At 44.0% G+C, this 125,432-nt stretch overlaps 5 protein-coding genes across 11 annotated transcripts in view; 3 read left to right on the forward strand and 2 right to left on the reverse strand.

Annotated features, from left to right (window-relative positions):
• The window catches only part of LOC121539674, a 13,281-nt gene extending 7,745 nt beyond the window's left edge, over nucleotides 1-5,536 (reverse strand). For both annotated transcript variants that reach the window (XM_041848451.2, XM_041848391.1), the window contains exons 1-2: nucleotides 5,266-5,536; nucleotides 5,067-5,167 (exon numbers count right to left, since the gene is read on the reverse strand). The gene's annotated coding sequence lies outside the window, so the exon portion shown is untranslated. The remainder of the gene's footprint in view (nucleotides 1-5,066; nucleotides 5,168-5,265) is intronic.
• An 18,965-nt stretch (nucleotides 5,537-24,501) lies between these two features.
• LOC121582096 (V-set and transmembrane domain-containing protein 4-like) lies at nucleotides 24,502-39,551 on the forward strand. The gene is made up of 9 exons (XM_041897652.2): nucleotides 24,502-24,702; nucleotides 26,996-27,400; nucleotides 35,872-35,925; nucleotides 36,095-36,202; nucleotides 36,382-36,415; nucleotides 36,563-36,684; nucleotides 37,407-37,471; nucleotides 37,732-37,847; nucleotides 38,118-39,551. The coding sequence occupies exons 1-9, from the start codon at nucleotides 24,651-24,653 to the stop codon at nucleotides 38,257-38,259; spliced, it is 1,098 nt and encodes a 365-aa protein (XP_041753586.2). The 5' UTR covers nucleotides 24,502-24,650; the 3' UTR covers nucleotides 38,260-39,551.
• A 1,461-nt stretch (nucleotides 39,552-41,012) lies between these two features.
• On the forward strand, nucleotides 41,013-45,476 carry LOC121539556 (leucine-rich repeat-containing protein 18). 2 transcript variants are annotated; one of them, XM_041848264.1, is made up of 4 exons: nucleotides 41,013-41,538; nucleotides 41,763-41,829; nucleotides 43,191-43,294; nucleotides 44,128-45,476. In XM_041848264.1, the coding sequence occupies exon 4, from the start codon at nucleotides 44,132-44,134 to the stop codon at nucleotides 44,897-44,899; it is 768 nt and encodes a 255-aa protein (XP_041704198.1). In that variant the 5' UTR covers nucleotides 41,013-41,538; nucleotides 41,763-41,829; nucleotides 43,191-43,294; nucleotides 44,128-44,131; the 3' UTR covers nucleotides 44,900-45,476. The 2 variants fall into 2 exon arrangements, with proteins under 2 accessions (XP_041704198.1, XP_041704116.1); XM_041848182.2 differs by lacking the exon at nucleotides 41,013-41,538 and having other exon boundaries at nucleotides 41,692-41,829.
• A 4,811-nt stretch (nucleotides 45,477-50,287) lies between these two features.
• Nucleotides 50,288-86,869, forward strand: LOC121539223 (rho GTPase-activating protein 22). 2 transcript variants are annotated; one of them, XM_041847599.2, is made up of 10 exons: nucleotides 50,288-50,568; nucleotides 55,084-55,283; nucleotides 56,468-56,555; nucleotides 75,652-75,783; nucleotides 80,310-80,517; nucleotides 84,043-84,175; nucleotides 84,347-84,420; nucleotides 84,537-84,658; nucleotides 84,909-85,866; nucleotides 86,152-86,869. In XM_041847599.2, the coding sequence occupies exons 1-10, from the start codon at nucleotides 50,526-50,528 to the stop codon at nucleotides 86,372-86,374; spliced, it is 2,181 nt and encodes a 726-aa protein (XP_041703533.1). In that variant the 5' UTR covers nucleotides 50,288-50,525; the 3' UTR covers nucleotides 86,375-86,869. The 2 variants fall into 2 exon arrangements, with proteins under 2 accessions (XP_041703533.1, XP_041703614.1); XM_041847680.2 differs by lacking the exons at nucleotides 50,288-50,568; nucleotides 55,084-55,283; nucleotides 56,468-56,555; nucleotides 75,652-75,783 and adding an exon at nucleotides 79,356-79,920.
• A 1,062-nt stretch (nucleotides 86,870-87,931) lies between these two features.
• Nucleotides 87,932-105,286, reverse strand: LOC121539343 (mitogen-activated protein kinase 8). Of its 4 annotated transcripts, none has more exons than XM_041847887.2 (12): nucleotides 105,047-105,286; nucleotides 101,920-102,101; nucleotides 100,881-101,010; nucleotides 100,463-100,521; nucleotides 96,322-96,460; nucleotides 95,919-96,084; nucleotides 95,290-95,361; nucleotides 93,551-93,733; nucleotides 93,001-93,125; nucleotides 92,136-92,199; nucleotides 91,481-91,558; nucleotides 87,932-91,156 (listed from the first exon to the last, which is right to left on the reverse strand). In XM_041847887.2, exons 2-12 carry the CDS (start codon nucleotides 102,039-102,041, stop codon nucleotides 91,023-91,025), a joined length of 1,272 nt encoding a protein of 423 aa, XP_041703821.1. In that variant the 5' UTR covers nucleotides 102,042-102,101; nucleotides 105,047-105,286; the 3' UTR covers nucleotides 87,932-91,022. The 4 variants fall into 4 exon arrangements, with proteins under 4 accessions (XP_041703821.1, XP_041703903.1, XP_041703735.1 ...); XM_041847969.2 differs by lacking the exon at nucleotides 95,290-95,361 and adding an exon at nucleotides 94,364-94,435 and having other exon boundaries at nucleotides 101,920-102,122; nucleotides 105,047-105,285; XM_041847801.2 differs by lacking the exon at nucleotides 95,290-95,361 and adding an exon at nucleotides 94,364-94,435 and having other exon boundaries at nucleotides 105,047-105,284.
• Between the last annotated feature and the right edge of the window lie 20,146 nt (nucleotides 105,287-125,432).

Consider the following 125,432-nt stretch of genomic DNA (forward strand, 5'->3'; position numbering starts at 1 on the left):
ATTTTAACAAATTACAAATTACATTCCTCCTAACGCTATACAAAGGGCTGTGTCCATTTTGAAAGCCAAATAAATTGTTTGGGAGACCATATACTGTATCTCACTCTGACCTTTGTGTCCATGATTTGTGTGAACTGAACTATCTCGTCGCTATGTACACCACAGACAAACACATACCATACCGCAGTCTATTTAAAGGGAAGGAGGATGCTTCTAGGCCATCTCCTAAACACCAAGTATGACCATGGATTTGAGCAGCATGACAATAAAGTACCTTTGACCTCTTGTCTCATAAATACTGATATTTTATAGGAGCTGGTGTCCTTGCTGCCCTGTACTACCCTGTATCTGTTGTACTGCCTAAAGATGTAGGATCTTAATTGCAGCCAGTTTTCTACAGCAGGAAAATAGTCCTGCAGCAACAGCAAATGTGGATTATAATTAATGGACATTTTGTAGGGGTTGATCAATTTTCCGTAAGGGATTATGTTTTTGTTAGGGCAAATCAAGTCGGACATTTCTAAATGGAAATTACAAACTTCAGAAGCCTTTTTAAACCTCAAATACACTACAAGTGTGACATTTCTTGCATTGCAAGAAAGTTATCCTGCAACAGGGGGATCAAATTAAGAGCCTACATCTGTATGACTCCGTTAGTCTATAGCCATTATTATGGGACTATATCAAGGCTCTCCAACCCTGTTCCTGGTGAACTACCGTCCTGTAGGTTTTCACTCCAAACCTAATCTAGCACACCTGATTCTAATAATTAGCTAGCTGATACGCCAAATCAGGTTAGATACAACTGGGGTTGGAGTAAAAACGTACAGGTATGTAGCTCTCCAGGAACAGGCCCTGATGTGGCTATAGACTAAGACTAATAGACTAATATAGGCATTATTATCGGAAATCACATTGTAATCACTGTTATTGTTTGCACCATTCCTATAAATCAGTATAGGTTTGCGTACAACCATGTGGATAGCATGTTAATAGCATATTGGAACATGCTACAGGTATAGGATCTTCATTTCATCACCCTGTCGTTGCAGGAAATGCAAGCCTGTAGTGTATTTGAGGTTTAAAAAGGCTTCTAAATTCTGTAATTTCCAAATTAAAACCCTACAAAAATGCCCATTATTATAATCCACACTAAAATTCACATTTCCTGTTGCTGCAGGATTATTTTCCTGCTGTGAGCAACTGGTCAAATTCAGATCCTACATCTGTACATGTGGTCACCTTCACAATGGACATACAGTACTTATTATACACTGAGTGGACAAAACATTAGCTCTTTCCATGACAGACTGACCAGGTGAATCCAGGTGAAAGCTATGATCCCTTATTGTTGTCACCTGTTCAATCCACTTCTATCAGTGTAGATGAAGGGGAGGAGACATGTTAAAGAAGGATTGTTAAGCCTTGAGATAATTGAGACATGGATTGTGTGTATGTGTGCCATTTCAGAGGGTGAATGGGCAACACAAAAGATTGATGTGCCTTTGAAAAGGGTATGGTAGTAGGTGTCAGGCGCACCGAATTGTGTCAAGATCTGCAACGCTGCTGGGTTTTCACACTCAACATGGGCCAGCATCCCTGTGGAACACTTTCGACACTTTGTAGAGTCCATGACACGAATTGAGGCTGTTCTGAGGGCAAAACGGGGTGCAATTCAATATTAGGAAGGATGTATATTTTCATAATGTGATGGATGGTCAAGCTTATACAGTTGAAGTCGGAAGTTTACATACACTTAGGTTGGAGTCATTAAAACTCGTTTTCAACCACTCCACAAATTTCTTGTTAACAAACTATAGTTTTGGCAAGTCGGTTAGGACATCTACTTTGTGCATGACACAAGTAATTTTTCCAACAATTGTTTACAGACAGATTATTTCACTTATAATTCACTGTATCACAATTCCAATGGGTCAGAAGTTTACATACACTAAGTTGACTGTGCCTTTAAACAGCTTGGAAAATTCCAGAAAATGATGTCATGGCTTTAGAAGCTTCTGATAGGCTAATTGACATAATTTGAGTGAATTGGAGGTGTACCTGTGGATGTATTTCAAGGCCTACCTTCAAACTCAGTGCCTCTTCGCTTGATATCATGGGAAAATCAAAAGAAATCAGCCCAAAAATTGTAGACCTCCACAAGTCTGGTTCATCCTTTTTCCAAACAAACAAAGCAATTTCCAAACGCCTGAAGGTACCACGTTCATCTGTACAAGCAATAGTACGCAAGTATAAACACCATGGGACCACGCAGCCGTCATACCGCTCAGGAATGAGACGCATTCTGTCTCCTTGAGATGAACGTACTTTGGTGCGAAAAGTGCAAATCCATCCCAGAACAACAGCAAATGACCTTGTGAAGATGCTGGAGGAAACAGGTACAAAAGTATCTATATCCACAGTAAAACGAGTCCTATGTCGACATAACCTGAAAGGCCGCTCAGCAAGGAAGTAGCCACTGCTCCAAAACCGCCATAAAAAAGCCAGACTACGGTTTGCAACTGCACATGGGGACAAAGATCGTACTTTTTGGAGAAATGTCCTCTGGTCTGATGAAACAAAGATAGAACTGTTTGGCCATAATGACCATCGTTATGTTTGGAGGAAAAAGGGAGTTGCTTGCAAGCTGAATAACACCATCCCAACCGTGACACACGGGGGTGGCAGCATCATGCTGTGTGGGTGCTTTGCTGCAGGATGGACTGGTGTGCTTCACAAAATAGATGGCATCCTGAGGAAAGAAAATTATGTGGATATATTGAAGCAACATCTCAAGACATCAGTCTGGAAGTTAAAGCTTGGTCGCAAATGGTCTTCGAAATGGACAATTACCCCAAGCATACTTCCAAAGTTGTGGCAAAATGGCTTAAGGACAACAAAGTCAAGGTATTTGAGTGGCCATCGCAAAGCCCTGACCTCCAATCCTATAGAACATTTGTGGGCAGAATTGAAAAAGTGTGTGTGAGCAAGGATGCCTACAAACCGGACTCAGTTACACCAGCTCTGTCAGGAGAAATGGGTCAAAATTCCCTCAACTTATTGTGGGAAGCTTGTGGAAGGCTACCCGAAACGTTTGACCTAAGTTAAACAATTTAATGGCAATGCTACCAAATACTAATTAAGTGTATGTAAACCTCTGACCCACTGGGAATGTGATGAAATAAATAAAATCTGAAATAAATCATTCTCTCTACTATTATTCTGACATTTCACATTCTTAAAATAAAGTGATGATCCTAACTGACCTAAGACAGGGAATTTTTACTAGGATTAAAGAAGAATTGTTAAAAACCTAGTTTAAATGTATTTGGCTAAGGTCTAAACTTCAACTGTATAAGCAAATCACACACCACAATGCTCTTTAAACATTTTGTGTGCAGAATAAGTTTGGGGGGGCGCTGAGAATGCATTTAAATCACGCCATCATTCACAGTGCACTTTGCAGCAGCTGCTTTGCCTAGTTTAGCTATCTGGGTGAGGGACTAGAATAGCTCATTAACCCATTTCGATATTCTGACCTGGGAGCTTAACCGTTGGCATATTCGTACATTTTATCGTTCCTACAAAACTGGAACACTCCTTAAAAGTAGCTACAGCTGATCGAGATAAATAAACACACAAACATAGTGAGAGTACTGAATGTATAGATTATGCCTTAGTTGTATTCAATATAACACTCTGAGTAAATTGGCTTTTTTTTATGTGAAATTCAGCCCCCATCTAATGTGTATTGTTTGTTACATTGAAGAGGGAAATTACAACCGTTGTGTATGATTTAGTGTATTATATTGCAAACAAACAAAAAACTAAGATAAAAACAGAAATTATTCATAGGCTTACACGTTTTAGTTACTGGGACATCAGAAATTCATATGAACATTCATATAGTTACAGTGTATTCGCAAAGTATTCAGACCCCTTCCCTTTTCCCACATTTTTTAACGTTACAGCTTATTCTAAAATTGATTAAATTAAATGTTTTCCTCATCAATCTACACATAATACCCCATAATGATTCAAAATCCCAGGAGAAGAAATATGATTCAGATTAATGTACAGGTTCAAAGGTCATGTCAAGATCAACAACATGCGTACGGTCATCATAACTTTGCCAAAGTCACACACATGCATTTTCAATCCTTTGCCCTCAATATTAAACAATATACTGTATTGTGTAACTGTAACTGAGATGAAAGAATGCATCCACTTTCCAGGAGAATTTGGCAAGCAGTAAGCTATTTTCCGGTGCTTATAATGTGATACCAGTTAGAGAGGCAGGGTGATTTCCCAGCATCTAGTTGGTTTATTAATACCAGAGGAGAAACTACAGTACAGAGGCTAGCTATCACACCTATTTACATTTACATTTTAGTCATTTAGCAGACGCTCTTATCCAGAGCGACTTACAGGAGCAATTAGGGTTAAGTGCCTTGCTCAAGGGCACATTTACGTCATTTAGCAGACGCTCTTATCCAGAGCGACTTACAAATTGGTGCATTCACCCTATAGCCAGTGGGATAGCCACTTTACAAGTGACTCCGCTGTCCTGGCGTCGTGAGGGAGCTTGTTCCACCATTGGGGTGCCAGAGCAGCGAACAGTTTTGACCTATCACACCCCACGGTAACTATTCAGTATTATACAGTAAAGGTACAGTAATATACAGTAAATGTAGTTAGTGCCAGCAACATAACAAGCACTGTCTTAAAAGTTCCACCTCATAACTTTCATAAAATGTTTGGACTTTCATAAAAGTGCACAATTTGGACAAAAGCTTCAGTTGGTATATAACATTGATATATACTGTATATATATATATATATTTGCATATGGCTATCATAAAAATAAAAAGTAAATATTGACAGTAAAGTTATGTTTGTTATGTACATGTGACATATGTTTGTTTGGGTATTAGCGTAGAAGGTCCAGATTGTGAGCCCTTCACCCCACACATAAAGAAATGATCCAGACTGTGATCCAATCATCCCCTCATATTTCCATGCTTAGGACAGTTATTACCATATATGAAGATTAAATTCTGCTTTACCTTTTGATTGTGTATTCCATGTTTGGTTGTGGTAAGGGTAAAATGAAGACGGGGGGGGGGTCATGAGAAAAAATCCTTAAATCCTGATGAATCCACGGCACCTGCAGAAAAAATTGTAAGCGTCAGTAACAAGTTTACAAGCAGGAAAAAAAGTGTATTTCGAATAAATAAATAACCAAAGATAAATTCTTGAACTTACTCAAGCCCTGAGTACCGTGCAGTAAATGCAGCAGGGCAAAGGACCCTAAAAGCTGAGCACAGAAGAGTGGCTACCGAAATAGACACTGAAGACGGTGTGGCCAAACTGAGCAGTAACACTAATTTTAGTATCTAAGAGCATGTGTCCATAGCAGCCCGCTAGCTTTACCTTTAAGCGCCTTCAAAGACTACAGTGGCTATTCACGTGAGGGGTTGAGTGGAGTAGTCTCTAGCTCCTGTTAGACTCATGGGGTGATGGGTTTTAGTCTGTGACTCACTTGTCTCTCCCATGGTCTCTCCATACAAACAAGGAATAAAAAAATAGCGCATTGCATCATCCACACATGTGTCACACTCCTTAAAGTGCAGAATGAGAGTCAAATGGCATCTGATTACCGTGACAGGCTAGAGCTGGTTTTCCCCACACCCACATCGTTCGTGCTTTGTTTACTGGGATCAGCTGTGTGGCCTGTGTGTTTGAAGCTTCTGTTGTTTCAGGGAGATTGAAGTGAGAGGCGTCTAGTGTCTAGTAACCTTTACTCAAGTGAGCCAATCATTGTTCAACCACATTGGTGGACCTTTCATAATTCCTTTGGTAAGGAAAATAAGGACTTGATTAGTACGCACATAAAGGTGTTATTGAAAAGCTCAATAGCTCTTTAGAGTTTAATCGTTCCTACATTTAATCAATTTCCCCCTTTTATTTTCAATAACACACTTTCATTCAGGGTTGAGCAGTAACTGATTGCATGTATTCAGTTCCATGTAATCTGATTACAAAAAAAAAGTAACTGTAATAAATTACGTTACCAGCAAAACGATTGTAATCAGATTCCAAATACTTTTGAAAAACTAGATTGCTTCTTGGATTACTTTTACATTTAGAAAACATGTTTGAGAGGAAAAAATTACATTATGACAACTTTCTGTTTTCTCAATGACACTCAAGTCAGCATTGAATAAAGGTGCAAGGGCTACCACACAGGGCTATCGCTGACAACCCTGAGGCTACGGCCCAGTCTGTAATTCACACGTCTCAAGCTGACTACCATGGTTCCTGTTCCCAAGAACTCTAAGGCTACCTGCCACAATGACTACTGCCCTGTAGCACGCACATCTGTAATCATGAAGTGCTTTGAAAGGCTAGTTATGGCAGACATCAACTCCATCATCCCAGACACACTAGACCCACTCCAATTTGCATCCCACCCCAACAGATCCATAGACAACGCAATCTCAATTGTACTCCACACTGCCCTACCTAGATAACAGGAATACCTACTGTATGTGAGAATGCTGTTCATTGACTACAGCTCAGCGTTCAACACCATTGTCCCCACCAAGCTCATCACCAAGCTTAGGACTCTGGGACTGAACACCTCCCTCTGCAACTGGATCCTGGACTTCCTGACGGGCCGACCCCAGGTGGTGAGGATAAGCAACATCACCTACGCCACGCTGACCCTCAACACCCACAGGGGTGTGTGCTTAGTCCCCTCCTGTACTCCCTGTTCACCCACGACTGCGTGGCCTCGAACGACTCCAACACCATCATCGAGTTTTCTGACGACAGTGGTAGGCCTGATCACCGGTGACGATGAGTCAGCCTACAGGGAGGAGGTCAGTGACCTGGCAGTATGATGCCAGGACAACAACCTCTCCCTCAACGTCAGTAAGACCAAGGAGCTGATCGTGGACTACAGGAAATGGGGGAGCGGCGAGCATGCCCCCATCCACATCGACGGAGCTGCAGTGGAGTGGGTCGAGAGTTTCAAGTTTCAAGAAGATGCGACAGCACCTCTTCCCTCTAAGGAGTTTGAAAAGGTTTGGCATGGGCCCTCAAATCCTCAAAAAGTTCTACAGCTGTACCATTGAGAGCATCTTGACTGGCTGCATCACCGCTTGGTATGGCAACAGCACCCTTCTCGATCACATGGCGCTACAGAGGGTGGTGCGGACATCCCAGTACATCACTGGGGCCGTGCTCCCTACCATCCAGGACATCTACATCAGGCGGTGTGAAAGGATGGCCCGGAAAATCGTTAAAGACTCCACCCAAGCCATAGACTGTTCTCTCTGCTTCCGCATGGCAAGCGGTACCGGTGCATTAAGTTTGACACCAACAAGCTCCTGAACAGCTTCTATCACCAAGCCATAAGACTGCTAAATAGCTAACAAAATGGCTACACGGACTATCTGAGTTGACCCTTATATTTTATTTTTATATTTGCACTGTCTCTATGCACACTCGCAGGACTCTACACACTGACACTCCAACACACACACACACTTAATTTGCTCACACACACATAACACGCTTCTGCTACTCTGTTTATCATATATCCTGATGCTTAGTTACCTTACCCCTATACATATCTACCTCTATCGATCCAGATTCCCTACCCATTGTAAATATGGTATTGGAACTGACCCTGTATATAGCTTCTTACTTTCTCGTGTTGTTCTTATTCATAATGTGTTTTTGTTCTACCTTATGTTATTTTTAGTACTACATTGATTACTGCATTGTTGGTTTTAGAGCTTGAAACTAGAAGTTTAAGGTTGTTCCAATCTCCCGAGTGGCGCAGTGGTCTAAGGCACTGCATCTCAGTGCTAGCTGGTTCGAATCCAGGCTCTGTTGTAGCCGGCCGCGACCGGGAGACCCATGGAGCGGCGCACAATTGGCCCAGGGTAGGGGAGGGAATGGCTGGCAGGGATGTAGCTCAGTTGGTAGAGCATGGCATTTGCAACGCCAGGGTTGTGGGTTCGTTTCCCACGGGGGAATCTTGTATGAAAAATAAAAAAATAATGTATGCACTCACTAACTGTAAGTCGCTCTGGATAAGAGTGTCTGCTAAATTACGTAAATGTAAAAATGTTCCACCTGAGCACAAGTCAGAAACCACTATAAAGCATCAGAGACCACTATAAAGCATCAGAGACCACTATAATGCATCAGAGACCACTATAAAGCATCAGAGACCACTATAAAGCATCAGAGACCACTATAAAGCATCAGAGACCACTATAAAGCATCAGAGACCACTATAATGCATCAGAGACCACTATAAAGCACCAGAGACCACTATAAAGCATCAGAGACCACTTTAAAGTGTTTGATGGATCATTTTTCTCTTCTTCTAATGCTTATTAAAGGGGCAGTCTGCAGTTGCTACATTAATTGTTAAACTTTTAAATAATTTTTACCCTGTTTTTCGCCCCAATGTCATGATTACGATCTTGTCTCATCGCTTCAACTCCCCAACGGGCTCAGGAGAGGCGAAGGTGAAGTCATGCATCCTCTGAAACATGACTCGCATATCCGCGCTTCTTAACACTCGCTTGCTTAACCCAGAAGCCAGCTGCACCAATGTGTTGGAGGAAACACCGTTCAACTGACAACCGAAGTCAGCCTGCAGGCGCCCGGCCTGCCACAAGGAGTCACTAGAGCGCGATGAGCCAAGTGAAGCCCCACCGGCCAAACCCTCCCCTAACTCGGCGACGCTGGGCCAATTGTGCACCGCCCTATGGGATTCCCGGTCACGGCCGGTTATGACACAGCCTGGGATCTAACCCCAGGCTGTAGTGACGCTGCAACACTGCGATGCAGTGTCTTAGACCACTGTGCCACTTGGAAGGCCAAGTTTTTTACTTTGAAATTAATTATATGTACCCATTGATTCTTGAATAATATATTTTATAAATTCCACATGAGCTTAGTTCAATTGTCATACAGTACCCAACATATCAGCTTGTTTTACGCCAATGTTTCTAAACAAAGTAAATTTAAACAAACACTATATAGCTTCAAAACATGGTTAAAATTATTATGGATGGTCAGTCCTTGCATCAGTAGCCCTGTCCATGAATTTGAGAGTGGTTACATTTCTCCAGCTCCATCCCTCAGCTTTTTACCGAAACGGGGTGGGGAAAATGATTTGTTATTGTTTCAACTGCTGATTGCTGCTTTAAGGGGAAAGTAATCCAAAAGGTACGTTACTGGACAGGTATTTAGTAACTGTAATGGATTACATTTAGAAAGTAACCTATTCAACCCTGATTTCATTGTATTTGCTCCTTGGTTTGTTTTTCCATGAACTTCTCCTGACTTACTGTACCAAGGTGCTCTTTTTAAGCAGGTCTATTTCTGTCATGTTGTATTTCATACAGTAACAACCTGCCTCTCGTTCTCTCACACCTTCCATATCTCAGCTAATCAGTCAAATGTCAAGCCAACAACACCTGTTACTGGCAGCAAGCATGGTCCAATGTGATTCCAGGGGCTGGAAACAGTGTCTGCAATGCCTTTGCTGACTTAAGAGATACAGTGTGAAGAGTTGTTGCAGAAAGTATAGAGACGGGGTTGGAAGGATTGTATCTTTGAAAAAGCAAGATTTCAAGGAAAATGTGAGAAATGTGTGACATTGCACAACTTTTATGTTTGCAAGCAAAGGTGACACAGGCTTTTATCTAAACATTACAGTAAAAAAAATACCTAGATGGTTTGTCACGAGGTCTGCTGGTCGGCTACTGCGTAGCAACCTAGTCTGCCCCAGAAGCCCTAGTCTGCCCCAGAAGCCCTAGTCTGCCCTAAAAGCCCTAGTCTGCCCCAGAAGCTCTAGTCTGCCCCAGAAGCCCTAGTCTGCCCCAGAAGCCCTAGTCTGCCCTAGAAAGCCTATTGCGATCGCCACAACGGCTAACCAATTATTGTGGGACTGCAGTTTTGGGCTGTAAAATTCGTTTATTATGATCAAGTTCGATCCCCACTGTGAATTATTTTAAAATTCTGCTACAAATTGAGAAATGTATTTAATTAGTGATCGATTCTGACTACTACGTTTGTCGTCATACAGGACCACGTGCTGACACAGACATTTTACATTTTAGTAATTTATCCAGAGCGTGATAGCATACATATTTGTTATTTATTTTAATTTTTCATACCAATCACGGGTGGCTTGCGCCTTCATGCCATAGACATTAAGGTTGACTCTCTCAGGCAGGATGAAAACGACTACATCGACCATGATCCTTAGCAATTTTTTATAGGTACCATTCAGCCCCATTGTGCAACATGGCACTCTTCAAATTAAAATACTTCCGGGTTCAGGCGCTATCGGAAGTTTTCCATAGGAATACATGGATCACATCAGCGCTATCACTATCTACTGGTTTTAATGTGTATGGAATATACTGGATACTTTATCCGTCTCGGGGGGGAAAGTCCTTTCATTGTTTTGGAGAGATTGATTGGATGATTTAAAAGTAGAGTGCAATCCGAGTGCATTTCCCTATTACTATCTGTAGCCAGCCTCTCAACCTTTCCCGGAATCAGGTCACATGGTGTCAGCAGGAGGGTCTCCCCCTAGCAACCCAGCCTCCAACCCAGATCCAAACGGGCTCTCGTGTCAGTTCCTCTTGCCGCCCTTCTCCCTGCAGCCAGCTAATGCTAAAATAGGAGATTGGAGCGGTGTGGCCGCTTTCCCCTGGAGTGTTAGGCAGGCAGGCAGGGCCCAGACCCAATCTGATGGACACCCACACATGGGTCTGTGCTGGACAGCAGTGTGGGGCTGGCTGGCTGTTTGGCTAGCTATCAGTCACAGCCACTGGGGACCATGTAGGTAAGCACATGAGTAACTGACTGGCTGTCATGGCAGCCCAGTAAAAACAGGCATTTCTGTTCGGCCGGCTGCAGTACGTGGACAATGTGCACGGCTGGTGGAATGCCCCTCATTCCTGTCCTCTGATGCTGTTAGCGCAGCTGGGATTAGCTAGCGTGATAGCCTGTCCAGCTCCTCTTGGATACGTTCAGTAGGACCATGTTTCCCTGGATCAAATAGAGAGAAAAGCAGTGTGTTACTGAATCAGCCAGACCAATGGGTCAGCTAAGGACAGCCAAGACATTATGACCCAACACCTCTGAGGTGACATCGATAGTATGACAAGTTAGGAATGAGGCCACCATTACTGTATGAAGCAAGTTAGAACTGGTCAGAGAAACACATTTATAAACACATTTATAACCTTTATAGAGAAACTTTATATCAAAATAGATTAGCGTCTGTTCGAACAGGACAAACAAAACGAACCTCTGATTTTCAAGCTTAATGTACAATCCATAGAAACCAGTGGAGGCTGCTGAGGGGAGGACGGCCCATAATAATGGCTGGAACGGTACGAATGGAATTTGATTCCATTCCACTAATTCCGCTCCAGCCATTACCACGAGCCCGTCCTCCCCAATTAAGGTGCCACCAACTACCTGTGATAGAAACCATGATACCTTGTTCATTCTTTTTGTTTCATGGATCAAGATACTAAAATGCATACTCAACTCAACCACATTCAATCCATGGTCTCAAAGTGTGTGGAGCAGTGGAGACAGGGCTTCGTGAGACAAGGCTTCAGTGTGATACTGTCTGTGGCATGTGTCTAGGTCTGGAATCACACCAGAGGCCATCATAATTCCAGGAAGCCAGAAGAAACTGGAGAGGCAACAGACTGTATTTATACTATGCCAACAACACAAGGTCACAGTCTGAGGAGGCCTCATTGACCTCCATGGTTTAGGAGGACCATGTGCCTTTGCCTATAAAGTGGAATGTAATCATGGGAGCCAGGATTCACATGGGTAGAATAACATGTAATACTGTAGGTATTCAAGTGTCCCAGTGCAGTGTCTGCCATCTCCGTTTAATTCAAGGATTTATTTGAGCAAAATAATGCCCACATTTTGTATACTGAAATGTGTGGTCTGAAAGGCTGGGAAACATGATTATAAACATTACAAAAATACTTTTTGTTTTGGCACAAATCACTGTAGGCCATAGTTTATCCAATGCATGGCACACCCCTCTGTTTGTTCATTACCTTCATCTAATCATGGCTTCCAAAATCCTCCCTTGTCCCCGCTAACAACCTGCAAAGACCCAGTTCACGCGTTAATGTTGTCTGCTCTTCTTATCTCCCACACCTCTCCAGCGTAGGGGGTTGGCAGTGGGGTGGTGGGGGGGTTGAGGATAGTGGGGTGGTCATTGCTGGCTGGCTGGCAGGGGCCGTGGGGGTGCTCTGGGCCCGTGCCAAGGTATCCTAGGCAGCTGGGCGCAGAAAGCTACCCTTGCCATTGTACATGTCTGTGCCTCTCCAACATGTACACAACAGGTCCAAAATAATCAAGAGGTACCTGGTGATACGGGCCAGACTGCTGCTATTAATGAAGCAGTAGACTGTGTCTTTACAAGGGAAAGCTGGGAGAGTTTGAACATTGCTGCCTGCTATTAAACCCAACCATGACCCGAGCACTGAGTAGAGGCAAGCTCTCCTTGGTGTGCCCTGAAGGGCCCATGTTATGAACCTGACACCCCGGGCCTCTCCAGGTCCAGACTTCTCAGTCATGGAGAAGGGAATGGGAGGGTTGAGAGGGGGTAAACTCCCCTAAAGGTCACTGTCTGGTTGATGTTGAGCAAAACACAAACAGCTCAGAAATTGTTTACTGCCAAAGAGGATTGTCTGCCGGTGGGTGACATGCTCCACAGTTGTGTTAGCCCTTGGGATTTATGTGCTGTATGTTATGGTGGAACATGTCTGTGCCCGTCTGACCCACATGCCAGGCAGAATTCTTTCCAAAATACCAAGTACTGTGTACCCAACATACCCAACATTCCCAACATCCAAGTGTCAATGACAGTTGCATGTGCTGCTGTGGAATTATAAAGCAACAGCATTCCGCTACATACAAGTTGATACATGTAGATTTCGATCCAGATAAACATTAACACATATTATTGTAGTATACACCACACCAGTATGACCCAATGTTATTTTACAATAAAATGTCATGCTGTAACTTAATGATCCATTGGGCAAAGGGAATCTACAGCCCTGCGCATTGATTGCTGAGTTACATGGCCCTGTCTAGTTCTATCTTCACACATCATAGACTATCCAAGAAATGACAAATGTGAAAGTATCAAGCATTTTCATAATCATACACAGAATTATATTTCAAAACAAACGTGACATTATCAACCTTAAGTGAAGTGAACTTATGGGTCATGCCTAATACTAACCTACTAATAACAATTCATTTAATTGTTTTCAGAAATACACTAACACGCTATTAATAGGTTAGTATCTCTCTGAAAACAGTTAATTTAATACAAGTAATGCGTTCGGCTTGACCCAGAAATTCACTTCACAGTTTAATCATGTAACTGCTTGATGTGGAAAACTAGAGGGTAAGGGGTGATTCTTAACTTGTTTGGCAAGACAATGAGAGACAGAAATAGATATCCGACATCCTAACATTCAACCACCGGCTGAACTACTTAGTCCAAGTGTTTACAATTGGGTGCATTAAGATGTGCTGAGCTGCAGGCATATTATCTAATCTCACCATCAACCACATTCTAAACTAATGCAGGAAATGTTTCTTTTTCAATGAGACAGCGCCTTCGAAGCAGCTATCAGAGCGAATGAACAAGAGAAAATGGTAGAGAAAGACTAAAGAGATGAAGATGCTTCACAGCGGTCGATGTTTGTCCGTCATAACAATTATCTTTACAATTGGTGAGTGACTACTGTATATTTAAATACTGTATGGTTGTATTTCCAATCACCGAAAAAACATTTGTTCTAAAATTGAATTCTGGTTCAATAATTGGATTTGTAGAATTGATTGATCGCAAATAACTTCATAATAAGAATGTCTTGCATATTTCATGATCAAGCATGGAGAGGGCTTTTAAAAAATGCTTTTAAACCACCTAGTTGTTGTACTCATCGATTTGTTTTAACATGTCTGTTGAGCAGAGAGCGAGTTAAGTACCACCACTCTTCTCGAACATGTTATGTCAGAAGTATTATAACATATATAGTCTCGTGTAGCTCAGTTGGTAGAGCATGGCGCTTGCAACGCCAGGGTTGTGGGTTTGTTTCCCACGGGGGGCCAGTATGAAAATGTATGCACTAACTGTAAGTCGCTCTGGATAAGAGCGTCTGCTAAATGACTAAAATGTAAAAATATATACACTACCAGTCAAAAGTTTTAGAACACCTACTCATTCAAGGGGTTTTCTTAATTTTTTACTATTTTCTACACTGTAGAATAATAGTGAAGACATTAAAACTATGAAATAACACATATGGAATCATGTAGTAACCAAAAAAGTGTTAAACAAATCAAAATATATTTTAGATTTTAATTCTTCAAATAGCCACCTTTTGCCTTGATGACAGCTTTGCACACTCTTGGCATTCTCTCAACCAGCTTCACCTGGAATGCTTTTCCAACAGTCTTGAAGGAGTTCCCACATATGCTGACCACTTGTTGGCTGCTTTTACTTCGCTCTGCGGTTTGACTCAGCCCAAACCATCTCAATTTGGTTGAGGTCGGGGGATTGTGGAGGCCAGGTGATGCAGCACTCCATCACTCTCCTCTTGGTAAAATAGCCCTTACACAGCCTGGAGGTGTGTTGGGTCATTGTCCTGTTGAAAAACAAATGATAGTCCCACTAAGCCCAAACCAGATGGGATGGCGTATCGCTGTAGAATGCTGTGGTAGCCATGCTGTTTAGGTGTGCGTTGAATTCAAAATTAATCACAGACAGTGTCACCAGCAAAGCACCCCCACACCATAACACCTCCTCCTACATGCTTTACGGTGGGAAATACACATGCGGAGATCATCCGTTCACCCACACCGCGTCTCACAAAGACACGGCGGTTGGAACCAAAAATCTCAAATTTGGCGTCCAGACCAAAGGACACATTTTCACCGGTCTAATGTCCATTGCTCGTGTTTCTTGGCCCAAGCAAGTCTCTTCTTATTATTGGTGTCCTTTAGTAGTGGTTTCTTTGCAGCAATTCGACCATGAAGGCCTGATTCACGCAGTCTCCTCTGAACAGTTGATGTTGAGATGTGTCTGTTACTTGAACTCTGTGAAGCATTTATTTGGGCTGCAATTTCTGAGGCCGGTAACTCTAATGAACTTATCCTCTGCAGCAGAGGTAACTCAGGGTTTTTAATTCCTGTGGTGGTCCTCATGAGAGCCAGTTTCATCATAGCGCTTGATGGTTTTTGTGACTGAACATTCAATGTTCTTGACATTTTCCGTACTGACTGACCTTCATGTCTTAAGGTAATGATGGACTGTCATTTCTCTTTGCTTATTTGAGCTGCTCTTGCCATAATATGGACTTGGTCTTTTACCAAATAGGGCTATCTTCTTTATACCACCCCTACCTTGTCACAACACAACTGATTGGCTAAAACGCATTAGGAAGGAAAGACATTTCACAAATTAACTTTTAATAAGGCACACCTGTCAATTGAAATGCATTCCAGGTGACTCATGAAGCTGGTTGAGAGAATTCCAAGAGTGTGCAAAGCTGTCATCAAGGCAAAGGGTGGCTATTTGAAGAATCTAAATTCTAAAATCTATTTTGATTTGTTTAACAGTTTTTTGGTCACTACATGATTCCATATGTGTTATTTCATAGTGTTGATGTCTTCACTATTATTCTACAATGTAGAAATAGTAAAAAATTAAGAAAACCCCTTGAATGAGTTGGTGTTCTAAAACTTTTGACTGGTGGTGTATATACAGTATATGCAATTTAGCAGACGATTTTATCCAAAGTGACTTGCGTGCATCCATTTTACGTATGGGTGGTCCCGGGAATCAAACCCACTACCCCGTTGTTACAAGCGCATGCTCTACCAACTCAGCTACAAAGGACCAAACCTTGGTCCCCTCATGGCTGCCAATGGAATGTGACCAGGGAGGGTCTGCTGTGTAATGTGTTGACTATCTAGTCTCCAGTGCTAGTGGTTTGATGGTGACATTGTTGGGTCTGGGGGTCTAGTGTTGGGTTGTGTGGTAGTGTCATGTGCCCCATGTAACCACATTATTGTTCAATCTATCTGGCAATCACACACTGTCAACAGATTCGGCCTCAACAAGACTGGCTCCAAAATAGACATGTGGGCTCTGTTTATGTGTGTTTGAGTAACACCTTGAAGCAGTTGATTAGATATATTCAGTTATGTTACCGGAATGTTCTTGTATGGAAAGGCTATGACCCTGAATAGCAAATGCACTGTCCATCAAAATACTTTTAATAAGAACTACTACTATTACTACTAGGCTACTACTACTAGGCTACTACTGCTAGGCTACTACTACTACTACTACTACTACTACTACTACTACTACTGCTACTACTACTACTACTACTACTACTACTACTACTACTACTACTAGGATACTACTGCTACTACTACTACTACTACTACTACTACTACTACTACTAAACTACTACTGCTACTACTACTACTACTACTAGGATACTACTGCTACTACTAGGATACTACTAGGCTACTACTAAGCTACTACTAGGCTACTACTGCTACTACTACTACTGCTGCTACTACTACTACTACTAGTACTACTATACTACTACTACTAATACTACTACTTCTACTACTACTACTACTACTACTACTACTACTACTACTACTACTACTAGGCTACTACTACTACTACTACTACTGCTATTACTACTACTACTACTACTACTACTACTACTACTACTACTACTACTACTACTACTACTACTACTACTACTACTACTACTACTACTCTACTACTACTACTACTACTACTACTACTACTACTATTACTATGGACTAAAGACATCATCAAGTTCAATCTGTGAAAGTGTTTTTCTGCTCTGTTTCATTTTGGGTTAGATATCATTGGTCTCATCTGTCTTGTCTACACGAACGTCCTGTTTCCAGCTATCAGTTTCATCCTTACAGAGAGTTGCGGACGGGTGACTGTCTGATACAGATATCAGAGAAGTGCATTAGCTTGTTCTATAACAAAGATTATCCCTGTGTTTCAGAGTCTATGTTGACAAATGTGAGAGGAAATGAACTGGAAAGCAATGATGAACCAGGTAAGAAAGAAAAACACTCATTTTCATGGAGTAGTTATCAAATAAAATGTTTCCTCAATATTCATATCTATACTATAATGAGTCCTTTTTCTGTCAGTTGAGAACATTCAATAGGCTCCCATTTAGTTAGTGACCGATGCAGCTCAAACACTGACATGTCAAACAAGCCAATCCCCTATTATAATCCAATGCCTTCCGATTCCAATTGAGAACCACTGATGCACTCAAAGCATTTCAAATCAACACAGGTCCATACAGAGACCGAGGACCTAACTGGACCTTTCTTTCATCAGACTGAAGAAAAAGTAAACACATTGCAAAAGATTGCATTCAACAGCTCTCACGTGTGAACTGGCCTCTTGAGCAATACAAGCAACTGGATGCAGCTGCTTTCACAACATGCTGTTGATGACTTGGTTTGCATATTACATTCTTAACATTGTGTGTTGATTTTTCTCAGATGCCACATATGCTTGGATTGGGGCAGGGATCGGGCTCTTCTTTGCTCTCTGTTTTATTGGCAGCAAGCTCTACATGATTAAAAAGTACATGCTTGACAATGAAGTTTCAGGTAAATGCATAGGCATTACAGTATAGTAGCATACCTACATAGCTTTACATTTCTCTACACTGAACATGATTCCCTGATATTTGTGAACTGAAAAGCATTCTTTACTTGTTTTTAGAGGATTCTGTAAAAAGAACATCTCTTCGGTAAGTGGACAGTATGCAAGTAGTCCTTGAGTGGTTTTTGTCAACAGAAAATAATATAACACGATGGTAGTATCGATATACAACAACTTTGTACTTCACTTCTCATGTGTGGTTTTATTCCTTTTGCTAATAGAACTGCTTTGGTGGACATGAAGGACTGAAGAAGAGTAACTGATACATGAAGAGAACAGAACACCATCGAATACTGAAGATAAATGGCATCTACTAATTTGTCCCAAAAAATGTAATTCACTGTTTGTTAGAGGGCATACACGATGTGAATAACAATTTAGTAATGTGTGTGTTGGAAGAGGGTCCACCCTATGTTCCCTCAGCCCTATGTTCCCTCAGCCCTATGTTCCCTCAGCGCTACGTTCCCTCAGCCCTACGTTCCCTCAGCCCTTTGTTCCCTCAGCCCTTTGTTCCCTCAGCCCTGTGTTCCCTCAGCCCTATGTTCCCTCAGCCCTACGTTCCCTCAGCCCTACGTTCCCTCAGCCCTATGTTCCCTCAGCCCTTTGTTCCCTCAGCCCTATGTTCCCTCAACCCTATGTTCCCTCAACCTTATGTTCCCTCGGCCCTGTGTTCCCTCAACCCTATGTTCCCTCAGCCCTATGTTTCCTCAGCCCTATGTTCCCTCAGCCCTATGTTCCCTCAGCCCTATGTTCCCTCAACCCTATGTTCTCTCAACCCTATGTTCCCTCAACCCTATGTTCCCTCAACCTTATGTTCCCTCAGCCCTGTGTTCCCTCAACCCTATGATCCCTCAGCCCTATGTTCCCTCAGCCCTATGTTCCCTCTTCCCTATGTTCCCTCAGCCCTGTGTTCCCTCAACCCTAAATACATTTGCATGTACAATAAACAGAATATACAGACCAAATATATAGACACATCACAATCCACATACAGTATGTACACTATGAACACTGAAGCTAAACACTACAGGCTACACTATGAACACTGAAGCTGAACACTACAGGCTATACTATGAACACTGAAGCTAAACACTACAGGCTACACTATGAACACTGAAACTAAACACTACAGGCTACACTATGAACACTGAAGCGAAACACTACAGGCTACACTATGAACACTGAAACTAAACACTACAGGCTATACTATGAACACTGAAGCTAAACACTACAGGCTACACTATGAACACTGAAGCTGAACACTACAGGCTACACTATGAACACTGAAGCTGAACACTACAGGCTACACTATGAACACTGAAGCTAAACACTACAGGCTACACTATGAACACTGAAGCTAAACACTACAGGCTACACTATGAACACTGAAGCTAAACACTACAGGCTACACTATGAACACTGAAGCTAAACACTACAGGCTACACTATGAACACTGAAGCTAAACACTACAGGCTACACTATGAACACTGAAGCTAAACACTACAGGCTACATTACAGACACTGAAACTAAACACTACAGGCTACACTATGAACACTGAAGCTAAACACTACAGGCTACACTATGAACACTGAAGCTAAACACTACAGGCTACACTATGAACACTGAAGCGAAACACTACAGGCTACACTATGAACACTGAAGCTAAACACTACAGGCTACACTATGAACACTGAAGCGAAACACTACAGGCTACACTATGAACACTGAAACTAAACACTACAGGCTACACTATGAACACTGAAGCTAAACACTACAGGCTACACTATGAACACTGAAACTAAACACTACAGGCTACACTATGAACACTGAAACTAAACACTACAGGCTACACTATGAACATTGAAGCTAAACACTACAGGCTACACTACGAACACTGTAAACTAAATTATAACTGTGCGTGTAGAGATGTATGAATGATGAGCTTACAAAACATTAAGAACACCTGCTCTCTCCATGATATGGACTGACCAGGTGAATCCAGGTGAAATCAATTTCAATCAGTGTAGATGAAGGGGAGGCGATAGGTTAAATAAAGATTTGTAAGCATTGAGGAGATTGAGACATAGATTGTGTATGTGTGCCCTTCAGAGGGTGAATGGGCAAGACAAAAGATGTACAGTTTTTTACGATTGCTTACACACTAAAATTAAACTTTTCCCACAATTAGCAAAACCTTACACTCAAGGAGCAAAACACAAGGCTAGATTTGCACAACTGTAAGCACATTGTCAGCTTCACACTATTTGCAAAACATTACCCACAGTGATTGGCAAAACACTAAACACACTTGTATTCATCAGACACAGAAGTATATCATGATGTCAATTCCTTGCAATTCCAAAGCACTGACTGTCAAATTACCACACCTATGAGCCAATCTGTTAAACACAGCCATCAGGTATACAAATACATGATTGCTAAATTGTAGACACACCAATCAGGTTTAAGCACTATAAAAATGCAGCAGGTAGGTTCACCTGCCTTCAACCAAAATGGAAGGAGTCAGAAGAAGAGTGAGGGTGAGAGGAGGAGTACACAGAGGAGGAGAAGGAGGTAGAGGAAGAGGCAGAGGCTGAGCCAGAGGTCGAGGAAGACCTGAAGCAGGAGGAGAACGTGCACAAAGAAGAAGAGGACCAAACTTATCAAATGACATTTGTGCAACACTAGTGGACCATGTTGTGAACCACGGATTGACGCTGAGGGAGGCTGGACTGAGAGTTCAGCCAAATCTTAGCAGATATACAGTGGCATCTGTCATAAGGACTTTTCGACAGGAAAACAGGTAAAATAAGATTTGTCTACAGTTACAGTAATCAGCCGCTTATTGTATGCACCATATGAGCACTTGTGATACCCCTTCCTGTGACATTGTACAGTAAGTTACATGTATTATTCTCTACATAGGATTGAGGGTCGGGAACGACAAGGAGGAAGGGGGCCCATATTCACGCAAGAACAAGAGAGAGAGATAATAAACATGGTTTTGGCCAATAATGCTATCAGGCTCAGAGAACTACAAGCCAACATTATCGGTGACCATGCCATTTTCAATAATGTCCATCAGGTCTCTCAGTCAACACTGGCACGCATCCTGAAAAGACATCAGGTTCAAATGAAACAACTTTATCGAGTGCCTTTTGAGCGGAATTCAGAGAGGGTCAAACGGCTGCGGCATGAGTATGTGGAGGTTTGTATTGTTCACTTTAGCACTGTGATGTTGCATACTGCACACATGACTTTTTTACATTGACTGTATACTAGACCTATCCTGAACTACACAATCTTGTCTTTCACTGTATTTCAGAGAGTTTTGCAGATGGATGCTGAGGAAATCCTGCATGAATTCATATATATTGATGAGGCAGGGTTCAACCTCACAAAAGCAAGAAGGAGAGGCAGAAATATCATTGGCCACAGGGCTATAATCAATGTCCCAGGGCAACGTGGGGGTAACATCACCCTTTGCGCTGCCATTTCACAGCATGGGGTTCTCCTCCGTCATGCCAAAATGGGCCCTTACAACACACCTCACATTCTCGCATTTTTGGACCGATTGCACCACATCGTCACAGCAGGTAATGAAATGCACCAGATGCAATACACTGTCATCTGGGACAATGTGTCATTCCACCGCTCTGCTTTGGTCCAGAACTGGTTTCAACACCATCCACAGTTGACATACCTTCCACCACACTCTCCGTTTCTAAACCCTATCGAAGAGTTTTTCTCTGCATGGCGGTGGAAGGTTTACGATCTCCAGCCCCAGGCTCAGGTACCCCTCATTCAGGCCATGGAGGACGCCTGTGACCAAGTCGACGCCGCAGCTGTGCAAGGATGGATTCGACATTAAAGACGGTTCTTCCCGCGTTGTCTTGCTAATGAGGATATTGCTTGTGATGTTGATGAAATTCTCTGGCCAGATCCAGCTAGGCGAAGAGATAATGTATAGGATGTTTACTGTAGTATTTTCTGTACAATATTGTCCGTTTTTTTCAGATTATCTTTTATGTTTGTTGTTGTTGTTATTTACTGTAATTGTAACCTGTACTGGATACAGTATTTTACGTTTGTCTGTTGTTTGCTGAGCTAACAGTGTTATGCACACTGTAGTAGCATGAAAACTGGGACATGTTTTGTTGTGATTCTCCATGTTGACATGTTGACTGATTTGGGTATATGGAGAGAAATTAATGATATTTTCCTCAGTCTGCAGCATTGGTCTTGTGTAGTGTTTGTATAGTTGCACTTTCTCTGTGTACTTCATTTACAGTACTCTAATCACTGAGAATTAGACTTGCTAAAAGTGTTTTAGGTTAGCAACAGCAGTGTGTAACTGGTTCAAAAAGATTGAAGTCATATGAAATGTGTGTGTTTCGTATGGTAACAAAATATTGTTTTCATGAAGTCGTGTATAGTTTTGACAAAAGTGTTCAATTTTGCAAATTATCTGAAGTGTTGTGCTACTTTGGTGTAGGGTTGTGCTAATTGTGTGTAGTGTTTTGACAAACCGGGCCCTGTTTTCAAAATTGTGCTTAAACAATTGAAAAAAACTGTAAGTGACTTTGAACAGGGTATGGTAGTAGGTGCCAGGCGCATCGGTTTGTGTCAAGAACTGCAACGCTCCTGGGTTTTTCACCCTCAACAGTTTCCAGTGTGTATCAAGAATAGTCCACCACCCAAAGGACATCCAGGCAACTTGACACAACTGTGGGAAGCATTGGAGTCAACATGGGCCAGCATCCCTGTGGAACGCTTTCGACACCTTGCAGAGTCCATGCCCCGACAATTTGAAGCTGTTCTGAGGGCAAAAGGTTGGGGCTGCAACTCAATATTTGGAAGGTGTTCCTAATGGTTGGTATACTCATTGTATGTGGGAGTCAGTCCCTGCAGGGTGTAAAGGCAGTGCAAGAGCAATATGCAATGATGATTGGCTGAGGGAACATAGGGCTGACAGAATATAGGGCTGAGGGAGCATAGGGCTGAGGGAACATAGGGTTGAGGAACAGGGGGCTGATGGAACATAGACAAGTGTCTTCACTATTTCCAGTATGTTCACTGTTACTGAACACTGTTCCTGAACACTCGATAGTATTTATGTGAGCTGGTACCTTCTCAGCCACAAATGGAACTGACCTTGTCCTGTGTGTGAAAAACAGGACCAATGAGATCATTCCTATCCAGCGTCTCTAGTGACAGGGGTCAGAGGTCAGGGGGAGTGGTTTACAGGGTGTTAGCAGGGTGGCGTGGAATCCCCAGAAGCAGGGTTTCCACTAGCTTATATAGCCACAAAGTCAGATTCCACAGTCACAAATTCCAAATTTCCTTTTTGGTCTTAATTTAAGGTTAGGGTTAGGCATAAGGTTAGCAGTGTGGTTAATGTTAGAGTTTAGGCTAGGGTTAGGCTTCAAATAAAAATGTAAGAAGATCAATTGTAGAAATGGGCAAGGTTTATGACTTTCTGTCTATAGAAACTAGTGACGACCCAGAAGCAGCTCAGGGTCAAGGGTCAATGGGGTCGTCTTCTCTTCACGTTTTGCTGCACGCAACTTCTGAATCTTCATGTTTCACACTGTCTCCCTCCACCCTGTAATTCAATATTTGCCATGTTTGGAAATATAATGGTGGAAGTTCTGAATGTCCCTCTTTTCACATTAAACATGTTTTCAGCTGCAGCCAGTTTAAATGTACTTCATTTATCTGTATGATTGATGGACGAATACATCAAACATTATTTCAGAAATATCCTGACTTCATTAAATCATACAAACTCCAAATATGCTTGCTATTTCAGCTAAACCTACTTCTGTTCATATGACACAAATAGAGACAAATAACTCGTTTCTATTAGAAACACTATCAATATACTTCCCACAAGGTGGCAGTATTACTTCCCATTGATAGCTCCATAACAAGGCAGCTTGCCGAAACTCCAACTCTACAACTCACAGGATCTTGTTAACATGCCTGTTTACTTTAATTACCCTGCAACCAGGTCAGTCTTAACTGCCTTCTGTTGAATAGACATAGACTTTGATTTAAAGGAACAGAGAGAGTGAGTGTATGTGACGGAGATTACAATGCAAACGTCAGATGCACTTATAATTATCCTCAATAGACGTGCTTTAGCAGTGAAAATACAGTAACTCCCCCATGCTCTATGTAAGTGTCTTCTCAGACGCTTGTCAAGTTTCTGGGGATGCTGCCTAGCTCAACATTTTCTATCAAACTCACAACCAAGATGATTGCATTTCCAGCCGCGGAGATGGATGAAGAAATAGCAATCCGAGCATGGATAGAATATAAGTCTCGCTAGCTCTAAGACAAATGGATGCATGAATACAGTCACGTATTATTTAAGAAGAGTGAATGTTTGAACTAAACTCTAGTGTGTCTATAAAGAGAGGAAACAGAGCTGCTCTCACAAATCCCGTACAAAGATTGTCTGTGGGCTCCAGTTACACAGACAGAGACAGCCCTGCTACATCCTCCCTCATTGTGTGTGAGTCCGATCGACTCGGCATCAAAGCTATAGCACAACACACTCCTTCCTTCCTCCTGCACAGGAAATTGCATTTCCCACTTTCTGCCAAGCAGAGGAGTGAGGTGGGTGGGGTTGTCTGCTGGGAGGGTGAGGAGGGTGGTTCTAAGCAGAAACAGAGCGAACCCTATTTCATATTACACATGAATGCAGAAAAAAAGAAAAGGGGAATCCTGAGCTGAGGCTCTTTACTTTGGGAGACATTTAACTGTTTTTTATGGAGACTGCTGGTCTGGAAAATGAAGATCTCTTCAGTGGTCATAGTTCTCCTGACCAGAGCGTTCATTGGAGGTAAGCAACTTTATTTTTCTATTTAGGTGACTGGGTTCTAATGGAAAATAGTGTTTTTAGGTCATGATATGAAATTTGGCAATACCTTGAAGAGGTAGGTATGTGGTGATGGATACAGAGAGAGAGGGAGAGAGAGAGAGAGAGAGAGAGAGAGAGAGAGAGAGAGAGAGAGAGAGAGAGAGAGAGAGAGAGAGATCCCATATCTATTGGGTGAAATACCACTGTAAGCAATCACAGCAGCAAGATTCGTGACCTGTTGCCACAAGAAAAGGGCAACCAGTGAAGAACAAACACCATTGTAAATACAACCCATATTTATGTTTATTTATTTTCCCCTTTGTATTTTTACTATTTGTACATTGTCACAACACTGTATAAAGACATAACATGACATTTAAAATGTCTATATTATTTTGGAACTTATTACTGTTCACTTTTTATTGTTTATTTCACTTTTGTTTATTATCTATTTCACTTGCTTTGGCAATGTAAACATATGTTTCCCATGCCAATAAAGCCCCTTGAATTGAATTGAGAGAAAGAGAGAGAGAGAGAGAGAGAGAATGTCATAATAAAAGGTTGGAAAAACTTTTGTTAAATGAGTGAGTGTTAGAAAAACACATTCAGTAAATAAACCATCTGCAGAGAAATTATAAGTTATAAGAAGAAGGACTGTAAACGGAGAAGTTTGTGTTTTCCCTTATTTTTGTTGAAAACAAAACATTGCAAGGTTTTTTGACCCATTTACTGTGGTTTGTGTGACTCTTTCATAAGATGCAGCTTAATAATTTAGCAAAATAAATATATCTAACAAATTATAGATTTCATCTAGAGATGAATAGTTCATTTATTAGTGGTTGGATGGCTTTGTGTGTCACAGACATATGCTTATAGCAAATGGGAAGTTATGAAATGACTTGAAAAACCAGATGTTGCTTTTGTCATTAAACAAATTAGGCCATAAAGTCTGATCCTTAATATGTCTTCCACTTAAAATGAACATATGCTTGCACTTAAGCCAAACACCACTTTCAGATGTCTCACCCACACACATTAATACAGTAGGAAAGAGATACTGTGTATCCTACTGTTGGTCAACATCAGGAAAGATGGATTATCTATGATTATCAATTAGCCCCGTTTATACCTGGTTCTAACATGCAGCCTTTGTCCTGATCTTGTCCACATTCTGATTGGGCCCACAAGTGTAGACGATTGACACATTGTGATCTGATTGTGATCAGATCTTATAAGTGTAAACAAACAAGATCAGGACAAGATTACATGTAAAAATTACCTCGACTAACCTTTACCCCCGCACATTGACTCAGTACCGGTACCCCCTGTATATAGCCTCATTATTGTTATTTTATTGTGTTACTTTTTGTATTTACATTTTTTACTTTAGTTTATTTAGTAAATATTTTCTTAACTCTATTTTCTTAAAACGGCATTGTTAGTTAAGGGCTTGTAAGTAAGCATTTCACGGTATGGTCTACACTTGTTGTATTCAGCGCATGTGACAAATAAAATTTGATTTGATTTGAATTTGGATTTGGATGAAGGACGCATGTTAACGGCAGGTATAAACAGGGCTTAGGTCAACATATCTTCTTCCAACTCCACCAAGGTCTTCATACACCAGCTTAGACTCTTAATGCCTTTTATACCCTATGTGCCGACCAGAACCAACCAGGACCATATTGGTTCAGCTCAATAGTGTAAAATGGGTATTGGTGTCATACAGTATGTAGACTGAGTGTATAAAACATTAGGAACACCTTCCTAATATTGAGTTGCACCCCCTTTTTCCCTCAAAACAGCCTCAATTCGTCGGGGCATGAACTCTACAAGGTGTCGAAAGCGTTCCACAGGGATGTTGGCCCATGTTAACTCCACAGTTGTGGTGGACCATTCTTGATACACATGGGAAACTGTTGAGCGTGAAAAACCCAGCAGCGTTGCAGTTCTTGACACACTCAAATCGGTGCGCCTGGCACCTACTACCATACCCCGTTCAAAGGCACTTCAATCTTTTGTCTTGCCCATTCACCCTCAATGGCACACATACACAATCCATGCCTCAATTGTGTCAAGGCTTAAAAATCCTTCTTTAACCTGTCTCATCCCCTTAATCTACACTGATTGAAGTGCATTTAACAAGTGACATCAATAAGGGATCATAGCTTTCACCTGGATTCACCTGGTCAGTCTATGTCATGGAAAGAGCCTAATGTTTTGTCTACTCAGTGTTTATTTACTGTACATACCCTTCGTGTACTATATCTTTCAGAAGTGTGCCAGGCCATCAACGTCACTGTCACCCCCTCCCCGTTCACGGTGGCCCAGGAGGGCGAGAACGTCACCCTGACCTGCCAGGTGTCCCAGAGACGTCGCTCCAGCAGCCTGCCTGTAGTCAAATGGACCTTCCTTCCCGAACGTTCTTCCAGCGACGAAGAGTTCCTCATCGCCAGGGTCAACATGAGAAAGGCCAGGTTCTATGGGAACTATACCAAGAGCTTCCCCTGGCCTAAACTGAAGCTGACAGTGGTCAAGCAGGGGAAGATTTTCGACCTGCTCATTATGAACATCTCAGAAGAGGACCGCGGACTCTACATATGCCGGGTGCAGGAGTTCAAGAGGCACCAGAACCGATGGAAGGCATCAACGAACTCTACGGCCGCCACCGAGCTTAGAAGTAACTATGGCTTTAAGTGTAGCACTGTCTGTGGTGCAGTAGAATACAACTGATGCAGGTGGTGGTGGTAGTAGCAGTAGCAGTAGTAGTAGTAGTAGTAGTAGTAGTAGTTGTTGTAGTATTAGTAGTAGCAGTAGTAGTAATAGTAGTAGTAGCAGTAGTAGTAGTAGTAGTAGTAGTAGTAGTAGTAGTAGTAGTACAGTGGTAACATTGGTAGTAGCAGTAGCAGTAGCAGCAGCAGCAGCAGCAGTAGCAGTAGCAGTAGCAGTAGTAGTTGTAGTAGTAGTAGTAGTACAGTGGTAATATTAGTAGTAGCAGTAGCAGTAGTAGTAGCGGTAGCTGTAGTAGTAGCAGTAGTAGTAGTAGCAGTAGTAGTAGTAGCAGTATTAGTAGTAGTAGTAGTAATAGTAGTGTTCAAGTGCTGTTTTCTATCCTACTCTGGGAAAAACAGGCAACAACATTTTCCAATGGAAAGACCTCATAATACAGTTAATCAATTACACTTATTAAAAAGCCTCATGACTGTGTGTAAAAAATGACCGTCTAAACCTCTCTGTGGAATATCTGGGCAGGATGAACCAGCTACTGAAGCTGCTACTGTGTTGCATTAGAATGTTATGGAGTGGGTGGGTGTCATTGTCCATGATCGTGTGATTCCAGGCTGCAGCCAATTGTAGCACTGGCTTTGTTAATGATTTTGTCAAGCTTGTTTAAGTCTTTCTTAGCTAAATTATTTTTCCAACACACAATGGCATAGGTCACTATACTCGCCACAACACCACTACAGAACAAACAAAGCATTTTGTTGCATACATTAAAAGATCTAAGCTTCCTTAAAAAGTACAGTCTGGATTGGGCTTTTTTGTAGACACTGTGAGAATTCTCCTTCCAGTTCAGTTTGTTGTCCACTATTACACCCAAGTACTTATAAGAGTCAACAGTACCAATCTCTTCAAAATTAATAGAAATGTGATTAAAAACATATTTATTTGTCCTAAAATCTACCACTATCTCCACTAGCTCAGCAGTAGTAGTAGTAGTAGTAGCAGCAGTAGCAGTAGTAGTAGTAGTAGCAGTAGCAGAAGCAGTAGTAGTAGTAGTAGTAGTAGTAGTAGTAGTAGTAGTAGTAGTAGTAGTAGTAGCAGTAGCAGCAGTAGCAGTAGCAGTAGTAGCACAGTGTTATTACTAGAAGTGGTAGTACCAGTAATAGTAGTAGTAGTTGTTGTAGAAGTAGTAGAAGTAGTAGTAGTAGTAGTAGCAGCAGCAGCAGTATCAGTATCAGCAGCAGCAGCAGTAGTAGAAGTAGTAGTAGTAGTAGTAGCAATAGCAGTAGTAGTAGTAGTGTAGTACAGTGGTAACATTAGAAGTAGTAGTAGTAGTAGCAGTATCAGCAGCAGTGGTAGTAGTAGTAGTAGTAGTAGTAGTAGTAGTAGTAGTAGTAGTAGTAGTAGCAGCAGCAGCAGCAGCCGTAGCAGTAGCAGTAGCAGCAGTAGTAGTAGTAGTAGTAGTAGTAGCAGTAGCAGTAGTATTAGTAGTGTAGTACAGTGGTAACATTACATTTACATTTACATTTACGTCATTTAGCAGACGCTCTTATATTTATTTATTTTTTTTGGGGGGGTAGTAGTAGTAGTGCAGTGGTAACATTATAAGTAGTAGTAGTAGTAGTAGTAGTAGCAGTAGCAGTAGTAGTAGTAGTAGTAGTAGTAGTAGTATCAGCAGCAGCAGCAGTAGTAGTAGTAGTAGTAGTAGTAGTAGTAGTAGTAGTAGTAGTATCAGCAGCAGCAGTAGTAGTAGTAGCAGTTGTAGTGTCCTACAGTGGTAACATTAGAAGTAGTAGTAGTAGGAGTAGGAGTAGCATTAGCAGTAGTAGTAGTAGTAGTAGTGGTAGTAGTAGTAGTAGTAGTAGTAGTATCAGCAGCAGTAGTAGTAGTAGTAGTAGTAGTAGTAGTAGTAGTAGTAGTAGTAGTAGTAGTAGTAGTAGTAGTAGTAGTAGTAGTAGTATCAGCAGCAGTAGTAGTAGTAGTAGTAGTAGTAGTAGTAGTAGTAGTAGTAGTAGTAGTAGTAGTAGTAGTAGTAGTAGTAGTAGTAGTAGTAGCAGTTGTAGTGTCCTACAGTGGTAACATTATAAGTAGTAGTAGTAGGAGTAGGAGTACAGTCCAATGTTAGCCAGAACCACAGCTGGCTGACCTATTTTCGGGTTCCATCGATCATGAGAAGGAGGAGATTGTGTCATGTTTAATGAAAGGTCCTGTTTTTCATTGTGGAAGGGAGTTCCATGGTTTTGAACAAGCTTGAAAAGAAGTGATACTTCATTGCGATACGTTTCATGGCAGCTAGTGGTTAGAGGGCTTTCTAATGCTGGCACGACAAGATAGAGTATATTTTATTCTCTGAAGCTAATGTCAGCCCTTCAGTTCTGCCAGTTCGATGCACAACATTCTGTGAAAGGATCTAAGCAGCATACACTGTAGCAAAGCAGATGTATTCTCCCTTTCTAAGTTATTAGACTTAACCATTTTTTTCCATGAAATCATTTGTGCCGGCTGTGACATTTGACTGTCCAGTCTGAGCCCGAGTAGACAGACTAGCGGAATATCAGAGGTAAGGGAACACTGGCACCATCACCACCAAACACATATTGACTTTGGCTACAACCAGGAGTTTCCCTCCCCTACGTATTATACACACATATCATCATGGCTAGAAGTGAGTGAACTCGATATTGAGAGAACAAGAGATGTAGAATGAGACTCCCCAACGTCAGAGCGTCTATGGTGTCCTGGGGGTTGGTTGACTAGACAACTGCATAGTAGTGCGTATGTAAGTGAGATCATTTCTATAGACTCATTTTGCATTTACATTTTGGTAATTTAGCAGATGCTCTTATCCTGAGCGACTTACAGGAGCAATTATGGTTAAGTGCCTTGCTCAAGGGCACATCGACAGATTTTTTCTCTCCACAGCTAGCTTGAAATGTCGCCAACAGTGCGATCCCAACGGTGCAATCCTTTTACGCTGCTGCTACTCTCTGTTTATTATCTATGCATAGTCACTTTAACTCTACCCACATGTACATATTACCTCAACTACCTCAACTAACCTGTGTCCCCGCACATTGTGTCTGTACCGGTACCCCCTGTATATAGCCTCCCTACTGTTATTTTATTTTACTGCTGCTCTTTAGTTATTTGTTATTTTTATTTTTTACTGATCTATTTTTTACTTAACACTTATTTTTCTTAAAACTGCATTGTTGGTTAAGGGCTTGTAAGTAAGCATTTCACTGTAAGGTCTACACCTGTTGTATCCAGCGTATGTGGCAAATCTAATTTGATTTGATTATATTTTCTATAGCTCAACTGGCTCATATTAGGGCTGGGAATTTCCTGGGACCACGATACTGATACAATATGTATCGTGATTTTCCCCATGCTCCCCATTCTGTATGTGTTGCGATTCGATACTGCAATTTTATTGCGATTTGATGTTCCAAACATATTGCTCACTATTTGTCTGCTGCAGAGAGACGAGAGAGCATGAGAAAATGTGTTTGATCAGTCATGGAAATAAATGTGCTGAAAACCTGTTGGCTCACTATTTAAAAAGAAGATGGAGAACAAGCTATACGATGAAAAATACTGGCGTTTTGGCTCAGGTACAGTTGCTTAGGGCTAGCTAACGCTACCTAGCAACAACAAAAAAATATTTTGTTGCGAGGCAGGGGGCCCTGGGTTCGAGCCGTGGTATGGTCAGTTACCCTGAGATGTACTCAGGGAGGAAGCTAATATTGCTAAGCTAGTACCACAGGAGGTTGTTTGCACCTTAATTGGGAAGGACGGCCTCGTGGTAACAGCTGGAGCGAAATCAGTGGAATGTTATCAATACATCAAACACATGGTTTCCAGGTGTTAGATGCCATTCCATTTGCTCCGTTCCGGCCATTGTTATGAGCTGTCCTCCCCTCAGCAGCCTCCACTGGTTAGTAAACTGACGACGGTTTCACGTAGGCTCAACACCTGGCCACCTGATGTGTCAACACTACAGGAATTCCTTTGGTCTTACGCCAGACATCCTACTCTTCCCGAAATCCGGCAATATGGTAGGCTATAGTATACAAACCAAAAGTTCACAGGGTTTGATGGGTTAGGGGAAACAAACTGAAAACAGTGTGAAGTAGTAGTAAACAATGCAGCCTTTTTAACACTGAGATATTTAGACATCGTGTGTGGGCTGGGAGAATAGAAAGTGTGACTTTTTTAAGAGGTACGTAGAACTGTGGTGAAACGAATGTGGTCGGCACCGTCTGCAGCATTAGGATATTCTAGGACTCTAGGGTTTAGTATGGGCAAGACTAAAAACAGAGCTCCAGGAATGAGGCCACCCTTAATGTTTCAGGGGCCTCGCATGGAGAAAGAGGGTGATGCATAGAGGGTAGAGAAAAGTGAAGAAAGAGGATGTTAAAGGGAAGGATGTTTTGAAGGTTTTTGTGATGAGGACTTTTGTCTGGATCATCACTGCATACTGGTATTCATTTCTTATTTTTTTCTTTACGTTTGATGACTGCTCTGACGTAGCCCAAAGTGACCCATTGAATTGGTCTATTGATTGCGGAAGACAGTATTTATCCCTTATTAAACAGAATGCAGATCTGTCTTAGGGACGCTATTCATTCGATCTGTGTACCATCACTGTGTGAGGATATAATGAGAGACTTCCTATCAAAAAGCAAGGGAGAGTATATATGAATGGAATCAATTGAACAGTGACAGACACTTCTTTGGCTCCATTCAGTGCTACAGATTCAGATTACTCATATTATTCCAGCATGTGCAGCTGGCCTTTTGGCTCTGTGCATATTCGTAATGTCCTATTGAAGTCATACTATATGATTCATGGCAAAGAAGAGTCTTTCTGTACCAGGATATTGTACACTTGCTCTCTGATGATCACTCTCTAAAAACAAAAACAGCTTTGTGTCACGATCGTCTGAAGGATGAGACCAACGCGCAGCGCGTGTACCGATAAACATGATGACTTTATTTAATTAAAGTGCAACACGACAAAACAATAAACCACGATCATGAAGTTCCACGGTGCACTCACCGTAACGGAAACAAAAAACCCACAAACCCCACAGGAAAACATTCAGAATAAATATGGCTCCCAATCAGAGATAACGAGCCGACAGCTGACACTCGTTACCTCCGATTGGGAGTCATAGACAAACCTAGAAATACAACCAACAGAAAGGCAAACCTAGAAATACAAAACCAAAACAAAAGACACCCTAAATGAAAATAACAACCCTGGCTCAACAATCAGAGTCCCTGGAGCCAGAGTGTTACAGTACCCCCCTAAAGGTGCGCACTCCGGGCGCACCAGCATACCGTCTGGGGAGGGTCTGGGTGGGCGTCTGTCCAGGTGGCGGCTCTGGCCCAGGTCGTGGTCCCCACCCCACCATAGTCATTACCCACTTAATATGCCTCCTACACATTACCCCCCAACTACACCCCACTGGGGTAAGGGGCGGCACCGGACTAAGGGGCAGCACCGGACTAAGGACCAGCACCGGGATAAGGGGCAGCACCGGGCTAGGGGGCAGCACCGGGCTAAGGGGCAGCACCGGGCTAAGGGCCAGCACCGGGATAAGGACCAGCACCAGGCTAAGGAACAGTACCTGACTAAGTGGCAGCACCGGACTGAGGGCAGCTCCGGACTGAATGGCGGATCCTGGCTGGCTGGCTCTGGCGGATCCTGCTGCTCGTGGCTGGCTGACGGATCTGGCTGCTCATGGCAGGCGGAAGGCTCTGGCTGATCCTGTCTGGCAGAAGGCTCTGGCTGATCCTGTCTGGCAGAAGGCTCTGGCTGATCCCGTCTGGCAGAAGGCTCTGGCTGATCCTGTCTGGCGGAAGGCTCTGGCTGATCCTGTCTGGCGGAAGGCTCCAGCGGCTCCCGGTCTGGCGGGACGGCTCTGATGGCTCATGGCAGACGGGCGGCTTTGCAGACTTTGGGCAGACCGGGCAGTTCAGGCCCCGTTGGGCAGACCGGGCAGTTCAGGCGCCGTTGGGCAGACGGGCAGTTCAGGCGCCGTTGGGCCGGACGGACAGTTCAGGCCCTGTTGGGCAGACGGCAGACTCTGGCCGTCTGAGGCGCATCGGAGGCCTGTGGCGTGGTGCCGGAACTGGAGGTACCGGGCTGAGGACACGCATCACAGGGCTAGTGGGGAGAAGCAACAGGGCATGCTTGGCCCTGGGGACGCACCGTAGGCCTGTTGCGTGGTGCCGGAACTGGAGGTACCGGGCTGAGGACACGCATCACAGAGGCTAGTGCGGGGAGAAGCAACAGGGCATGCTTGGCCCTGGGGGCGCACCGTAGGCCTGTTGCGTGGTGCCGGAACTGGAGGTACGGACTGAGGACACGCATCACAGGGCTAGTGCGGGGAGAAGCAACAGGGCATGCTGGACCCTGAGAACGCACATAAGGGCTAGTACGGAGAGCCGGAACAGGGCAGACCGGGCTGGCGAAGCGCACCGTATCCATGGTGCGGGGAGCAGGAACAGGCCGGGCTGGGCTGGCGACGCGCACCGTATCCCTGGTGCGGGTGGCCGGAACAGGCCGGGCCGGGCTGGCGAAGCGCACCGTATCCATGGTGCGGGGGCAGGAACAGGCCGGGCTGGGCTGGCGAAGCGCACCGTATCCATCGCGGTGCGGGGAGCAGGAACAGGCCGGGCTGGGCTGGCGACGCGCACCGTATCCCTGGTGCGAGTGGCCGGAACAGGCCGGGCCGGGCTGGCGTAGCGCACCGTATCCATGGTGCGGGGAGCAGGAACAGGCCGGTCCGTACCGGGAACACACACCACTGGCCTCAACCGAGGATCAGGAACGGGCCGGACCGGACTGGCAACACACGTCAGTCTTTCACGCCGTGCCACAAACACTTCCCTTCCTCTACTCGCCAATGGCTCCCGTATTCCGTTAGCCTTCTCTCCTTTTCTCCCTGTGGCAGCCTCCTGCTGCCCAGCCGCCCAAGCCATGTGCCCCCCCCCAAAAATTTCTTGGGGTTGCCTCTCGTCCTTCCGACGAAAAACCTGCTGCCGCCGATGCTCCTCTCTCGCCAGGGCCTTGATCTTTCCCCAAGGTCCCTTGCCTCCGAGCATGTCCTCCCAGGACCACGATGTGCCCACCTGGGCCATCGCCAGCCTCTCCATCTCCTTGCCCGGCGCCTCCACCCATGTCCAGTCTCTTTGCTCCTGTACACGCTGCTTGGTCTTGGTATGGTGGGTTTTTCTGTCACGATCGTCTGAAGGATGAGACCAACGCGCAGCGCGTGTACCGATAAACATGATGACTTTATTTAATTAAAGTGCAACACGACAAAACAATAAACCACGATCATGAAGTCCTCAGTGACACGACTGAAACGGAAACAAAAACCCACAATTCCCACAGGAAAACATTCAGAATAAATATGGCTCCCAATCAGAGATAACGAGCCGACAGCTGACACTCGTTACCTCCGATTGGGAGTCATAGACAAACCTAGAAATACAACCAACAGAAAGGCAAACCTAGAAATACAAAACCAAAACAAAAGACACCCTAAATGAAAATAACAACCCTGGCTCAACAATCAGAGTCCCTGGAGCCAGAGTGTTACACTTTGAAGTAGATTCGGGACTCCTCAATCAGACTTGGGAACCAAAAAAACATGATCGAGTGTAGCTTCACCTAGATAGGAACAAGCTATAGAAATTACAGTAAAGAATGTATGGCAAGAAAAGTATATACTTGGCAAACACAACTAGAGCAAATACCGAGCCAAGACTCATAGCTCGCTGTCATCTACCTCAGACTAAGGTTTCCAAATAGTTGAATGTAGGCCATAAATATGGTCGGCAGAGTCAAAGCAAGTGCTGCTGGTTTAGCATCGAGGGATATGCTCTAGAGGTAACCCCAGTTTAAGGGTCAGTGCTATCCGGGATCCTTGGGACATCCCTACCCTAAACCTGACCCTAACCGTAACCCTTACCTAACCCTAACCTTAACCCTTACCTAACCCTAACCTTAACCCTTACCTTAATTTTAAATTTCAACTTCAACGGGGTAGTCCCAAGGATCCTGGATTGGAACAGACCCAGTTTAAGCCCTTTGGACAGGCTAACGTGCAGTACACGGAGACAGGCTCCAGCCCAGTAACCCTGGAGCTCTGGCGGCTAGCTAAGCTAAGTATGGCTGCTATGGGTGAGAGAGGCTGTCGTCAGCTGCTGGCGGTTTGGGGTATTTCAGGACGGCTCGGTGGGTGTTAGCTACCACTAGCCAGTGATTCAGGAAGAGGATCCTGAGGAAAGGATAACCTCAATGCTGTCATCCTACGCCGAGCCACCTACAATTAGATATATTTCAACTGTATAATCAGGCAGAATGGTAGACACACTGATGACCATGGACTTTCCCTGGTTTCCTTTCAGTGCATGTCCTACCAGCGACCACGGCCAAGAAGAGTCTGTGGAGACTGTTTGAAGGTAAGAACGCAACTCTCTTGTTCTCTGCATTGTACTTGACTAAAATAACGCAACAACAATAAATATGTCCTAAATATTTCTGCATAAGTGACTGACAACTGAAACACGAGTCTTCAGAGTTGTACGATACTATGACTGTGACTAATCTGGTTGGTTTTGTGTGTTTCAGACGTGTACCTGTGCGCTGTGCTGATCTGCTCTGTTGGACTGTTGTGCATGTGCATGTTCACCGTGGCGGTGACCTGCCAATATGTTCAGAGGAAGAAGAAGTTAAAAGGTGAGTAACACCCTATCCCCCCTCTTTCCATTCAACACTGAAACACTAATCTGGGCCACATTAACAGATCATTTAAAGCTAATGGACTCTGAGATGTAAAGCCAAGGCACGCTTTTTGATGACATGGTACAATGTTTTTTGCCCATCCTGCACTAATGCTTTGTCTCATTGCCTCATAGACAACTACCATTTGGTCAAGAGCCTACAGAACAGGTAACCTTCATCATTCAAACTAAAGTAACTGTGACTTATACTTCATCCACTATGGTACACACAGACTCTTTTCTTCCATGACTGCGATGGATACTTACATTTCCCTGCTTTAATTCTGCTGTGAACATGCCTGTCTGCTGTCTGCAGTTCAGGGGAGATGGTGACCAGTCTAGTCAGTGTGTCTTCTGCCCTGCCCAAAAAGCAGAGGAGGTACAGGAAGAAACGGAGCAAAACGCAGTCAGAGATACCACCAGAAATACCAGTTAAAGGTAAACAGACAGACTCTCAACAACATCATACATCTGTACCACAATTTCCCCTACCCAAGCATGTATGTTTTCTTACAAGCCTATCTTCATATCCACATTTGGGTATATGGTCTGGGGGAGGGAATGTGGTTAAAGTGATCATCAGAGCATAAAGGTGTACTGAAAACGGTGTGCTTCCTGATGCTAGAGATGTGAATTATCTGAGGAACATTGCTTTACTTGCTACTACCTTTTGAGTCCATATATGGATCTACTATACTGTACGTGCTGGAATAGATCAACTGGAAAAAGAGCAAAGCAACTTTTCTTTTCAACTCTTTGTGATATCAGTGTGTTACCAGAAATAGTGCCAAGTTTATGGTCAACTAATCATGTAAGACAGCTGATTTTAAGAAAGTAACGTTTGTTCTTGATGGTGATATTTTGGTTCACCCTTGAGATTAATAGGCTGATGTTCGGCAGTTTTAAAGTGTTGCATCTGTCTCACAAGGAGTTCATGTCATGTTGTAGTAGTCTGAATGTGTCAAACGTATGTCTGTTCAACTCTGCTTTGACGTCTGCGTCCAAATCATCACTAATCAATGACAGGACGGGCATGTAAACATTGCAGACGGAGAACATTTTCGTTCTGGGTTTGGGTTTGAGGGGGAATATGTTTTTTGTTACACAGACAATGTGTTCCCTCGCTGCATACAGTAAATGATCATTGTATTCTTCCACAGCACCCATAGCAGACAAAATCCCAAAACCCAAACTTTTAAAGGTACAGCCGATGAAAGTGGTCTTGGTAAGTGTTCTGGGGTAACTCCTGATTCTTACATACAATTTGTTAGGCAACAGCTACAGTATTTCTGTAGAGGGCTGTCCAGAAATCTAGCATTTTCCTTTAAGTTGTTTTACTTTAAGTTTTACTTAGTTCGATTTTTGTGTATATGTGACTGTTATCCCGAGGTAATTATTGTCCAGTATCATATTGTAATAGACACAACATGAATAACTCGATTGACAAGTCTGCTTCTTCACACGTTTCATCTTTCTCCCCTGTAGCCGAAGATTACAGAGGAGAGCCTGACATATGCAGAGTTGGAGCTGGTCAAGCCTCTGCCGGACAACAAAGCCTCGTGCACAAGCACCGTGTACGCCCAGATCCTCTTTGAGGAGAGGCAAGTATGAGAAACACACCACTTATAGCTGTAGCTCATGTACAACATGTTCTATATATAATCAGCATTATTGTTTTATATAGTGTATTTCAATAAATTATTGGCAAGTTATTTGTATTTTTTTACAAAGCCAAAATGAGATGAGACACAAATGGGTTTTCTATACTGTGTTGAATTCTTATATTACAAATGACTTTTTACATTCTTTATTTTTTTTATATATTTTTTACATCTGCTTGATGTCTGTCATCTTCTGCTATGTTATTACAGCAGTACTGCAGCTGCGAAGGTTGACATTAAGGCAACAATTAGACGCCCACCCTCAGGCGATACATTTGTGCTATCACACAGCTCTTTCAACTGGTGCCAAAGTCAACGGGCTCTTGGTGACCCACTGTACTCAGAGCTGTGATCAGCTGTGACGGAACAGTTTAACTGGCTGCAAACAAAAGTCATTGTTTGGTTTGACTTGTAGCACCAGTGTATTCCTCTCACCTTATGATTACATAGCACATCATTAGGTGAGATTTTTGTAGTTTTGACTCCTGATAAGAACTACACCAATGACTAACTGCCGTTTCTTTATCTCTCAAGATCTGCACAACAGCGGAGATATTGTCTTCTGGTTTTTACTTTTCCGTGAATTTAAGTGTGTGTAAAAATGCTTAGTATGTTTAATGACCCCTTGGCTTTAACCATGGTAAAGTGAGCAAAACAAAAGGTAATTTTTTCTCCCCCAGTGAACTTGAAATGCCAGACATCCAGGCACCATAACCATTCCCCATCCCCCATTAGTCTCTCTCATTCATGAAGATCTATACATTGACTAATAATCCCCAGAGTGCATTGAGACGATTCCATGTAGGAAAAAAACAAGTCCTTCCCACATACATTGACCACAATGAAATCTATCTACACACATCTACACAATGACTCAAAGTAAACTTCCTGGGGTGAGAAAAATATCTTAAAACCTTTTTAAACTGTGAAAATTAGTCTCCTCCAAACCACATTTGACTTAATGGGAGGCCACTGCGTGGACCTCTAACTAGAACCATGTGTGAATGCTGAACATTGCACTTTCCTCTGCACTTTTCCTCTGCCATTCGTTTCACCCGGAGAGTGCCGTCGTCCGCACTCGTCAACATTACTCTCCTTTCTATTTGGAGCGCTTCTGTTGTTTGTTTTTGTCATTTGAAATGACATGTCGTCGTTGTCTGATGAAAACCTTGTAACTCCATTTTTGCCAATTTAAATGTTTTTACATTTATTCAATGTACTCTCAACATATCAATTCACTAGGACCAAGAAAATGTATTCAAAATAGCTTCTGAGGTTTCATAATTGTATGTTTGTTTCATTTACTGAAAAGTTTCTGTTTTGGAGATAAGAGGTTTTCATCAGACAGCGATGATATGTGTGTGTATAATGTATTATAAATGTGTTGTATAAACATAAAGCAGATGCATATGATCAGTGGTTATTAATCGCGTTTCCTTGTGCTTTCCTTCAAACCTCAACAGGATATCACTTCAGTGAAAAGTCATGTTATAAGGAAAAGGGAAATCGAACAACTAGCAGGTAAAAGAGAGATTTTGTGGTTTGACCATACCTCCATGTGTGCTTAATTGAGGAAATGGAGAGTGGGGTAAGGAGTGTCTCCTATTGTGGAGGAATAACTGTAATGAGAGAGAGAGAGAGAGAGAGAGAGAGAGAGAGAGAGAGAGAGAGAGAGAGAGAGAGAGAGAGAGAGAGAGAGAGAGAGAGAGAGAGAGAGAGAGAGAGAGAGAGAGAGAGACTAAATGAGAGGAGCAGTGTAACAGGCCCAGACAGGTTAGCAGAGGGAGCATTCGGAGTGACTTTAAATAGACCCAAAGAACAGTCTGCCTCCCTGCCCTGCACTCAGATGAAACTACAGAAGCCAGGGGGAAAAAAAGAAAAACAAAGCATATTTTTTTGTGTGTCACGGAGGTGGTCAGATCTAAAGTCTCCAGACATCACAAAGTTTCTGAATTGCAGTGTACAGTAAACATAGTGTAGCTGTTGCCTACGTATATCCTGTGTGGTAAGAGAAATAGGTACCGTGATTGTCAAAGTACCAGTCTGACATCTCTGACTCAGACTCAATAATCTATAGGAAATTAACACTTTAGGCTATTTAACCATGTCATGTCTCTCTGCAAATTACCAACTGGCTCTGTTAAACTCTCATTGTGTTCAAAGAGTGTTTAGGTCATTGGCTCACACTAAAAGTGTTGGGCCGTAACTAATGAAAACAGTTTGGTGCCTGATCCCCTCTGGCCCCATGCTGATGACATCACTCCTTAGTGACACACTATGAACGAAGCATTACATCTTTACAATATACAGCAAATTACTATTTTCATTGACGATGTTCTTCTGTATCGACAGGGTTGTTTCTTTTTCCACAATCACATTGGTAAGCAATGGCACAGTATCCAACTTCTCTCACAACCAAGCCCTTACATGTTCCTGTAAATCATAGTACCATTAGACACATTATGCAACTTCTCCAACTAAAATGATTATTGATACTCAGTCAAGTACCTTTGAAGTAGTTCCACAAACATTTATACAATAAAGAGCTCTTTGAATTTGATCTTTAGACTGTATGACAGGGTTGTATTGAGTCAGAGGAGAACAAAACCACATCCATTCAGGACTTGAATAAACATAACGACATGTTTATGCCCTTCCTTGCCTGTTTTCCTAAACATGATGTCCAACAAACTATAACTCATCCCTTGAATAGGCTACATGGCTAATTTGGCTATTCTTGAAATGAATTACAATACCAAAACAATCCAAAACAAAGATAGAAGACTTGCCAAGAAAATAAATGAGAATTGTACAGAAATCCTTTGTGAGTATCATCAGATGATTAGATAATTAGTCACTTGGGGTCTTATTTAACATATAATGACGCCTCTGTACCTGGTGACCAAGTGGGGCAGTAACACCAGACCAGAGGAAGGAAACAGAGAGGCTGTAGCAGACACTGTCAGCTGGCGCAGGTTTGGGGGTAGGAAAGCTGGACCGGACAGAACGGACGTCCTGCTAACAAGGACGTGAACACGGGTGGCTGCGTTCACACAGGCAGACCAATTCTGATATTTTTCCGACTAATTGTTTTTTTCACATCAGATATTTTTTCAGAGCTGATGTGATTGGTCAAAAGACCAATTAGTGAAAAAATATCATAATTGGGCTGCCTGTTTAAATGCAGCCGATGTGTCCAGCAATCCAGCCTCAGCACTTGGCCAATGTGCTAGTATCGCAGCAGTAGATAGCCCAGTATGATTGTTAGTGTTTGACATTGTCAGCTACTAGAGGGTTTTCTTGAATGAAACAATAAGTATAATCAAAGTGTATCAGTAGAATAAACCCATAATAAGCTAAATGAATAGGTTAGTTAAAACACCAGTGAATGAAATGCAGGTATGTGTGTTTATAATCAACTGGTTGTCTGGCTGATACAAAGGAATCATCACCCCTCAAGTAGAGCAGAGCTCTTTTTACAGGGGAGGATGACAGACTGAACACAGGTAAACAAGAGGCCCTTGTGATGTGATGTCCTCCTGGGGACCAGAAACAGGATCCCATTGACAGACACACTGACCTGGGGGATCTGTCTAGCTTGGTCTCTGTCTGTGGACAACCCAATAAACCTGTGAGCTGAATGAACGCAATGACCCCCCCCAACCCCACACACACCCTCTTCCTCTCTCTCTCTCTCTCTCTCTCTCTCTCTCTCTCTCTCTCTCTCTCTCTCTCTCTCTCTCTCTCTCTCTCTCTCTCTCTCTCTCTCTCTCTCTCTCTCTCTCACTCTCACCCCACTCTCTCTCTCTGTCTGTCTGTCTGTCTGTCTGTGTCTCTCGCTCTCTCTCTCTGCAGATCATCAAGCGTAATCTATCCAGCCTATTCAAAGGTCCCCAAGGTGCAGTGGGCCTCGCTCAATTAGGTCAGTATGTCTGCCTGTCTTCACTACCTGCATACATCTGCATATGGTCTATGTGAAATTCAGGCACTGAAGTGAAGTTGGTTCTGTCTAATTGGCTAGCTAAACTATACCCTTACATTTATTGACACCAGATTCAGTTGTCTAACAAACTAAATCTACAAAGGCCATGGTAAATGTCAGAGCACAGCTTTGATGGAAATGTGTGCTTTATTAGGTACGTTTAATTATTTTCAAGCACCAGAGATGTTATTACTTTTCATAACACTTTTCATACTGCTAGTCCTCCTTCAGATTACATTTCTATCAACAATATTTCATATACATGAAAATAAGACTGATCATAGAATTAGAATGTATCTATTTACAATAGTGAGTGACATCATAAATACCGGTTCCATTCTTAGAACCATTCTCAGTAGAATACCAAATCATGGAATGGTAAGAGTTCTATATTAATCTGTGCTGCTGAAGTTTTGGATCAAGGTAACATACATTTATTTTCCTTCATCCATTAGCATGGTGCCATCTATTGGTGCTAAATGATACTGACTGAGATTAGTGTATCTTGAATGTGTGTCATGAAATACCTATCTGGCTAAAAAATACACTTGTTGACAGGGTTGGGTAATGTACCTAGTAATGTATGTGTGTAGCTGTAAGATATCCTATGAACCATGTGACAGATTTCATAAAGCTATTGGGCGAAGTCTGAGAAGTGGGTCATAGTGTATGCTATTTACAAACACAGGAAGGGGACCAGACCGAAAGGGACAAGTTCATTTATGTGCCCTGCTTTTCACTCAGTCTCAGTTTCTTGAAGTTGAATGACAATACTCTCTTAGGGCTTCCAATAGCCAAATATCCATCTTTCTCTATCTCCAAGTAAAAGAAAACATGTTGTTTTTGGTTTTCTATTCCTGTAGGATGAGGGCCCACTGATGTACTTCAATGTACAATTAAGTAAATGTTGCAGTAAATGACTTGAGAAATATGAGAATATAACATAAAAATAGTCTAAGATTTTCCACCATTTATGTCTCAACATGACAGGCTTATTTGTGCTTATTTGTTCTGAGATTCAACTGTATGCTAACTGTGTACAGAATGTATACAGTAAGGTATTAACAGCAACAACAGTACACTTACTCTTCCCCTGTAGGCTTCAGACCTAGTCATGAACAAAATTCAGTTGCTTGGTTACAAAGAAAAACGTGACAAATCTAGCAGCACTCACAGTGCACCCAGGCCAGGCTGAGAGTTAAACACAGGGCCTCAGCTGTGTCCACTTAAAAACGTCAGAGCGGTGCACTTCCTGGTTTTTATTTACATGGCTCTCGGTGGCTCTTATGTATAATTCACAGCCAGGGAGATGGAATGATCTTCGACAAACACGGCCGTACCTTGGGAGAGTATTCCTGTGTCTTAGCTCTGGACTGATCTGGGTGGTGGTCTAACTCCAATGCTGGTAAGAAACACATTTTTTTCTTCTATTCTATAAGTTCAGAACAAAATAAACTTGATTATTGCTGAAAGGTCATGCAGTAGATTCAAGTGTTGATGTTAGTGTTGTAAGAGGTTAGGTTAAATAGGGGGAATGTGAGAATAGGTGAAACTGATTCATGATTGGTATTTAAAGACAAGCTATACAGTAAAAGCAATGACTATTCACTATTTTATTCTATATACTGTATTCTATAATATTCTACTGTATCTTAGTCCATGCCGCTCTGTCATTGCTCGTCCATATATGTATATATTCTTAATTCCATTCCTTACTTAGATTTGTGTGTATTGGGTACATTTTGTGAAATTGTTTGATATTACTTACTGCACTGTCGGAGCTAGAAGTACAAGCATTTCGCTACACCCGTAATAACATCTGCTAAACACGTGTATAAATAACATTTGATTTGATTTGAAAAGGTGAGATTGAGAGTTGTTGTGGTCAAGGTGCATGTTCATTCTCTGCTACCGTGGCAAACAACAGCCGGCTGTGTCATGTCCTTAGTTGTAATGTGATGAGATTAGTTACAGTGAGACAAGTCTATTGTCATGGATACAAGGGATTAAAACACGTAACAATATCTATTACATCACGTTCTGGTTCTACTAGTAATTCCATTGTTCTACTGTCTACTTCATCTGTAAAGGAGAAATGAACAGCTTTGTAGTTAGAACCATGGAAAACAGAATAACATATTGATGGAACAGGTTAAATCTTAACCAAGGAAACCACCTTTAATCAAACTTGTTAAACACTAAACTCTTAACAAGTTGCACCTCCTTTATTTCTTCAAGCACCATGGCCAAGGGCAACAAGAAGTCAAAAGAGCCCAAAGGCCGGAAGATCACCTTGAAGATGGCAAAGCTGGCTCTGAAGCTGACCGTGGACGGCAAGCGTCGGCTGGACCTCAGCAACATGGAGATCGCCACCTTTCCCAAGTGCATCCTGAAGCTGTGTGATGTGGACGAGCTGGACCTGAGCCGCAACCTACTCAAGAAGATCCCAGACTCCATTGACAAGTTTGTCAACCTCCGCTGGCTTGATCTCCACAGCAACCAGCTGGACCACGTTCCGGAAGCTATCGGGCGCCTCCAGAACCTATACAGCCTCAACCTGTGTAACAACCTTCTGAGCACCGTAGGACTCCCCAACGAGATTGGCCTCCTGCAGAAGCTGAGGAGCCTCAACCTGGGCATGAACCTCCTCGAGCGCATCCCGTCCTCCATCGCAGCCCTCAAGGAGCTACGTCACCTGGGCCTGTTCAACAACCACCTGACACGGGTGCCCGAGTGCCTCCGCAACCTGCCCCACCTGGAGATCGTCAACCTGAAGTGCAACCCCATCCCCTCTGGGGATGACAAAGGCATAGACCCCATCCAGAGGGTGGAGTGCCTGTACCTGGTGAGGGAGAGCTGCCTGTGTGCCTCCTGCCTCAAGAAGATCAAAGACGACAGGCAGAGGGTGGACAGCAGGCTAAGCGGAGGCCCTGCTCATGGGAGGTCCATCTTCACCGGCCTGACCACGCCCAACTCGGTGGCGCAGGAGGACCAGGCCACCTGGAGGTGATTGATGAACCAGGGTTGTGACTAGATGGAGTACAGCTATGACCAGAAGTGACTTTTCGTAGCAGGTTAGGAGAGCATCTTAGCTAACCCTAACCCTTTTCCTGACCTTAACCTAATTCTCCTAACCTGCTACATTATTTATCCTAATCTGCTGCGTAAGTTCTCCTAACCTGCTACAAGAAAGTAACTTCCGGTAGCTGTATTCCACCTAGTCAGAACCAGGAACCAGGTCCTCCAGGATGTCATCAATAGGTCATCAAATGGTAATCAAGGACAGATTATTTAGGATGAGAACAATCCAGGTGCTCTATTGCAATAGCTACTTATTACAAACAATGGACATTAAGCATATCAGGAATTCTGGAAGAAGAAAACATTATAGGGGTTGCAGTGACACATCAGTAACCACAGCCTTTTATAAACTGCTGGGTCTGTGGTCTGTTCTACTCTACCGCCCTCTAGAGTTTGGACTACTGCAATGTTCTTCAACAAACTACTGGAAGAAAACCTGCCTTAGCTTCACTATACAGTATTCTCATGTGTGTCCTCTAAATCCTTTCACATGTTTCTGTTAATAAATAAGCTTTCCTTCTCATTCTTTATCTGATTATCTGTCTCCTGTGTTCCAGTAAGGAATCACACTAGGTCCAAGACAACAACATATTTTTTATTTTTTATTTTACCCTTATTTTACCAGGTAAGTTGACTGAGAACACATTCTCATTTACATCAATGACCTGGAGAATAGTTACAGGGGAGAGGAGGGGGGATGAATCAGACAATTGGAAGCATAGGGCAATAATATATGTTTGGCTTGACAATGACAGTGAAGTAGGCAAAAGCACAAACTGATCTGGGATCAGGCTAGCAAAGACTGCCAACCCATTTCTGCACCAACCGTGACAGCTTGAAAAAGTCTGTGCTCGAATAGCCTTATTATCGTGCTATTACCATATCTTCTATTTTAATAAACCCTTGAGATACAAGGTCATCACCATCTCTAACATTACACCGTATTTACCATACGGCTGCCTGGGGATTACGCTGACCAGAGAAGTGCTGAGTCAACAAGAAGATGAAGACGGAATCAATAGATTCATTAGGTAGCCAACAGAAAGTACACAGTATTGATCTGACCATTATAAGATCTGGTCACCATCAATGTTATGAGGCGGTATCTTGTTCTAATTCTGTATTTCTTAATCAAAGCTATGGGGCTTCACTGATCAATCCCTTATCAATCCTCCTTTCTGTGTTCTGTCTATGTAGCCTCGACACAGGTGAGCAGTCTAACATGCTTTGCTTTACACACTGCTCACCACTGTGTCAGTGCTATAGGAAATCAATGCACCAGTACACACAGACACACACACACACACACACACACACTCCGTCAGTCAGGCAGGCAGAATGCAGTGGAGCAGAAGCTGTGTGTGTGTGTGTGTGTGTGTGTGTGTGTGTGTGTGTGTGTGTGTGTGTGTGTGTGTGTGTGTGTGTGTGTGTGTGTGTGTGTGTGTGTGTGTGTGTGATGGACTTTAACACTCATCATTCAGACACGTGACAGCCAGGGTATACTCTGCTGTCAGAATGTTCCCCATCACATCCATTAGCAGATGAAATGATGACCCTTGCTAATTGCCAGTGACAGGGTAATGGGGATTTAGGCCTGGTGTAGCGGAGAACAGGGGCTGCAGGAGCACATGGGAATGAACTTTGTCTCTACAGACGTCACAGGTTTGAACCAATAAGCCCCAATTTGATTTTTTCACTGGTCAATTATGACTGTAGAATTCACTCAGTGTGTTTGGAGTCCACCTCCCACTCCTTTGGAATAACATTATTACTACAGATATGTGTATTCTGGTATAACTGAATATATAGTATTAAATATTTAGAAGAAGATAAAAGATTGACTTGCACTGGCTTTAGTGCAAGTGCATTTACTCCCGAGTGGCGCAGTGGTTTAAGGCACTGTATCGCAGTGCTAGCTGTGCCACTAGAGATCCTGGTTCGAATCCAGGCTCTGTTGTAGCTGGCCGCGACCGGGAGACCCATGGGGCGGCGCACAATTGGCCCAGCGTCATCTAGGGTAGGGGAGGGAATGGCCGGCAGGGGATGTAGCTCAGTTCGTAGAGCATGGCGTTTGCAATGCCAGGGTTGTGGGTTCGATTCCCACAAGGGGTATGAAAAAATAAAAAATAAAATAATAATAATAATGTGTGTGTGAGGATAAGAGCGTCTGCTAAATGACTAAAATGTAAAATGTTAAGGTATAGCCCAAACAGTGGTTATAGGTTTTCATTTCTGTATTCAATGACATCATTCATATACAGTAAACGCCCACCCCAGATATGACCCAGATGTCCATTCATCGCATCCTAAATAACTGTCAGTGTAACTACAATCTGTAAAGTAATTTAGTCTATACCTGTTTGTAAACGACCCATTCATTTCTTTAGATGCCAGATATTTAATGAAGTGTAAGTCCCCAGCATTTCCACTAACACTAGATTGAGTATAATGAATAGTATGTTTGGCACAGTGTCAACCATCGAAAAAAATATTGACTGTAGAAACAAATGATGTAGATCTGCAAAGCCTTCTGTCAATACAGTCACTGCCAAACACCCCCATTTATTCCATCCCAGCCATTACAATGAGCCCGTCCTCCTATAGCTCCTCCCACCAGCCACCTCTGTTTAATATTTAACTAGAGAGCGAAGCTCTGGATTCCCATTTGCAGACAGTCAGCAATAGCGCTAGTCAGCATATTCCAATTCAGTACAAGGACATGCATTGACCCAAGAAGAGAGGCTACATGTGTATTATAAACTGGTGGTCGAGCCCTGAATGCTGATTGGCTGACAGCAGTGGTATATCAGACAGTATACCACAGGTATGAAAAAACATGTATTTTTACTGCTCTAATTACATTGGTAACCAGTTCATAATAGCAATAAGGCACCTCAGGGGGTTGTGGGATATGGCCAATATACCATGGCTAAGGGCTGTATCCAGGCACTCCACGTTGTGTCATGCGTAAGAACAGCCCTTAGCTGTGGTATATTGGCCACATATAGTGGCTTGCGAAAGTATTCACCCCCTTGGCATTTTTCCTATTTTGTTGCCTGGAATTAAAATAGATTTTTGGGGGGGTTGTATCATTTCATTTACACAACATGCCTACCACTTTGAAGATGCAAAATATGTTTTATTGTGAAACAAACAAGAAATTAGACAAAAATAATTTCCCTGTATTTAGCGCCATCCATCATTCCTTCAGTTCTGACCAGTTTCCCAGTCCCTGCCGATTAAAAACATCCCCACAGCATGATGCTGCCACCACCATGCTTCACTGTGGGGATGGTGTTCTCGGGGTGATGAGAGGTGTTGGGTTTGCGCCAGACATAGCGTTTTCCTTGATGGCCAAAAAGCTCAATTTTTGTCTCATCTGACCAGAGTACCTTCTTCCATATGTTTGGGGAGTCTCCCACATGCCTTTTGGCGAACACCAAACGTGTTTGCTTATTTTTTTCTTTAAGCAATGGCTTTTTTCTGGCCACCCTTCCGTAAAGCCCAGCTCTGTGGAGTGTACGGCTTAAAGTGGTCCTATGGACAGATACTCCAATCTCCGCTGTGGAGCTTTGCAGCTCCTTCAGGGTTATCTTTGGTCTCTTTGTTGCCTCTCTGATTAATGCCCTCCTTGCCTGGTCCGTGAGTTTTGGTGGGCAGCCCTCTCTTGGTATGTTTGTTGTGGTGCCATTGTCTTTCAATTTTTTTATATAATGGATTTAATGGAGCTCCGTGGGATGTTCAAAGTTTCAGATATTTGTTTATAACCCAACCCTGATCTGTACTTCTCCACAACTTTGTCCCTGACCTGTTTGGAGAGCTCCTTCGTCTTCATGGTGCCGCTTGCTTGGTGGTGCCCCTTGCTTAGTGGTGTTGCAGACTCTGGGGCCTTTCAGAACAGGTGTATATATACTGAGATCATGTGACAGATCATGTGACACTTAGATTACACGCAGGAGGACTTTATTTAACTAATTATGTGACTTCTGAAGGTAATTGGTTGCACCAGATCTTATTTAGGGGCTTCATAGCAAAGGGGGTGAATACACATGCAAGCACCACTTTTCCGTTATTTATCATTTTAAAGTAATTTTTTTTCATTTCCCTTCATCAATTTGGACTATTTTGTGTATGTCCATTACATGAAAACCAAATAAAAATCCATTTAAATTACAGGTTGTAATGCAACAAAATAGGAAAAACACCAATGGGGATGAATACTTTTGCAAGGCACTGTACCACACCCCCTCGGGCCTTATTGCTTAATTACAGGATTTCCTGCAGGTTTTTCACACTGCTAGTGCTAAGCCATGGTATTTCCCATTTCAAACAATCCATCATAAACCATTAGACAACAATACAACAACATGTGATGCACCTCAGAAATAGACATAGGAGCCCATATATCATGGTGTATGTTGTGTCAGGGGTTATGAGTGAACAAAAACAGCAGTGCCCAGCCCAACGCTAACCATAGCCCTATACGCTATCCATGGTCGTGAGGTTTTTATTGCTGTCTCATTTTGGTCTCGTGCTAGGGTGTGTGTGCCCCCCCCCGGGCTCTCTGTAATAAGAGCATCTGTGGTCTACAGGGCAGCGCTGATTCAATTACAATGGAGGATTTAAAGCTATTATCCTCCATACGGGAAGAGGAGGATGAAGAGAAGGAGAGGAGGAGGATGAAGAGGAGGAGAGGAGGAGGATGAAGAGGAGGAAAGGAGGAGGAAAGGAGGAGGAGGATGAAGAGGAGGAAAGGAGGATGATGAAGAGGAGGAGAGGAGAAGGATGAAGAGGAGGAGAGGAGGAGGATGAAGAGGAGGAGAGGAGGAGGATGAAGAGGAGGAGGAGGATGAAGAGGAGCAGAGGAGGGGGATGAAGAGGAGGAGAGAGGGAGAGAGAGGGAGGGAGGGTGGGAGAGAGAGAGCGATAATATACAGAGATCTAGAGAGAGAGATGTAGAAAAGGGAGAACACAGGGAGAATGAGAGAGGTAGAAAAGCAACACAGACAGAAGAGAAAGAGAAAATGAACATTTGTGAAAAACAGAGAAACACGCGGCTGTAGACGATTAAGATGGTGGCTGACAGCCAGAGAGAGAGGAAGAGAGAGAGAGAGAACAGCAGCTCTGCTCCTTGTGTGTTTCAGCCCCAGTGAAGCCTGCGCTTGGAAGGGCATTCTAATCACACACCGGCGTTTACTGGTCAGTGTGGTGTAGTAATATGGGATGAGATCCCCCCTCCCTCCACCCTCCCTACCGGCGTGGTCGCCCTGGAGATGAATAATGCAGCAGGGAGGGGTGGAGGACATTGAGTGTGTGCGAGGAGGAAGGATCCCTCCCCCTCAGCATCAGCCCCAGCCCCCTAGCCTGCTGTTGCTGCTGCTGCTGTTGCCTACTGCAGAACGTCAGTGGGAGAGAGGAGAGAATAGAGGAGAGGCAGCACAGAGGAGAGGATGGTGTGTTGAGAGAGCGTGACAGAGAACGAGAACGAGAGGGGTGGGGTGCCGAACGGACGGACGGATGAACATGCCCAGAGGGGAGAGTGTGGTCTTCCAGCGATGACAGCCATGCTGAGTCCCAAGATTAGACAGACCAGGAGAGGTGAGAGAGCCGAGAGCAATGTATTTTTCTCTAACCATACTACTACTACTACATATCTGAATGGAGCACATGGGCGGTACACACAGATCGTTCTACTACGATGCTGTGAATGACATCATCATCTCCTGTTTCATCCTGATAATGCTGACCAGACGCTTGTCTGTCAGTTGCTGCTTTTGCGGCATTGAATGGTGAACGTCAAAATGATGCAGGTGTGTTTCGATAGTAAATGTGAAAGGGTAAATATCACAGGATACAGGGATAGGTCACTTTGTTGTCTGTATTCTCTTATTATCTCTGAAATAAGATCAAATTGAGAGTTTATGAGAAACAAAATGGATGAATTAAATAGATTCAATTAGCTTTGTGGTTCTAAGATACACACATTCTCTGCATAGATTTTGTAATTGGAACGTAAATTGCTTCTTTTTATTCATTCAACAAAACACATGAAAAAATCCGATTTCAATTCCTGGTCCATAGAAATCTATTTCCTGGTCCATGGAAACGTCATTAAATAGCCCACATCACAGCTGTTTCACTCTCCTCATCACCATGTATTTGAAGAGATCCCACTACTGTACTAAACTACACATGGACATTACTGACAGCTGAGCTACAGGCACAGTAGTACACACACACACACACACACACACACACGCACACACACACAGCATAGATACAGTACACACACACCAGTATACCCCCCCACCACCAATCCGAGTGGCGCCTACTACAGTTTCTCCAGCAACGCAAACACTCCACTGTTTCTCAATGGGTTAATACATTCATCAACCGCAGATAGAGTCAGTGGAAATGATGCACCTGTAACTCTACCAGCTCCTTCCCATGCATCATAAATCACACAGCAACCAGATTCATGAAATTGAATTTCTCAAAATGGATTCCATGCTTGTACAAAAAGAGCCAGGGAATTAATCTTGTGGCTATACATCCATACCGTGTGTTGATGAATACACAGCTCAAAAGTGCATTATTAACAATGGTGACTGGATATCATAGGCTATAGTATGCGTGTGTGCAATGCAATCATGCAGTCATATTTCTCTATGGCCATGATGACTATCTCTGGCTTGAGTTTCACGTTGAAACATCATAAGGTAGGTATGATCAACAGGAAAACAGCCACACTTAGTCTATGTAATTACTATGGATCAGAGTCATGTATTTAGCTAACATGGCTGCATCATAATGCTCATTCTAGACATTATATTCCCCATGTAATGTTAATGGGGCGCTAACATGGCTGCCATAGAATGTTGCAGTGGCATGTAAATGCTCATAATGCTCATTATAGACATTATATTCCCCATGTAATGTTAATGGGGCACTAACATGGCTGCCATAGAATGTTGCAGTGGCATGTAAATGCTCATAATGCTCATTATAGACATTATATTCCCCATGTAATGTTAATGGGGCACTAACATGGCTGCCATAGAATGTTGCAGTGGCATGTAAATGAATCATAATGCAGAAACCTCAATGTCTCAACTCTCTAAATACATGGCTCTGCTATGGATTAAATCATACAATATGTCATTACTATGGGTTAGACATATATACCATACGCTAGTAGCAGCACATTGAAACATGCTAAATAAACAGGTTATATAGAGCACATCTTAGCTGGCATGATATCATGCTTTTAGACATTAGCTCATTGATTGATGGTATTAATAAAGCTTATACACAATAAACATTACTCATGATGCACATCCTTGGCAGACTATTCTCTAGGGTCAGGGGGTACATGATAGATAGAATCAGGAGGAGGTCCACCAATCTACTAAATCGTTCATTGAAGATAACTATAGATCATATGGAGGGGATAGCATGTGTGGGTTTGAATCCCTGAGCTACTAGGAGAGTGAAACATCCATTTACTTAACCGTAAACATGGAAATAAATACTATGAACGCACACTCCTTAGCTAAATGAATTGCTAGTATTTTGTGAAAATTTTCACTTCCACAACAGTCTCAATGTTACAGATTGAGTGAGACCACATTGTAGCTACACCCATGACAACACAGGGAAGGTATGAATCACTGTGAGGAGAAATGTCCAAACTGGCTCAGTGTAGCATTTGGCCTACAAACACACACACACACACACACACACACACACACACACACACACACACACACACACACACACACACACACACACACACACACACACACACACACACTCACACACACACACACATTCACACACTGACTCAGATAATTGGGCAGTGTATTCCAATGCGCCCACGGATTGCAACAGCTGGTGCGAACTACAGTACATTACATTACTATGGCAACATTTACAAATCATTCCTTTATTTCTCTTGGACCTAGTTGGTTTCTTCCTGTGGAGACGAATTTGAAAGGGCAGTGTGGAAACTGGAAAACAAGACTCATGAGGCTTCCCCCAAATGTCCGTTTAGAAAACCCACAACGCCACTGTGTCCTGAAACACCACTGATGTAATACATCTGTCCGTAATGAGGGAATAATGACTACAGTAATGAAATACTTTCTCATTTTAGTTCCAATTAAGACAATATTGTTCTTCGATATTTGGGTTCTATTTAATCCACATCGCGGAAGTTCAGCTTTACAGCATGAATTAAATTGAAAGGCAATGTTCCTGCTTTAGTGGAGACTGTATTCACGGTAAACGCTGCATAAGTCGGCTCAATCGGAAATTACCTTAACATTTCTAGCGCGGAATCTGTAACGCATCAGCTTTCAACAGATTTAATAGAGTCCATTGTATCTCACAATACACCAATTAAAATATTAGAACAAAAGAGCTCAAACGAGACTCTACTAACCGTGCTTACAGTCCCTCCAGGACTCTTGAGTGTACAGTATGCACTTACTCTAATAAGGCTTCCAGGGTAGAACACAGGACTGTGATTGAGTGGGGCCAGCAGTGCAGCCAGACACAGTGACGCAGGCAGAGAGGGATGGTTGTAGACGGAGAGAGAGATGGTTAATGTGATATACGGCCCATGTTCCTCTTGTGAGTTTAACCCATTAGGAGTGGAGCCAGGCAGCCATGGAGGTAGGAGTGGAGGGGGACCATGATGACTAGGCTATAGTGGCCATGCTATGTTGTGCCACAGCCCAGCCCACAACCACAGACCCAATGACTGTAAATGAATGAACAGTTTGAACTATCGATTCATTCCAATTAAACATGGTGGGTGGTGCCGGGGAGATGTCGGGAAGTGTCTTTTCAGGGCGTCTGCATCTATACTATAGCATTCTCCATCCTTAGGGTCATGAGTTTTCTCTGACCATGTGAGAAACTCCTGGCCATCCATCCCCATCCCATATCGCAAGAAGAAGAAGAAGAAGAAGAAGAAGAAGAAGAAGAAGAAGAAGAAGAAGAAGAAGAAGAAGAAGAAGAAGAAGAAGAAGAAGAAGAAGAAGAAGAAGAAGAAGAAGAAGAAGACGGAGAGAAAAGGCTGAATAAACATTGATTTTCATCCCCCCTTCTGCCTCTAAGCCATCTGAGCATTGATCCTGAGTGTGTCACACAGGAGGCCCAGCAGAGGGGATGTCTGCCGGATTGATTCTTATAAATTATACATGATAATCAAATAGTTTTGTCTTGTTTGCCTTGCCGCTGTTTGGCACCGTGAGATGTGTTGCTGAGTGGTTATTCTCTAAGGATGGTCTCTAGAAGCTGAATTCAGGGTTTAGTTTATTTTGGAAAATATCATGATCAATGCATGCTGTTTTTTCCACTTGTAATCACCAGATGTTACTTTCTGCACATGTTGTACTGTATTCAAATCAAATGTTATTGGTCACATACACATATTTATCAGATGCTTTTGCGGGTGTAGCGAAATGCTTGTATTTGATTTAAATAGAAATAACACACAAAAACACAAAATACTGCAAAGTTGCTTAGGAGCTAGAAGCAGAGCCGCCATGTCTGTCGGCGCCTTCTTCTCTCTGAGAAAAATATTGAGTAATATTGTGTGATTCCTGTACTTGATAATGTAGCTCACTTCATCAATTGTGTTGCATAGAGAACAGACAGAAACTGATACAGGGACAGGGACAGCGCGTGACTCCAGAGCCTCCTGACAGACGTAGCCTATAAACTGCATCTGAAATGGTCCTTGACTGAGCTCACATTACACTAAAACACAGAGACAATCCCAGGAGGCCTTGTTATCCCAGTTCAAACAGGTTCCTGGTTCTATTGGTCTGCCAAAATAACTATCTTCCAGGGGCTTTACATTCATCGCTTATATCACCTGAGGCCTCTCCTTTCGTCCCTGTGTCGGGTGAGTCTCCAGCCACCTCTACCCAGGGGAGGAAGGGGGGCCTCAGCCTCAGCCCCAGGACAGGTCATGGTGTGTGTGGTATGTGCATAACCATGGCAACCCTGGAGCGCACACACACTGCGTGCATGTGCCTGTCTCCCTGCTGCTTAAATGTGTATTTGTATTCATGTGTGTATGTGTGTGTCTCCACTCTCCAGCCCGGTCCAAGAGCATGGTGATGGGAGATGTGTCCCGGGGCCCATGCCGCCCATCCTCCCCCAGTCTCCAGGAGGGGGCTCTGAAGGCTGGCTGGCTGAAGAAACAGAGGAGCATCATGAAGAACTGGCAACTGAGATGGTTTGTGCTGCGCTCCGACCAGCTTTTCTTCTACAAAGAGGAGGAGGAGACCAAGCCACAGGTACTGAACATCCACACCTAAGCTCTTCTTCACGTTCTTACAGAGGTTAGCTGAAATCCTTTATTTGGTTGAATGTGGGACCTTACTATATAACCAGTGTCACAGGTTCAGATCCTCTCCACAAATACTTTGCTTGTTTGCTGGGGTTTTTCATCCATTCCTTAGACACGCAGGTCAAAAGGCCAATAGAAAATAAAGCACTTTCTATACCATGACCTAGCCTGGATGAATTACGTTGTCATCGTGCCCTGCCTAGGAGGAAAATCAGCATGAAATATAATTTTGATACCGTCGCTCAATGTTGGTCAGGAGTCATGACACCTGTTAGTTGACACCTTTTAATCACAGGCTGTCAATAGTCATCCAGCCAGCATTGATTTCTCTACACACCTCCTTGCACGGTAATCAGGATGTGTGGAAGTGTCAATCTGGACGCTTTTTCCCCATCTAATCAATAGGAATCGGAGCACCGTAAGCAAATCACACAGCAAAGTCTCACACTGAGATGAAAGGAAATTATAATTGGAGGAAGGACATTTGCACAAAAGCGATTTATAGTCATTTCTCATCATGTAGAGCAGGTCATTAAGGAATGGATTGGTGTTAGAGCCAGAGAGTTTGCTCCAAGGCTCATTCTGAAGGAAGAATAATCTCAGATCTTGAGTTACATCTTGGTTCTTCTCATTCATTCGTTCCCACTGGCAGTATTCAAGGCACATTGTACACTTGGGAGATCTGCTGCTGGTCTGCTAGCCCTGCTCCAACGTTCTATCAATTTGTTGCCATGGTGACTAATGTGGCGACAGCTTGGCCTCTGGTTTGGCCATTTGGAAGATCCCAGCTTGTTTGATGTGGGATAGTGCCTGCCAGCTCCAGACTGGTAGAATGAGACCGACTTTCCTTCTGAGTAGTCTCTAATTAACAGGCCTTGATTCCGTTGTTAAATGACTATTGATCTGCATTTTATAATGTGTACATTTCAGATTAAAGAGATCGATATAAATATAGAGATCTTCGGTCTATTTTCTACCCTAATATTCTCATCACGATTTAATCAATATTTGTGATTTAACCGATTAGAGTCTCACTGAGGTATCGTTAATCTTTGGTTTCGAATGGATGGATTCCCAAATGCTGCTGATTCCTGTGTTTCAGTGAAGTCCTTCTCTGTTTGTTTGTTCAAGGGCTGCATACCCCTGCAGGGCTGTCAGGTGAATGAGCTCACCGCCAACCCAGAAGAACCAGGGAGACATCTTTTTGAAATCGTTCCAGGTGAGGTGATCCATCAACACCAAACCCTATCCTCTTCTCACAAAAAAAATACATGTGCTGTCAAAGTCAGGCATCACTCAAGCTGACTCAAGATTTTATGAGGAAGATATATATTTTTTTTAGCATATTGCAGTTTCCTCAATGCCACATTAGGCCAGCAGGGGGCAATGCTGATGTTTCACAACGGCGGCTGGTGTAGAGAATGGAGATGTAGGACACAAACAGTACACACTACCGTCTGGTTGATGAGCTTGCACTCAATGAACTGTGCAATTATATCACCAGCTAAGAATTGCTCCTGAAATCCTGTGGATGGTAATCTCTCTCATAACATAATTTCCAAACCAAGACTTCAGAATCAGAACTAATCTCTAAGAACACATTAATACCTTAGAGTGAAAAGAGAATGTTCTAGTCTTGTCCAGGCTTATTAACCCCAATAGCAGGGTCTCATGTCTATCAGGAGTCTGTTACAGTTGACATCCATACACAGACAATACAAAGCTTTGCCTGGGGGCGAGTGTGCTGGAAAGGCCGTACTCAGTCAGCTCTTCAAGCTTTTGGTTGCGCTCAATACATAATAATGGTCATTTTCAATTAAAGTCACTCAGAGTGTGCGAGGTAGCTATATCACTCAGTAAAAGGGTATTTGCTATGTGGTTTTTCCCAGTGGGTCCCTGTGTGTTTTATTTATGCTGAGTAAATATTGCAGGAGAGTGTGACCCCAATCAACCAAGTGTGGATGGGCCAGGCAGGCAGGCAGGCAGGCAGGCAGGTAGGCAGGCAGGCAGACAAGGCCATTTCTGACGACCATTAAAACAGTGAGAATGGAAGAATGGAAAGGGGATTGAATTTCAATCTGGGCTGTGCACTTTGCATACCTCTCACTCCCAAACCCAACTCATCCCCTCCATACCCCCTAAATCTAAAGTTTACAAGTTATTCAATTCTCAGGCCATTGTTGTTTTTTCTCCCTCTTTCTTTTATTGTTAATCAGCTTAAATGAAAGCTTTTTCGCTTCTCAGCTTTGAAATGAACAGCCACTGAGGGCTTAGGTTGACTTTCGCATTACAATAAAGATCCACTCTGGCACTTTAGTAAGGGGGGTTGGGAAACAGGGGATCATGGTAAACAAGTATTACTGTAAGGCTTCAACAGAGGTGCAGGGAAGCTTTCTGTACACTTCTTACAGTGGGTCCAGATGGACTATTACATTCATCCATATCAGCCAAAATGGAGTCAGATCCACTTTGGACTGATGGTCCTATGTCCTCATTCATACCAGCCACTTCAAAACCGGTTCCGGCAGAGAGCAGTGCCTGCAATTCATTGGCCAATTTGGCTTTTGACTGAGGGGGGGTTAGAGAGCCCTGAGGCTACTGTCTGTATGATGTTCATAGCACGTTTCATAAATTCCTCTTAGCACCTTTCGTTTTCTGTTACTTCGTCACATCATCCTTTCAGAGCAAGGATGGGCGATATTGTGTTCCTGGGTCTCAATTCACTGACTCTCTCTATGCATGAGCTCTGGCAATAAACACCCTTGCAGGTTGTGTTTAAGGTCATTGCCCTGTTCAAACTAAAGAGAAGCAAAGGCACCTGCAAACTGAGACTAACTCATTAAGGGTACAAGTAGCTCCATTTTGTTTTACTCCAACATTTGGCAGGAGATGATACATTGATACATGATACATCTCCACTCCTTTCCTCAAGAACATTTACATTGATAGACATACTGTATGACCAAATTAACATCTCTAATTGCATTTCTTCTGTCCTCATATCCAAGGGTTATTAAACTCGTTTGGGAGGCCTCACACCTTTTCAAGGTCAAATATCCTGCTTATTGTAACTGTAATATTCTTGGGACCTAGAAAGCAAGCAATGAACCAAAACACAGCCAAATCCAACAATCCATTTTGGTTCAACTGAAAGTATACGGCTATGACTGAAAGCCTATCAGAGTAAGGAAACAGTTGTAATAATCTGTGGTTTTTAATTGCTCTCTGTGCTTAAGGGGGATACTCAAGGCTAAGCTTCCTTTTGTGTTGGTCTCTAGCCATAAAGCCAGCTGGGAAACAACAGCCAGGAAAGGATGGTGACACACACACACACACACACACACACACACACACACACACACACACTAACACACAAGCCTGGGTAAACGTGACCACTTCAGCTAATTAATTATTGCAGGCTACTTGTTTAGCCAGTGCACGTGCAAACACACACACACACACACACACACACACACACACAATTGGAGCCTGTCCCCTGCCCCCAGCTCTCCCACAGAGTATTTAACTAAGTTCAGCCTTATCAAATATCTGTTTGTCTATTCCCTTCCCCTACACATGCAACATCCATGGGTTTTATAAAGCACACAGGTAAAAGTTTTAGACAAAGGGACAGTCCTCCTCTCTAAAGACTTATAGTACTTCTGCTCTGAATTCAGCTTGCTGTCAGTGCTGAATGTCTGTCTGATCATTTCTTACAGACCAGGCTGACTCAGAAGAGAGAGTAGGGATAGACCACAACAAGATCCTTAAAAGTCTCTATGGGTAATTGCTGTGTGAAATGACGCGGTTCTGATATGTTTGTGACCTTGTTTATTTGAGTAATGTGACCCAGGTTTAAAAAGTAGACAATATTAATGCATACCTACATTTCATCTGAGCTTCAGTGTGAGCTCTGCTTACATGACCCCAGATAGTGTTGCCAAAGAAATGGAAACAATCTAAGTCCCATGTCTACGGGCAGCATGCTGGAATTAATATATGCCATTTATCAGACACTTTTATCCAAAGCAACTTACAGTCATGCTTGCATACATTTTTACAGGGGCGCAACTTTCACTGGGGACAGGGGGGACATGTTCCCTCCACATTCTGAAATTGCAATTTTGCCCCCCGCAGTTTTATCGTTGGAATGTGATACAAAACGAGTCAACGGTGTGCTTTAGGACCATGCGGACGCCTCTGAGCGGTCGGGTAGGATTTTTGGAGTGTTTATTTGACTGGATTAAAAAATAAATAATAATAATATGTCCTCCCCACTTCTAAAACCAAAGTTGCGCCTCTGCATTTTTACATATGGGTGGTCCTGGAAATTGAACCTACTATCCTGGCGTTACAAGCACCAGGCTCTACCAACTGAGCTGCAGAGGAATTAGTGCTGGAGGATTTCCATGGATCTATAGATGGGTCTTGAGGACCCTATTAACAAACCTACACGCACCACTCTTTCTGGTCAGTTAAGGCGAAGGGAAAACACCACAGGACTAGTTAGCCTACAGCAGCGTGTGATCCAACAACATCATTACATTGATACAGTACATTGCGGTTTAGACTCATACTATAGATCACCATCACAGATATGGCCAGCCAGAGGCTTCCTGATTGATTAGCAGGGTCTGTTTGTTTTTCTAGAGAGTGTGTGTGGGGACGGTGGAGGTTTGTTTGGTAAGGAAGGGAAGAGCAGCCCATCTTCCAGTCACTCCACGCACAGCTGCACACAGCCAGGGAGGGAGAGCAAGGCAACACAAGGAGAGCTTAGCTCTTCCTCTGGGACCTGCCTCTCCATAGGGGAGCCAGGGGATAGAGGGATTTGCTGTTGCCCATGTTAGTGAATGGGGGACAGTGTGAATGGATGAAAAATAAGGGACTTGTTTTTCGGGTTTTGTTTTTCCTGGCATCGAGCCATGCCTCATTGGCACCGTCTGCCCAGTAGTACCTGCTTGTGGATAAAGATATACGACCTCCAGGAGCGCAGCGTGTACCCCGTTCATGCCCCAGCTGTAGCACTGCCAGCTCCCCTCAGTGAAGCATGGGAATGGGGCTGGCCTGCTGTAAGCCCACCGGGCTCAAACAGGAACACCTGCAAGGTAATGCTAGCTACCTTTTTAGAGTTATGTTGGAAAATGTCATTTAATTTCATTTGAGTACATGTTATGTACTGTAATTACAATGTACATTGAACAGCTATGGGCGGTTGAAGCCTGATCTCATAGACTAGACTGTAAATCCAGGACACTCAAATTAGTATGATATGTTACGTTTTGTATGGTTACATAAGACAGAAGATTACTTAAGGAAAAAACGAAAGCAGGGTGGTTGGTTGGGGTGGACGCGAATGTCTAGCAACCCAAAGGTTGCGTGTTTGAATCTCATCAAGGACAATTTTAGCTAATTAGCAACTTTGCAACTACTTACTACTTTTAACTACTTTGCAACTACTTAGCATGTTAGCTAACCCTTCCCCTAACCCTAACCTTAACCCTTTAACTTAAATCCTAACCCTAACCTTAATCCTAACCTTAAACCTTTAACCTAACTCCTAACCCTAATCCCTAGCCTAGCTAACTTTGGCTACAATTCATAACATATCATACGTAACGCAAATTCATAACATATTGTACGAATTGCCATTTGTAACATATCATATGAATTGTAATTCATATCATACAAAATGGATGATGGACATCCACAAATTAATACATACCATACGAAACGTAACACATCATACTAAATGGAGCGTCTCTGATTTACATACAGAACCAATGCTCTGAGACCAGGTTGGCGGTTGAGATTAATCTGTCTGTTGTGTATTTCAATAGTTTTGTCCATAGTGCAGTATGTCATACCACAACAGAAGGTGCACTTAGTAGGGGCACTTGAGGGGCTCAAATAAGTGTTATCTTTAGTTGCTGGCTCTGTTGTTGTATAACATACTGCAGTCAGGTTTTGTGAAGAGTCCTTCCTTTCATTTGAAGGGCAAGCTTTTCTGATTATCCCTCAAAGGTTGATCAATCACCAAGGTCAACAGGAGTTAATCCACACCCAATCCTCAGAATAATTGTCCGGCTCATTATTAACTCATTGGTCACCATAGCAACACCCACCCATAGTATGCGCTCCAGCAGGTATATCTCACTGGTCACCAAAGCCAACACCTCCTTTGGCCGCCATTCCTTCCAGTTCTCTGCTGCCAATGACTGGAACGAATTGCAAAAATCTCTGAAGATGGAGACTCTTATCTCCCTCACTAACTTTAAGCATCAGTTGTCAGAGCACCTTACCGATCACTGCACCTGTACACAGCCCATCTGAAATTAGCCCACCCAACTACCTCATCCCCATATTGTTATTTATTTCGCTCATTTGCACCCCAGTATCTCTATTTGCACATCATCTCTTGCACATCTATCATTCCAGTGTTAATACTAATTGTAATTATTTTGCACTATGGCCTATTTATTGCCTTACCTCCATAACTTGCTACATTTGCACACACTGTATATATATTTTATGTTGTATTTTTGACTTTATGTTTTATTTTACCCCATATGTAACTCTGTGTTGTTGTTTTTATCGAACTGCTTTGCTTTATCTTGGCCAGGTTGCAGTTGTAAATGAGAACTTGTTCTCAACTGCCTTACCTGGTTAAATAAAGGTTAAATAAAAATGTAATTAAATTAACACTGAACGCACACACATACTGTACACACACTGCTTACCAGTTACTGCAGTCAGTTAACTAAGTTCACTCAGTATAATCAGCGATAAGAATTAATGTATTTTTTGCAGTAAAACCCATCCTTCATCTTCCACTAAGGATCCATCCATCCACAAGCACAGTGGGCAGTCTGACATTTACCAACCTGAGGGAATCATTATCATCAAAAAATGACCTTCACTGCAGTTTTCTGTGGAACATGAAGTGTCCTTATCAAAATACCAGCCCTTCACTGTGCTCTGTAGGAGTGAGACTTACTTTCATTAAATCCCAGAGCTCTGGTTTATCTTGTCTCCAAATCAAATATTTTTACTTTCTTTCCTCAAACAGAGGATTTTCTTAGATCTTTTGACAGTCTGCCATTTCTTGATTGATTTTGTGAAGCTGTCTTATCCGGCTGGCGGTGGGCTGGAAGAGGAACTATTGGCTGTGTTCAGGCTCCTTTATGTCTGCGTCGGCAGGACATCTTTATCATTTGCATGATTTCTCTCTTTCCCGTTGGCTAGGCGACCTGGAGGGAAGCGATCCATCTGGTTTACACTGTTATTAATGACAGGAACTGGGTCTGAAGAGCTTTAGCTTTCCTATCAGACCACATAAAGGAACAGCATTTTGAAGAAGTGCTTTTGAAGCTGTAACAATATAAGTCCTATGTTTTAGAACCGAAAGTAGCCAATAAAGACAAGACGGTTAGAAGGTATATTTGGTACAAGACAGCAGAAGGTATTATATTTGGTGAATGATTTGATCGTCTCCTACAGTGGGAGTCCCTTTATTCTCTGTTTTATTGAATATATATATATCAGATGGCAGCAGATAGCTAAGAATTATTGCTTTCTGCCTGTCTGGTATATGAGTAAGTTGTGTTGAAGCAGAAGACAAGTGGGAAATACAGTATACCTTCACAGGACCAATATTCCACCAGTCAAATGATAGGATCATAATGTAATATTTTATGAAGGCAAGGGAATTCTCATTACTTTTTACTCGGGCATAGGGGGGTTTCAACTGATTCTAATATTCAACTGATATAGTAATATATGGCAGCAATGCACTAACAGGAATTCTATCTACAGATGTCGGCTCTTAACTTGATCACACTTCTGTCGCAGAGAATTTTCCTGCTCCCTATTTGTAAGTCGCTCTGAATAAGAGCGTCTGCTAAATGACGTAAATGTAAAAAATGTAATGTATCAGGAAATTCAAATGAGCCTTGTGAGAGGCTGAAAATGAGCAGTTCTCTTTCTCTCCATGCGGGGGCAGTCTATTCACTGGGATCAGGCTTGCTATCAACATAATGGCCTAGGTCCTATTACTGCAACATTCAAATGTACAAACATTTATCTGAAATGCAGACATTCACATCAACAACCGTTGTTTTATATAGCTTAATAACACAATATAGAAATTGGTCTCCACTAGGCTACGACATACACATGTCTAGTGTATCCTAAAGTTACGAATGAACTGTCAAAATTGAGTTCAATTGTGGCTTGGGGTGGTCTAGCGGTTAGGGACGCTGCCTTCATTGTGCACACATAGGCCTACCGTGTCACGTAGATATGATTCCAGCCTTTGCCCTTCTGGCACAAATAAGTCAATCCCCCCGATTGACTTGATGTAGTTACACATTTCAAATATGGACAGTCCAGGAATATTTTCCCCCTGATCTTGATAAGAAATTACACATTTGGATAACATAAATAGGAAACGATTAACAAATAAAATAATAACAGTCTACACCAACATTAATTTCCGTTCATACAAATTGTCAAGTAAATTGCCACAGTAGATTTTCCATGGTAAACAAGGAAATACTTTACGGAATGCTGGTCAAATAGATAAAAAGTTGTTGCGATGACAATACCAGCCAGAGGGCGAACATACACTACATGACCAAAAGTATGTGGACACCTGCTCGCCGAACATCTCATTCCAAAATCATGGGCATTAATATGGAGTTGGTCCCCCCTTTGTTGCTATAACAGCCTCCACTCTTCTCGGAAGGCTTTCCACAAAATGTTGGAACATTGCTGTGGGGATTGCTTCCATTCAGCCACAAGAGCATTAGTGAGGTCAGGAACTGATGTTGGGCAATTAGGCCTGCCTCGCAGTCGGCGTTCCAATTCATCCCAAAGGTGTTCGATGGGGTTGAGGTCAGGGCTCTGTGCAGGGAGACAAACCATTTCTGTATGGGCCTCGCTTTATGCACGGGGGCATTGTCATGCTGAAACAGGAAAGGGCCTTCCCCAAACTGTTGCCACAAAGTTGGAAGCACAGAATCGTCTAGAATGTCATTGTATGCTGTAGCGTTAAGATTTCCCTTAACTGGAACTAAGTGGCCTAGCCAGAACCATGAAAAACAGCCCCAGACGATTATTCCTCCTCCAACAAACTTTACAGTTAGCACTATGCATTGGGGCAGGTAGCGTTCTCCTGGCATCCGCCAAACCCGGACTGCCAGATGGTGAAAAGTGATTCATTACTAGAGAAGAATGTGTTTCCACTGCTCCAGAGTCCAATGGCGGCGAGCTTTACACCACTCCAGCTGACGCTTGGCATTGCACATGGTAATCTTAGGCTTGTGTGCGGCTTCTCGGCCATGGAAACCCATTTCATGAAGTTCCGGGCGAACAGTTCTTGTGCTGACATTGCTTCCAGAGGCAGTTTAGAACTCGGTAGTGAGTGTTGCAACCGAGGACAGACGATTTTAATGCGCCACGCGCTTCAGCACTCGGCGGTCCCGTTCTGTGAGCTTGTGTGGCCTTCAACTTCACGGCTGAGTGGTTGTTGCTCCTAGACGTTTCCACTTCACAATAACAGCAGTTACAATTGACCGGGGCAGCTCTAGCAGGGCAGATATTTTACCAACTGACTTGTTGGAAAGGTGACATCCTATGACGGTGCCACGTTGAAAGTCACTGAGCTCTTCAATAAGGCCATTCTACTGCCAATGTTTGTCTATGGAGATTGCATGGCTGTGTTATTTTCAATGTTATGTCTATCTCTGATAAACTACCCAGGAAAGGGCTGGAAATAGCCCATATTAATATACAGCGGGGAGAACAAGTATTTGATACACTGCCGATTTTGCAGGTTTTCCTACTTACAAAGCATGTAGAGGTCTGTAATTTTTTATCATAGGTACACTTCAACTGTGAGAGACGGAATCTAAAACAAAAATCCAGAAAATCACATTCTATGATTTTTAAGTAATTAATTTGCATTTTATTGCATGCAAATACTTGTTCTCCCCACTGAATGTAGCCTTAGAAATAAGGTTCATTAAATCAATAACTTGCTGACATTAGATAACATTCACATATTAGCCATGTCTGAGACTCGCTAAGATTATTCCTTTGATGATACAGCAGTAGCAATACAAGGATATAACATCTATAGAAGAGACAGGAATGCTTATTGGGGAGATGTTGCTGTATATTCAGAGCCATATCAAATCAAATCAAATCAAATCAAATTTTATTGGCCACATGCGCCGAATACAACAGGTGCAGACATTACAGTGAAATGCTTACTTACAGCCCTTATCCAACAGTGCATTTATTTTTAACAAAAAAGTAAAAATAAAACAACAACAAAAAAAGTGTTGAGAAAAGAAGAGCAGAAGTAAAATAAAATAACAGTAGGGAGGCTATATATACAGGAGGGTACCGGTGCAGAGTCAATGTGCGGGGGCACCGGCTAGTTGAGGTAGTTGAAGTAATATGTACATGTGGGTAGAGTTAAAGTGACTATGCATAAATAATTAACAGAGTAGCAGCAGCGTAAAAAGGATGGGGTGGGGGGGCAGTGCAAATAGTCTGGGTAGCCATGATTAGCTGTTCAGGAGTCTTATGGCTTGGGGGTAGAAGCTGTTGAGAAGTCTTTTGGACCTAGACTTGGCACTCCGGTACCGCTTGCCGTGCGGTAGCAGAGAGAACAGTCTATGACTAGGGTGGCTGGAGTCTTTGATAATTTTGAGGGCCTTCCTCTGACACCGCCTGGTATAGAGGTCCTGGATGGCAGGAAGCTTGGCCCCAGTGATGTACTGGGCGTACGCACTACCCTCTGTAGTGCATTGCGGTCGGAGGCCAAGCAGTTGCCATACCAGGCGGTGATGCAACCAGTCAGGATGCTCTCGATGGTGCAGCTGTAGAATTTTTTGAGGATCTGAGGACCCATGCCAAATCTTTTCAGTCTCCTGAGGGGGAATAGGCTTTGTCGTGCCCTCTTCACGACTGTCTTGGTGTGTTTGGACCATGATAGTTCGTTGGTGATGTGGACACCAAGGAACTTGAAGCTCTCAACCTGTTCCACTACAGCCCCGTCGATGAGAATGGGGGCGTGCTCAGTCCTCTTTTTTTTCCTGTAGTCCACAATCATCTCCTTTGTCTTGGTCACGTTGAGGGAGAGGTTGTTGTCCTGGCACCACACGGCCAGGTCTCTGACCTCCTCCCTATAGGCTGTCTCATCGTTGTTGGTGATCAGGCCTACCACTGTTGTGTCGTCGGCAAACTTAATGATGGTGTTGGAGTCGTGCCTGGCCATGCAGTCATGGGTGAACAGGGAGTACAGGAGGGGGACTGAGCACGCACCCCTGAGGGGGCCCCCGTGTTTAGGATCAGTGTGGCAGATGTGTTGTTACCTACCCTTACCACCTGGGGGCGGCCTGTCAGGAAGTCCAGGATCCAGTTGCAGAGGGAGGTGTTTGGTCCCAGGATCCTTAGCTTAGTGATGAGCTTTGAGGGCACTATGGTGTTGAATGCTGAGCTGTAGTCAATGAATAGCATTCTCACGTAGGTGTTCCTCTTGTCCAGGTGGGAAAGGGCAGTGTGGAGTGCAATAGAGATTGCATCATCTGTGGATCTGTTGGGGCGGTATGCAAATTGGAGTGGGTCTAGGGTTTCTGGGATAATGCTGTTGATGTGAGCCATGACCAGCCTTTCAAAGCACTTCATGGCTACAGACGTCAGTGCTACGGGTCGGTAGTCATTTAGGCAGGTTATCTTAGAGTCCTTGGGCACGGGGACTATGGTGGTCTGCTTGAAACATGTTGGTATTACAGACTCAGTCAGGGACATGTTGAAAATGTCAGTGAAGACACTTGCCAGTTGGTCAGCACATGCTCGGAGTACACGTCCTGGTAATCTGTCTGGCCCTGCGGCCTTGTGAATGTTGACCTGCTTAAAAGTCTTACTCACATCGGCTACGGAGAGCGTGATCACATAGTCATCCGGAACAGCTGGTGCTCTCATGCATGCTTCAGTGTTGCTTGCCTCGAAGCGAGCATAGAAGTGGTTTAGCTCGTCTGGTAGGCTTGTGTCACTGGGCAGCTCGCGGCTGTGCTTCCTTTGTAGTCTGTAATAGTTTTCAAGCCCTGCCACATCCGACGAGCGTCAGAGCCAGTGTAGTACGATTCAATCTTAGTCCTGTATTGACTCTTTGCCTGTTTGATGGTTCGTCGGAGGGCATAGCGGGATTTCTTATAAGCGTCCGGGTTAGAGTCCCGCTCCTTGAAAGCGGCAGCTCTACCCTTTAGCTCAGTGCGGATGTTTCCTGTAATCCATGGCTTCTGGTTGGGGTATGTACGTACGGTCACTGTGGGGACGACATCATCGATGCACTTATTGATGAAGCCAGTGACTGATATGGTGTACTCCTCAATGCTATCTGAAGAATCCCGGAACATGTTCCAGTCTGTGCTAGCAAAACAGTCCTGTAGCTTAGCATCTGCGTCATCTGACCACTTTTTTATTAACCGAGTCACTGGTGCTTCCTGCTTTAGTTTTAGCTTATAAGCAGGAATCAGGAGGATAGAGTTATGGTCAGATTTGCCAAATGGAGGGCGAGGGAGAGCTTTGTATGCGTCTCTGTGTGTGGAGTAAAGGTGGTCTAGAGTTTTTTTTCCTCTGGTTGCACATTTAACATGCTGGTAGAAATTAGGTAGAACGGATTTAAGTTTCCCTGCATTAAAGTCCCCGGCCACTAGGAGCGCTGCATCTGGATGAGAGTTTTCCTGTTGATTTATGGCCTTATACAGCTCATTCAGTGCAATCTTAATGCCAGCATTGGTTTGTGGTGGTAAATAGACAGCTATGAAAAATATAGATGAAAACTCTCTTGGTAAATAGTGTGGTCTACAGCTTATCACAAGATACTCTACCTCAGGCGAGCAAAACCTCGAGACTTCCTTAGTATTTGATTTTGTGCACCAGCTGTTGTTTACAAATATACACAGACCGCCAGCCCTTGTCTTACCGGAGTCAGCCGTTCTATCCTGCCGATGTAGAGTATAGCCCGCTATCTGTATGTTATCCATGTCGTCGTTCAGCCACGACTCGGTGAAACATAAGATATTACAGTTTTTAATGTCCCGTTGGTAGGATAACCGTAATCTTAGGTCATCCAATTTGTTCTCCAATGATTGAAGATTGGCTAATAGGATTGATGGGAGCGGCAGTTTACTCGCTCGCCGTCGGATCCTTGCAAGGCACCCCGACCTACGTCCACGATATCTCCGTCTCTTCCTCATGCGAATGACAGGGATTCGGGCCTTGTCGGGTGTCTGTATGATATCCTTCGCGGCCGCCTCGTTGAAGAAAAAATCTTCGTCCAATACGAGGTGAGTAATCGCTGTCCTGATATCCAGAAGCTCTTTTTGGTTATAAGAGACGATGGCAGAAACATTATGTACAAAATAAATTACAAATAATGCGGAAAAACACACATAATAGTACAATTGGTTAGAGGGCTGTAAAACGGCAGCCATCTTCTCCGGCGCTGTTCTAATCCCTGTAATGCTTAGAGAAGATCTTATGTCAAGTGTTATTGAAGTGTTGTGGTTGCAGGTTCACCTAACTCATCTAAAGCCAATTATTTTGGGATGTTGCTTTAGGCCACCAAGTGCTAACAGTCAGTATCTAAATAATGTGTGTGAAATGCTTGATGGTGTATGTGATGTAAACAGAGAGGTCTATTTTCTTGGGGACTTGAATATTGACAGGTTTTCATCAAGTTGTCTGCTGAAGAAGAAGCTTCTCACTGTAACAGTGCCTGTAATCCGGTTCAGGTTATTAGTCAACCTACCAGGGTGTTTACAAACACTACAGGAGCAAGATCATTCACATGTATTGATAACATTTTTACTAATACTGTAGAACTTTGTTTTAAAGCTGTATGCGTACCTATTGGATGCAGGGATCACAATATAGTGGCTATATCCAGGAAAGACAAAGTTCCAAAAGCTGGGCCTAAAATAGTGTATAAGAGATCATACAAAATATGGATGATGTAAAAAATATTTGTTGGTCGGATGTGATTAATAAGGAGCATACAGATGCTGCACTTCATTAATTTATTGATAAACATACAACTGTATGGTTGAAAGAGATGGGGAAAAAGGAGTGGGACTGCAAATTGAGAAATGATGTGACTAAACTCAACAAATAGAAGAAGAAACTGTATTATGAAGTCAAGATCAATGATATAAAGAATGATGAAAATGAAAATATGGGCAGAAAGACAAATTCAACTACATCTTTCATCAAATCAGAAGGCTTATTCATCATAACACCATTTGGTGTTGCCAATTATTTTAATAATTACTTAATGGCAAAGTGGGCAAATTTAGGCAGCCGTCGTATAAAAAAATAAATAATAATGAAAGAAAAGCATTGTAAGTTAGAATTTTGTCAAGTTAGTGTGGGAGAGGTGGAGACATTATTGTTATCGATCAATAATGACAGACCTCCTGGCACTGACAACTTAGATGGAAAGCTACTGAGGATGGTAGCTGACTCTATAGCCACTCCTATCTGTCATATCTTTAATCTGAGCCTAGAGGAAAGTGTTTGTCCTCAGGCCTGGAGGGATGCCAAAGTCATTCCGCTATGCAAGAGTGGCTATACTGGTGTGGCTATACAAGAGCTATGCCTTTACTGGTTCTGACAACAGACCTATCAGCTTGCTGCCAGCTCTTAGCAAACTGGAAATAATTGTGTTTGACCAAATACAGTGCTATTTCTCTGTAAACAAACTACCAACAGACTTTCAGCATGCTTATAGAGAAGGGCACTCAACATTTACAACACTGACACGAATGACTGATGATTGGTTGAAAGAAATTGCTAATGAGAAGATTGTGGGAGCTGTACTGTTAGATTTCAGTGCAGACTTTAATATTATTGACCATAACCTTTTGTTGAGAGACTTATGTGTTATGGCTTTTCAACCTCTGCCATATCATGGATTCAGAGCTATCTAATAAAACTCAGAAGGTTATCTTTAATGGAAGCTTCTCTAATGTCAAACATGTAAAGTGTGGTGTACTGCAGGGCAGCTCTCTAGGCCCTCTACTCTTTTCTATTTTTACCAATGACCTGCCACTGGCATTAAACAAAGCCTGTGTGTCCATGTATGCTGATGATTCAACCCTATATGCGTCAGCAACCACAGCTAATGAAGTCACTGAAACCCTTAACAAAGAGTTGCAGTCAGTTTTGGAATGGGTGGCCAGTAATAAACTGGTCCTGAACATCTCTAAAACTAAAAGCATTGTATTTGGTACAAATCATTCCCTAAATTCTAGACCTCAGCTGAATCTGGTAATGAATGGTGTGGCTGTTGAACAAATTGAGGAGATTAAATTACTTGGTGTTACCTTGGATTGTAAACTGTCATGGTCAAAACATATAGATGAAATGGTTGTAAAGATGGGGATAGGTCTGTCCATGATAAAGAGATGCTCTGCTTTTTTGACACCACACTCCATAAAGCAAGTCCTGCAGGCTCTAGTTTGATCTTATCTTGATTATTGTCCAGTCATATGGTCAAGTGATGCAAAGAAGGACCTAGTTAAGCTGCAGCTGGCCCAGAACAGAGCGGCACGTTTTGATCTTCATTGTAATCAGTCTCTGTTGGCTAAGAGTTGAGGAAAGACTGACTGCATCACTTCTTGTTTTTATAAGAAACATTAATGTGTTGGAAATTCCAAATTGTTTGTGTTACAAATGCACAGAGGCTTGTTGTGCAATTAAACTGAACTGATCATCATGTTAACAATTCATACAAAACTCACTCATTCAATCCTCACACCTCCGTTCACGAAAAAGTGCCTGATACATTCTTAAAGCAACAGTATTCAATACTCAACTGAGCTACGACACCATATTACTGAACACAACAGTTTGCATAGTCAACTTACACACAGCGCTGCCATCCAGTAACACTTACTCCATCAGACATAACATTAGGGGTCTTTTCACAGTCCCCAGGTCCAGAACAAATTCAAGGAAACGTACAGTATTATACAGAGCCATGATTACATGGTGCTCCCTTCCATCTCATATAGTGCAAGTGAACAGCAAACCTGGTTTGAAAAAACAAATAAAGCAACAACTCACGGTACAATGCCTCTCCCACATGTGACCTACTTCTTGTGTGTATGTACTGACATGTATGTGTAACTGATAGATGCTGACACATTAACACTACATGTTAATGTTTTTAAATGTATGTAAACTGTAAAGTATTTTGTCTGTAATGTATTTTTCGTTATGTATCGGACCTCAGTAAGACTAGCTGTCACCACTGGCGTCGGCTAATGGGGAGCCTAATAAAATACAAATCTAATCCCATAATCTAATCCCATAAAATAAAAAATCTGAATTAATGGCACACAGAAGTCCCCGCTTGGGATAACATTTTCCAGAAGAAAAAGGAATAACTTTGAGAAATGTAAGTATAACGTTTATTTATTCACCAAATTATGTAAAAATAAATCTACAAATTACTTTCATATGATTTTTTAATTCAAATGCTGAGTAACTGGTGTTAATCAGCTCGTTGCCAAGTTAGCTAGCTAACACATCCCACTGGGCAAAGACGTCAATTCAACGTCTATTCTATGTTGGTTCAATGTCATTTAATTGAAATGATGTGGAAACAACGTTGATTCAACCAGTGTGTGCCCAGTGGGGTCGGACACGATAACTAGCTAGCAGGCGATCTCATCCTGCTTATTGTCTGTTTAGAGATGAACAACTAAACTAACTAATCGTAGATTCAGCAATGTGTCAATTGTGAAGAACTGGAATTAGTGAACTTGCTAGCCAGCTAAAGTAATGGCACAAATAATTTCTTCCTATTTGTTTTCAGGGACTAAAGTGGGCACCGGATCACATTTCACTCCATTGCATTGGCTTGGCAGGAGAAAACAGTCCTGCCCGACTCGTTTGGATGTAAGACATTTTAACAACATCTGATGAAAAACATTGCAACCAGCTGTGTTCTGTTCAGTCTTGCAAGCCAGCCAAGTTATTTGTGCATTCTGTTGATGAATATGTTTTGCTAGCTAGCTGTATGTAGTGTCTGTTTACCTAGCTAATGTTAGCTAACTTTTTCTTGCCACTTTCCCTTCCCCTATTGTGTTGCACCATTGGGGTTGGTGTTGCTAGTTAAAATTAGAGGCTAAGTTATTCTACTCTTACTGTTAAACAACTTGACCAAGCCTAAAAATATACAAAACTGTTAACCAAACGATTGCACATTAATAAAGGTAGTTGTGGCTTCAGCAACTTGAACCAGCACTGAAATTTGAGAAGTGAGGTTAATTTCTCCCCCCTTGTCTCTGCTTGTTCCAGGTTGAAGGACATCCCACCATGACACCCTGCAGATGTAAATAACTTGTTGTGAACCTCCCAGGCACCAGGATAATCATCATTTCCCAGGATATTATTCAGGAGTGTGCTACATCGCAATGTTAGATAGAAATAGATTCACCATGTTATTGTTTATCATGCAGATTTGTCAGGACAATGTACTTATGAAGCTCATTCTAAACTACAGACATGATTTCTGTCCCAGGAGATTGCACTTGGAGTAAGTTTTCAATTTAGACCACAATTAGTTGAATTAGGTGTTAGTGAAGGGCTGGAACAAAAAACTGTAAACTCCAGTCATGTCTATAAAAAAAACCTGTGGCTGAACAAGCTTATGTACTGAACAAGTTTATGATTGTTGGAGGTTAATCTCCTTGAAATCCCTCACTTGGTAATTACTTATTTTGTACAATGGACTGTGTTTTAAGGACTCATGCACAGATACAGGAAAACCAATACAAATGTTAACATTATTCCACATGTTTCTGGTTTTGAGGCTTGGGCATCTATCTGGTGACTGCAGTTCATCTGTCTAATCCCCTGCAAGGAGAGAGAAAGGCATCAATAATATTACAATGCTGTATTCATTTAACTGAATATATATTCCTGTTTGATATGCATTTATATAATTATATTGGTCATGTGGTCCTTTATCACATGCCTGTATTTGTTTTGTATACAATGCATTGAGCTTACATTAGGATGAAGTAGCCTAGGCCTTCTAGTCTAGTTAGATTACATCATATCACCTTTCAATATTAGTTATCAACGAATATAAAATATACATCTTGAAAATCAATGTCATTTAATAATATGCAAGGGTGTGATAGTTGTATGAATTAATCACAATGCAAGCCTACTCATTAGAAAAGCACATTATTAACTCTAATGCAATATTAGCTTCACAGTGAAACACCACTATTCTGGCTATTAATCATTCTTAAACAGTCAGTAAAATATCTTATTTAGCTATCTCAAAAAATCGTAGCCTGTATAATATCATGCACGCAAGCTTACAACGATGGAGCAGCAGACCAGCAATATGTTAGAAGAGGACCCTATACAGTAGGATAATTATTCTGGTCGGTGTCAACTTCATTCATTAACAGGTACTGAAGAGATCCATTCTGTTACTTGTTTACTTATTATTCGTGTCAGATTTTTTCATTTTGAGATGGTTGCTCACACTGCTACAGTGGCTACAATGTGGCTGCAAACATCTACCGCTCGGTGGAATGTGAATGCGTTATCACGTGATGCTGCCTCGTTACAAATGTCAGTAACGTACTGGAAAAGTGCAGCCTACTAAGACAGGTGCCTTTGGAGGCAGGTAGGCAGTAGGTAGCTGCCTTTTGGATTGGTTAAATAATAACAGTAGACTACACCAACATTAGTTTCCAGTCATACAAAGTGTAAAAATGATTGCCCAGCACTGGGCGCGATCCTATAATGTTTGGCGCTGATGTGTGCTTCTCAGACAACTGCGCTATGGCAGTTCACAATGCTCTAGCAAGCAATGAGAATACTTGATGATACTTGATGGTATGAGGTCGGTTGGAGAGCCTTCCCCAAACCATAACCCCCTAGGTATGGTACTGCATTGTACAGCCTACAAACACCGCTTCCAGCTGCCCCCTGGCAGCAATTCTAAATATTGAATATTGATTCAAATCCTCCTGCTGCAGGATTATTTTTCTCCTGCGACAAAATGGGTCATATTAAGATCCGACATCTGTACTTCATCAAAATAATATTAGGTACTGTATATGAGGTACTGACTGAATGAAAAGACTGCATGTGGTAATAATGATGAAAGTAATGATGACTAAAGCATTTCAGCCAGGTACTAGAATACAAACCTGTATCTACACTCTTTAAAAAAAAAAAGTGCTATCTAGAACCTAAAATGGATCTTCAGCTGTCCCCATAGGATAACCCTTTGAAGAACCCTTTTTGGTTCCAGGTAGAACCTTTTTGGTTGTAGGTAAAAACCCTTTCCACAGAGGGTTCGACATGGAACCCAAAAGGATTCTACCTGAAACCAAAAAGGGTTCTACCTGGAACCAAAAAGGGTTCTCCTATGGGGACAGCCGAAGAACCCTTTTGGAAGTGAGTACACAGCGACTGGTCTGCTCAGTGATAATCACAGTGGTGTGAGTTTGCTGAGCTGGGTGACAAAGGCATTTATGGCACTGCTGTTTATATTTGGTTTACCTTCCCCAAGCTAAATGCGATTGAGTAACATGGCAAGAGATACCATAACATATAACTGGACCACAGTAAAATCACATCTAAAGAATGATATCTGACTAATCACTTAAATGTGACAATTAGGGTCAATCAATTGAGACATAGTCTATATCGGTATTTCAGTCAGTCTGTTCTGTATGTAGCTGTCACTGTATTCTAAACACAACAACTACACCATCTAGTGGTAATAATGCCAGTTACAACATTATTTACCAACAGGTCTGAGATGAGGCCAGTTGATGTTTAGCTTGTTTGCTGAAAATCTAATCAGAATTTTTATTTAGACAGTTGGATTTTTAAGGAGTCAGAGGTTGTTGAACATTCACAAGATCTCATATTGTAGCCTAGTACAGCGATGGGATCTTGAAGGACACCATCTCCCCCTGTAGAGCTGTGGTATGGGGAAAAAACATGGGAGGATATTGAAGTGGCTGCTGGACTCATCAACCTTTAATTAACATCAGTCCAGTCTTCCCCCAGATTGGAGTCTGGCAACAACATTTACTTTCCAAAGACTCATCCACTCATCTCTCTCTCTCCATCTCTCTCTTTCTTTCTCTCTCTCTCCATCTCTCTCTCTCTCTTTCTCTCTCTATGTCTCACTTTCTCAATTTCTATCTCTCTCTTCATCTCTCTCTTGCTCTCTTTCTCTCTCTCTCTTTTTCGCTCAGGTGGTCCAGGAGGAGAAAAGGACCGTGCTGCTATCAGTCATGAGGCCTTTCTACTCATGGCCAACTCTCAGAGTGACATGGATGACTGGGTCAAGGCCATACGACGGGTCATCTGGGCACCCTTTGGAGGAGGTAAACTAGCCTGGCATTCCAAATGATTTCACTGTTGTTTTGCTTTGTTTGGTCTGGTTTAGCCAGGCTAGAGGTAAACTGCTTTGCCCAGACTTATATTACTAGACGGAATGATTACAAAATTCCCTCTAAAGCTCAGTGAAAGCATATTCTGGTCAGGGCTCACATTATGCTCTTTGTATATGTCATTCAAACGTCTTTGACTTGTGCTTTATGGGGTCAGTGGTTTGACAGACAGAATATCATTTTATGACGTACAGTGCATTCGGAAAGTATTCAGACCCCTTGACTTTTTCCACATTTTTTTTATGTTACAGCCTTATTCTAAAATGGATTAAATAAAAAAAATCCTCATCAGTCTACACACAATACCCTATAATGACAAAGCGAAAACAGGTTTTTAGACATTTTTGCACATTTATTACAAATAAAAAAACAGAGATACCTTATTTACATAAGTATTCAGACCCTTTGCTATGAGACTCGAAATTGAGCTCAGGTGCATCCTGTTTCCTTTGATCATCCTTGAGATGTTTCTACAACTTGATTGGAGTCCACCTGTGGTAAATTCAATTGATTGGACATGATTTGGAAAGGCACACACCTGTCTATATAAGGTCCCACAGTTGACAGTGCATGTCAAAGCAAAAACCAAGCCATGAAGTTGAAGGAATTGTCCGTAGAGCTCCGAGCCAGGATTGTGTCGAGGCACAGATCTGGGGAAGGGTACCAAAAAATGTATGCAGCATTGAAGGTCCCCAAGAACACAGTGTCCTCCATTACTCTTAAATGGAAGAAGTTTGGAACCACCAAGACTCTTCCTAGAGCTGGCCGCCCGGCCAAACTGAGCAATCGGGGGAGAAGGGCCTTGGTCAGGGAGGTTTTCAGCGGCAGGAACTGGGAGACTAGTCAGGATCGAGGGAAAGATGAACGGAGCAAAGTACAGAGAGATCCTTGATGAAAACCTGCTCCAGAGTGCTCAGGACCTCAGACTGGGGGCGAAGGTTCACCTTCCAACAGGACAACGACCCTAAGCAAACAGCCAAGACAATGCAGGAGTGCGTTCTGGACAGGTCTCTGAATGTCCATTAGTGGCCCAGCCAGAGCCCGGACATGAACCCGATCGAACATCTCTGGAGAGACCTGAAAATAGCTGTGCAGCGACGCTCCCCATCCAACCTGGCAGAGCTTAAGAGGATCTGCAGAGAAGAATGGGAGAAACTCCCCAAATGCAGGTGTGCCAAGCTTGTAGAGTCATACCCAAGAAGACGCGAGGCTGTGATCGCAGCCAAAGGTGCTACAACAAAGTATTGAGTAAAGAGTCTGTTGTTTTTTGTGTGTGTTTTTTTGTATGTCTAAAAACCTGTTTTTGTTTTTGTCATTATTGGTTATTGTGTTTAGATTGAAACAATTTATTATATTTTAGAATAAGGCTGTAACATAGCAAAATGTGGAAAAGTCAAGGGGTCTGAATACTTTCCAAATGCACTGTATGTTCAGAACAGACTAACAGTTCCTTTCAGAGCTGTAAGTCTGCATTTCCTCACTAGTGTGTCATTACACCCTGTACAGTTGCTAACGTTGCACTGGAGGCTAGTCTACTGTATGCTACTATCCTTGACATGTGTCCAGAAATATAACTGGGCTAGGTTGTGTGGAGGCAACTGGATATCCAGATATTATGTTACAAAAAGGACATTATAAATAGGAGGATCACAGTATGTCTGTCTGACATCAGTGCTTTCATATCATAGCCATAACTTTAAACCAACCAACACCCTGGAACTGGAAGGGAGGCACACTATTGTAGCCAGTCCTTGTGGCTTCATACATTACATTTTAGAAGGAGCATGCAATGACGAAGATGACTCTTCTTTAGCTCAACATGTCTAATTCATGTAGAGGGCCTAAACTGAAAACGGTTGGCTATCATTTCCATTTTACATCGGGAGGATATACAGTGGGGAAAAAAGGTATTTAGTCAGCCACCAATTGTGCAAGTTCTCCCACTTAAAAAGATGAGAGAGGCCTGTAATTTTCATCATAGGTACACGTCAACTATGACAGACAAAATGAGAAAAAATAATCCAGAAAATCACATTGTAGGATTTTTAATGAATTTATTTGCAAATTATGGTGGAAAATAAGTATTTGGTCAATAACAAAAGTTTCTCAATACTTTGTTATATACCCTTTGTTGGCAATGACACAGGTCAAACGTTTTCTGTAAGTCTTCACAAGGTTTTCACACACTGTTGCTGGCCCAATTTTGGCCCATTCCTCCATGCAGATCTCCTCTAGAGCAGTGATGTTTTGGGGCTGTCGCTGGGCAACACGGACTTTCAACTCCCTCCAAAGATTTTCTATGGGGTTGAGATCTGGAGACTGGCTAGGCCACTCCAGGACCTTGAAATGCTTCTTACGAAGCCACTCCTTCGTTGCCCGGGCGGTGTGTTTGGGATCATTGTCAGGCTGAAAGACCCAGCCACGTTTCATCTTCAATGCCCTTGCTGATGGAAGGAGGTTTTCACTTAAAAATTCACGATACATGGCCCCATTCATTCTTTCCTTTACACGGATCAGTCGTCCTGGTCCCTTTGCAGAAAAACAGCCCCAAAGCATGATGTTTCCACCCCCATGCTTCACAGTAGGTATGGTGTTCTTTGGATGCAACTCAGCATTCTTTGTCCTCCAAACACGACGAGGTTGAGTTTTTACCAAAAAGTTATATTTTGGTTTCATCTGACCATATGACATTCTCCCAATCCTCTTCTGGATCATCCAAATGCACTCTAGCACACTTCAGACGGGCCTGGACATGTACTGGCTTAAGCAGGGGGGACACGTCTGGCGCAGCAGGATTTGAGTCCCTTGCGGCGTAGTGTGTTACTGATGGTAGGCTTTGTTACTTTGGTCCCAGCTCTCTGCAGGTCATTCACTAGGTCCCCCCGTGTGGTTCTGGGATTTTTGCTCACCGTTCTTGTGATCATTTTGACCCCACGGGGTGAGATCTTGCGTGGAGCCTCAGATCGAGGGAGATTATCAGTGGTCTTGTATGTCTTCCATTTCCTAATAATTGCTCCCACAGTTGATTTCTTCAAACCAAGCTGCTTACCTATTGCAGATTCAGTCTTCCCAGCCTGTTGCAGGTCTACAATTTTGTTTCTGGTGTCCTTTGACAGCTCTTTGGTCTTGGCCATAGTGGAGTTTGGAGTGTGACTGTTTGAGGTTGTGGACAGGTGTCTTTTATACTGATAACAAGTTCAAACAGGTGCCATTAATACAGGTAACGAGTGGAGGACAGAGGAGCCTCTTAAAGAAGAAGTTACAGGTCTGTGAGAGCCAGAAATCTTGCTTGTTTGTAGGTGACCAAATACTTATTTTCCACCATAATTTGCAAATAAATTCATAAAAAATCCTACAATGTGATTTTCTGGATTTTGTTTTCTAAATTTGTCTGTCATAGTTGACGTGTACCTATGATGAAAATTACAGGCCTCTCTCATCTTTTTAAGTGGGAGAACTTGCACAATTGGTGGCTGACTAAATACTTTTTTTCCCCACTGTACACGAGGTTGCTGATAACAGCAGGATTCCATCTGTACATTATTTGAGGCCTATTGACACGTTTTGTATTGGCCCCTGAATGTTCTGTTGCACTGCAGTGTATTTCGTTTCCATCGTCTCAAATGTACATGGCTGCAGGAATGTTTTCCAGTTCTCGCTCTCCATCAAGAATAGAACTGTCGCCAATTTATTGAACTGTCGTTAACAGGAATACTGCTGGCAGAACCCGTGACGCTTCCATGTCTGCTATTTACATTTTTATGTGCTGACTACCTGTCTTCTCGTTCTCATCCTCGTCTCATTCTGCTCGGACGCTGCGCTATTACCAAAGTCTATATATGTGTCATTACGTTCATTACGTGTTTTTAGAAAACCAGTCACCTCGAATGCACGAGCCAGACTGGATTGAATTACTTCGACCGTCGCTGCTTGGTAAATGTGGCTTTGGAACGTATGAAAAGCGCACTCTGATTCCGTGTAGCACTTGCTCGATGACGTACTACGACTACTCCGATCTGTCGGTGTCTAGTGGTTGCGACTGTGTTGAGAGGCGGTGTCGCGCACAATCAGGTGAGATGCGGTGCGCGATTGATCGATGTAGATGTGAAGACCGTCTGAACTTTTTCTCCTTCCTCTACGTTTCTCCTTTTTTCATTTGCATTTTGTGTTTACTGTTCATCCAACTACTGAATGTTGAGGAGCTGCATATTGGTATTCCTGAACATAACTTTCCATTGATTTGTCATTTTATATAATATGTAACATTTATTTTATATATATATATATATATATATATATATATATATATATATATATATATATATATATATATATATATATATAATTTATTTGTCATTTTATTATGTTAATACTTTTTTAATTGAATGAATGACAACCATTAATGAAATACTGAAATACAGTACCCTACACTGTATGTAAAACGTGTTTTTTGCCTGCAGGGATATTTGGCCAGCGTTTACAAGACACAGTCCAGTATGAGAAGAAATTTGGCCACCGCCTGGCACCTCTTCTGGTGGAGCAATGTGTGGACTTCATAAGGGAACGAGGTCTGGATGAGGAGGGTCTCTTTCGGATGCCAGGGCAGGCTAACCTGGTAAAGGATCTACAGGAAGCCTTTGACTGTGGGGATAAGCCTCTGTTTGACAGGTAGATCTGCATTCGCTGTTATTGAATGGCAAAAAGTGCTGACTTGCTATTTGTTCAGGTGGAAGTAGAAGTGGTGGCGACAGTAGTGGTGGTGGTGGTCAATTATTGACAGTCAAATGAAATGAAATGTTATTTATCACATGCGCCGAATACAATATTACCGTGAAATGCTTACTTACAAGCCCTTAACCAACAATGCAGAGTTTTTAAAAAAAGTAAGACGAATTAGCTAAATAAATTCAAGGAAAAATAGTTACAGAATAAAATAACAAGGCTACATACAAGGGGTACCGGTAGCAAGCCAATGTGGTAGGAGGTAGTTGAGGTAATTGAGGTAATATGTACATGTAGGTAGGGAGTAAAGTGCAAAGAATTCAGACCACTTGACTTTTCTAAAATTTATTTTAAAAATATATAATCCTCAGCAATCTACACACAATACCCCATAATGACAAAGCAAAAACATATATATATATATATATATATATATATATATTGCAACCTTATACATTTTTTAAAACAGAAATACCTTATTTACATAAGTATTCAGACCCTTTGCTATGAGACTCGAAATTGAGCTCAGGTGCATCCTGTTTCCATTGATCATCCTTGAGATGTTTCTACAACTTGATTGGAGTCCACCTGTGGTCAATTCAATTGATTGGACATGATTTGGAAAGGCACACACCTGTCTATATAAGGTCCCACAGTTGACATTGCATGTCAAAGCAAAAACCAAGCCATGAGGTCAAAGGAATTGTGACAGGATTGTGTCGAGGCACAGATCTGGGGAAGGGTACCCAAAAAAATCTGCAGCATTGAAGGTCCCCAAAAACACAGTGGCCTCCATCATTCTTAAAAGGAAGACAAGACTATTCCTAGAGCTGGCCACCCGGCCAAACTGAGAAATCGGGGGAGAAGGGCCTTGGTCAGGGAGGTGACCAAGAATCTGATGGTCACTCTAACAGAGCTCTAGAGTTCTTCTGTGGAGATGGGAGAACCTTCCAGAAGGACAACCATCTCTGCAGCACTCCACCAATCAGGCATTTATGGTACATGACAGCCCACTTGGAGTTTGCCAAAAGGCACCTAAAGACTCTCAGACCATGAGAAACAAGATTCTCTGGGGGCCAGTATGAAAAAATAAATAAAAATGTATGCACTAACTGTAAGTCGCCCTGGATAAGAGCGTCTGCTAAATGACTAAAATGTAAAATGTAAGATTGAACTCTTTGGCCTGAATGCCAAGCTTCACATCTGGAGGAAACCTGGCAATATCCCTACAGTGAATCATGGTGGTGGCAGAATCATGCTGTGGGGATGTTTTTCAGCGGCAGGGACTGGGAGACTAGTCAGGATCGAGGGAAAGATTAACGGAGCAAAGTACAGAGAGATCTTTGATGAAAACCTGCTCCAGAGCTCTCAGGACCTCAGACTGGGGTGAAGGTTCACCTTCCAACAGGACAACGACCATAAGCACACAGTCAAGACAACGCAGGAGTGGCATCCGGACAAGTCTCTGAATGTCCTTGAGTGGCCCAGCGAGAGCCTGGACTTAAACCTGATTGAACATCTCTGGAGAGACCTGAAAATAGCTGTGCAGCAACGCTCCCCATCTTACCTGACAGAGCTTGAGAGGATCTGCAGAGAAGAATGGGAGAAACTCCCCAAATACAGGTGTGCCAAGCTTGTAGCGTCATACCCAAGGAGACTCGAGGCTGTACTTTCTGCCAAAGGTGCTTCAACAAAGTACTGAGGAAAGGGTCTGAATGCTTATGTAAATGTAATATTTCAGTTTTTATTTATTTATATAAATTAACAAAAAGTTATAAAAAAACTGTTTTTGCTTTGTCATTATGAGGTATTTTGTGTAGAATGATGAGGGGGAAAAAAACAATTTAATCAATTTTAGAATAAGGCTGTAACCTAACAAAATGTGGAAAAAGTCAAAGGGTCTGAATACTTTCCAAAGGCACTGTAGATAATAAACAGATAGTAGCAGCAGCGTTTGTGTGTGTGTGTGTGTGTGTGTGTGTGTGTGTGTGTGTGTGTAGTATGTGCGAGTTTGTGGTTAGATTCCAGTGACTGTACATCGAGCCTGTGCAAGAGAGACAGTGCAATAATAAGAATAAAATAAGGGGGTCAATGTAAATAGTCCAGGTAGCCATTTGATGAACTGTTCAGCCGTCTTATGGCTTGGGGGTAGAAGCTGTTAAGAAGCCTTTTGGTCCCAGACTTGGCGATCCGGTACCGCTTGCCATGCGGTAGCACAGAGAACAGTCTATGACTTGGGTGGCTAGAGTCATTGACCATTTTTAGGGCCTTCCTCTGACACCGCCTGGTATAGAGGTCCTGAAGAGCAGGAAGCTCAGTCCCAGTGATGTACTGGGCTGTACGCATTACCCTCTGTAGCGCCTTGCAGTCGGATGCCGAGAAGTTGCCATACCAAGCGGTGATGCAACCAGTCAGGCTCGGCCCTCCTTTTCCTGTAGTCCACGATCAGCTTCTTTGTCTTTATCACATTGAGGGAGTGGTTGTTGTCCTGGTACCACACTGCCAGGTCTCTGACCTCCTCCCTGAATGCTGGTCTCATCGTCGTGGGTGATCAGGCCTACCACCGTCATGTCGCCGGCAAACTTAATGATGGTGTTGGAGTCGTGCGTGGCCACGCAGTCATGGGTGAACAGGGAGTACAGGAGGGGACTAAGCACGCACCCCTGATGGGCCACCGTGTTGGGGGTCAGTGTGGTGGATGTGGTGTTGCCTACCCTCACCACCTGGGGGTGGCCCATCAGGAAGTCCAGGATCCAGTTGCAGAGGGATGTGTTCAGTCCCAGGGTCCTTAGCTTAGTCATAAGCTTGGAGGGCACTATGGTGTTGAATGCTGAACAGCATTCTCATGTAGGTGTTCCTTTTGTCCAGGTGGGAGAGGGCAGTGTGAAGTGCAATAGAGATTGCGTCATCTGTGGATCTGTTTGGGCGGTATGCGAATTGGAGTGGGTCCAGGGTTTCTGGGATGATGGTGTTGATGTAGTCATTTAGGCAGGTTACCTTGGCGTTCTTGGGCACAGGGACTATGGTGGTCTGCTTGAAACATGTAGGCATTACAGACTGGGTCATGGAGAGGTTGAAAATGTCAGTGAAGACACTTGCCAGCTGGTCAGCGCATGCTCTGAGTGCGCATGCTCTGAGTACGCATCCTGTACTGTGATGGTGTATACACACGAGGCTGGTGAGGGGAGGACGGCTCATAACAACGACTGCAATGAAGTGAATGGTATCAAACATAAGTAAACCATGTGTATGATGTTTTGACTTCATTCCATTCCAGCCATTACTATGAGCCCGTCCTCCCCAATTAAGGTGCCACCAGCCGCCTGTGAGACCTACATATACTGTACACACATTACACAGGCCTACAATAAATCCCTCCACTGTTGGCCACTAAGCATATAGCACTTGCTATTGGACTGATTCATACAGTTAGTAGACCACTCTAGATAACTCTTTTGTGCACTCTTGCAGTAACACTGACGTCCACACGGTGGCGTCCCTGCTGAAGCTCTACTTCCGTGAACTGCCTGAGCCTGTGGTCCCTTTCTCCATGTATGAGGACTTCCTCTCCTGTGCTCAGCTGCTGGCCAAAGACGTGGAGGAGGTAAGAGACACTTCTCTGCACTAGTTCCAGTTCATGTTACTATGACACCGAAGCCAAAGAACAGAACTGCTCTGTCATTCGATAGAAACCAGTGTTCAAGTACATGTTGTCTGTGTGAAGAAACAATAGATGGTGATACTGTATGTCATAGGTTCTCATCTCATCTTTTAGGGTGTACAGGAGCTGGGCAAGCAAGTGAGCAATCTTCCTCCCGCCAACTACAATCTCCTGAAGTATATATGCATGTACGTCCACAAACATCCAACTCCTTCTTTTGAAGATCACAAATATCTTACTTTATCACGGTGCCATTTTCATTTGGTTCTAATTCCGTCCCACCGTGCCATGCCTTCCTTTATAGGTTTCTTGACGAGGTCCAGTCTCACGCAAACAAAAACAAGATGAGTGTACAGAACCTGGCCACAGTTTTTGGACCAAATATCCTCCGGCCCAAAATGGAGGACCCAGTGGCTATTATGGAAGGTATGAACTCTCATTCATTTTATATCATACTGATATTAATAGGTGCTGCATTAATCATCTGAGACAGTACTGATATTTTTTGATTAAACTGTCTGGGAAGTATGAGGCAGAGTAGACACAGTACATTAGTCTATGGACAGTGGAGGACAGAAAAACATCACTTGCACATTATCTATTCATGACTAAAGTAGAGCAGCGTTGTACAGTATGGTTCCTTATACCTTTTCATTGTTTCTTATTTCCTGTAAAGGGACCTCCCTAGTCCAAAGCCTCATGACCGTACTGATCAGTGAACATAACCGTCTGTACTCGGGGAGGGGGGAGTTGGAGGTCCCTGTTCCCCAGCCAGAGGTGACCCTCCAGGGCCAACAGCTCCATCAGCACAGCATCGGTGGCTGGATCTCCGAGGAGGACCTCCAGAGCTGCCCCACCAACCCCAACGAGGACCTCACCTGCAGCAGCGCCTCTTCTCTGGACGCAAAGCTCTGCGCTGCCACCACCCCTCCACCCAGACTGGCTCCTTCAGGGAAGGGGGAGACGGTGGTCAGCCCCAGCAAGCAGACCAAGAACCCCTCCTGGAAGTACTCCTTCAAGGGTACCTCAACGCCGCGGCCCCCTCCTCAGGCCGACGTCACCACCGTGTCCCCCAGTGGCAACTGGCTGATGAACGGGCTGTCCTCTCTGAGGAGCCACAGGCGCACCTCCTCGGGGGAGCGTGTCAGGGACTCCACCGGCTTTTCCCAGAGACTGTCCACTTACGACAACGTCACGTCTTCCTCCAGCATGGGCAGTGTCCCTAGCGTAGCCAGCACGCCTTGGTCCACCTCATCCTGTGACATCTCCGCACCCGACTCAGGCAGCGAGCCCTCAGGGCCTAACTGTGGTAACGGGAAGGGTCTAGGGGAGTGCCAATGGCAGGAGCTAGCCTCACCCCAGGGCCCGGGCCAGGGTCAGAGGGGAGGCCGGGAGGAGGAGAGAGTTGGAGATAGGGTCTCAGAGCAGGAGCAGGACAGTAGTGAAGCCATGGAGCTGTGTGTTAGCAGTGCAGGCTGCAGTGACAATGGGAATACCATAGCCAATATGGTGGTGCCGTCCATCGTGACGCCAGAAGACCTTGACAGAGGCTCCAAAGCACTTACCAGCCTGGTGGAGGGCCTGAAGGACGAGCTGAGGAAACAGAAGGTGGCCTATGAGACCAGGATCAAAAAGTACGTCTGCAGGTTATTTACTGTACTATTGGGGATAATAAGTCAGACTTTTGAATGAAACTGGTGAGAAACAGGTAATGTGAACATAACAACAAAATGTGCATTGTCTGAGTAGACTGATTCCTAGTGTCCAAAAAAATCAAAGGACTAAAGTATTTTCCCTTCCAAAATACTCAATATTGCTGTAAATCAGTCAACAATCTTTCTCGGGTTACTTGCAGGTATTGAGGAGCGCCGGCTCTACATTTATGTAAATCAACCTGTGTGTGTGTGTGCCCCCTGCAGGCTGGAGGAGTCCAGTGCGGCACTGGGTGCTCAGATGGAGCGTCTGGAGCAGGAGATGGAGCAGGAGAGGAAGAAGCAGCGGATGCTGGAGATCAAGCTCCGCAACTCAGAGCGTGCACGTCACGACGCAGAGAACAGGAACCGGCTCCTGGAGAAGGAAATGGAGGACTTCTTCTCCACTCTGGGGGACCTGGCTCTGGGCTCAAGGACTAGCGACATTTAATAGCCCTGGTCATAGACCTCTATAGTCTCTTCCCACAGCCGAGTGCCATGAGTCTGGCAAGCAAGACTGACAACTACATGGACTCAGTGAATAATACTGCATGTTGTCCAACGCAGGCAGCTGCGTCTCTCAATGTTTCCTCAGGCCTCAAAGTGTGCCTATAACTACCACGAGTATCTATCTGGATGGAATTCCATGTCGTTTGGTGACAAAGCCTCGGTCCTTGGTTTACTCTGGTCAACTCTGTCAGTATACCTTTAATGTAAAGCAAAGGGTTTCAACTGCTATCATTATGACTATACAATAATCCCTGCTGTGTTAATCATATGCTGCCTACTACAGTACACAATATGCAAATACAACATTACCAAAGCTGGACTCTGCTAAGGACCAGGGTTGAAGCTGCCATGTCGGTTTGGGGCACATGAAGCTGACCACTGCCCTCAAAGAAACAATGAAGAAGTGTGCTGGCTGTGCCTTTGCGGTCTTTTTGAATTAAAAAAGAAAATGTTCTCCAGAGGTGTAGTTAGTCAATTACTGTCAATAATACTCACATGGTACATGTATTGCTTAACTTTATCACTACTCCAAATTTGTTGAAGAGCAACAAGACATCCTCAGAATCACTTGCAGTAAGATGACAATCGCGGAGGTGCATAAAGATGGCAGCCCCCATGTACTTGCCCCAAACGCCTCGTTTGATAAGTTTGCTGTATTGCTCTCCTGTACTCCAGCCACCCATTAGCACAGTATACATAATCCCAATTCTAGCTCCAAGACGCCGGCGATTTAAAAACAAAGAAGTATAATGTTCTGATTTATTGGCGTGTTAATTGAATGAACATTTTGAAACTTTATGTATACTTTAGTGAATGTAACTGTGTTGTTGATCAAGCCATCCCTGTAAATTGAGTCTAAACTAATTATTAAAACAATGATATAGATTTGAATGCATAACAATTATATACATTTCCCAGAAAATTATTATGTGATCGTTGCATGTGGTGAAACTGTGGATAGAATCCCCTTTTTCAGCAAATGATTACTTCTACTGCATAGAAATGGCTTGAGGCCTGAACACGAAACATGATTTGGTTCTTGAACATCCCTATAAGCAGTATAATAATGTGCATTCATTTTAAGGCAATGTAACTGTATTTTTTGTTTTAACATTTTATACAGACCCTTTTCATATGCTGTTCATATGCTAATGTTTACAAGGTGGTGTTTTGAAAGACAACCGATATAGACAAGCGTCTATAGTGGTCGCCCTGTCGATGACAGCAGTTGAAATTATTATTTTCTCTTAAAACAAACTTAGGCTAAATGTTTGTCTTTGATTAAGATTTAAGTTGCTTATTCTACACACTTGTAATGAATGGCATTATGGCAATCTAAGTAAATAAAGATGACAGGTGCCATTTCGTGACTGATACCTTAAGTATGTGTCAGCAAGCTTGTGTTCAGTGCATCTTATACTTAGCTCAGTGTCTTACTCATAATTCCAACAAATTATATCACATTAAGATCAAGCACAAAAAAAGACCTACAAATTCATGAGTCAAATGTTGTTTCTTTTATTTGCAGTACATGTTTGTTTTTAAGTTGGCATCATCAGATCCCAGTGTATTTATTATAGTAGTGCACTTTTCATTGGCTGCGGTCAGGATGCACAGAGCCAGAAATGTTTAACTAGTTGCATAACAAACCAGCACCATATATATATATATATACACGAGTTTGTTTTTAGCCATTACTTGTCATCTTTTTAAATTTTCTTTATAATTATTTGGCCTTACCCCAATCAAAATCTATTGGCCATGCATGATGTAACCCCCTCTCACTGCTCCCTCTGGCCAAATATTTTAAGGACTGGTATAGGACTGATTACATAACATCGTAGATTAAAGTCACAAAGAATCATCCTAATTCATAAAAAAGGAAAACATGGATTGACAGTACCAAACATTTCTCTACCTTCAGAAACATACAAACTAACATGGGCTAGATCCATCACTTAGTTCACTACTAGCATAATTTGCAGAAGGTATTGCACATGAACTGTAAAAACTAAAAGAGGGAAAGAGAGGGGGGGAATGACATTTACATAAACAATTCTCTTTACTTCTAGGTGAAGTACACACCGTATACAACTAGAAGTTTCCTAACATTGACAATAGTACACTTTCAAATAAATAAATAACGGAATCTGTATTCACACGTCTTCGATAGCTAATCATGTGGGCAACTAAGTATCCAAGAACTTGTAGAAATTTAGTGTGAGGTAGTTCATCAAAGCCTACTTAAAATCACGATTACAATTGAGAGATGTGATACAAAAGCAAAAAGCCACAGAAAGTCAAACAATTCCGAATGTATCCCTAATAATGCTGGGTTAAGAAACATAAGAGCACTTAAAATAACAAAAAAGTTATTATAATTATGAATTATAACACAGGTACTATAATAATGGATACATATGATTGGCTGTTATTCTGCATACCTTCCCCTTCGACCAATCAACAACACGTCATGTTCCCAAATGATCCACTACATGGCATTTTACGTTCTGAAACAACTCCATAATTTAGCACAGGCATTCTTCAACGCCACCGCATAACAGCTACACTGCCACAGTTACCATTCAGCGCAAATAAATGTGGTTTAATATTGAGGAAATTAGGCAAAACAGTATGATAATTTCTCTCCTAAAATCATCAAGCACATTCTCATTATGCAAAGTGGAGCCGCAAACCATACACGCCTACCATTCAGTGTTATTTTTTTAAAAGTATTTTACTTTGATGAAAGACCTACTTTGATAGAACTGCCACTTTTTTAAATAATTTCAAACGTATGAGCTAAAATATTCTGAAGCAAACATCATTCTCTTTACAGAACATTGACCCTAAAGTTGGAGACTTACCAATGCCGTAGAAAAATTTACAAAACATTTATGATAACCGCCTCAAATGTGATTGACTTACTTGTGGAAACTACTATAGTCATTATCAGGAACCGTTATTAACCTCGAAACACCATGACTCCTCATCCTCTTCCTAGATACTCAGGAATGAATGCTTGACAAACTACAGGCACTTTTTCCTTTTAAAAGCCAAATAAATAAAGAAAAACACTGGAAGGACACCATTATTGCATACAGTTCAGAATCATTGATTCACTTGGGTTTTGGAGGTGGTTCTGTAGCTATTGTGTGATGTACTAAGCATAGGGTGAAATTGATTTAGTGCACACATGCATACAAGTTCTGCAAAGGGTTCAGCCAATTATCTTCTCTGAGATCCTGCTTATTACTTACATTTCGTACACTCATTTTCCAATTTGAAATGTTCAATACACTGCAAGCTGACGGTACACTTATATTACATAAATAACATGAGATCAGATTAGGAACCTTGTTTCTTTAAATAGTTTGTTTCTGCGCTTGAAGCCTGCAGAATGTCCATCCCTCCAAAGACAACCAACATCACCACAAACACAAGCCCTCTCTACATCCCTGTTTTGGACTCAATCCAAACACATTCTTCATATACCTTCAACCGTCTCAAGTCATGTGTTCTAACTAGTAACATCCTTTTCTTACAAAGCTCCTCAGCATACACCTGTACAGTACAACCATATTTCTCAGTCCTAGCGTTCAACATAGCCCCACTGTCAAAGAAAGAGTAAACCTGTAGAAAATAATCACTGTAGAATAACTTGTCAGTGCAGAGGAAGCAGTGCCTTCAGCACTGACAAATAAAGACAATTATCAAAAGCTCCTTAGTTTCCTTTCTGGACCTATCTGCGCCATTTCCGTCATACACTGGAACACCCATAAAATCGGAAAATAAAATTCAGACAAAAATTCAACAACAAAAAAGTAACACTGTCTTCTCTTACCAAAAGAGAAAATGGTTCAGGAATCTAACAGCATTTTGAGATATTTTAAGACTAAACAAAAAGAAAGTGGTTTGATAAAGGATTTCTTCTTCTTTTTTTTCTTTCTTTTTTTTTTTTTACAAGGAGGTAGTGACCCACAAGAGGAAAACAGTTCTTTTTATACAAATAAATCTAAAGTATATTTCAAAATCTAACCCAATGGATATATGCATTAAACAATATTCCATATGAAAGAGATTAGAATAGACAAAGTAATATTACTATTCGGAAGGGGAGTACTAAAATCATAAATGTATCAATTAAATGATGGTTAGAATGGCTCACTGCAAACTAAAATTTAAAAAGATATATTCACCATAAAATCTGTACAAACTCATTCCACATCGATATGGTCAGTTGAAACAGCAGTAGCTTGAAATAAAAGTAGATGACACTAAAATCAAAGAAACAAAATAAAAGCATGTAAAAAGCTTTTACAGATGTTCTCAAAATATCCCCATCAGCCAAAACTGCAGCGTAGTGAGAAAAAATAAAGTTCTTAGTAAAATAAAATAAAATAAAAATGATATTACAGCCTGGACTAAAAAATAGTAATAAAATGTAATAAAAATGACTCTGTAGTAGTACTTTAAGGGAAAAAAATCAGTTTTCTTTTTAACAAACAAATATCGAAACTGGCCTAAACTCCACACCATTGAAGACAAGCGGAGGGACTGGTGGGACAGGGACCAGGGCATGGTGATGGTCATCTGCAGCAGCCCCGCGGGTCCGTGTTAGAGGCCGTCTCCAGGCTGCTGTCCGTGTCTGAGGCCAGGGTGGGGTCGGTGGACATGGAGGACGCGGAAGGGTGCTGCTGGAAGCTGCTGCTCACTGCTGCACCTGTGCTACATGTATGGAGAAACAGAGAGGGGGTATCAAGTCAGACTTCTGGTTAGGCAATGACATTTCAGCAGACGGAAAGAGGAAAGGTTCTTCACTAAGAAATAAACATGGTCCTTCAAACTGGATCTGGAACAGAAGTCAACTATGAGCAGAGAGACCGTGCCAGTCTCAATTTGTTGCTCCCACACATAGTGCTCTAGGACCAGGAGATTTCTCTGACCATAGGACCTGACCAGGAACAACTCTGGGCCCTAGTTATAGAGTATAACCATCAGAGTGGGAGTGCTCAGGTTGCCCATGGAGAAAAGTCTCTAAACTAACCTAAAGACGCTGGCTGTCCCCGGATCACTCCATTCTTTGTTCTCTCCTCCCAGTCCTGGACCTCAATGTATATCAAATCTGCAATGGATCACAAGATTTGGTAAAAAGAGTGAACAGTTGAAACTTCTGGTAACTACACCAAAACTCCCAGGATTTCCAGAAATTCTTGTAGGAAGATTCCTGGAATTAGGAAGGAATAAGCAGGATATCTCAGAATACTCCAACCGGGATTTCTGGAAAACCTGGGAATTTTGCAACCCTAGACATGAAACCTAAACCTAAGAAGAACATGACAGACAGGAACATAGCTAGCATGATGTGACACAGGGAGTCCACACTTAAGAATAGAGCCAAGAGGGAGCAGGGTTAGATCATCAGACCAGGTCTAGATTAGACAGACATGGAAGGGTAGGATACACCATACACACTTCTCACTTTAGACAGGGATTTGTTAGGACAAACAGACACAAAGGGCAAAACCTGCATAAAACTGAAATATTAAGATTGAATGTCCCACAAGAACATCTTGAGATGTAGATTCTTAGTAGAATAATGTGCAATTGTAATGTAACATAGTGGAAACATTTAAACGTGCTCGAAGTGTATGAATCAAAGCATGGGTAAGGAAAATGGCTGCTCTCTCCCTCTACTGTACCTTTCCACTCCTCCACCGTGTGCTCCCGCTCATCCAGCTGCTTGTCTGTGATCAGCGGTGGGGGCTGCAACAGGAACAGGACAGGGAAGAGTGTACTTTAAGTGGGGTGACTGTTGGCCTTCTCTTCACTTGGCTGAGTCACATTCAAATTTCACACATTTGCGCAAGGCGCTGTACTGCAGCCAAATCTACACGTCTCAAGGCCGATTTTGTCAGTTGTGAGGAATGCTTGCATGCGAGTGACTGAGTTGAGTGCAACATCTCATTCTCCACCCCCGCACTGTACGGTAGCCGAGGTCTGATTGGTTGACAGAGGAAAAACGACCTGACACATCCAAGTGCAATCTCTGTGATGATGACTTGGCTGTCAATGGATGTCAAATCCAGAGCACCTGCTTAAACATTCAGGGAGTTTTATGATCTCCCGAGTGGCGCAGCTGTCTAAGGCACTGCATCTCAGTGCTAGAGACGTCACAACAGACACTGGTTCGATTCCAGGCTGTATCACAATCCGGCCGTGATTGGGAGTCCCATAGGGCGGCGCACAATTGGCCCAGCGTCGTCCGGGATTGGCCGTCATTGTAAATAAGAACAAATTCTTATCTGACTTGCCTAGTTAAATAAAGGTTAAATAAATAAAATAAATCCATCTGATCTGGGCTAAGCCTTTCCCAGGGCTTTCATCATTTTGGCTGTTTTGACATTCCCTCTTATTGTGAATCACCACTCAATGTGTATTTCGAGGCATATGCACGCTTAAACACACACAGTGGACCTGAAGAGTCATATTATTTAACGTAAGAGTAGATCATTAACACAAGAACCACCCCCTCCACGGCCACATAATGGGCCAGTAAGTGCTTACCGCCTCCACTTCAGTTGGATCATACCACACGTTGATGTAGGGGTGCTGGAGAGCCTCGCTCACAGAGATCCGTTTGGATGCATCTATTACCAGCATCTTTGATAATAGGTCTCTGGCTTGACTTGCTGCGAGGCAATTGAGACAAATAGGGAAATTAATGGCGTTGGCAAATTCCCCTCTCATTCACTCGGCTGACATTCACTGTGCTGATAAATTAGTGTAGTGGGCCAGAATAGAGTCCCTTAGTCAAACATGATCTGAATCAAAGCAGAGTAAGGCTTTAAACCACTACATAAAATACTACTAATCATCATTGACTACTTTCCGTGGAATTTCCAATTGATCACATAAGTCAGACTCTATTAGTTAGTGCATATCAGAGAAAGTGTTAGGCACGTAATGTACTTATATTCAGCAAAAAAATGGACTATATATCTGGAATATTCTAGTCATACAGACATGTATGAAATGTTGCATCTCACAATGACACACAATACTGCAGTTTTCATGCTTGGGGTGTCCCCCAGGGGTGTGTGCTCTCCCCGCTTACCTTTCAGTTTGTTGTGCTCCGAGTCGGCTGGGAAGAGGACGTCGGGGAAGAGCTTCTCGAAGGTATAGCCGGCGAAGCGGGGTCTGTTCTCCACGTAAGTCCTCACCGACTGGTTTAGCTTCATCAGGAACTCCTGACTTGGAGTCCCTAGCTGCTCGATCACCTTGTTCCACTGATCAATATCTGACATTCCAACATGTAAGAAAAAAAGCTGCAAAGGGCTTTTCAGAGGCTTTTCATGAGGGGAATATTGACAGTTTTATGCTTGTAGTTGGGATAAAGGAGGAGGATTATGGACACTGGACACAAAGGATGCTAATTTCTTTCACTGTTGCCTTTGTAGAGCAACTGTGATTGAGGAATCATGGGAAAGCTGTTCGATCGTCTCTTCTCCCATGAGACGGACACACAGAACACTGAAAACAGAGCCACAAGCCTCAGTGTGGGACTGTGTAATGAGGTGAAGTGATCAGAAAAGTTTTCCATTGAGATGAAATGGCCGCCAACAGGTACAAACCCATTCACATATACCCAACCCAGTGGAAATTCATTTGGATGGAGTGAAAGGTCGCTGGTTTCGAATCCCTGAGCCGACTAGGTGAAAAATCTGTCGATATGCCCTTGAGCAAGGCACTTAACCCTAATCGCTCCTGTAACTCGCTCTGGGTAAGAGGGTCTGCTAAATGACTAACATGTAAATGCAGTACGTTGGTCTCACCACCACAACACACACTCTTTCACACACATAAACAAACACATTTACATACACACACACACACAATGGAGGGACGACGAGGGTCCAGGTAAGGATACGATCTGTGCCTGGGAACAACACACTACCTCGGACCATTTCTGCCATGATGCAGCCAATAGACCAGACATCAACTGAAAAATGGAATGACAACCAAATTAGCATGCAGAACTCAAAGCAATCCAAATTAAAAATAACAAAACAAGGAAGGGATAACGATGCAGACAAGGTGATGTGTGTGAATACAAACAAAGAAAATGAAGGCATGCTAACTCTCATGTCAAACCGCTGTCAGTGTCCGACTAGGCAGTACATCATGATAAGGTGTGGGTTTTTTGGTTCACTATCTGGCATATTAATAAACAAAGTGGACGAGGGCCACTTCCTTTTTTTTTTATATTTTATTTTACATTGCCTACATAGCATTGGCTTTCAACTAGCAAGACACTGACACCCAAGGCCTGCATAAACTGTATTATGACAGCAGAAATGCATAACACCCTCAAGATTCTCACTGGGGCAAATTAATACTATCAGTTGAATAGACAAAGGCCAATTTTCGATTATTGATAAAAGCTCTCCCAGTCCATCATTTATATTAGATATTCTGTGTTAGGACAGTGACCATTTCTTATTTTCTGCCAAAATGGCTGCTTATCTTTGAAGAAGAAAGTCAAACAATAATATGATTTAAGATCTTTTGCAATTGTCTTGGTAAAAAAAAATGAAAGAGCAAAACATTGTTGAATTCTATTTCAGGTGCTTGTTGCGTGAGTCAGAGGTGCATCAAGCTATAGCACTGGGTGCTTTGGGGGATAGAGGGAAGGTGTGGGGGATGGAAGTGTCAGGCATAACAGAAGAGAAATAGAATTTCGACAGTTGCTCTTTGACATGATCTCCGCAATCCATCGTAACAAGCCTTCAAAAAATAAACTCCAACGGTTTTTTCAAATGCAGAACTGAACTGCTTCAAGCAGCACAAGGATACAATCCCTTCCTGGAAAAAGGATTTTGTGGCGAACCATTTCTGCCATAATGCAGCCCACAGCCCATATATCCACTAAATATGTGTAGCAATAGAAAAGAGGAGGAAAAAGGCGAAGCAACAAGTCAGCAGGAAAGTTTGGGTCGTTTTTTGGTCAACACACTGCAGGGATGCCCATATTTTCAGGCAGTTCAAGTTTAATTTAAAGACAATCTTTTTTCTTCGTATTTGAGCTCTGAATTTTATTGCAGCAAGTACAATGATTTGGAGATATCGAGCCCCATCACATCTGCACATTCTTGCAGTAAACGTTAATTGTTAAAGGCAAGCTGAACTATAGAATCCATAAGGGAATGGATCACACTGATATCTAGTCCAGCTGCGCCGTCTCTGGACGGCTTCTTAGAAAACACAAGCGCTACAGCTGCTGTGCACTGGCTCTCTATACAGGAGGAAAGGAACCCACAATGCATAGCCAGGCGTGCCACCTACCCCCCTGACTGTGACACTGACACGGGAGGGGGGTGTGGCTGTGAAGGTGGGTCTCAGGACCTTGTGGGCGGGGCATGCGACAAACAGCGTTCTGCAGCACGCAAAGGTCCGATTGGCCGATCCCTCAGTCACTCACTCACCGTTGGCCTGGTAACCCATGCCCAAGATGACTTCGGGGGCGCGGTAGTAGCGGGTCACCACATACGGGGTCATCAGGAGGCCCGTGGCCGCTGTCCTGGCCAATCCAAAGTCCAGGATCTTCAGTGTGCAGTCTGACTTTACCACAATGTTGCTGGGTTTCAGATCCTGAGGGTGGGGGACAGGAGGGGGATATGGTTTAGAGATGGATAACTCTCTACCAATGCTTAAGTTCCATTCACAACACCAGGCCAATGAAATTGCATTTTTTATTCAGCTCTCCAAAAGGTGAATGCATTGTAAGAGAAGGGACAACTTTAGGAATACACAGGAGGACTGGGTCACATTAAGGTTGCTTGGCCAGGCAAGGTGTGGTGGTGTGTGTGTGTGTGTGTGTGTGCCCACCCTGTGTATGATGCCCGCGGCGTGAAGGTGCTTGATGCCACACAGCATCTGGTAGAGCAGATAGGACAGCCGCTCGTGGTCCAGCTCCATCTGAATCACCTGGCACAGGTTGGCATCCATTAGCTCCATCACAATATACCTGGGGACGGATACAGAGCAGAGGGGAGGGAGGGTGGGTGATATTACACAGAAAGGTGTGCAGTGCACACGTACACACTCAAACGTATGCATACACAGGCAAACGCACACAGATAAAGAATACGCGCAAAGTGCACACGTCTCGCGCTCTCACTCACACACACACACACCAGGGCTTCAGACTGCGACCATTTAGTTGCATTTTAACATTGGTGCAAGCAGCACATTCTACCTGGTCACCTAAATCAAAAAGTCCTATTTTTGAGTGGATAAAATCATGAATTTGTTAAACAGTAAAGTGCATTAATCTCATGATTCCTGTAATAAAAATGTCTGCCGTTGTGCATGCTTGTTTTCTGTAATGAGCGAGCCTCTCACACTCTCCCCCCCTTTATATCATTTCAAATGTCATTGTGGGGGAAATGCACAACTTTGGAAGCAACATGTTGTCCATATTAAAAGAGAGGAGGGTGTCAGATTTCTGTATGTATATTTCTTCTTAACAATCATTATTGAGCTTGAAAATGGAGCGTGCGAAATTGCGCATAGGCCATCGCAAGTGCCTACGCACTTCCAAAGTATTTTGGGGGAAATTACATTTACTGTTAGGTTCTAGCAGTAGGTGTTATATTTAGCTCATGTGTTTTGAGTTTCCACTTCCTCAGGTGTTGAATTAGCACCAATTGAATTAGGCGTATATATACAGTGCATTCGTAAAGTATTCAGACCCCTTAACTTTTTCACATTTTGTTACGTTACAGCCTTATTCTAAAATTGATTAAATTATGTTTTTTCCTCATCAATCTACACACAATACCCCACAATGACAAAACGGAAACAGGTTAAGACATTTTTGCAAAAAAGGCTTTAATAAGGCTTTAACGTAACACAATGTGGAAAAATGAAAGGTGTCTGAATACTTTCCAAATGCACTGTATAATATTAGTGCACAAAGATTAAGGCAAATTCATCTCTATTTTGACAGTAAAATATAACAAAAATTGCCTAATTAGCAACGCAAAATTCATGACAATCACTGGATTAGGTTGCATATCAAAATATTTAGAAAAATGCATTCCTGCTTGGACATGTTAGATGTAACAACTTATTTATTGAATACCATCTCAGTAGTCTTTTACAGTTTTTAGGTGGTAAGAAAATATTATTTTATGAATATCGCTAGCTGCAACAGAATACCATCGTGGTCTCTGCATCCAGTATGAAGGAAGTTAGAGCTAGTTTCATGAGCCAATGCCAACTAGCGTTAGGGAAATTACTGGAAGTCTACAGGAACAGCTAGCTGTTCCGGTTCATCCGACTGTGGGGAAGTAGATAAAGGGCTTCACTGCTAAAATCTTGAACTATACCTTTAACATGGAGGAAATTACAGTCAATTAAGCTAATTACAGTGTTTTTTCTGTATAGAAAATTCTTAATGGTAATTTTCATGATGGAAAAACAGTGTGTCAACTTAAATGATCAAAACCAGATAGAAAGCATGCAGAAAAGATGTTGAACTATATACAGTACCAGTAAAAAGTCTGGACACCTACTCATTCAAGGGTTTTTCTTTATTTGTACTATTTTCTACATTGTAGAATAATAGTGAAGACATCAAAACTATGAAATAACACATATGGAATCATGTAGTAACCAAAAAAAAGTGTTAAACAAATTAAAATTCTTCAACTAGACACCCTTTGCCTTGATGACAGCTTTGCACACTCTTGGCATTCTCTCAACCAGCTTCATGAGGTAGTCACCTGGAATGCATTTCAATTAACTGGTGTGCCTTGTTAAAAGTTAATTAGTGGAATTTCCTTCCTTCTTAATGAGTTTGAGGCAATCAGTTGTGTTGTGACAAGGTAGGGTAGGTATACAGAAGATAGCCCTATTTGGTAAAAGACCAAGTCCATATTATGGCAAGAACAGCTCAAATAAGCAAAGAGAAACGACAGTCCATCATTACTTTAAGACGTGAAGGTCAGTCAATCCGGAAAATTTCAAGAACTTTCAAAGTTTCTTCAAGTGCAGTCGCAAAAACCATCAAGCGCTATGATGAAACTGGCTCTCATGAGGACCGCCACAGGAAATAAAGACCCAGAGTTACCGCTGCTGCAGAGGATACGTTCATTAGAGTTAACTGCACCTCAGATTGCAGCCCAAATAAATGCTTCAAAGAGTTCAAGTAACAGACACATCTCAACATCAACTGTTCAGAGGAGACTGCGTGAATCAGGCCTTCAATAAGAAGAAGAGACTTGCTTGTGCCAAGAAACACGAGCAATGGACATTAGACCGGTGGAAATCTGTCCTTTGGTCTGATGAGTCAAAATTTGAGATTTTTGGTTGCAACCGCCGTGTCTTTGTGAGACGCAGAGTAGGTGAACGGATGATCTCCGCATGTGTGGTTCCCACCGTGAAGCATGGAAGTGGTGTGATGGTGCTTTGCTGGTGACACTGTTGGTGATTTATTTAGAATTCAAGGCACACTTAACCAGCATGGCTACCACAGCATTCTGCAGCGATACGCTATCCCATCTGGTTTGCACTTAGTGGGACTATCATTTGTTTTTCAACAGGACAATGACCCAACACACCTCCAGGCTATGTAAGGGCTATTTGATCAAGAAGGAGAGTGATGGAGTGCTGCATCAGATGACCTGGTCTCCACAATCACCCGAACCCAATTGAGATGGTTTGGGATGAGTTGGACCGCAGAGCGAAGGAAAAGCAGCCAACAAGTGCTCAGCATATGTGGGAACTCCTTCAAGACTGTTGGAAAAGCATTCCAGGTGTAGCTGGTTGAGAGAATGCCAAGAGTGTGCAAAGCTGTCATCAAAGCAAAGGGTTCCTATCTGAAAAATATGTTTTGATTTGTTTAACACTTTTTTGGTTACTACATGATTCCATATGTGTTATTTCATAGTTTTGATGTCTTCACTATTATTCTACAATATAGAAAATAAAGAAAAACCCTTGAATGAGTAGGTGTCCAAACTTTTGACTGGTACTATATATATATATATATATATATATATATATATATATATATATATATATATATATATATATATAAATATAATACCATCTTTGAGAACTAACAATCAAATAACAGCTACACAGTCAGGGAGAATCGAAAATTAAAACGGGAAAATCAGGGCACATGCCCATTGATTTAGCTATCATGTTTGAGCAGAGGAACACAGCATTAGCCATGGCAAAATTAGAATTTATCTTTAAAACTGCAAAACTGTCACTCAGCCACATGCCAAACTGTGTAGAATTTCAGGAAATTAGATTCAAAACTGCAAAATTACCTTTCTAGCTAATAGACCATGTTAGAGTTTACACTTCCTCTTCTAATGAACTGTGTGAGGTGAAAATAATATAACTGTCTACCAAATCTATTCATTTTAAAATGTTGATTACTGCTACTTGCAATTATCATTCACCCGATGATAAGACAATAAGTGATTTTTTATTTTTTGCTAACATATGATGGGGGTCCCTCAGTCGCCGGTTTGCCTGGGCAAAGAAAAGGTTGAAAACCCCTGGTCTATTACACTTCTTAATAAAGCATTGTAAATTACTTCATAATGAGTCAAATGTATTATATTGTGTGATGCTTCAGGATACATACATGTACACACTCACAGGAGTGGGCTGCTCTTCCATCATAGTGAAACAGGCTGTTTACCCCACAGCCATGTTGTAGATTTTTAATTTTAGATCCAAATCAGAAAGACAAAGATTCTCACAGTTCCTCCCTCCGCTCTGAGAATTAATCACATTTCCTCACATGCACTACAATGTACTAACCCTTCAGCTATCCCATAATAGACCCTGGGCCCCACTCCACTGCACAAAACACATTTTCCATCTTATATAAATCCAAAATATACTTTTTGCCGTTTCAGCACTACAGCCTACCAGGTAACAGTGATTATATAGTATTGTAATTTATCCTTATTGATTTTATAACCAAGGCGACGTTACTTACACATCTTGAAATTCTTCCAGCGTCTTCTGTGGCGTGAATACATTTAATAGGCCGATAATCTGTGGAGTTATAAAATGCATCAGTGCATCATAGTTCTGTGAGCAGCATTTGTAGGAACATTACATTTCATGCTGACAATATGCTGCCTAAGGGCGCGCTAAAACTACAGAAGGGTTCTTTGGAAAATGAACAACACTACATAAAATGGACAATGACATTTTAGAAAAATGGAAACATCAAGCATTCATGTAATAGCTACATGATGATAGCAACATTTTTGAATGATCTGTGATGATTTTACATTTTGGTTAATGCTGTGGTAACTTTCTTTTCTATAAATTGGGACAACTCCCTTTCCTACTTGCTCTCCCCTTTTTTCTATCAGACACACAGATTCAGAGAGAGGTAAATAGCTTACGTTCTTATGGTTGACACATTTCATGAGCACCAGTTCTCTGTAAGCTCTTTTGGCATGGGTCTGGTTCTGGAAAGGTCGGCTGAGTTTTTTTATTGCAACATTTCGCTCAAGGTTGTGGTCATATGCTGAGCTGTAAACACAAAAATACAAATGTATGTCCATAGTGTATGACACAATCTGAAGAAGACTAGCACGGCCAAACATCAATGTCTTTAATAAAAATGTTTTAATGAAAGATGAGTTTGTTCCTACTTTCCCACATCCTAAATCAATATCAGGGTCCAAATGATTGAAGTGTAATACTGGACCAATGGCAAACATATAGCATATAAATAAACTTACAGCAGCTAATAACGTATCATATTGACTTCCAATGCCATTTCAACCTACAGCAGTTAATGACGTATCATATTGACTTCCAATGCCATTTCAACCTACAGCAGCTAATAAGGTATCATATTGACTTCCAATGCCATTTCAACCTAGAGCAGCTAATAACGTATCATATTGACTTCCAATGTCATTTCAACCTACAGCAGCTAATAACGTATGAATTATATTGACTTCCAATGCCATTTCAACCTACAGCAGCTAATAACGTATGAATCATATTGACTTACAATGCCATTTCAACCTACAGCAGCTAATAATGGATTAATCATATTGACTTCCAAAGCCATTTCAAATAGCTAGCAAATGGTGATATTTTATAGTATGACTCAGATTAGATATTCTTTTCCAAATTATAAACTGGGTGGTTCGAGCCCTGAATGCTGATTGGCTGACAGCTATGGTATATCAGACCGTATACCACGGGTATGACAAAACATTTATTTTTACTGCTCTAATTACATTGGTAACCAGTTTATAATAGCAGTAAGGCACCTCGGGGGTTTGTGGTATATGGCCATATACCACACCCCCGAGGTGCCTTATTGCTTAAGTTACACACACACAGTTCTAACATAGTCACTGGATAATGAGCATTGGGCTACAGGGCATCTCTTTTCCTTTCCAATTCACAGCTCCGTCTACTCACCAGACAATTCCCTGTGCTCCGGAGCCTATGGGTCTTAAATTCTGGTAGCGCTTCAAAACCGTAAAAGTGGAATCCCCGACGTCTAAACTGTAATACTCCTTTTCACGCTTATTCCGATTCATGATGAAATCTGGACAAAAGTGTGTGTTTTGGGCATCCAAGTGGAAGTTCTGTCTCAAGACCTAAGACAGAGGGAGAAGAAACTGGAAGATAAAACAATTATTAGCATATTATCAGCTCATTACCTGGACCTTCCAAGCCATAGTTGTCAATCTATGGGAATATGATTGACAGAGGCTGCATTGTGTGTCAAAATTCATGAGGTGAAATATGAGCGCAATTAAGTCCTCCCTGAATAGCGACGACATTTGGATAATTTAGGCTAGCTAGGGTATACCGTGTTACACACTCAGTTAATCTAAATAGGTTTAAATGCATTACAATACATTATAGTTCTGGGTTTATAGGATTAGCTGGTATTTTATACCCCATCATAAAACAATATACTGTACAAATTCATTCCAGGATTTGGATCACAGCTTTCATAAATGTAAAGCCAGAGCACTGCAAAGCAAAATATCAGCCCAGCAAACTGTACGGTACCACCAATCAATTGTGGTCTAAACAGGGAACAATGTTTCAGCCACAATTGTGTTAGTCTAAGCTAGGCTAAACCTACAGCTCATAAAATCCATTGCATACATCCTGCCTCTACAGCTTTAAAAACATATCCAATATCAGAAAACAGAGAGGCCTTTCCTGAGGCTTGTGGCAGTGCTTTGCTAGCATTTGAACTAGGGCTGTCAAGATACCAGTATCGCAATACATTTTCCATGGCAAAAATGAAAACACGAAGCAGGCCACACTCTGGTCCTTTAAAAACCTGCTGTATGTAAAATACTGTGTGATATTGCTTGGGAAATAAATGACTCTTGATGACACTAAAATGATGTTTGTTTCCAACATTAGGGCTGTTTTCCTAAAGAAATTAAATCCACTTCGTGTTTTGTTTCCTTGCCACAATAGTAACGAGTATCGCGATACCGGTATCGTCCTGGCTCGAATTTGAACATAGCAAATTAAAAACAGAAACACAATCTCTTTAGATGATTGTTCGGGCGAGATATGGGGCAGCGCTAGAAAAGTTGATCACTAGCCTATAGAGAAATCCCATGGCTATCACATCGAGAGGGACTAGTACCACTGTCCAAAGCCCATTAGAGCCTGCAGAAATGTATATTTAAGACTCATTGTTCAGGCAAATGGAAGGAAGTAGCTAGGCGTAGAGAGAAAAAGAGAGCGTGAGGGAGCGCTGGATTTGATAAGGAGTTTGAAGAAATCATTAGTCAAATTTAGAACATTTGTGCTGAGGACATTTCCACTGGCTGATGGCTGCACAGTCGACAGACCATGACTTGACCTTCATACGCCTATACAACCACCCCCTTCTCTTTTCTACTCTCCACATGAAGGGGCGTTCAGCAGGGTTTTTTCATCTCGGTTGAAAGGCATGTCAACAGCCTGAAGCCCTGCTATGAGATGAACTAAAACAGGGTTTGGAGAAGCCTGAACAAAATACTTTTACAACTTCAAAGTGAAATCGCTCCGTGCAGTCGCTCCATCCAATCTGGAGAAGAATGAACAGTGGTGTGAACAACTGTATGACCATGCCTATACAGTCAGACTAAATGTAATGATATGTGTGTCATTTTATTAAAACAACATGAATGACACTATTTTGCTTCGCATTATCACTGGAATGTGAGCATTGTTATGACATGTCAGTTGGTCTTTTGATGTGAAACTTCGATAGATGAGTGCTCGTTCAAATCACAGAGAATCTGAGAGAATATGCGATCAGAGGGAGGCAGAGAACTGTAGCCATGAAGCATGTCGTCGCCACATCGTCTGACGCTGTTTCAAGGTCTCGCACTAATCACACGTTCACGGTGTGGGGCATTTCAGTAAAATGGGGGCCATTTCATTTCAAGGAATACATTAAATGGATATCTGGAAGAAACCTGAACATGAAAATGGGGCAGAATAATTTGCAGTCTGACAGTATGTCTGTCAGGCTGTCAAACCAAATTCAACATTTAGGGCCATCCATGATTCTCTTTTATGCCACAATGCCCAGATGGGGTCTACATCTAACCTAAATTGATATGACTTTTCACATTATCTATGTGGTTTTCACCAGCCTTCTTTTCCAGCTAATGAAAACACTGAAGACTATCACCACTGAGAGCAGACATCAGCATTAGAAGCAATGTGCCAAATGCCTCTTGCTGCATCTGTTATGGAGGTCATTCTTCTATATGACACTCCTGGAATGGTCAATGAAGGTGTCCAAAATCCTTCAAAACAACATGTGACACAAAACATCACCGAAATGTTATTCATCTTTAATTGAATAGATACAGTCAAATTAAGATATGATTTAACCATATTTACATGATTCATATCATTATTAACAACGTTCTTATTATGATAGATGGTTATGTCGATGTGACCATAATATCGTCGATTCATTTTTCTGCTATTCTTCGGTATATTGGATGAAATGTACACAACCTGCAACTATACACCTTTCACTTGTTTAATAGAAATCGACTTGACGCACTAGCAGACAATAAGTTAACTTGCACACACAAGTTCATACTAGTCTATTGGTGGTAGGCTAATTGTCAAAAGCCCATTTATGACCGAATGGTGTGCATGTGTTTCTTTAAGAAATTATGGTGATGTTACAAATCCAAATGTCGCATGGCAAATGTAACCACGCCATTGATGTTGTCAGTAGGCTATATGCCGCGAAGATACTTAGGTCGTTGATACAATATAGCACTAGCAGGTAGTTAAAGTCTTACAATTTAGCGCATTCTGTAGCCTCTCGTGTGCGTTTCAATTAATCGCGCATTGAGAATATCCAATAGCCATGTTTTTTAATGCGGTGCATGCCTTTAAAATTGCAATAGGCCTATACGCCAAAACTCGACAATATGGTCCAGATAGCTAATTGCAGTTATTTAACGTATTTTCTGTGTTTTTTGCAACCCATCGGTGCTATTACCCTCCCCCACTGCTAACAATAACATATCTTATAAAGGTTTCATATCGAACTCACCCCACTCCAAAAGAACGGGTTAGAAATTCCAAAACTGTCAAACCGCGGAATCTGGTCTTCCGTTGAAATATACAGCAGAATATTTGAAGATCTTATTTATTTTCTCCTTAGTAGGACAACCTCTGAATACACTGCGTTTCCTTCCACTGGCAGGCCTGGATCTGCAAAATACATGTGTACTACGTAGCCTAATCTTTGTGTCCGTGACACAAGCAGTTTCTGCCATTTCATACCGATGTCGTCGAAACCTTGCGATGTTTCCCGGCGGTTGCCGATGAGAACTGGGTGACATTCAAGAGCGCATCGTCCTGAGGTGTTGTATAGCCTGCCGTAGGCTACCTCCCGCGGTATTAGTTTATGAAGCAATATTATACAGGACAAATTAGAGGCATTTAGGCATTTCACCTCTGTGATCTCGCCATAATAAGCACACGCACTGACGCGCGTGAATTGAGAGAGACTTGCTTGCTTGCTTTGACAATGTAAACATATGTTTCCCATACCATTAAAGCCCTTTAAATGGAATTGAAATTGAATTGAATTGGAATTGGAATTGAGAAAGAGAGTAAAATAACACTGCACAGAATAAGTACAACAATAAGCTCCTCAAGGACAATCCAGAGCCACTATTTGCTCACTGCTACAAAGAGGGGAATGTAAGCAACTTAATTTTCCACACAGACCATCTCCTGGCATGGCAGAGTGCTATAAGAGCACACTATCCCTATGTCAAGAGAGAGGGTATTGGCCCAGGGGGGAAACTCAGAATACTAGACGTTGAGGAAATTGAAACAACCTCTGTCAAAGTGTTCAAGTCTGGATCAATAATGGTGCAGGGCATCCTCATGCAGTTTCAGCAGGATTTTTACGGGATCAGAGAGCACAGCAGGAAAAGCTCTCTTTCGGTGAAGACTCCACCATCCTGAGTGAGTCTGATCACACCTCATCCTCAAACTGCCCTGCAGACGAGCAGCACCAAGAGGAGAGTCACCCCCACTTGCACTTAACAGACCCAGGTCCCACAACTGCACTGCTCCTCCATTGTTGAGAGAGATAGATTCACAGAGCTGGAGAGAGAGATGGTGGAGCTCAGAGAGCTAGTCCGCACACTCCAGACAGAACAGAATCACAAAACAGAGCAGCACAAGATCCCAAACACAAAGTGGCTAAACTCTGGTGCCCAAACACTAGGCATGCCCTGGAGCTGTTGTCAGAGGACAAACTAGGGTACCCCAGCCACATCATATTTCACAAGGCACAAACAACCTGAGGGCCCAGCAGGAAAGGGTGGACACAGCAATCAAGTAAGTGATTGAAAAAGCTTCTTCCAATTTCCCCAACGCACAAGTGGTTGTCTTCACCCTGCTACCACGAAAATACTTTCACCCTGCCACCATACAGCGGGTGAACGCAAGCATTTCTCGGGACTGTGCCTCAAAACCTAATGTCTACCTGGCCTACCACCCCACCCTGGACTTGAACAGCCTTTATGACCAGGTCCACCTCTACAAGGCAGCAATCCCAACTTTTGCCAGGACCCTGAATGACGTGACCCTCAACCACAGACCCAGCACCTCACACAGGAGCAACGGACACCCTGCCCAGATCACCGAGACACCCTCCCAGACCTGCAAGACCCCCTCCTGAAGGACCTGCACCGTGAGAACCCACGTCAAGAGGACCTACACCCAGACCACAGCTACACCAGCCACACCCCAACCAGCTGAGACCCCCCAAACAAACCCTGGCCACACCCTATATAGCCCCCCCAGATCAGACCTATGCCCCTTCTGCCCCCCCATGCCCCCGCCCCTGCAGCAAGGACCTCAACATGACAGCCGCACATATGCCCAGGCCATGAGCAGATCAACAGACCCAACCCCCACTAATACACCCACCCAAGCCCCATTCTGCGACCTAAGAGGTATGTATCAGATGCTCAACATGCTCTGCTCACACCTACTGTAATGGTCCAGGCCTAAACCACGCGAAAACAACACCTGACACTATGGAGCACAAAGCTTTTACTAATTAATCCTTGAATATACAAGGTTTGACGTCATCTGCCTTTGGCCTAATGAGCAGGAACCCAGACTTCATCAAATGAATTGGAAATACAGGAATACCTACAAGAAACATGGTACAGAGGAGACAGAACCACTGGTTGCCCTCTAGGTTGCAGATAGCTGGTAGTCCCATCCACCAAACTACCAGGTGTGAAACAGGGTAGAGACTCAGGGGGTACGCTAATTTGGTATAGAGCAGACCTAACCCACTCTATTAAATTAGACAAAACAGGAGCATTTTACATCTGGCTAGAAATTAATAAGGACATTATCTCAACAGAGAAAAATGTTGCCTTTACCTTTTCCACATTTTGTTACGTTACAGCCTTATTCAAAAATTTATTAAATAAATACAAATTCCTCAGCAATGTACACACAATACCCCATAATGACAAAGCGAAAAAAAGGTTTTTAAAAATGTTTGCAAATTTATAAAAACAGAAAAAACAGAAATACCTTATTTACGTAAGTATTCAGACCCTTTGCTATGAGACTCGAAATTGAGCTCAGGTGCATCCTGTTTCCATTGATCATCCTTGAGATGTTTCTACAACTTGATTGTAGTCCACCTGTGGTAAATTCAATTGATTAGACATGATTTGGAAAGGTACACACCTGTCTATATAAGGTCCCACAGTTGACAGTGCATGTCAGAGCAAAAACCAAGCCATGAGGTCAAAGGAATTGTCCGTAGAGCTCCGAGAGGATTGTGTCGAGGCACAGATCTGGGGAAGGGTACCAAAACATTTCTGCAACATTGAAGGTCCTCAAGAACACAGTGGCCTCCATCATTCTTAAATGGAAGACGTTTGGAACGACCAAGACTCTGGAGGAAACCTGGCACCATCACTGCGGTGAAGCATGGTGGTGGCAGCATCATGCTGTGGGGGTGTTTTTTCAGCGGCAGGTACTGGGAGACTAGTCAGGATCGAGGCAAAGATGAACAGAGCAAAATACAGAGAGATCCTTGATGAAAACCTGCTCCAGAGCGCTCAGGACCTCAGACTGGGGGCGAAGGTTCACCTTCCAACAGGACAACGACCCTAAGCACACAGCCAAGACAACACAGAAGTGGCTTCGGGACAAGTCTCTGAATGTCCTTGAGTGGCCCAGCCAGAGCCCGGACTTGAACCCAATCAAACATTTCTGGAGAGACCTGTAAATAGCTGTGCAGCGACGCTCCCCATCCAACCTTGAGAGGATCTGCAGAGAAGAATGGGAGAAACTCCCCAAATACAGGTGTGCCAAGCTTGTAGCGTCATACCCTAGAAGACTCGAGGCTGTGATCATTGCCAAAGGTGCTTCAACAAAGTACTGAGTAAAGGGTCTGAATACTTGTGTAAATGTGATAGTTCAGTTTTTTGTTTTTAATAAATTAGCAACAATTTATAAAAACCTGTTTTTGCTTTGTCATTATAGGGTATTGTGTGTAGATGAGGGAAATAAACAATGTTATCAATTTTAGAATAAGGCTGTAACTTTCTGAACACTTTCCGAAGGCACTGTATATCCCCCCAATAGAATCCCAATACTTTAACAATGACAGCTTCTCCATCCTAGAGGGGGAGATCAACCATTTCCAGGCCCAGGGTAATGTACTAGTCTGTGGCGACCTTAATGCCAGAACTGGACAAGAACCTGACACTCTCAGCACACAGGGGGACAAACACCTACCTGGAGGTGACAGTATTCCCTCCCAAATATGCCCCCCTAGACACAACTATGGCAAAACAACCAACAAAAATAGGTCACAACTCCTGCAACTCTGTCGCACGCTGGGTCTGTACATAGTCAATGGTAGGCTTCGAGAAGACTCCTATGGTAGGTACACCTACAGCTCATCCCTTGGCAGTAGTACTGTAGATTACTTTATCACTGACCTCAACCCAGAGTCTCTCAGAGCGTTCACAGTCAGCCCACTGACAACCCTATCAGATCACAGCAAAATCACAGTCTACTTGAACAAGCAAAACTCAATCATGAGGCATCTAAGCCAATGAAACTGCACAATATTAAGAAATGCTAAAGTGGAAGGAAAGTAGTGTAGAAACCTACCAAAAAACAATTAGGCAACAACAAATTCAATCCCTTTTAGACAACTTCCTGGACAAAACATTTCACTGTAATAGTGAAGGTATAAGCTTGGCAGTAGAAAACCTAAACAGTATATTTGACTTTTCAGCTTCCCTATCAAATCCAGGAATGTCAAGCAGACAACCTAAGAAAATGTAAAACAATCACAAATGGTTTGATGAAGAATGCAAAAACTAAAAACATAGAGACCCAGAAAACCTGAGTCTACGCCTTCACTATGGTGAATCGCTAAAACAATACAGAAATACACTACGGAAAAAGAAGGAACAGCACGTCAGAAATCAGCTCAATGTAATTGAAGAATCCATAGAATCTAACCACTTCTGGGAAAATTGGAACACACTAAACAAACAACAACACGAAGAGTTATCTATCCAAAATGAAGATGTATGGATAAACCACTTCTCCAATCTTTTTTTGCTCTATAACAAAGAACACACAGAAAAAAACATATACATGATCTATTACAAATCTTAGAATCAGCTATTAAAGACTACCAGAACCCACTGGATTTTTCAATTACATTGAATGAACTACAGGACAAAATACAAACCCTCCAACCCAAAAGGGCCTGTGGTGTTGATGGTATCCTAAATGAAATGATAAAATATACAGACCACAAATTCCAATTACTTAAACTCTTTAACATCATCCTCAGCTCTGGCATCTTCCCCAATATTTGGAAGCAAGAGCTGATCACCCCAATCCACAAAAGTGGAGACAAATTTGACCCCAATAACTACCGTGGGATATACGTCAACACCAACCTTGGGAAAAACCTCTGCGTTCTCATTAACAGCAGACTCTTACATTTCCTCAGTGAAAACAATGTACTGAGCAAATGTCAAATTGGCTTTTTACCAAATTACCGTACAACAGACCATGTGTTCACCCTGCAAACCCTAATTGACAAACAAACAAAACAAAGGCAAAGTATTCTCATGCTTTGTTGATTTCAAAAAAGCTTTAGACTCAATTTGGCATGATGGTCTGCTATACAAATTGATGGAAAGCGGTATTGGAGGAAAAAACATACGTCATTATAAAATCTATGTACACAAACAACAAGTGTGCAGTTAAAATTGGCAAAAGAGACAAACATTTCCTTCCACAGGGCCGTGGGGTGAGACAGAGATGCAGCTTGAGCCCCATCCTCTTCAACATACTGTATATATCAACGAATTGGCGAGGGCACTAGAACAGTCTGCAGCACTGATTAATCTGATGATCTGCTGATGATCTGGTGCTTCTGTCTCCAACCAAGGAGGACCTATAGCAGCACCTAGATCTTCTGCACAGATTCTGTCAGACCTGGGCCCTGACAGTAAATCTCAGTAAGACAAAAATAATGGTGTTCCAAAAAAGGTCCAGTTGCCAGGACCACAAATACAAATTCCATCTAGACACAGTTGCCCTAGAGCATACAAAAAACTATACCTACCTCGGCGTAAACATCAGCACCACAGGTAACTTCCACAAAGCAGTGAACGATCTGAGAGACAAGGCAAGAAGGGCCTTCTACACCATCAAAAGGAACATGAAATTCGACATCCCAATTAGGATCTGGCTAAAAAATACTTGAATCAATTATAGAACCCATTGCTCTTTATGGTTGTGAGGTCTGAATTCACAAAATGGGACAAACACCAAATTGAGACCCTGCATGCAGAATTCTTCAAAAACATCCTCTGACTACATCGTAAAACACCAAATAATGCATGCAGAGCAGAATTAGGCCAATACCCGCTTATTATAAAAATTCAGAAAAGAGACGTTAAATTCTACAACCACCTAAAAGGAAGCGATTCCCAAGCCTTCCATAACAAAGTAATCACCTACAGAGAGATTAACCTAGAGAAGAGTCCCCTAAGCAAGCTGGTCCTGGCGCTCTGTTTACAAACACAAACAGACTCCACAGAGCCCCAGGACAGACACAGGAACACAATTAGACCCAACTGTCACGAATGCTGTAGGTGGGTGTAGTGGTGGAATCAAACGCAGGACACCGAAGTATAGTCCAAAAGACTTAGTATATTTCCAACAAGGAAAAATTACGAACAGACTTGCCCGAAGGCGAAATTACGCACGAAGGCGAACAAAACAAAAGGCGCACTAAACAGGTGCGATAAACGCTCCAACGCAGTGGAGGGAAGCTCAACCGAGCTAAATAGCAAAATACAAGCCCAACACACGACAGACCTAAATCAATAACACACAACACTAGACAAACACAACAATAAACTTATAGGACACTAATTACGCTAAACGAGAACAGGTGTCACAACAAACAGACAAAAGCAAACGAACATGAAACATACAACGGTGGCAGCTAGTATTCCGGAGACAACGAACGCCGAAGCCTGCCCGAACAAGGAAGAGAGGCAGCCTCGGCCGAAACCGTGACTCCCCCCTTGACGCGCGGCTCCAGACGTGCGCCGACTCCGGCCTCGGGGACGACCCGGAGGACGCGGAGCAGGGTACGTCGGGTGCCCACGATGGAATTCCGTCAGGAGAGACGGGTCCAAAATGTCTCTCCTCGGCACCCAGCACCGCTCCTCCGGACCGTACCCCTCCCACTCCACTAGATATTGGAGACCCCCCATCCGACGTCTCGAATCCAAGATGGACCTCACGGAGTACGCCGGTGCCCCCTCGATGTCCAATGGGGGCGGAGGAGTCTCCTGATCTCACTTTCTTGGAGTGGGCCAGCTACCACCGGCCTGAGAAGGGACACATGGAACGAGGGGTTAATACTTTTATATTCAACAGGTAGTTGTAATTTGTAACACACCTCGTTCAACCTTCCCAGGACTTTAAATGGCCCTACAAACCGCCGACCCAGTTTCCGACAGGGCAGGCGGAGGGGCAGGTTTCTGGTAGAGAGCCAGACTCGATCACCAGGTGCGTACACCGGTCCCTCACTGCGGTGGAGATCGGCGCTCGCCTTATGACGTCGGAGGGCCCGCTGCAGGTGGACGTGTGCAGCGTTCCATGTCTCCTCCGAGCGCCGCGCCCACTCATCCACCGCAGGAGCCTCGATCTGGCTCTGCTGCCAAGGTGCCAGAACCGGCTGGTAACCTAACACACATTGGAAAGGGGTTAGGTTAGTGGAGGAATGGCGTAGGGGAATTCTGGGCCATTTCGGCCCAGGGAACGTACCTTGCCCACTCCTCCGGCCGGTCCTGGCAGTATGTTCTAAGAAACCTACCCACATCCTGGTTCACACGTTCCACCTGCCCATTACTCTCCGGGTGGTAACCCGAGGTGAGGCTCACCGAGACCCCCAACCGCTCCATAAAAGCTCTCCAGACTCTGGAGGTAAATTGGGGACCCTCGATCAGACACAATATCCTCGGGTACCCCGTAGTGCCGGAACACATGGGTGAATAGGGCTTCGGCAGTTTGCAGGGCGGTAGGAAGGCCCGGCATGGGGAGCAAACGACAGGCCTTAGAAAACCGGTCCACAACGACCAGTATAGTGGTATTCCCCTGTGAAGGAGGAAGGTCAGTAAGGAAATCCACCGAGAGGTGGGACCATGGTCGTTGTGGAACGGGCAGGCGTAGTAGCTTACCCCTAGGCAGATGTCTAGGCGCCTTACACTGGGCGCACACCGAGCAGGAGGAAACATAAACCCTCACATCCCTTGCCAACGTGGGCCACCAGTACTTGGCACTAAGACAGTGCACTGTCCGGCCGATACCCGGGTGTCCAGAGGAGGGTAACGTGTGAGCCCAATAGATCAATCGATCCCGAACCTCGAGCGGAACGTACTTCCGACCCTCCGGGCATTGCGGTGGACTAGGGTCGGTGCGTAACGCCCGCTCGAGCTCAGCATCGACCTCCCACACTACCGGTGCCACCAGACACGACTCCGGCAGTATGGGAGTGGGCTCCACGGACCTCTCCTCCGTGTCATACCGCCGAGACAGCGCATCTGCCTTACCGTTCTGTGACCCAGGGATGTACGTGATCTTAAATGTAAACCGGGTCAAAAACATATTCCATCTTGCCTGCCGAGGGTTTAGCCTCCTCGCTGCCCGGATGTACTCCAGGTTACGGTGGTCCGTCAAAATGAGGAAAGGGTGTTGAGCCCCCTCAAGCCAGTGCCTCCACACCTTTAGGGCCTGTACCACGGCTAACAGCTCCCTGTCCCCACGTCATAGCTTTCGCTCCGCCGGACTGAGCTTCTTGGAATAAAAGGCACAGGGGCGGAGTTTAGGTGGCGCGCCTGACCGTTGTGAAAGCACGGCTCCTATACCGGCCTCAGACGCGTCCACCTCTACCTGAAATGGTAAAGAGGGATCCGGATGCGCCAGCACCGGGGCCGAGGTAAACAGGTCCTTCAGCCTCCCAAACGCCCTGTCCGCCTCGGCAGACCACTGCAGACGCACCGACCCCCCTTCAAAAGAGACGTGATGGGAGCTGCCACCTGTCCAAAACCCCGGATAAACCTCCGGTAGTAATTCGCAAACCCCAAAAACTGCTGCACCTCCTTCACAGTGGTTGGTGTTTGCCAATTACGCACGGCTGACACCCGGTCTACCTCCATCTTCACCCCTGACGCAGACAACTGATACCCCAAAAAGGAGACCGACTCCTGGAAAAACAGACACTTCTCTGCCTTAACATACAGGTCATGCTCCACCAGCCTCCGCAACACTCTGCGCACCAGGGCCACATGCTCGACACGGGTAGGCGAGTACACGAGAATGTCATCTATGTACACAACGACCCCCTGCCCCTGCATGTCCCTGAAGATCTCATCCACGAATGATTGGAAAAGTGAAGGAGCGTTCATCAACCCGTATGGCATGACAAGATACTCGTAATGGCCCGAGGTGGTACTAAAGGCTGTCTTCCATTCATCGCCCTCCCTGATGCGCACCAAGTTGTACGCGCTCCTGAGATCTAATTTAGTGAAGAAACGCGCCCCCATGCAAGGACTCAGTCATGGTCGCAATCAGCGGGAGTGGATAACTGTACTTCACCGTGATCTGATTGAGACCACGGTAATCGATGCACGGGCGTAAACCACCATCCTTCTTGTTCACAAAAAATAAACTCGAGGACGCAGGGGAAGTGGAAGGCCGTATGTATCCTTGTCTCAGAGATTTGTCTATGTAAGTCTCCATAGCTTTCTTCTCCTCCTGAGACAGAGGATACACATGGCTCCGTGGGAGCGCAGCTCCTGCCTGGAGGTCTATCGCACAATCTCCCTGCCTATGGGGTGGCAACCGCGTCGCCCTCGACTTACTAAACGCGATAGCCAAATCCCCATACTCAGGGGGAACGTGCAATGCGGGCACCTGGTTTGGACTCTCCACCGAGGTAGCCCCTACGGAAACGCCCAAACATCGACCCACACACTGGGCAGACCACTCCATCAGAGCCCTCTCCTGCCACGAAATAGATGGGTTATGGGTACTCAACCAGGGCATGCCCAGCACCACCGGATACGCAGGCGAGTCAATCAGAAATAGCTGAATCATCTCCTGATGACCCCCCTGCGCACACATCCTGTCACGATCGTCTGAAGAAGCGGACCAATACGCAGCGCGTGGAGTGAACATGATGACTTTATTTAATAAAGCAACCACAAAAAACAACAAATGACGATAGTGAAGTCCTCTGTAACACTGACAGAAACATGGAACAAAAACCCACAAACCAAGGAGAAACCACACAGTTTAAATATGGCTCCCAATCAGAGATAACGAGCCGAACAGCTGACACTCGTTACCTCCGATTGGGAGTCATATGACTAATCAAACACAATCACCCAACATAGAAATGAACAACTAGAATCCCCAACATAGAAATACACCCAAATGAAAATGAACAACCCTGGCTCCATAAATCAGAGTCCCTGGAGCCAGAGTGTCACAGTACCCCCTAAAGGTGCGAACTCCGGGCGCACCAGCATACAGTCTAGGGGAGGGTCTGGGTGGGCGTCTGTCCATGGTGGCGGCTCTGGCACTGGTCGTGGTCCCCACCCCACCATAGTCACTACCCGCTACGTAGCCTCCTCCAAATGACCACCCCCCAACTAAACCCCACAGGATTAAGGGGCAGCACTGGACTAAGAGGCATCACCGGACTCAGGGGCAGCACCGGACTAAGGGGCAGCACCGGGCTAAGGGGCAGCACCGGGCTAAGGGGCAGCACCGGACTAAGGGGGCAGCACCGGACTGAATGGCGGATCCTGGCTGGCTGGCTCTGGCGGATCCTGGCTGGACGGCTCTGGCGGATCCTTGCTGGACGGCTCTGGCGGATCCTGGCTGGACGGCTCTGGCGGATCCTGGCTGGACGGCTCATGGCTGGCTGACGGATCTGGCTGCTCATGGCTGGCTGACGGATCTGGCTGCTCATGGCTGGCTGACGGACCTGGCTGCTCATGGCTGGCTGACGGATCTGGCTGCTCATGGCTGGCTGACGGATCTGGCTGATCCTGTCTGGCGGAAGGCTCTGGCTGATCCTGTCTGGCGGAAGGCTCTGGCTGATCCTGTCTGGCGGAAGGCTCTGGCTGATCCTGTCTGGCGGAAGGCTCTGGCTGATCCTGTCTGGCGGAAGGCTCTGGCTGATCCTGTCTGGCGGAAGGCTCTAGCGGCTCCTGTCTGGCGGAAGGCTCTAGCGGCTCCCGGTCTGGCGGACGGCTCTGAAGGCTCATGGCAGACGGGGCGGCTTTGCAGGTTCAGTACAGACGGGCGGCTTTAGCGCCGTTGGGCAGACGGGCAGTTCAAGCGCCGTTGGGCAGACGGGCAGTTCAGGCGCCGTTGGGCAGACGGGCAGTTCAGGCGCCGTTGGGCAGACGGGCAGTTCAGGCGCCGTTGGGCAGACGGGCAGTTCAGACGCCATAGGGCAGACGGGCAGTTCAAGCGGCCGTTGGGCAGACGGCAGACTCTGGCCGTCTGAGGCGCACCTTAGGCCTGGCGCGTAGTGCCGGAACTGGAGGTACCGGGCTGAGGACACGCATCTCAGGGCTAGTGCGAGGAGAAGGAACAGGCCGGACTGGGCTGGCGACGCACCCCGTAGGTTCTGTGCGTGGAGCAGGAACAGGCCGGGCTGGGCTGGCGACGCACACCGTAGGTTCTGTGCGTGGAGCAGGAACAGGCCGGGCTGGGCTGGCGACGCACACCGTGGGCTTGATGCGTGGAGCAGGAACAGGCCGGGCTGGGCTGGCGACGCACACCGTAGGTTCTGTGCGTGGAGCAGGAACAGGCCGGGCTGGGCTGGCGACGCACACCGTGGGCTTGGTGCGTGGAGCAGGAACAGGCCGGGCAGGGCCGTCGACGCACACCCTATCCTTGGTGCGTGGAGCAGGAACAGGCCGGGCAGGGCTGTCGACGCACACCGTATCCTTGGTGCGTGGAGCAGGAACAGGCCGGGCAGGGCTGTCGACGCACACCGTATCCTTGGTGCGTGGAGCAGGAACAGGCCGGGCAGGGCTGTCGACGCACACCGTATCCTTGGTGCGTGGAGCAGGAACAGGCCGGGCTGGGCTGGCGACGCACACCGTGGGCTTGGTGCGTGGAGCAGGAACAGGCCGGGCAGGGCTGTCGACGCACACCCTATCCTTGGTGCGTGGAGCAGGAACAGGCCGGGCAGGGCTGTCGACGCACACCGTATCCTTGGTGCGTGGAGCAGGAACAGGCCGGGCAGGGCTGTCGACGCACACCGTATCCTTGGTGCGTGGAGCAGGAACAGGCCGGGCAGGGCTGTCGACGCACACCGTATCCTTGGTGCGTGGAGCAGGAACAGGCCGGGCTGGGCTGGCGACGCACACCGTAGGTTCTGTGCGTGGAGCAGGAACAGGCCGGGCTGGGCTGGCGACGCACACCGTGGGCTTGATGCGTGAGTAGGAACAGGCCGGTCCGTACTGGGAACACACACCACTGGCTTTAACTGGGGGATCAGGAACGGGCCGGACCGGACTGGTAACACACATCAGTCTCTCACGCCGTGCCGCAACAACTTCCCTTCCTCTACTCGCCAATGGCTCCCGTAATCCGATAGCCTTCTCTCCACGTCTCCCTGTGGCAGCCTCCTGCTGCCCAGCCGCCAAGCCATGTGCCCCCCAAAAAACTTTTTTGGGGTTGCCTCTCGTCCCTCCAACGATGATGGCCCTGCTGACGCCGTTGCTCCTCTCGCCAGGGCCTTGATCTTCCCCCAAGGTCCCTTGCCCCCGAGCATGTCCTCCCAGGACCACGATTTGCCCACCTGGGCCATCGCCAGCCTCTCGATCTCCTTACCAGGTGCCTCCTCCCATGTCCAGTCTCTTTGCTCCTGGACACGCTGCTTGGTCCTTTTATGGTGGGTTTTTCTGTCACGATCGTCTGAAGAAGCGGACCAATACGCAGCGCGTGGAGTGAACATGATGACTTTATTTAATAAAGCAACCACAAAAAACAACAAATGACGATAGTGAAGTCCTCTGTAACACTGACAGAAACATGGAACAAAAACCCACAAACCAAGGAGAAACCACACAGTTTAAATATGGCTCCCAATCAGAGATAACGAGCCGAACAGCTGACACTCGTTACCTCCGATTGGGAGTCATATGACTAATCAAACACAATCACCCAACATAGAAATGAACAACTAGAATCCCCAACATAGAAATACACCCAAATGAAAATGAACAACCCTGGCTCCATAAATCAGAGTCCCTGGAGCCAGAGTGTCACACATCCTAAGTGGCGCAGTGACTTCCCTGATCAAGCCCGCACCCAACGGACGGCTATCTAGGGCATGAACGGGGAAAGGGACATCAACAGGAAGAAGGGGAATCCCTAAGGCTAAACAAAACTTCTTATCAACAAAATTCCCAGCCGCGCCTGAATCTACCAGCGCCTTATGCTGGGAATGAGGTGCTACCTGTGGAAAACTCACAGGTATACAGAAATGTGCAACAGAGAGCTCTGGGTGAGTGGGGCGCCTACTCACCTGGAAGGAATCCCCAGTGCGGGACCTGTCGTCCTCTCCCCTAGGAGGCCATCCCCAGCACCTAGCCGCGGTGTGTCCTCCCCGACAACAGTTGGTGCAGGAGATGGACCCCCTAGTAAGCCGACCCCTCCTCTCTCTAGCGCCAGCGCCCCCGAGCTCCATGGGGCACGGCTCGGAGGCGCTGGAGGGTGAAATGGACGGACCCCCCTCGGGACGTCCGCGGGTAGCTAGTAGGTTATCCAGCCTGATGGACATGTCGACCAACTGGTCGAACGAGAGGCTGGTGTCCCTACAGGCCAGCTCCCGACGGACGTCCTCTCGTAGACTACATCTGTAGTGATCGACGAGAGCCCGCTCATTCCACCCTGCATCTGCCGCTAGAGTACGGAATTCGAGGGCGAACTCCTGGGCACTCCTCCTCCCCGGCCTCGGGGACGGCCAGGAGGACGCGGAGCAGGGCGCGTGGGATGATTACGGTGGAACTCCGTCAGGAGGGAGGGATCTAAAATGTCCCTCCTAGGCACCCAGCACCGTTCCTCCGGACCGTACCCCTCCCACTCCACGAGATATTGTAGACCCCCCATCCGACATCTCGACTCTACGATGGACCGGACTGAGTACGCCGGAGCCCCCTCGATGTCCAGTGGGGGCGGAGGAGTCTCTCTTATCTCACTGTCCTGGAGTGGGCCAGCTACCACCGGCCTGAGGAGAGACACATGGAATGAGGGATTAATGTGATAATCATTAGGCAGTTGTAACTTGTAGCATACCTCGTTCAATCTCCTCAGGACTTTAAATGGCCCCACAAACCGCCGACCCAGCTTCCGGCAGGGCAGGCGAAGGGGCAGGTTTCGAGTCGAGAGCCAGACTCGATCTCCAGGTGCGTACACTGGACCCTCACTGCGGTGGAGATCGGCGCTCGCCTTCTGTCTACGGATAGCCCGCTGCAGATGGACGTGAAACACGTCTCCTCCGAGCGCCGAAACCACTCATCCACCGCAGGAGCCTCGATCTGGCTCTGATGCCATGGTGCCAGAACCGGCTGATACCCTAACACACACTGGAAAGGGGTCAGGTTAGTAGAGGAGTGGCGAAGAGAGTTCTGGGCAATCTCTGCCCAAGGGATATAACCCGACCACTCCTCCTGCCGGTCCTGGCAATGCGATCTCAGAAACCTACCCACAATTGGTTCACTCTCTCCACCTGCCCATTACTCTCAGGGTGAAAACCCGAGGTAAGGCTAACCGAGACCCCCAAACGTTCCATGAACGCCCTCCAGACTCTAGAGGTGAATTGGGGACCTCGATCGGACACTATATCCTCGGGAACCCCGTAGTGCCGGAAGACGTGGGTAAACAAAGCCTCAGCGGTCTGTAGGGCAGTAGGGAGACCCGGCATTGGGATGAGACGACAGGCCTTAGAGAACCGATCCACAACGACCAGAATAGTGGTATTCCCCTGGGAGGGGGGTAGGTCAGTGACAAAGTCTACCGAGAGGTGAGACCACGGCCGTTGTGGAACGGGCAGGGGCTGTAACTTCCCCCTGGGCAGGTGTCTAGGCGCCTTACACTGAGCGCACACTGAGCAGGAGGAGACATAAACCCTCACGTCCCTAGCCAATGTTGGCCACCAGTACTCTAACACTAAGGCAGTGCACTGTCCGGCCAATACCTGGATGTCCAGAGGAGGGTGACGTGTGAGCCCAATATATGAGACGATCACGGATCTCGAACGGCACGTCACGTCGCCCCACTGGACACTCCGGAGGAGTAGGGTCGGTGCGAACGCCGCCGATTTCAGCATCGATCTCCCACACCACCGGTGCCACCAGACAAGACTCCGGCAGTATGGGAGTGGGCTCAATGGACCTCTCCTCTGTGTCATACCGCCGGGACAGGGCGTCTGCCTTATTGTTCTGGGACCCTGGGATGTAAGTAAGCTTAAAAACAAACCGGGTCAGAAACATGTTCCACCTAGCCTGACGAGGGTTCAGTCTCCTAGCTGCCCGGATGTACTCCAGGTTACGATGGTCAGTCAGAATGAGAAAAGGGTGTTGAGCCCCCTCAAGCCAATGCCTTCACACCTTTAGGGCCTGAACTATGGCTAGCAGCTCCCTGTCCCCTACGTCATAATTTCGTTCCGCCGGGCTGAGCTTTTTAGAATAAAAAGCGCAGGGCCGGAGTTTAGGAGGCGTGCCTGAGCATTGAGACAATACTGCCCCAATACCGGCCTCTGACGCATCCACCTCCACTTGAACGCTAGCGGGGTCCGGATGCGCCAGCACCGAGCCAGAGGTGAACAGGTCCTTCAGTTTATCAAACGCCCTGTCCGCCTCAGCCGACCACTGCAAACGCACCGGGCCCTCCTTCAGCAAGGAAGTGATGGGAGCTGCCACCTGTCCAAAACCCCGGATAAACCTCCGGTAGTAATTGGCAAAACCCAAAAACCGTTGCACCTCTTTAACAGTGGTTGGAGTCTGCCAATTACGCACGGCTGACACGCGGTCAATCTCCATCTCCACCTCTGACGCGGACAACCGATGACCCAAGAAGGAAAACAGACATTTCTCTGCCTTGACATACAAGTCATGCTCCAACAGCCTACCCAACACTCGGCGTACCAGGGCTACATGCTCGGCTCGTGTAGAAGAGTACACTAGAATGTCGTCAATGTATACTACCACACCCTGCCTTGCAAGTCCCGGAAGATCTCGTCCACAAAGGATTGGAAGACTGAAGGTGCATTCATTAACCCATATGGCATGACGAGATACTCATAATGGCCCGAGGTGGTACTAAATGCTGTCTTCCATTCATCTCCCTCCCTAATGCGCACCAAGTTGTAAGCGCTCCTGAGATTCAGTTTTGTGAAGAAAGCGCTCCGCGTAATGATTCCGTCATACTGTAATCAGAGGAAGAGGATAACTGTATTTAACAGTGATCTGATTGAGATTACGGTAATCAATACACGGGCGCAACCCTCCATCCTTTTTCTTCACAAAAAAGAAACTTGAGGACACAGGGGAAGTGGATGGCCATATGTATCCCTGTCTCAGAGACTCGGCTATGTATGTCTCCATAGCCGCCGTCTCCTCTTGAGACAAGGGATACACATGGCTCCGCGGAAGTGCCGCACCTGCCAGGAGGTCTATCGCACAATCTCCCCGTCTATGAGGTGGCAATCGCATCGCCCTAGTCTTGCTGAACACGAGTGCCAAATCCTCATACTCGGGGGGAATGTGCATTGCGGGCACCTGGTTCGGACTCTCCACCATGGTCGCCCCTACGGAAACATCTAAACATCGCCCGACACACTGGTCAGACCACTCCCTGAGAGCCCTCTGTTGCCACGAAATGGTGGGATCATGGGCAATTAACCAAGGAAGCCCCAGTACCACGGGATACGCAGGAGAGTCGATCAGATACAACTGAATAATTTCTTCATGACCCCCCTGCGTCCTCATCTTAAGTGGCGCTGTGACCTCCCTAATCAACCCAGATCCTAACGGACGGCTATCTAGGGCATGGATAGGAAAGGGTGCATCAACGGGCAGGAGGGGAATCCCTAACCTCACACAAAAATTACGATCAATGAAATTCCCAGCTGCGCCTGAATCGACTAGCGCCTTATGCTGGGACTGAGATGCAACCTGAGGAAATAATACAGGTATACAAAAGTGAACAACAGAGAGCTCTGGGTGAGTTGGGTGCCTACTCACCTGGAATGACTCCCCAGTGCGCGACCTGTTGCCTCGAACCCCTGGAGACCCTCCCCAGCACCTAGCCGCAGTGTGTCCTCTACGACCACAGTTGGTGCAGGGGACGGCCTCCCTCGAAATCTCTCTCCTCCTCTCTCTAGCGCCAGCACCCCGAGCTCCATAGGGCTCGGCTCGGAGGTGCTGGAGGATGGAATGGACGGCCCCAACTCTGGACGTCCGCGGGTGGCCAGCAGGGTATCCAGACGGATTGACATGTTCACCAACTGGTCGAAGGTGAGATTGGTGTCCCTGCAGGCCAACTCTCGTCGAACGTCCTCACGCAGGCTGCACCGATAGTGGTCGATGAGGGCCCTCTCATTCCACCCCGCATCCGCCGCTAGAGTCCGGAAGTCCAGGGCAAACTCCTGTGCGCTCCTCTTCCCCTGTCGAAGGTGGAACAGACGCTCCTCCGCCGCTTTACCCTCAGGGGGATGATCGAAAACAGCCCTGAAGCGGCGGGAGAACTCAGCGTAGCTGAGTTGAGGGCGGAAACGCTCTCCTATCCCGAGGGCGCCGGGTGTATGGTTGCCAGGTAGAGCTCCACTTGAAGGAGGAACCCCTGACACCCGGCTGCGGTGCCATCATATGCCCTCGGGAGCGAGAGCCGAATCCTACTGGACTCCGGAGCTGGTATGGTGGGGCTGGCCTGGTAAGGTAGGAGGAGGTGTGGGCAAGCCTCCTCTCTCCCATCGGCGCAGGGTGTCCGTTACTTCTTGCATGGCGGATCCGAGTTGCTGGATCCTGGCGTCCTGGCAGCTGACCCGATCCTCCAGCGACTCGGTTCCCGCCGCTGCTCCTGCTGACTTCATAGTGTAAAGGTGTGTTATTCTGTCAGTGATGTGCTGATGTGGATGCGGTGGTTGAGTCAATCGCAGGACACAGAGGATCAGTCAAGGCGACTTTACTATACTCGTAAATAGACACAAAAGAAACGGCCTCAAACACAGGAGGCGAACAAAATACGCGCAGTGCGTAAAACACTATACAAAGACAAGGCACCGAACCTACAACACACGACATGTAGAACAATAACACACAACTACAAAACATAACACAGGGAAACTTATAGGTGACATAATCATGACAGAATATGAAACAGGTGCACTAAACTAGACATGACAAAACAAACATCGAAAACATCAAACGGTGGCAGCTAGTACTCCGGGGACGGCGAACACCGAAGCCTGCCCGAACAAGGAGAAGGAGCAGCCTCGGCGGTATTCCTGACATACGAGCCCATTCCCAACAATGCATAGTTAAAAAGTAAGAAAAATATGCAAAATTAAGATAGGAAATAGTAACACAATAAAATTACAATAACGAGGCTATATACAAGGAGTACCGGTACCGAGTCAATGTGCGGTGGTATGAGGTAGTTGAGGTAATATGTACATGTAGCTAGGGGTAAAAATTACTAGGCAGTCAGGATAGATAATAAACAGAGTAGCAGCAGCATATGTGAAGAGTGTGAAAGAGTGTGAATGTGTGTCTGAGTGAGTATGTGTGTGGCGTCAATATGCATGTGTGTGTGTGTTTTGTGTGTGTGAGCGTATGTAGTGTGTGTGTGTGTGTGCGTGTTTATGTGTGTGTTGGTGTGTCAGTGTAGTATGTGTGAGTGTATGGGTAGAGTCCAGTGAGTGTACATAGAGCCAGTGCTAGAGAGTCAGTGCAAAAAAAAAGGGGGTCAATGCAAATAGTCCGGGTAGCCATTTGACTAACTTTCTTATGGATTGAGGGTAGAAGCTGTTCAGGAGCCTTTTGGTCCCACACTTAGCGTGCCGGTACTGCTTGCCGTGTGGTAGCAGCGAAAACAGTCTATGACTTGGGTGGCAGGAGTCTTTGACAATTTCTAATGATGGTGTTGGAGTTGTGCACGGCCACGCAGTCGTGGGTGAACAGGGAGTAGAGGAGGGTACTAGGCACACCCCCTTGAGGGGCCCCCGTGTTGAGGGTCAGCGTGGCGGATGTGTTGTTGCCTACCCTCACCACCTGTGGTCCAGGGTGTCTGGGATAATGGTGTTGATGTGATCCATGACCAGTCTTTCAAAGCATTTCATGGCTACAGATATAAGTGCTACAAGGAGATAGTCATTTAGACAGGTTACCTTGGCGTTCTTGGGCACAGGGACTATGGTGGTCTGCTTGAAACATGTACTGTAGGTATTACAGACTGGGTCAGGAGGGGGTTGAAAATGTCAGTGGAGACACTTGCCAGCTGGTCCGCGATTGCTCTGACTACGCGTCCTGGTAATCCGTCTGGCCCTGCGACCTTGTGAACATAAACCTGTTTAAAAGTCTTACTCACATTGGCTACAGAGAGTGTGATCACACAGTTGCCCGGAACAGCTGGTGCTCTCATGCATGGTTCAGTGTTGCTTGCCTCAAAGCAAGTATAGAAGGCATTTAGCTTGTCTGGTAGGCTAGCGTCACTGGGCAGCTCATGGCTGGGTTTCCCTTTGTAATCTGTAATCCAGTTTGCAAACCCTGCCAGATCTGACAAGCATCAGAGCCAGTGTAGTAGGATTCGATCTTAGTCCTGTATTGACGCTTTGCCTGTTTGATGGTTCGTCAGAGGGCGTAGCGGGATTTCTTATAAGAGTCAACACCATTAATATACCGCTCCTTGAAAGCGGCCTTTAGCTCAGTGCAGATGTTGCCTGTAATCCATGGCTTCTGGTTGGGATATGTACCTACGGTCACTGTGGGGATGACCTCGTCGATGCACTTGACTGATGTGGTGAACTCCTCAAAGCCATCGGATGAATCCCAGAACATATTCCAGTCTGTGCTAGCGAAACAGTCCTGTATTTTAGCATCCGCTTCATCGGACCACTTCCGTATTGAGCGGGTTACTGGTACTTCCTGTTTGAGTTTTTGCTTGTAAGCAGGAATCAGGAGGATAGTTATGGTCAGATTTGCCAAATGGAGGGCAATTTAGAGCTTTGTATGTGTCTCTGTGTGTGGATTAAACACGATCTAGAGTTTTTTCGCCTCTAGTTGCACGGGTAACATGCTGGTAGAAATTAGGTAAAACGGATTTCAGTTTTCCTGCATTAAAATCACCAGCCACTAGGACCGCCGCCTCTGGGTGAGCATTTTCTTGTTTGCTTATGGCTCGTTGTCATTCTGTCCTGCCGATATATAGAAAAACCAGCTAGATTTATATTTTCCATGTCCTTGTTCAGCCATGACTCTGAGAAACATAGGATATTACAGTTTTTCAGATCACGTTGATAGGATAGTCTCGAATGGCGCTCGTCCAGTTTATTCTCCATTGATTGCACGTTTGCCAATAGAACGGAAGGTAAAGGTGGTTTATCCACTTGCCGACCTAGTCACATCAGGTATCTCACACACTGGCCTCTATAACGTCGCCTGGGATGAGTAGGATGTCCTTCGCAGCCAACTCATTAAAGTACTATTCCCTCCAGCGCCATTCTTTTAGGGTTACAATTAGGGTTAGGGTTAAGGTCAGGAGTTAGTGTTATGTTTAGGGTTAGGATTTTGAATGGAAAGGGTGTG

This window comes from Coregonus clupeaformis, chromosome 1, assembly GCF_020615455.1.
Source record: "Coregonus clupeaformis isolate EN_2021a chromosome 1, ASM2061545v1, whole genome shotgun sequence".
In the NCBI taxonomy this organism is placed as follows: Eukaryota; Metazoa; Chordata; class Actinopteri; order Salmoniformes; family Salmonidae; genus Coregonus; species Coregonus clupeaformis.

Excerpts from the sequence above, each read along its gene's own strand:
- LOC121539343 (XM_041847887.2), bottom strand. The coding sequence starts at position 102,041 with ATGAATCGGAATAAGCGTGAAAAGGAGTATTACAGTTTAGACGTCGGG. Across the intron at positions 101,011-101,919 it reads GGAGCACAGGGAATTGTCTG|CTCAGCATATGACCACAACC; the intron begins GTGAGTAGACGG and ends TTGTGTTTACAG. Across the intron at positions 91,559-92,135 it reads CACGGTGGAGGAGTGGAAAG|ATTTGATATACATTGAGGTC; the intron begins GTACAGTAGAGG and ends GATCCATTGCAG.
- LOC121539223 (XM_041847599.2), top strand. The coding sequence starts at position 50,526 with ATGACAGCCATGCTGAGTCCCAAGATTAGACAGACCAGGAGAG. Across the intron at positions 75,784-80,309 it reads CTGGGCACCCTTTGGAGGAG|GGATATTTGGCCAGCGTTTA; the intron begins GTAAACTAGCCT and ends TTTTGCCTGCAG. Across the intron at positions 80,518-84,042 it reads GATAAGCCTCTGTTTGACAG|TAACACTGACGTCCACACGG; the intron begins GTAGATCTGCAT and ends GCACTCTTGCAG.
- LOC121539556 (XM_041848264.1), top strand. The coding sequence starts at position 44,132 with ATGGCCAAGGGCAACAAGAAGTCAAAAGAGCCCAAAGGCCGGAAGATC.
- LOC121582096 (XM_041897652.2), top strand. The coding sequence starts at position 24,651 with ATGAAGATCTCTTCAGTGGTCATAGTTCTCCTGACCAGAGCGTTCATT. Across the intron at positions 35,926-36,094 it reads TCTGTGGAGACTGTTTGAAG|ACGTGTACCTGTGCGCTGTG; the intron begins GTAAGAACGCAA and ends TGTGTGTTTCAG. Across the intron at positions 36,685-37,406 it reads ACCAGAAATACCAGTTAAAG|CACCCATAGCAGACAAAATC; the intron begins GTAAACAGACAG and ends ATTCTTCCACAG.